Source organism: Phyllobates terribilis, unplaced genomic scaffold (assembly GCF_046119375.1).
Source record: "Phyllobates terribilis strain yellow unplaced genomic scaffold, ASM4611937v1 Scaffold_2__4_contigs__length_985480577, whole genome shotgun sequence".
Lineage (NCBI taxonomy): Eukaryota > Metazoa > Chordata > Amphibia > Anura > Dendrobatidae > Phyllobates > Phyllobates terribilis.
Window position 1 is genome coordinate 441,607,507 of NW_027362762.1, and position 144,179 is coordinate 441,751,685.

A 144,179-nucleotide genomic window follows, 5' to 3' on the forward strand; every position below is an offset into this window, starting at 1 on the left:
GGATTAGGGCAGAAGGAGGGTAGGACTACTTCTTGGAGTATGTGAAAAAGGGTAGCTACTTTAGGGAGACAGGCGGGATCAGGTTTAAAAATTATTTTATCATCCAGGATCTGAGTGAAGGGAAAGGCTGAAGACAGGGCATGAATATTACCAACTCTCCTAGCAAATGTTAAAGCTATCAGAAGCGCTGTTTTAAGGGAGAGGGATTTAAGAGTGGCCAACTCTATTGGCTCAAAGGATGGACCAGTTAAGGCTTTAAGAACCAAATTTAGATCCCAGGGTACCGATTTGCTTTTGACAATGGGCCTGGACCTAAAGGCGGCTTTAATGAAACGAGAAATCCAATAATTACTCGCCAGATCACAGCTATATGAGGCACCTAAGGCGGATACCTGAACCTTCAGGGTGCTAGTGGCTAGCCCTACCTCAAGACCTTTTTGCAGAAATTCTAGAATTTTACTTATTGGAGCCTCTTCACAGACTCTGGAACCGGAAAAAGATAAAAACTTCTTCCAGGTTCTCGCATAAATTCTGGTTGTAATAGGCTTACAGCTACGCATTAAGGTTGTCACTAAGCCTTGGGAGAATCCCTTTTTTCTTAATAGCTCCCCTTCAAGTTCCATACCATCAAGTGGAGGCCAGACACTTGAGGATGGACTATTGGACCCTGGAAGAGGAGATCCGGAACTTCTGGTAGAACCGAAGGATCTGACACAGACATGCTCCTGAGGCATGAGAACCAGGGCCTCCTGGGCCAAAGGGGTGCAACCAGCAGAACTCTCGCCTTATCCTCCCTGATCTTCCTGATAACCATAGGAAGAAGGGTTAACGGGGGAAAGGCATAGGCTAGGCTGAACCCCCAAGGTATCTGGAGAGCATCTACTGCCAGGGGTTTTTCTTTGGGATCCAGGGAACAGAAGAGCTGAGCTTTCTGATTTAACTTTGTAGCAAACAAGTCCACTACTAGAGGTCCCCATCTTTGGACAATTTTGGAGAAAAAGTCCTGATTTAGTTCCCATTCCCCCTGTCTCAGGGTATAGTGGCTTAAGTAGTTTGCCCTTGAATTTTCTTTTCCCTTTATATGAAGGGCTGTTCTGAGACCTGAAAGATGATCCGCCACTCTCAGAGATCTTGATCGTGTACCCTCTTGATGGTTCACGTAAGCTACTGTGATTTTCTTCTCAGAGAAAACCTTTACGTCACTATTTTGAAGAACAACTAGAAAATAATGGACTGCCCTGTCTATCGCTAGCAACTCTTTAGTGTTGGGGGGAGAGACTTTTTTCCGAATTAGACCATGACCCCTGGGTTACCATATCTCCAAGATGGGGCCCCCCACCCACTGGAACTGGCATCGGTAGTAATTGTTCGGGTTGTTCTAAAAACTCAGGGGACCCCTCTGGATAAGTTCACTTCATTATCCCACCTCTGTAAGGATTCAACTGACCGGGGAGACAAGGAAAACCTCCCCTCCAAGTGCCCCTTCAACATAACTTCATTATGCAGTACATCCCATTGTAAATCCTTGGAGTGATATTGAGCCCACAGAACCCTGGGAAGGCAAGATGTCAGGGTACCTAACAGGGACATCTCAGCTCTCAGGGACATGACTGGGTTTGACACTGCCCTTCTTACTTGATCCCTGATCCTTAGTTTTTTGGCTTCAGGGAGGTAACATGTCTGAGAATCTGAATCCAGCATAACTCCTAAGAATTGCTGAACTTTTGTGGCCGTTAACCTAGATTTATTTAAGATTGAGGACCCAGCCCAGATTTTCTAAGATGGAGATCACTATTTTTAGATGCTTACTACATTGAAGGGCTGAGTTACCAACTATCAGGAAAGCATCCAGATAAGGGATAATTAATATGTCATGCTCTCTGTAAAGATCTGAGGTTGTGGGTTGTAAGTAATCACCTAGGCAGGTTAACGATGCAACAATATTTTATTGATCACAGCCACGGTAATAAAGCAATTCCAGGTAAATGGCCAAAATACAGTTCTCTCAGTCCTCAAGTTCCCAATCTGGGTTCAGAAGTTCCACTGGCTTTGTATAAGGTCATACTCACTGTCTCTCAACTTTTGGTTGGCCCACAGATTTCGTATCTCCAGCCAGTATAGTCTGTAGCCACAGTCCATGATCCTCTAGACGGCAGATAAAACGATGAAAGCACAGGTATCCAGTAGCAGCAGTCCTTTTAAGAAAGTGTAAATCCAAACGACATAATCCATAATGGTAACATGTTTATCCATTCATCCTTCCAAGTCCACGGTCTCCATCCTCTTCCTTCAATCCTTCCACACAACTCCCTCTAAAACGTGACTCTCCTTTCTTTCCCTGGGATCAGTTCCCTCCCAGGTCAGAAGTGATCACCCTCCCCCTCAAGCATTCACTGTAAGCCAAAAAACAGTAGCCTTCATCTGAGACTGCCTGCAAGACCCCCTGTGGTGATGGCTCCATTGTGTCTCAACCCACACTCACCTAATGAGACCATTGGCTGTTGAAACAATGAACTCCTGAGATAAAGATGAGATTAGTGGAATGCTGGACATTTTACAAGTGAATCTTACATACTGACAAGTAAAGACCCCCTCACACTTAGCGACGCTGCAACGATCCCGACAACGATATGACCTGTCAGGGATCGTTGCTGCGTCACTATGTGGTCGCTGGTGAGCTGTCAAACAGGCAGGCTCACCAACGATCAGGGGAGCAGTGACATCGTGGAAAGAATCTTTCCACGATGTCCTGCTCCTGGTTACGAGCCTGCTGAAGCAGGAGCAGGCTGGTAACTATGGTAAACATCGGGTTACTAGGGGCACACACGCACCTAGTAACCCGTTGTTTATCATGGTTACCACTCTGCTACAGTGAGCGGGAGGTTACCGCTCACTTTAGCAGGCTCGTAACCATGATAAACGACGGGTTACTAGGTGCGCGTGTGCCCCTAGTAACCCGATGTTTATCATGGTTACCAGCCTGATCGCTGCTCCCGCTGGTCACACACAGCGATGTGTGCTGACCAGTGGGAGAGCAACGACCAAAAAATGGTCCAGGACACTTTGCAGCGATCAGCGACCTCACAGCAGGGGCCTGATCGTTGCAAAGTGTCACACATAGCGACATCGCTGGTGAGGTCGCTGTTACGTCACCAAAACCGTGACACAGCAGCGATCTCGCTATGTCAGACGGGGGCTTAAGCAGAACTATATAAAACATAAGTAAATCACTAATAATACACAATAATATTGACAAAAATGGTGGTCTGTTGCTGGAAAAGTATCAGTCTTTATTAAGTGGGCAGCTCCTGACACTCTAACATGAGCCATTACCTCTGCCATGATTTTGGTAAATACCCAGGGGGGTATGGCTAAACCTAACAGCAGGGCCCTATATTGAAAGTGCTTGATGACCCCATCTATAACCACGGCCACTCTAAGATATTTCTGGCAATCTGAATGGATAGGTACATGGTAATAGGAGTCTTTCAAATCCAAAACTACCATGTAATAATCTGGAAACAGCAATTTTATTGTTGACCTTATTGATTCCATTTTGAAGGTGGGGATTATCAGGAATTTATTCAGGGTTTTTAAATTTATAATACACCTGAAAGAACCGTCCGGCTTAGAGACCAGAAAGAGAGGGGAGTAAAATGACAAACCCCCTTTCGGACGTCGGGACCTCCACCAGGACTGCTTTTTGAACAAGGTCCAGTACTTCATCCTGAAGAGCGAGTTGTTCTGATATAGAGGAACGGACTGGGGTCAAGATAAATGTTTCACGAGGAACTGCTTGGAACTGGAATCTCAGACCCAAACCTATCAGATTAAGGTTCCAGTTACTGGTGGAAATCTTTGTCCAGGCAGGTAAGAAGCCAGTCAGCCTCCCCCCTACCTGGGCTACGAGTCATTGACTCGATTTACGGGGCTCCCGAGTGGAAGATGACGTACTGAACAGAAGACCTCTACCTTTTGGTTTATGGTCTTCCCATGTATCCTGGTCTCTGTGGCCTTTTACGCACAAATCTTCTCCTGCAAAAAGACCGCTTATAGGCAGGCATGGACAGGCTAGGGAAACCTTTCTTCCTGTCGCTTGCTTTGTCTAGGATTTCATCCAGGACTGGACCGAAGAGATGTTCCCCTCGCAAGGTATAGCACAGAAACTAGTTCTAGCCTATGTCACCGGCCAACACTTGAGCCACAGAGCCCTGCGGGCTGCATTAGACATGGTGGCCGATCTAGCAGCTAACTTAATCGAGCCCGCGGAAGCATCCGTGGGCTGCTGCCCCCTGCATGAGTTGTTTTCTAAATGTGATTCCAGCTGATCTAGCCATACCAAAGACCTAGCTGTGCAAGTCGCAGCAATTGCCGGTTTTAAAGACCCAGCGGTAGTCTCCCAGGTTCCTTTGAGAAACACATCTGCTTTTCTGTCTAGAGAATCTTTAAGGGCCCCCATATCATCAAAGGGGAGAGATGACTTTTTAGAAGCTTTAGTTATGGCTGTGTCTAGTTTGGAAACCTTCTCCCAGGAGAAGGAGGCTGAGTCCTCAAAGGGGTACTTTCTTTTAAAGAATGGCGGGAGAGAACCCTTTCTTTCCAGCTTTTGCCACTCTCTATGGATTAGACCCTGAAGTTTATCATTAAATGGGAAACATTTTCTCTTCCTCTGCCCCAGTCCTCTGAACATGACGTCTTAGACTGACTTCCCTGGTCTGAGGTCCGTAATGCCCATGGTTGAGCGGGCCACTTTAACCAACCCGTCAACTTCATTTAATGGAAAGCAGTGCAGGCCTGAACCACTATCCGAGGATGAGGAAGATGAAGAAGATGAATCGTCAGAGTCCACCTCCTCGGCTGATGATGGGGAATAATCAGGAGTTGGGGAGACCTCATGGTTAGCTTCTTTCCTCTTAGACTTTTTAGAGAGGAGTTTGCTCACCTCAGATTTAACTAGGGTTTTTAAGCCTGAGGCGAAACTAGGGGTCTCATCCGCCAAAGTTTGGTTTATGCAGGACTGGCACAGTCTTTTTAAATATGAGTCCGCCAATACCCAGTGCTCAAATAGCCGGTACCGGTTTAGCTGGAGGACCTTTCTCAGCCGGGGGATCGTCCCTAGTGGCTGCAGATTCGTCCGTCTTGTTAGAGTCATGATGGCCGGACCGGGTTTGTCTACCTGCAGCCCGAGAATTGCTGGTGACTCGAGGGGGTCGTGTCTCCTGGGGCTCCCCAGGCGACCGCTGAGATGGAGGAAGTGGCGGCCGCTGGATTTGCTGCTGCTGCTCGTCTTCAGAATCCATTAACAATATAGAGTTCTGAAATAGCTTGGAAGCCTAGAGCAGTGATATCTGAAAACTTAAATAGGAGCATCTACTTCCCTTTAATTTCCCTCTTTTATTAAATCGTCACCTGTTGGAGGGGAGAATGCAGTGCTCACGCAGCGTCTACATGCATGTGGACCGGACTTCCCGTCTGGTCACATGACCGTCTGGCATCAGGCTCTGCCCCCAGCCTAGTAAAAGACCGGAAGTGTGCGGCGCTGCCACATTCTGCGGCGCTGGTCATAGAGGCGCCGCTCCTGTAATTGGCGTTCTCCCTCCAGCTGCCTGCTCCAGCTAGCGTTCACCTGCTGCTAGGGGCCGGAGTGCCGCTCCCCCAGCGTCCTGCGCGCAGGTCTGGGGCTGCCAACCCCAGACAGGGGCGCAGACCCCCAATGCTGTGCCCACCTCAAGTTGGGGCTGCCGTCCCCAGATAGGGGCGCAGCCTCTCATCACCATTCATCTGGCTGGAGCTGCCACCCCAGACGGGCACAGCTCCCACAGCCCAGGACGGTACTGGAGCTGCTGATCCCAGACAAGGGCGCACGTTTCTTCCAGACATCTTCACAGGTAAGCCTGTCAGTGGTTCCCTCCATCAAGAACAGGAAACAGAGGCGAGAAGAGAGGGCCGCCCCTTTTAAGCCTGTAGGTTTCCTGTCCTTGGTGGGCGGATCCCCTCTTTCGTGGTGCTGTCATGGTCGACCAATAAACTATCCTTGCTTCCCCTTTTCTTTCATCTATACCGTGCTGCTCACCATTAATGGCACCCCTTCATTTTTTTTCACACACTGTACAATATCTTCAGGAATAAATGGAAATGTACCAAAGTTATAGCCACATGGTTTTTTAATTAGTGGTCCAAAGTAAAGCAACAATAAAGCATTGAAATTGCAACAAAACCACAGAATAAAACAGCATGTGCACCAATAAAGGCACCCCTATTAAATACTTGGTTGTACACCCTTTGGCATTGCCGACAGCCTCCAAACGTTTCTTGTAGCCATCTATAAGCTTCTTGCACTTCTCAGCTGGAATTTTCTCCCTCTCTTCCTTTGCAGTTTGTTCAAGCTCTTGAATGTTTGCAGGGTTATTTTTCCCCAACGGCAGATTTCAGCTCACGCCAAAGATTTTAGCGAGATTGAGGTCAAGACTCATTGCAGGCCATTTTTCTTTAACCATTCCTGTGTACTTTTGGACGTGTGCTTTGGGTCATTATCTTGCTGGAGGACCCATGATCTTCGACTCAAACCAAGTTTTCTTACACTGGGTAGGACATTTCGCTCTAAAATCTCTTGATAATTCTCTGATTTCATGATTCCTGTGATACGGTCAAGGCCTCCAGTATCAGACGCAGCAAAGCAACCCCACAGCATTATGGATCCTCCACTATACTTAACTGTTGGTAAGGTGTTCTTTTCCTTATAAGTTTCATTGCACCGTCTGTTGCTTTGCATCACCAAAAAGTTATATTTTTGTTTCATCCGACCACAGAACATTTTCCCAGAAGGATTGTGGTTTATAAAGGTACTCTTTGGCAAAGTTCAGTCGTTCCTTTTTAGGTCTTTTCTTCAGCAATGGTCTCTTCCTTGGCCTTCGCCCGTAAAGCGCTGCTTTGTTTAGTGTGCGGCATATGATACTTGTTGAAACTATGACCCCAGACTGTTCCAAGTTGGCCTTCAGCTCTTTGGAGGTTTGATGTTGTGTTTTTTTTTCCACCAACCTTCGAAGATATCTCTTTTCAATTTTCCCCTTTCTCCCCCACGTCCAGAGAGGTTCTTGACAGTTCTATGCTTGGCAAACTTCTTAACATTGCGCACTGTTGAAACTGGGATACTAAGATCTTTGGAGATGGCATTGTACCCTTTGGAAGTAGTGTTTGCTAATAGCAGTTCTGATGTCCTCAGACAGCTCATTTGTCTTCACCATTGTGACAAAACAACAGGGCCTATAATGTGTCTTTTTAGTATAATCTCTTTTTATTGAAATGAGAAAAGGCATAAACATGCAAAATGAACATCAGTAGAAGCCAGTGCTCAGTCTCGACGGTCAGAACATTGTATATTCACATATTTACTATTTTTCTTATAAGACTGAAGTACCTTTATCCAGCAGTATAAGCTTACTTTTATCTGTTCCAACAATGGAACCAGGAACATATATCAAATATCAACAATACAAAAACAGAAGAAAAAGAAAGAAGAAAGAAGAAAAAAAAAAAAAAAAAAAAAGGGAGGGAGAGCAGAAGAAGTAATAAGAAAGTGAAAATAGGAAAGGAGAGAAGGGTTAAAGGAATGGGAACGGGGCAGGGGGGTCTGAGCTAAGGTTCCATTTTAATTTCACTGATCATCTCCAGCACCAATCCGGATCCAATTCGCCTATTCATCAGTCCCTACCCAAATAGCCCGTGGAACTCCGACGAGTCTTGGAACAATATCCAAACACTCCAAATCTTCATGAATTTATCCGCACAATCATTGAAATCAGCAGAAAGCTCCTCCATTCTGCAGATATTAGCCATTTCATTGTACCACTCAGATTGGGGGGATTTGAGGTGACTTCCAATAACGTGGAATCACCGCACGAGCTGCTGTTAAACAAAATCTCAAAATATCTTTTTTTTGGGATCTAATCGATGAAGGCAGAATGGAAAGTAGGGCTATCTCAGGGCAATTCTCAACCCTATTTCCAGTGATTAGGTTATAGTTGGAGAATATTTTTTCCCACAGAGGTTTGATCCGACTACATTCCCACCAAATGTGGAGCATAGATCCCTTTTCCACTCCACATCGCCAACACATGTCTGAAGTTGCCGGAAATATGGTGTGGAGTTTCCCAGGATACCGATACCATCTTGCCATAATTTTGAAATTTTTCTCCTGCGCATAATTCGCACCCGACATTTTGTGCGTAAACAAGAAACCTTTTTCCCAGTCTGACGTGGGTATGACATGTCCTAATTCATGTTCCCACTTATGTTGAAAATTAAGCTTTTCTGAGATATTTACCCCTATCAGACAATTATAAAGCATGGATATTACATGGTTGGGAGGAGATCCCTGCAAAAACAGTCTCTCAAAGGAAGATGGTGTACACTGGAATAGGGGCGCTGCCCCCCTAGACGATAGAAACGATTTTAACTGTAGATATTCCAACCACTGGAGTTTTCTAGACGGATACCTATCTTGTATTGTATTGAATGACGGAAATCTACCATTTTCGAATATCTGCAGAAGGCGAACATCCTCCCTAGCTCTCCATCCCATGAAAGAATCCCTCAAATATCCAGGAGGGAAGGAGGGATTGGAGAATAATGGCATAAGAGGGCTGATTGTACTAGAGGAAAAGTGTTTTTTCATAATTGCATGCCAAATTTTAATTGTACCCCTAGTCAATTCAGATAAACCTCCAATTGAGAAAACATCTGAGGCGAAGAGCCAAGGAAGGTGCTTCAAAGGAACAACTACTCCCTCCTGCTCAACAGTGACCCATTGCTTTGTCAAAGAATTATAGTGCCAGTCTAGAAGGCGGCCCAAAGCAGAGGCTTGAAAGTATGTTTTAAAATTCGGAAATCCAGCTCCACCAGCTGCTTTAGGGCGATTTAAAGTCTGCATACTTATCCTAGGTCTACCCCTACCCCACACAAACCTAGTTAATACTGTACGTAATCTGCTGAAAAAGCTGCATGGGGGAGAGATAGGGACAGTTTGAAAAATGTATAAAAAACGGGGAAGTATATCCATTTTTACAGCATTCATTTTGCCAAACCAGGACATTCTCAGTTTACTGTAATTTAGTAAATCTTTACATGTACGGTCCAAGAGAGACTGGTAGTTTAGCGCATACATTTTTGACAAATCAGAAGAAACGAGCACTCCCAAGTATTTTATCGCCTCCGATTTCCACTTAAAAGGGAAGTTGTCCATTACCTGTTTAACCTCTCCCTGTGGCAATGACACGTTTAATGCCTCCGATTTTGAGTAATTAACTTTGAAATTACTCAGGAACCCAAATCTGTCAAACTCCTTCATTAAGGAAGGAAGAGATTTCTGAGGTTGAGATACATAGAGGAGGAGATCATCTGCATATAATGCTGTCTTATAAGTCCTTGAACCTATTTTAACCCCTTGAATACTACTATTTTTCCTTATAGCGTTGGCCAGGTGTTCCATCACTATCACGTACAGAAGGGGGGACAGAGGGCACCCCTGTCTAGTCCCATTTTGTATCTTAAAGGGTGAGGACAGGGTTCCATTAACCCTAACTCTGGCAGTAGGACCTGTATACAAGGAGAAAATCAACTGTAAAAATCGTGGTACAATGCCTATTTGGCTTAGTGCTTCCTTCATAAATTGCCAATGAACCCTATCAAAGGCCTTCTCTGCATCAACAGATAAAAGGCCCATAGGTACAGAGTTGCTTTTAGCTTTAGGCTATGTGCCCACGTTGCGGACCTGAAGCATATTTTTTACGCTTCTCCCTGGCGGGAAAATCGCATGCGGATATTACATGCGGTTGTCCCGCCAGGTAGAAGCGTTTGTGAGGCGTCTTTGCATGCATTTCCGCATGCGGGTTATCAAGCACTTCTCCAAGCATCACTTGGAAAAGTGCTTGACAACTTGTTCAGAATGGTAAAAAATAAAAAAATAAACTTTATACTCACCTTCTGATGCATTCTCTGCCCCGTCCGGAGTCTTGAGCGGCTCACGCTGTTGTGTGCAGGACCTGCGGTGACGTCATTGAGTCATGTGGTGGGTCACATGACTCAATGACGTGGCAGGTCCTTCAGACAACAGCGCGACGGAGGGAAAACATCAGAAGATAAGTATAAACTTTATTTTATTCTTTTTTTTACAGGTTCTTTGGTACCCAGGTCTGGATGAGAGTCTCCTCTCATCCAGACTTGGGTACCATCCGCACATTGATTCCGCTGCGCTTCCGCAAAATTAATGAACATGCTGCGGATTTTTGACCGCAGCATATACGCTGCGGAAAAATCCGCAGCATGGGCATTGACATTGCGGAATGCCATTGGGGACCATGGGGTGCGGATATACATGCGTTTTTCAAGCGTTTACGCTGCGGAAATTCCGCAGCATATACGCTTGAAAAACGCTACGTGGGCACACAGCCTGAGAGATTAGCAACATGGTCTTAATGGTGTTATCTCTTGCCTCTCGGCCCTGAATAAATCCTACTTGATCCAGGTTTATAAGGGAGGGTAACAATGGGGCCAGTCTTTCAGCTAGAATTTTGGAGAGTATTTTAATGTCTACGTTTATTAATGATATGGGTCTATAATTAGCCATATTTGTAAGATCTTTACCCTGTTTAGGAAGGATACTAATATGAGCTTCCAATGACTGGGGGACAAAACATGTCTTATCATTTAGTGAATTAAAGGTTTTATGCATAAAAGGGGATAGTTGAGTTTTAAAGGACTTATAGAATGCTGGGGTAAATCCGTCTGGGCCAGGACTTTTACCAGATGGAGTAGATTGAATAGCAAGATTGACCTCCTCCTCCGTGATGTCTTTTTCCAATTCCCCAGAGACCTGTCTATCTAAAGATGGTAAAGAAGTATCCTGTATATACTCTCTGATTCGGGCAGTTAGCTCGCAGGGAGAGAAATCAGAATATTGCCCTTTAATATTATATAACTTCTCATAGTATGAGCGAAATATCTCGATAATTTCTGTAGGGTTGTGGGCATCCTCCCCATTCTGTTTCTTGATATATGGAACGTATGTTGCCACAGAACGAGGATGAAGCAATCTTGAGAGTGCCCGTCCACATTTATCCGACGATTCATAGAAAAAACTTTTAGTTTGCTCCCTGTGTCTTAGATATTTTTGCTCAAGCAAGATCTTAAGATCATTCATTTTTTTTGATAGTTCTGCAAGTATATTAGGCGACAATGTATGTTTGTGCGATATCTCCAATATGTGTATCTGTCTCAACAGGTCATCCACCCTCTGTGTTCTTTCTTTTTTGAGTCTTGAACCATCCTTAATCAACACGCCTCTCATGACACATTTTAGAGTTTCCCATTGCAGAGGAGTTGAGGTCTGATCTGTTTTGTGAATTTGCATAAAAGAATCAATAGAATCTTTTAATTCTGTCATGCAGATACTATCCTTGAGAAGGTGATCATTCATTTTCCATGTCCACGAACGTCGGACAGAGGAAGGAATAGATAGGGATAGAAAAATTGGAGCATGATCAGACCACAACATGTCGCCTATTGTGGCAGATGGGTTTAAAGAAAGAGCGTGATGACTCAACAGGAAGAAATCAATGCGACTATATGAACCATGCGCAGGAGAAAAATATGTGTAGTCCTTACCCTGAGGATTTAAGATTCGCCAAACGTCTGTCAATCTGAGGGCGTGGATGGCCCGCTTCAGTGATCGGAGCCTTCTCGAGGGGACAACACCCCTTCCTGAGGATGAATCTAGCGCGGGATTCCACGTGAAGTTAAAGTCTCCACCAGCAATCAGAATACCTTCTGCAAATTCAGAGAGGGATGTTAAAAAGGACCTACACGTGGGGATCTGATCTTTGTTAGGGAGGTACCAATTTGCTATTGTATATATTGATTCCGCTATTTTAAGTTTTAAAAACACATATCTGCCTTGATCATCAATGAGAGAATCCATGAAAGTGTAAGCCAACGATTTGTGTATGGCTATGGATACACCCTTAGAGCGTGAATCCGGATTAGTGCTGTGAAACCATCGAGAATAATACCTATCACCAAGAACAGGCACATGCCCCATTTTAAAATGCGTCTCTTGTAACATAAGAACCTGAACTTTTTGTTTGTGCATAGAGTATAAAATTTGAGAACGTTTCTGTGGGACATTAAAGCCTCTTACATTCAATGAACCTACTTTAATAGATGACATGATTACCAAGGGTGAAGAAGGGGATGAGGTGAGATGGGAAACAGAAATATAAAGAAAATTAAGAAGAAAGGTACAAAATAAAGGGACGAGAAAGCAAAAGGGAGACAGAAAAAAAATAAAATTAGAGTAAAGAGAACAATCTGATGAGGGGAGATGAGTCTATTTTACACCTGCCAGCAGTGTGTAAACCCCTTGGGAGAATGGGCTTTCTACCGAGGAGCCGTCCCCCCCAAGCCCAAACAACAGGCCAAACCTTTTGTACTAAACTTTGATATAAAGGCAGCCAAAAACTGTCATAGATTAACATCGGCTTATCACTATATTAAATCACGAGTCAATATATCACATAACCTTATGAAATAATATCTATACCTCCCAAGAACTGAATACTATTGACATAGTACAATCAGTTTTGTCACTGATAACCGATCACATACGTGAGGTATTCAAAATATCAACTATATTCTACGTAGGAACATAACATTCTAATGTCTTTCACCAGCTTGACTAGCACTGAGGGCTAGAGAATTGACCACGGGTCCTTTTTGTGAGAGACATTTCAATCTGGGGGATGCGAAACATGTTTCCTATTGATCTCTCTTCTAGATTCTTCTCTGGCTTTGTTTCTTGGGGCCTCCTGGGAGACTTGGCCAATCCTCTGATGATATATATACGTGGGGGATCCCCAAGCCCTTAACAAAAGCCGGGATGTCTCCAGGGCAGCGTACCACATGTAAAACCCCAGAATGGCGGACTTGTAGGCGGAAAGGGAAACCCCAAGAATATAATATGTTCTGCTGTCTCAAAACCTCTAATAGAGGTCTTAAAGTCCTCCTCTTCTGAAGTGTGTGACGTGATAGATCAGACATGAGTTGTACAGGATGATCTTGATATAGAATAGGATCCATTTTTCTGGCCTTTATTAAGATGCTTTCTTTGATTTTGTATTTATGAACCCGGCAAATCACATCTCGATGTTTGGACATGTCAGAGGGTCTGGGACCCAGGGATCTATGGGCCCTGTCTAACTCCAACTCACTCTCTAAGGGCCGACCCAGAATAGAATTGAACAAATGGCGTAGTGTCTCATCCAATTTATAGTGTTCAATTGTCTCTGGAAGTCCTCTAATCCTAATATTATTGCGCCTTTCTCTGTTCTCAATATCGTCTAACAAATCTGTTAGGTATTCCAGTTGGTATGAGTGGGAGGACAGAGTTTGTTCATGAGATTTAACTTGTTGGGGATGGATGCTGTGTGTGACTCAGCAGCAGACACTTTTTCTGTTAACTCTTGCATGTCCCCTCTAATGGCAGCAGTTTCAGCTCTGTAGGAGGACTCCAGTCTGGACATATAGGATTCCATATCCTCCCTGGTTGGGATAGCTCGTATTCGAGCTTTGAGATCTCTCCACACTGCCTCATGCTGAGATAAATCATCCTGTTGGCTCTCCTCTGAGCAGTCAGGAGAGGGAGAGCATAATAATGTGGGGAAGGAGCCTCTCTCAGAGGATCTCTGGTCATCAGTGGACCATTGGGGTCTCTGTAGGTCCGGACCCGCAGCAGAGGTAAGCTCTGCCGAGTCTGAAATGTCCGGGGGTTGGAGCACTGAGCTATCCCCCACCACGCACCTGAATCCCGGAGGCGCGAAACCAGGGTCCGCCATCTTGGACTCCGTAGCTGCGACAATGAAGCCTCCCGTGGTCTCCCACGCCTGAGAATCCTCCGCCGACAAAAGGCATCGCCCGGGCTGTTGATCTCGATGTGGGGGAGCGTTTACCACGTGGGCTCAGAGCCTCCGATGCAGGAGCCGAGGAGCGCTGTGCAGGGCCCGCCGACGCCATCTTAGATCCCGCTCGTGTAGGAGAAGCAGGTGCAGTGCTTCTCAGATAGCGTGTAATGTTCGTTGGAGAGGCCCGCTGGATACTCCCACTGGTCTGTGTTATGTTCCGTTTCTTTTTTGCTGGCATTGGCAGTATTTTGGCTCGATTTGATGTGGTAGGCATGCCCCGAAGCTGGGCCAGGGACGGGAGCAAACAATCTTGCGACTTCACTCCTCCATAGCCAGGCCACGCCCTCTAATGTGGCTTTTTAAAACAGTGAAGTCATCATTCATTAGCCAATTCATGTCACATGGGCACAGACAATCACAGGTGAAGCTTGTGATTTACCACAGGCGAGTCAAAATGTGTCTCAATACTAAATTAATGTAAAGGGTGCCAATACCTCTGACACAACAGGCTTTAGGTTTTTCTATCCCATCGTTTTTGGTTTTAAATTGTTCATCATTTGCTCTTTTGTAACACGAGTGCTCTACACAAAAAAAAAAAACCCCAAAAACTTTCACTTGATTAATTTTTTTTTCAAGAGATATTCCACATTATGTACTTAAACTTCATGGGTGCCAATAACGATGAGCAGGACTGTACGTGGTATCCTTCCTTCATTCATGTTACTCAAGTGTGGTACAACAATTGATTGTGATCTTTAGGGCTAGGTTATGGTTCCCTCTTTGTATATTATATGTGCAATGGACGACACTGTCACCATAGTGTCTTGATCCATGTTAGTCGCATATATTACTTACCTCATTTGATTTGACAAGGGCGCTTGGACTGGAGCAAATTTCTCTCTCCTTTTTTTGTAGTGGGCATTCTTATTACAATATTTTTTACATTGATGTACACACACTTCTATGCAATGCCCCTATTGATTGTATATGATGACCTGTGTTATCGCCCTCATGGTTGTATTGACACCAGCCTGTCCATTTATTCTCGTTCTAAATTACTTAAACCTGCTTTTATGATTAATGTATCTCAATAAAGTTTTGCATTTTATGATAAATGGGACACTTGATTTATTCGATTCTACTCCTTTTGGGTTTCTATGCTCCCCATATCCTTTATTCATTGGTCCAATTGTTTTGGGAGTGTCCCCTCATTTGGGACCATGGCCCTTTTTCTAGTCCGCAATTATGGCTGAGTCTGTATACAAACGGCTGTCACCATACCCTCATTCTTATGAACGGTTGAATTTCAGCAGTAGCTAATAGCGGTGTGCAGGATTTATGTATTTGCAGCCAAAACTGGACTGGACTCTTTCGTGTGAGACTGGAAAAGCATGAAGTCCATTGGCTGGTTCTGATCTATTCCATGGAACAAAATATATACGGCTCATGCATAAAGACATAACAGGAGCTGCAAGGACAGAGGAAACACAAAATACATAAACGAGTATAAATTTAAGAAGTATATTTTATTTCAAAGGTTAATGTATATTTAAAATTATTTACAATCATTAACAATATTTTATTAAAAGCTAATTTTGAAAAGGGCAAAAAAAAATAATTCAGAATTGTTTTTGTTTTGTTTTTTACACACAATACACACAGGAAAAAGGTTAAAATGATAGGACATCAACAGACCATAGATAAGATAGCACGAAAAAAAAACATACATAATATAGCACAAAGAAATCTGTGAGGACAGATGACTACGACTAGTCTGCCTAGTATCAGGATGAATCTTTTTAATATGACTCCTGAAACACATATTACAATAGCCCATAAGCTATAATACTAGTAAACATGAATGCCAAATTTGAAGAGTCATCCATTCCACCATTTCTTCTGTTCTGTATATAATCTGTAAATCCCATCAAAGATGTAGGGAAAAAAAACAACTTTCCAATAATTTGTGGTTAAAAAAACAAAAAACAAAAAAAAAAAAAGTGGGCCGACATGTCCATGTGAATGCAGCCCAAATAAAAAAGAAACAACATCTTTACCTTTTATCAGGAGGTCCTGTAATTTCTCCATTTACCCATGATGTCCACCACACTTCAGAAGAGCCATTTACGCACAATCTACATTACTGTGACCTTGTCAAATCTGAATCAAGTTACTGAACAGCAACCTGATTCATTCAACACAATCCCATCTCAGACGATGAATAAAGAGTTTATCCAGAACTATTCAGACTACAAGATGTCATGAAATAAATAAATAAGGTGCGGGGGAATGGATATCTACAAACTGCTTGCATTCGGGAATGATTGGTAATAGAGTCTGTCCGAGAAAAACAGTGGAAATTGTTTAGCGTTAGATCTCGGATCTTACAGTCGATCTTTAGACGCAGGTATGATATGGGATGCTAAAAAGTAAATGCAGCACAGCAACACTCCGGACAGCTGTGGCGTTTCACAGTACATCCGGCTTGATCTGCAAATCCATGATAGTCGTCTTGTAAAACAAGGGAAATCTCTAGAATAATGGGGAAATGCTCCAATGAACAGACAATTTCAGAAGTAATTATACAGTAGAATTACTACTGGTAATTTATCAAGCTCATCTAATGATGCTAATTAAGGGACTGGAGGAAAGCATTTAATGTATAAGGCACAAAAAAATAAAAGCTTTTCTTTTTAGATTTTTATTAATCTTATTAATGATTTAATTTGGGGAGAAGAGCTTAGGAGGTTTCTCTTTATACCGTCAAGCCTCAATCTGCCAGTTCACCTAGATAAAATGGCATCCTCCTGTCTTTGTATTTCATAATTAGCAAAGCCGCACAAAGAATTGTATGCCCTCATTTGTGAAACTAGTTAAAATATATCAGATATGTGAATGTAGACTAGATTGCAGCTCATCCATTGCTAACCGGAACATAATACATAAAAGCAGCCACATGATATGATAAGAAAAGTATGCCATGTGAATGACAAATTGTCTTTGATGCAGATGCACCTGATTCATGACTCTCCTCCTTGTAACTTGGTTAAATTGCAACCGCACAAAAAAAAAATCTGTATTTCTGAACATCCTTTGACACAAACTACTACTAAATAAAAGTCCATTTGCATCACACTGTCTGACCATGGACATCCTACTGGCCTGGACAGTTCCTTGACTGATACGAAACCTAATTTGAGAGGATTACATTTGGAACAGTACTACACCAGATGCATCTCTTAAAAAACAATTGTAAAAGATAGTGTCTATTTGATTTACGTAAACTGGCTCATGCAGATCTCCAACAGTAGCTATAGACAGTCCTCCTTTTGCAGGCTTTGAGTGAATTAACTCCAGACATCCTGGGAGTAACGGCCCTTGGTCATTAGTTTTTTGATGTAGTCTACTGCCTGGCTGTGATCCATCTTTCCAAACTCTTCAACAATGTCATAAAATGCGTTCTGCACATCACGAGCCATATAGCGGGCATCACTGTAAGGAGTACATGAAGGCAATGATTACTCATACTTAACATCATGGGATATTAGAGGGAGTGTGTCATCAGAAAATTACCTAGTCTATGCTTTAAATCAGGTTTTTATATTCAATTCAATTATTTTTTTCATTAGATGTTATGTAATATTTTTCTATATTAAAAACAAATCTGGTCACTTTCACACTGACCACCAAGCCTAATTTTAGACTTACTTCATGTTCTGTACAGAAGACTTTTCATTAGTCTCTTTAACATTACAGACAGGATTACAATAAGAGGTAATACTATCTATACCAATACATCACAGCTCATCCTCTCTCCCTTCACAATGTCCTTTACTAAGTAGTGCCTGAGTCAGTCTATTGCTGCTAATCTACAAGTGGCTTTCCTAAAAGAGAGGTATGTCAGAGTCTAGAAATAGGTTTAATGGCACACTGTGAAGATTGCAATATTTTAGATTTCTTTTTTTTATACAGATCATCACAAAAAGAAAAAAAGACTGGAGGGTGAGTATCAAAAAGAATTTTCATACCATCAACTTGCATTAACTCATTTCTGACGTTGTACATAATAATACGTCCCTGAACCTTATGGACCAGGTACGTATTACGACATGGCGAACGCGCCCGCACACAGGCTGTGCGAGCGCGATCACTGCTGGGTGACAGCTGACACCCGGCATTCAGTGCCAGGAGCGGTGCCTGCACTGCTCCGGCACTTTAACCCCCTAAATGCTGCGATCATGAAACATGCTGGGTGGGGACTCGAGCATGCTGGTGCATACCCGATGCAAACTCAAGTAGCGAGCACTTGCGCCCAAGACGAATGACGACATTCAATATGATAACATAATGTTATCAAATTTTGTGTCATACCTCTGGTATCAAAATGTTCACTATACCCCTTGATAAAATCCTTGAGGAGTGTAGTTTCCAAAATGGGGTCACTTGTTGGGGGTTTCCACTGTTTAGGTGCATCAGGGGCTCTCCAAACGCGACTTGGCGTCTGCTTTCGATTCCACCCAATTTTGCATTCAAAAAGTCACACAGTGCTCCTTCCCTTCCGAACCCTGCCGTGCGCCCAAACAGTGTATTTTCCCCACATATGGGGTAACTGCGTACTCAGGAGAAACTATAGAACAAATGGTATGGTGCAATTTCTCCTGTTACCCTTATGAAAACGCAAAATTGGAGGCTGAAAAACATTTTTGTGGGAAAAATGTGAAAATTTTATTTTTACGGCTTAATGTTATAAACTTCTGTGAAGCACCTGGGGGTTCAAGGTGCTCACCATACATCTAGGTAAGTTCCCTGAAGGGTATAGTTTCCAAAGTGGTGTCACATATGGGGGGTTTCCACTGTTTAGGCACATCAGGGGCTCTCCAAATGCGACAGGGCGTCGGCTAATTATTCAAGCAAATTTTACATTCAAAAAGTCAAATGGCGCTCCTTCCCTTCAGAGCCCTGCCGTGCGCCCAAACAGTGGTTTTCCCCCACATTTTGGGTATCTGCGTGCTCAGAAGAAATTGCACAACAAATTTTGGGGTCCATCTTTTTCTGTTACCCTTGTGGAAATAAAAAAAATTGGGGTTTCAAAATTGTGCTGATGTAAAGTAGACATGTGGGAAATGTTATTTATTAACTATTTTGTGTGACATATCTCTCTGATTTAAGGGCATGAAAATTAAAAATTGCGATGTTTTCTAAATTTTCGACCAATTTCCGATTTTTTCACAAATAAACACAAGACGTATCAAATAAATTTTACCACTATCATGAAGTACAATAGGTCACAAAAAACAACAACTCAGAAACACCGGGATCCGTTGAAGCATTCCAGAGTCATTACCTCAAAGTGACACTGGTTAAAATTGTTAAAATTGGCCTGGTCATCAATGTGCAAACAACCTTTGGGGGTAAAGGGGTTAAAGAGATTGTCTGGGGCCCACGCAGTTTCTCATCTCAGATGACACGTGCAGCATTGGCAGGCGTCATGTACATTTCCTATTCTAATGAAAAAGACATGCACAAAAGTTGATGACTGCATCACTCACTTCATTGCGAAAATGAGTAGCACCAAACAACCCCTTCCATTGTTCAAGTGGATCTAAACTAAAATTGAGAAAAAAAAGTTGTACCATTTTGTGTGTACAACTCTTCTGGATCTCCAGGAAACAAACATGTCAATTGTGCCTTATCCTATTACTTCCCTCCTTTCTCCATTTAGCTAATGTACCAAGTATTAGGAAGAAGGGACCAGGTGGAAGGGAGTAGCACATGAAAGGATCAAATTACACAAGTTTTGTTTTTAGGCAGCATTCACATAGTGTTTTGCTGCCCCTTTGGACTTTGTTTGACCTTCTCTCCAGTGGTGTCCATCTTCTACATAGTCTAAAGGCCCCGTCACACATAACGAGATCGCTAGCGAGATCGTTATTACGTCACGGTTTTGGGATCGCTGGAGAGTCGTTTCGTGATCGCTGGGGAGCTGTCAAACATGCAGAACTTCCCAACGATTTCGGCCGCCCCAGCGATCTAACTAACGATCTCGGCGGTCGTCGGGACGCTTTCACACAGCAGCTATTTCAACGATCCACACCTTGATAGGGACTGTACTGTGTCACAAAGGCGTGCATAAAATTACTTTTCCGCGCCCCCTCAACACATATACAAAATAGAAGGGACATATTGACAAAACATGTACAGATTATATACACTATATACAATAGACAAACAACACATATACCACATTTATACAAACTATATACATTATATAACACAGGGCTACAAGGCTCCAGGGGAGCAAGCATCCCCACCAAACACAGAGCCAACATTGGCTACAGGGGAGCGCACAGCCACACCAATTACAGAGTCACAGCCGGAGAACGCTACAAAGATCCGCAAAATCAGGACTCAGTCGAATGAACGGATATCAACAACTGGGAGAGTTCTGCTAGGATCAGCAATCCAGCATGAGGTCAGAAACAAAGGATGGAATCGCTATTCTGTTGCCTTCTTTATGCACGGTGGAAAATGAGAATGCTGTAGCGACCACCAATCGGGGACGAGGGGCGCGGAAAAGTCCAATTTATGCACGCCTACGTGTCTCAGTTCTGAATCGCTAACGAGGTCGTTGATAAGGTGTCAAATACAGCGATGCACACTGCCCAGCGGGAGCGCAACGACCCAGGAATGGTCCAGGAAGCTTTGTAAGGATCAGCGATCTCACAGCAGGGGCCTGATCGTTGCTACCTGTCAGACATAACGAGATCGCTAGCAAGATCGCTATTGCATCACAAAAACCGTGACGTATCAACGATCTCGCTAGCGATCTCGTTATGTGTGACGGGGCCTTAAGTTATTGGTGGCTCAGGACAACTCTGGTGGTATTTGTCTGTTAGCATTCATCTTTTATATATTTTTTTTTTTTAAATAGATGGTAAAGATCTTATAATTTATCTACTCCTGCATCCTCTGCATCCAGTATACTTATGAGTATTATTAACTCTAGTCCTGCAGGTTGCATTTGGGTTTGGATTGGGCATTTTTAAAACTGTGGCTCAGTAGTTAGCACTGTAGCTTTGCAGCGTTGGGATCCTGGGTTCAGATCCCACCAAGGACAACATTTGCAAGGAGTTTGTATGTTTTCCCCATGTTTGCATGGGTTTCCTCCCATAGACATACTGATAAGGAACTTAGATTGTGAGCCCCAAAGGGGACAGTGATGATGATGTGTGTAAAGTGCTGTGGAATACATGGTGCTGTATATGTAGGAATAATGAAGAAAGTGTCTAACCAAAAATGACAACAGAAGAAAGACGTTACATACAGTGTAGTTTTAGATTTTGGACATTTGCCCCATTGAAGTCATGCTGCAGTGTACATAGATGCCATGTAACATCTGTAGCTCAGAAGGTTCTTCGGAGGGAAGCTAACACTAGAATTACCTTCTTCAGGAGAGGTAACAAAAGCCGTGCTATAGAGAAGGGAGCTACAGATTCCCGGACTTCCATACTGAATGGAGCCATATACGCAAGACACTTACCCGCACACATAGATATGAGCATTTTCCTCACTAATCAGCTTCCACACATTTTCCTTGTTTTTCTTTAGAAGATGCTGGACATAAACCTGTAAGAAGAAATACAGATAAAAAAACTCTATAGAGAGCTAGCCCCTCCACCAAATCATGACCTACTAATGTAATACAATTAGCACGTAGAAACAATATAGCAAAGCACCCAATTTTGAAAAATAATACAGAATTTAAAATCTTTGCATTAGAAATTCTATTCAGCGTAACATTACATGACTATCCACCAATTACTCCGATTGGTCGGAGTGGGTAAGTGACATGATGTCACTAAGGGACATGTGCATGTGCATGATTGAAAAGGAAAATGTATCACTTATAAGGCTATGGCAGAGCTAAATGGGGGTACACTTATTCTAGAGATAAAAAGCTTTCAAAGGCAAAATGCCATTATATGGTCACTGTCAAATCTAAAAGCTTCACTTATACTGTAGATATTGCAAATGGTTTCCTAAAATATTGCAAAATGTGAATGGGGCAGAAGTCTGGTAATCTAGCATGCCCACTGATCCATGTGGGCACATATAGCAGTATTAGGCCTCAAACACATACAGCACATGGATGGCATTAGTGTGCCGTCCGTCTTTAACATTGCAAAGGATGGGAGAAGCTTTGTCATTGATTTACTTATCCATCCATGACAAAACACTGATGGTAAAAACGGACACACTGATCCAAAACACTGCTGACGCCAGCAACAATTTTTCATGTATGAGTTTAAAACGGACGTGTGAATGAGGACTTATTCACCGAAGACTGACATAGGCAAAGTGCATCCCGTGGACCACATCCAGCACTTTGGCTGTTCCCATCTAGACCGGAACTGTAAACATTACACATGAAAAAAGTAGGGGCATATTCAAAGTAATTCCTGTGTTGTCCCCTTCACACTTTTTATTTTAAAAAGAACACAATCCTGGGTGGGACTGGTCTGAGAATTGCATCAAAGAAGCATATATTTTAATGTTCACAGCACCAGCACAGACCCATTGTCCGTGTGGAAAATAATACATGTATTTGACACCATTAATTGTTCTGGGCCAACGACTGGTGTAAATATTGTCCAATCCACCGCCAGAGGGTACTCACCGGTTATGGAAATAGGCCCTTACCCTGGCGCACTGCTCAATGATTGGACATTGTGGAATATTTTAATGACCCATATTAGTCAGAAATAAAATTACCTTACAGGAATGGGAGTAGGCCATATTCTCAAAATCCTAGTAATGGTCGAGTTCATTACCTTTTCTTTCTGATCACGGGAGAAAGCAACATTCAGCTGGGTGAGGACATCATCTTTCTTAAATTTAGCAAGTTCTTCCTTGTACAGATAATCTTCACTTTCATACCGGCAGCCATAATACAAGACCGTGTCTCCAACCTCCTTACCTACACAACACAGCAAAAGGTCACAAACTCCCCACAGTGATATTAGGGTGTATTCACACGCAGAACTTTCTGTAAATGTGCCATTAATCTAAAATGTTTAAAAATGCAAGGTTTGCCGAAATCTGTGTTTGCCACAGAAACCACCCCATTCAGAAGGAACCGATGTTCTGCTAAGAATTTCTGAAACAAATCTGCTCCATGTGAATACGTCCTGAAGAAAAGAATGGCAGGCTTGCCATTAGACATATATTCATCCTATTACGGAACTAATGACTGCTTTGGGTGTAGAAATCCTTGCCCCCATTTTACTCTGTACCCACCCGTCCCGATTTCCATTTGAGATTAATAAGAGACACTTTAGACCCAAAATTTTTTGTACATTTACTTTATGTCTCAAAAGTATATGATGTGTGAAGTTCATGCATGTCATTTATGTCTGTATCCTCATATAGAAATAGTCACCAGAACTAAGTAGACCAAAAATATGCATAATTCATAGGCTGATATAAGCGATCAGATGTGCAATCTTATCTTTTTACCCTTTTGGTAGAAATAAGAACTTAAATGTGAGTGCAAATATACCCCATGAATAGTTAAGGGAGAGAAAACATGAAAAGTCACTGCATCACCCTCCCTTCGGGTCCTTGGAGGCTGTGCGGGGAGAGCTAACAGTTGAAGGCTTCGATTTTTCTTTCTGCACCTAGATTATTTTTATCTGGAAGCTAGGGATCCTAATAAGATAATAAAAAATTACATTCTCGTTCTCATGGTGTAAAGATGGTGATCGCGGATAGAGTGCAACCGCATTCGGCCCCATGGAGGAAAGGGACCAGCCAACACCTTTTTCAGCTGATTTTGGGTTCTTGTTGCTCAATGTGAAAGTGATGACAGGGGAGAAAATTCATTCATTCATTTATTTATTTTAAACAGAGAGAGGACATTATTGGAAAATGGAGGGTTAGGATGGGGGAAATTATTACAAGAAGGGGTCAGGACAGGGCACATTATTACTGTATGGGGGATGTTTACTCCATAATGGGGTACATTAATATTTCCACATTGTGGTCCACATTAATTTATGGAGCCACGCTATGTATTTTTCCAACTGTATTGAGGCATAAAAAGGTGTACGCTATTACTATAGATGTGGGCAGAAGCAATATACGTTACTACTAGATTGTTGCATTACTATTTCATTTGAGCACAAAGGCAGCCATTACTACTGAACTGTACTATTGCACAGGGGCCATAAAATTGGACATATACAGTACAGACCAAAAGTTTGGACACACCTCATTTAAAGATTTTTCTGTATTTTCATGACTTTGAAAATTGCACATTCACACTGAAGGCATCAAAACTATGAATTAACACATGTGGAATTATATACTTAACAAAAAAGTGTGAAACAACTGAAAATATGTCTTATATTCTAGATTCTTCAAAGTAGCCACCTTTTGCTTTGATAACTGCTTTGCACACTCTTGGCATTCTCTTGATGAGCTTCAAGAGGTAGTCACCGGAAATGGTTTTCACTTCACAGGTGTGCCCTGTCAGGTTTAATAAGTGGGATTTCTTGCCTTATAAATGGGGTTGGGACCATCAGTTGTGTTGTGCAAAAGTCTGGTGGATACACAGCTGATAGTCCTACTGAATAGACTGTTAGAATTTGTATTATGGCAAGAAAAAAGCAGCTAAGTAAAGAAAAACGAGTGACCATCATTACTTTAAGAAATGAAGGTCAGTCAGTCCGAAAAATTGGGAAAACTTTGAAAGTGTCCCCAAGTGCAGTTGCAAAAACCATCAAGCGCTACAAAGAAACTGGCTCACATGAGAACCGCCCCAGGAAAGGAAGACCAAGAGTCACCTCTGCTTCTGAGGATAAGTTTATCCGAGTCACCAGCCTCAGAAATCGCAGGTTAACAGCAGCTCAGATTAGAGACCAGGTCAATGCCACACAGAGTTCTAGCAGCAGACACATCTCTACAACAACTGTTAAGAGGAGACTTTGTGTAGCAGGCCTTCATGGTAAAATAGCTGCTAGGAAACCACTGCTAAGGACAGGCAACAAGCAGAAGAGACTTGTTTGGGCTAAAGAACACAAGGAATGGACATTAGATCAGTGGAAATCTGTGCTTTGGTCTGATGAGTCAAAATTTGAGATCTTTGGTTCCGACCACCGTGTCTTTATGCGACGCAGAAAAGGTGAACGGATGGACTCTACATGCCTGGTTCCCACCGTGAAGCATGGAGGAGGAGGTGTGATGGTGTGGGGGTGCTTTGCTGGTGACACTGTTGGGAATTTATTCAAAATTGAAGGCATACTGAACCAGCATGGCTACCACAGCATCTTGCAGCGGCATGCTATTCCATCTGGTTTGCGTTTAGTTGGACAATCATTTATTTTTCAACAGGACAATGACCCCAAACACACCTCCAGGCTGTGTAAGGGCTATTTGACCAAGGAGGAGAGTGATGGGGTGCTACGCCAGATGACCTGGCCTCCACAGTCACCAGACCTGAACCCAATCGAGATGGTTTGGGGTGAGCTGGACCGCAGAGTGAAGGCAAAAGGGCCAACAAGTGCTAAGCATCTCTGGGAACTCCTTCAAGATTGTTGGAAGACCATTTCCTGTGACTACCTCTTGAAGCTCATCAAGAGAATGCCAAGAGTGTGCAAAGCAGTCATCAAAGCAAAAGGTGGCTACTTTGAAGAACCTAGAATATAAGACATATTTTCAGTTGGTTCACACTTTTTTGTTAAGTATATAATTTCACATGTGTTAATTCATAGTTTTGATGCCTTCAGTGTGAATGTACAATTTTCATAGTCATGAAAATACAGTAAAATCTTTAAAGGAGGTGTGTCCAAACTTTTGGCCTGTACTATATCTATCTATCTATCTATATATATATATATATATATATATATATATATATACACATACACATATATACACACACACACACACACACACACACACACACACACACACACACACACACACACAGAGAGAGAGAGGGAGAGATATTATATTTATCTATCTCAACATTTTAGCTATGGTATAATTGGTATCAAATAACTGTGGTGATATTTAGTTTCATTTTATTATTGCAGTAAAATTACAGGCCCTAGAGAATTTCAGGGATTTGACGGGTGAGTCGACGCCAAGTAAGAGTGCCATTTTGCGATATTTCTTGAGTGTGTACCTCCGTGGATGGGGACAACCAGGGACTATTTAAAATCTTTATCATACTCACATTGGTCGTTCTAGATACATTGTCATATCTGTCCTCACACTTCACCCCTATTTTTGCAAGTGCAGCCTTGGCTGATATTTTTGTGTTTTGTTTTTTTCTTTGTTTTGGTATATCTATATGATCCGCAATTTTGGGCATTTTTAATAAGGAATAATAAATTGTTTTTAGGGGATATATACGTTTTTGTAAGCAGTTTTTCTATATATACTTATACAATCCACAGAGTTTGTGTTTAACTGTCACAGGAGGTAATATTCGTGTTAGCACTGTGGTTTTTCATAATGACCAGCAATGTGGTATTAGTTTGTCACTAAGAGGTCGTAATATGTTGTCCAGCCATGGTGTGGCGGTATTTATCCCTTGTATGTGATATTATTGGTATATTGGGTCTTGATAGTGGATTTTGTTTAGTAACAGGATGGTGGTTATACTCAGACACTATGTGGTGAAAATATATGGTCAATGTGTCGCAGTATTTAACACTTTGTGTGGTTTATTACTGGTATATTTATTTTGGCATAGCGGACTTGTTCAATAACAATATGGTGATATTTGTTATTTGGTAACTGTATGACTACCATTTAGAAGTATTACTTGGAAAATGATGTTATTGTGTTGTTGTCGTTGAGATTTATTTTATTAGTATTATTTTTTGGGGGTAGGCTAGGGTGGTTATAGGATCTAAAATGATACAAGGGCCCATACATCTGACCAACATGCTGGTGAGGGCCCAGTTCTAAATTTTGCACTAGGGCCAATAGGAATCTAGTTGCCTCTACTTGTTCTTCTACTTTATCTTCAATAAGAGTTTACAGATCTATTACTACATACAACCTTAGCAGTGAAAGGATTAGTTAGAGGATTAATGCAATACTCAACCTCCATGGCATATTTATGGGATGTGCTGCCAAAGAAAACTAACAGCTATGAGAAGAGTCATAGAAATACAATGACGACGTTCTACACTGCTTCTGGGTTTGGTACATTCACTCACCTTGCTGTTTCAGCCATTCCCGCTCTTGGATGAATCCCACAAATGGAGCGATACCAGTGCCAGGTCCAATCATAATAATCGGTGTGCTGGGTTTGAATGGTAGTCGGAACTGGGATTTACGGACATACATGGGCACAGATGATTTGTGGCCATTGTCAGTTGGCTGCTTGTTTTTAAGCCAGTTTGTAGCAACTCCTTTGTTCTGTCGTCCAGTCTTGGACTCATATTCTACTACAACCGCACAGATGTGAATGGAATTGGAATGGACCTACATTACGGTGCACAACAGGCAAAGGAAAAAATGTTGAACCATTCTTTAAAACAGTAATAATTATACAATAATAAATCATTTTATATATAAATACACAAAACCAAGTTGCAAAGCCATCATCTAGGCGTCACAGTGAATGTGAGGTAGTGTTCCCTCAGCACTCCAGAAGTGGGTGATAAATGCAGAATTGGTGACTTGTTTCTATTATACCTTTTCTCTGATTGTTCCTCACCTGGTTTTGGCTCCCACTCCTGAGAAAAAATACTGACCATATACTGATGGTGGGACCGTTGCCTTTTATCAGACTTCACAAGGAGCACAGCTCCTCATTTAGAGGTATTATTTTATCAAAGTGTCTACTATAGTAGGGTTAATAGCACCAAGGAATAAGATTTAGGGGTCCCTTTTTCAGTTACTGGTCACTGTACTGAGGAACTATAGATAGGACTTTGACCACTGCACTGAGGCACTATATATAGGACACTCCATGCTGCTTTGTAATATTTATGTATAAGTGATGTGTTTGACTTATGGCAACTACTCCCACATAGCTGACCTTATTATTGAATCTACATATTTATTCTCAGGGAATTATGGGTTCATTTAGGGACAGACTACTTTGAGCAGAGGAAATCTTTGGCTTTTATACCAGTAAAGAAGGCTCTGTGTGTCACTACTGATGGGGGGGGGGGGGGAGCTGGAGGTCGGTACTCAGGGGGACTCTGGATGTAGCTCGTGACCCTCTATCAGAGGAAAATATGGCTCTCAAGGTAAGAAAGGTTGGGGGGGGGGGGATCACATTTTTTTTTTACACTGCACAACTCCATAATTTTAGTATCAATTGTGCTTTGTGTTACAGCTTTGTCCAACTCAAATGACCTGCACAAGCTTTACATGGAGATTTTATCTAATGGAAATGGTGTTCAAAGGTGAACACATGCCACAGATCTTCAGATAGACAGGTTAATATAGGTGTTTGATAAGGTGAGGAAGGTCGCCACTCCCTATTGCAGCCGATTGATCACGTCATCACGCTTTGTAATGGTCTATTGGTACTATAGGGCAGTAGGGTTTACATCTTACTTTCTTTGTCTTGCGAAATAAAATAATGAGTACGGTTTGTGAATATTAAAACGGAAGACATTGATACAAGTCAAAAGGCCATCATTATGGACAGGCTACGCTGGTTAATGAGTATCTAGATAACTTACTTTCGAAGAGGAAGCAATAGAGTAGTAACGGGCCTGAAGACGTGGCAATAATTCACAAAGATGATCAATAGGAGGACGCAGTGAAGGCATATCTTCGAGAATCGCCAGGATATTTCTCCTTGCTTCCAGAACCCAATTCAGGTACAAAGCCTGGACAAGAAGAATACTATGTATTAACATAATAATGCACAGCTTTTTACCCCAAAATTCCAAATTACATAACTGCACTTCAAATACAAAAGCTAATCTTTATTGAAATCGAGCAAATAAAAGATGACATTTATTAAAAACATTGTCCAGGACATTTACATCGATTGCTTTAAGTCATCAATATCTGATCGGTGGGGGTGCTGATGTCACACCCCCAATCAATCAGATATTGATGACCTATCCTATTGAAAGGGCATCAATGTAGAAGCCCGGACAAGCCCTTTTAACTTGTCACCACAATGTGCTGGAGAACTCTTAAAATGTACGTACACCTTCCCTACCATTTGTGGTATTGCTTTAATGTATTAAAACAAATAAAAAAAAAATACAAGTGGTCTTTATTGAATCAGATTTTTTTTTCTTTCTAATATCTACAACTCTTATGCTGACCTAGGAATCTACATGGTAACAGGCTGGAAACAAATCTTGTGTAGTGAAATCTAACAGATCCTCTTCCTCCAAACATTTCATGTTAACCTACCAAATTTAGGTAGGGGGCAGTAGCGAGTCAGGTGGAAGCAAGTATATCAAGCACTTAAAGGGGTTTTCCCACAAAACAAAGTTCATTTTAATTCATAGATCTTGGAATAATAATAAGTTCCACAATTGGATGTGTTAATTATAAAATGTTCCTGTGCTGAGATAATCTTATAAATGTGCCCCTGCTGTGTACTGTGTAATGGCTGTGTCTGACCGTACAGGAACATGGTCTGATCATACCACCTCTCCTGGGCAGGGGGGGAAGCAAAGAGAGTATACAGACATTACAGCACAGGATCACAGCTGATTCCTTTAGTGAGATAAAGTGTTTCCCTGCCTGTTTTGAAACAATGTTTTACCTCAAAAAAAGAATCAGCTGTGAACCCAAACTGTGACATCTGTATACTCTCTTAGGTTTCCTCCCCTGTCCAGGAACATTATTTTTAAACACTTCCAAAGATAGAATTTATTATTCCAAGATATATGGATTACAATCAACTTTAAGATTAACTTTATTCATGGGAAAACCCCTTTAAAAGCTTCTTTGTAGACTGTCTCCACAGAGACACACAGGTCTATATAAAAGTAGCAGACACAAAAATTAAGACATTGTGAATCAAGTAAAGTGTAAAGCCCCCGTCTCACATAGCGATATCGCTAGCGAGATCGCTGCTGTGTCACGGTTTTGGTGACTCACCAGCGACCTCACCAGCGATGTCGCTATGTGTGACACTTTGCAACGATCAGGCCCCTGCTGTGAAGTCGCTGATCGCTGCAAAGTGTCCTGGACCATTTTTTGGTCATTGGCCTCCCGCTGGCCAGCACACATCGCTGTGTGTGACCAGCGGGACCAACGATCTGGCTGGTAACCATGGTAAATATCGGGTTACTAGGGGCACGCGCGCACTTAGTAACCCGATGTTTATCATGGATACGACTCTGCTAAGGTGAACGGTAACCTACCGCGCACCGTAGCAGAGTGGTATCCATGGTAAACAGCGGGTTACTAGGGGCACATGCGCACTTAGTAACCCGATGTTTACCATAGTTACCAGCCTGCTCCTGCTTGCAGCAGGCTGGTAACGGGAGCAGGACATCGTGGAACGATTCTTTCCACGATGTCGCTGCTCCCCTGATCGCTGGTGAGCCTGCCTGTTTGACAGCTCACCAGCGATGTATTAGCGATGCAGCAACCTGACAGGTCGTATCGTTGTCGGGATCGCTGCTGCATCGCTTAGTGTGACGGGCCCTAATAGTCCTGCATATGTAGATGTGTAAATGGGATTAATCCACAGTGATTAGATAGTTAGTCACAAAACCAGTTCTTTTGTGTACAAGTACCCAGATCACACCTAGTGATAGTGGCCAGACAGCTATAAATGCCAGAATAGAATGAGGCCATATTACTACTTTCCTTAAGGGCCTGTCACACTAAGTGATGCTACAGCGATCCCGACAACGATACGACCTGTCAGGGATCGTTGCTGCGTCGCTATGTGGTCGCTGGTGAGATGTCAAACAGTCAGATCTTCCCAACGACGCAGCAGCGATGCAGCGACACGTAACGATCTGTATAATGATGCACGCCTATGCGTTTGTGTCTGAGTCGCCAACAAGGTCGTTGGTAAGGTGTCAAACATACTGATGCATGCTACCCAGCGGGACCTCAACGATCAAAGAAATGTCCAGACCATTCCGACACGACCAGCGATCTCACAGCAGGGACCTGGTCGCTGCTAAGTGTCAAACGTAGCGAGATCGCTACTGAGGTCACTGTTGCGTCACAAAACTTGTGACTCAGCAGCGATCTCGCTTAGTGTGACGGGGGCTTTACAGGAACACACAAATCACATCCTAAAGCAAACGAAAGGGCAACATGACTAAAATAACAGAAATGTGGCAAAAGAGAACAGACAGGAGCTTTAATAGGGAACCTGCAGATATGGGGTTTATTTGCAGGCTTATAGTGTTCTGAACCTGCCTGGTGCCAGCACATAGACCCCCCACTTCCGAGAGGAAATTAACTTTATTCAGTTCCCAGCAGCGTTTGGGTTTCAGTCACGGCCCTTACAGCCGGCCCTAATGCGGAGCACAGTCAGTGCAAGGGTGGGGCAGATAGAGCGGTGACTAAACCTGCGCCGGCGCTCCCCCCGTGACCGAAACCTGAACACTGCTAGGTGGAATAAAGTTAATTTTCTCCCTGCAGCAGAGCTCAAAGTGAGGGCACCTCGCAAGCTTAGAACGCTATAATTGTGCAGATTAGCTCCATATCTATAGGTTTATAGCCTTTTTTTCACATGACAGGTTCCCTTAACGAGAAAAAAAGAAACACACACTTATACACTATCTTTCTCTATATATCTCTGTGCATGCCCTTAACCCCTTTAGTACACTTATACTTTAACCCTCTCTGGGTTACCCTAACACACACCCAAGCAGCCTCCCCCACTTGATAATACTAAGTGTGCATGTGTGCGTACATAACTTCCAAACTTGAGAATAACCTTTTGAGGTGCACCATCCCGAGGTGGACACTGTTCCATGCGCCCACAGTCATCCCCCATGAAGCAATCACGGGGTGCAGATACATTTCCATAGCAGCCGGGGGACAGCTGAAGGCCCCAGTGCTTGCTATATCGGTGCTTCTATGAAGCTGAGCCATAGGCTGGGCTTCATGGGAGACCATTATATTCTCTAACTACTGCAATACTGTGGTATTGAAGTATATAGAAAAAGGAAACAGATGAATGCAGAGTTAAGACCCCCCAAGGGGACTGAAGGAAAAAAAAAACATAAAAATTCAAAATCACCCTTTTCTTCCTTTTAAAAAAAAGAATAAACATATTTGATATGGCCAATTATAAAATGAATCATCCTGTATAGTTAAAGGGCTCAGTGGTTAGCATTGTAGCCTTGCAGCGCTGGAGTGAATCCGACCAAGGACATCTGCAAGGAGTTTTTCCCGTTTTGCGTGGGTTTCCTCCCACACCCCTAAGACATACTGATAGGGAATTGAGATTTTGAGCCCAACGGGCACAGTGATAATGATGTCTGTAAAGTACTGTGGAATTCATGGCACTATACAAGTAAAATAAATAGTAAACACTGTAAAAGGAGGGAAAAACGTAAGGTTTTTATATCATCGCAACTCCACCAAAAAAAATGCAATAAGAAACGATCAAAACACCATATGTACTCCAAAATAATATCAATAAAAACATCAGGTCACCATGCAAAAAACAAGTCTTCCTGTAGATGGAAAATGTTATAAGTGTCAGAAAATGGAGACACAAAATACAGTTGTTGTTTTTGTTTATAAGTGTGGTAAATTGTACTGATCTGAAGAATAAAGTTTCCAGGTCATTGCCATCACACAGAATGCCATAAAAAAAAAAAAAAGGCGGAATCTTTATTATTTTTTTTCACTATTTCACCGCACTTCCATTTTCAGTACATTACATGTTAAATGAATGGTGTCATACAAAAACAACAACTCGTCCAGCAATTAAAAAAAAAAAAAAAAAAAAAAAAAAAAAGACATGCCCACAAATTTTTTTGGTCAAAAGTAAAATTAAAAACAAACAAAAAAAAAACAAAAACACGTTATGGCTTTTGGAAGAGGGGGGAGAAAAAAAATGCAAAAAAAAAAATAAAAAAATCGGCAGGTCAGGAAGGGGATAACATTGATTTAATGTAATGTAATTGTGATCTCCGGTAACAGACTTAATACGAGGTATCATTTTTTCATATTTGATGCACTGGGACAATATATAAAATGTAGCCTGTGAAAACAAAATCTTTTCACTGCCAAGGATGTATGCTATAATAGCCATGACTAGAAAATAAAGTATAAAGCTTAGGTTATTGATGGGAGGCTCATGAGTGCATAGCTAATCATTGCAGATCCACTAAACAGTGGATTTTGCATGAGACAAATAAGGCCCAGCTATACATTTCTTGTGCATCTAATATGAGTATTACATGGCTAACCCACATGCACCAGAGTAAAAGCCGCAGCTTGGTAGCTGTACTGTATTCATAGAAGCAATGTGCTAATTCCTTCCTACCAAACAAGGCTGGGCTATTTGCTTACCTTGCCGTCAGATGCAGAGGAGGCCATTTTACGCAGATTCTCTTGATCTTTTGGATCAGTGGCATACTGGGCAAGCTCATAAAGTACATTGGTGCGAGGTGGATTGGTTATATCCAAGTAATAGGTGAGAGCTGTACGATATGAGGTAGGGCAGGGAAATGGATGCTTCTTGTTGGATTCCTCTGCAGAAAAAAAAAAGATTAAACCAATTTTAAAGCACTGACTAAAAATGAAGAACGTTATTTTAGAAAACCACAAGGATTTATTCTTTTTTTTCTGGGGCCATGTGTATTATGAATCAATGAAGGAACTATGCATATGTGAGAAGAATAAGCAGTATACATCACCAGACGCTATTCTATTGCTCCTGTAACGCCATAAAAATGCAGTTATTAAAAAAAAAAAAAAGCTGCTTCAATACAACTTCCTAAAACATTAACCTGGCCATACACATTAGATGTCTACCGGCTGAAGAATGCTTCATACAACAGCCGGCTCTCCCATACAGGTCTTCTATGAAAAAGCCACAGACAGAAATCTCTGCCAGCAAGTTATCTCCGGGAGAACAAATTGAGCAACAGTCCAAAATTGGATATGCCATAATTGAGATCTTCCCCAACGATCGTTGGCTGGCGACCCCATTCACAATGTCGGCCGGACTAGTCATTTGTCTATGGGGAAGGGGGTTTTAGGTTTCCTTCATTTATATATAAAAAAAAAAATGTAAGAGAAGCATACAGAACTGTGTGTTCTGCTCATCTTCCTATTGTGGAGCAGAGAAACTAAGTTCCAGCAAATGGCACAAAGTCTATGTAATCTATTCTTATCTGCCTTTCCTAGAAAAGCACACACAGTCCAGAACATCACATGCACCATCCTATGCCTGGCCAGGACATTCAGCTATGTATGAAGCTTGGTTGTATGAGGTCAGGGACAAAGTTTACCTTAAAGAAACTTACCATCAAGGTTGTTCAGAGATATCACAATGTCAAGGTCTACTCCTAGAATTTCTCCTAGTTTGTTAACTATTGAAGACTCGTTAGCTGGATAGACGGCCACGTGATCTCCTGACTCATACCTAAAAGGACAGACAGGATTTAGGAAAAAGTATTTAAAATGCTTTTAAGGAGCCACTACCAATACGGCTATCAACTATTTCAGACATAAAATAGTCTTCAAATAATCTGATATCAGAACATATGAAAGTAGAAGACCATCTTAGTCTCAAATTCTGAGGAAGCAAATCTCTTCATCGTAATTACCAGTCTAGTTAAAAATCACTCACTGCAAACTGTACTTTAGAGTTATTACTTTAACATTTAGATCTTTAAGCCACTAGTTCTTTAGTTCACCACAAATCCTTATTTTAGTAGGCTTCAACATGTCAGCTTCTCAAATTCACTTTTAGCTAAGGCAGCATTACATACTAACCATTCAAAGGTACACCATGAAGTGCCACATTCTGCCTCATAGCTGTCAGGTTCTGTGCTGAGAAACCCTTATGGGTCTTCCATATACACTAATGGGGCACATAGGCTGTGTCAGACAACCCCTATAAAGGGTTAATCCACTACTTCTATATCGATGACCTTTCCTAATAGGTCATCAACACCAGAGTGGGGATCCAGCACTGATCAGCTGTCCTCAGTGAAGCTGGTGGCTGGATGTTACCAGTTGTGGAGCTGAGGAGTACAGCTCTGGCAACTGTGCAGTGGCCGCAGCCAGGTATTGCAGACCTGCCCCTATTCATTGCAAAATCTATATATATCAGTTCTTCAATACAAAAAGTTACACTCATTGTATAGAGTCATTACAAACAGAGTGATCTATTTCAAGTGTTTATTTCTGTTAATGTTGATGATTATGGCTTACAGCCAATGAAAACACAAAAGTCATTATCTCAGTAAATTAGAATACTTTATAATAACAGCTTGAAAAATGTTTTTAAAATCCAAAATGTTGGCCTACTGAAATGTATGTTCAGTAAATGCACTCAATACTTGGTTGGGGCTCCTTTTGCATCAATTACTGCATCAATGTGGCGTGGCATGGAGGCGATCAGCCTGTGGCACTGCTGAGGTGTTATGGAAGCCCAGGTTGCTTTGATATCAGCCTTCAGCTCGTTTGCATTGTTGGGTCTGGTGTCTCTCATCTTCCTCTTGACAATACCCCACAGATTCTCTATGGGGTTAAGATCAGGCGAGCTGCTGGCCAATCAAGCACAGTGATACTGTTGTTTTTAAACCAGGTATTGGTACTTTTGGCAGTGTGGACAGGTGCCAAGTCCTGCTGGAGAATGAAATTTCCTTCTCCAAAAAGCTTGTCGGCAGAGGGAAGCATGAAGTGCTCTAAAATTTCCTGGTAGACGGCTGCGCTGACTTTGGTCTTGATAAAACACAGTGGACCTACACCAGCAGATGACATGGCTCCCCAAACCATCACTGATTGTGGAAACTTCACACTAGACCTCAAGCAGCTTGGCTTGTGTGCCTCTCCACTCTTCCTCCAGACTCTGGGACCTTGATTTCCAAATGAAAATTGGAACTCTGGGACCTTGTGGAGTGTGTCAGTGACTGCCTTCTGGACATCTGTCAAGTCAGCAGTCTTCCCCATGATTGTGGAGCCTACTGAAACAGACTAAGGGACCTTTTTAAACGCTTAGGAAGCCTTTGCAGGTGTTTTTTGATAATTATTCTAATTTACTGAGATAATGACTTTTGTGTTTTCATTGGCTGTAAGCCATAATAATCAACATTAACAGAAATAAACACTTGAAATAGATCACTCTGTTTGTAATAACTCTATATAATATATGAGTTTCACTTTTTGTATTGAAGAACTGAAATAAATTAACTTTGTGATGATATTATAAATTAGTGAGATGCACACATATATATTTTTTATTATATAAAATATATAGTGTTTATGTGTATATGATATATGTATATACATATACACAAGGCTTCATGATCACAGTAAAGTGTAAACTTGCAATTTTGACATTAGGATTATAATACAAAAATTACCTGATCTTTGACCCAGTAATATCAAGTTCCAGATGCATCAAATGTCTTTCTCCAGCTTGGTTAAGTTTTCGGTTCACAGATACATTGGCCAGGAATGGATTTTTGGCATCAAAAGGTCTGAATGGAAGAAAAATGATCAGCCTCAATCCAAACACCAGGTTTTATACGATCACTAAAGGCCCCCCATGCACATTGGCTAAAAGTCGGGCAAACCAACCGACCATCTGATGTGTATGGGGCCCTCCCAGTTGTCTCCAGACAAGTCTGGGGAAGAGAAGGATTGGGCAAATGGAATTTCAACACCTAATGAATTTGCTTTCAAGGCAGATACATTGAAAATAAACACATGGCCGAGCAGAGCGCTCGCGTGTCAGGTGGAATCGGTAGAGATAGTCGTTGGCTGAAAGCATGTTCAGCCAACTTCTCTTTAATGTGCATGGTCAGCTTAAGACCATGACGTGTTTCATAGTGTCAACTTGATGACATGACAAGAAAGCACTAGGAGAAGGAACCCATATTTAAGCATGGTCTCTTCCCCAAAAAAATGCTGGCATGTGGCAGCGAGTGTAGTAACAAATATAAAGCCCACGAAACGTGACTTACAAATGGCAACTGAAACCGTAAAAGAAAAGCAACTTACGGTTTTTGTGTCTCGTAGCTCTTAAGACGGCCCATCTCCCCAGTGTAAACCTTAGTCATATTTTCATCTGTGTGCACAACAAGCTCATACTGACGAATACTAGCAAGAAAAGAAAAAAGACGCAATTACATTTGGGTACAGCCACACATCCTACTATATATATCATGTCTATGTGTAAATTAGTAGATATTATTAGCAGTAAGGCTGAATAGTTTTTTGGATGCCTATTTTTACCAGGAAGGGCACACACTGTCTACAGGAGCCAAGGAGTAGTAATTTCTTATTTCCCATGTGGCCTAGGCTACGAAGTCACAGGAGACTAAGGCTATGTGCCCACGATGCAGAAATGAAGCAGAAAATTTCTGCAGCATTTCTGCATCTCCCTGGCAGAAAAAAACGCATGCAGATTGTGCATGCGGTTTTCCTGCAGAATACATGCGGATCCACATGCGTTTCCGCATGCAGATTGACAAGCACTTTCCAGGCGATAGCATCACTTGGAAAGTGCTTGACAACTAGGTCACACTGTATAAATCCATGCAAACAGCATGGATTTATACAGTGTGAACCGTAAAAATTAAAACAAATAAAGCTATACTCACCCCCGAGGCCCCGGTGTGTGCAGCAGCGCTCGTTCCTGTCTGGTTCCCGGCTGCCGGCATATCGCGAGACAGAGCGGTGAAGGGCCTGCGGTCACATGACTGTGACGTCACCGAAGGTCCTTCAGCGCTGCTGGCATTCAGAGAGAAGACGCCGGACAGGTGAGTATAAACTTTATTTGTTATTTTATTCTTTTTTTACAGGTACAATGGTACCCAGGTCTGGATGAGAGTCTCCTCTCCTCCAGAACTGGGTACCATCCGCACATAGAGACGCATAGAAGCCGCTTGTAAAAATGTACAGTCGCGGTTTCTGTGCGTCTCAATGCAAGTCAATGGCGGGAGTTCCGCTGCGCTTCCGCAAAATTAAATGACATGCTGCGGATTTTTGTACACAGCATAAAAAATCCGCAGCATGTGCATAGAACATGCGGAATCCCCTTGGGGACCATGGGGTGCGGATTACCTAGCGTTTTACAAGCGTTTCCGCTGCGGAAATTCCGCAGCATAAACGCTTGAAAAACGCTACGTGGGCACCCAGCCTAAACAAGGAATTAGAAGCATCTTACCTGGATTCGTCACCTGTGGCCTCCACACCGAAGTGTTCACACACTGCAGGCCAAAACTGCTCACGCCAGGTGATAAAATCTTCCTCCAGACTGAGATGAGATAATGAGAAACACAGGTAAGGATTAGTTTTATTTACATAGGATAGCCACCGGAATTCAGAGGAGCCCAATGATGGGGAACACTAATACTTCCACAAACTAAAGTGCAGAGTTAATCTGGGAAGATTTGCAAGTCGTGCATTTCAGAAAGAATCAGTAATTGAAATCTACCACTTGTTTTATGGCTCTGAGCTTTAGAGCATTGTAGCTCTCAGATAGGATCTTCTAACAACTTTCTGTGACATTAAAAAAAAACAAAAAAACTCTTTTCTACAACACTAAAATTGTGAACATAGAGCACTCACTTGCCATCATCATCCCCCATTCCTAACTCAAAGATCCTTTCAGCGCCCAGCTCTTCAAGCCTTTTGTCCACGTATTTGCCCATGGAATTAAAGTGCTCATATGTCTTATTTCCGAGGCCAAACACCTACAAAAGGAGGAGAAAACATTGTTAAGCTCAGTGGTAAAGAAAATTAAACTGAAAAAAAAAAAATAGAGCAGAAATTTTTGGCACCTATTACAGGCTCTTCACCACTTTGTTGCATGTAAATATCTTAAGGCCCCGTCACACTAAGCGATGCAGCAGCGATCCCGACAACGATACGACCTGTCAGGGATCGTTGCTGCATCGCTAATACATCGCTGGTGAGCTGTCAAACAGGCAGGCTCACCAGCGATGAGGGGAGCAGCGATATCGTGGAAAGAATCGTTCCACGATGTCCTGCTCCCGTTACCAGCCTGCTGCTTAAGCAGGAGCAGGCTGGTAACTATGGTAAATATCGGGTTACTAAGTGCGCGTGTGCCCCTAGTAACCCGCTGTTTACCATGGATACCACTCTGCTACGGTGCGCTGGAGCCTCCGCTCACTGTAGCAGAGTGGTATCCATGGTAAACAGCGGGTTACTAAGTGCGCGCGTGCCCCTAGTAACCCGATATTTACCATGGTTACCAGCCAGATCGTTGGTCCCGCTGGTCACACACAGCGATGTGTGCTGGCCAGCGGGAGGCCAACGACCAAAAAATGGTCCAGGACACTTTGCAACGATCAGCGACCTCACAGCAGGGACCTGATCGTTGCAAAGTGTCACACATAGCGACATCGCTGGTGAGGTCGCTGGTGAGTCACCAAAACCGTGACACAGCAGCGATCTCACTAGCGATATCGCTTAGTGTGACGGGGCCTTTAAAGAGTAACCTTTTAAACACACACACTATATATATCTATCTACATTAGATAGATAGATATGGCATAGATAGATATCCAGGCCCATTGACCCCGAACAATCACTCAAAACCCCCCAAGAGAGTTGCACACATCTGGGGGTTTTGAGTAATCAATGGGGTTTTCAATAATGGACCAAATGCTTGCACTCAAATAAAATTATAAAGCTTTAGTTATCCTTTTAAGTGTTATTCCAATCTTCAAAAATATTGTTGAATGGTGCTTTTGAATACAAAAAATTTTGCAATTTACTTCTTATTAAAATATTCATCAGTTTTTGCGATATTAACACATATCATTTACCTACAACTCGTTGCCTTGGAGACCGACTACCACTATTTAACAACAGAACATGCACAGTTATAAAAGCTTTTGGATTGAGCTTGTAAGCACTGTTTTGAAGCTGACCAGGATTGCTGGAGCTCGCCGTTACCTCTTAACCCCAGCCAGCTTCAACGGAGTACTTAAAAGCTAGACAGCAGCGGTGGTCGGTCTCTTAGGCAACGAGCTGTAAAACAAAAGATAAAAGTGTTAATAGCTCAAGAATGGATGCAAACTTTAGCAGGCAGTAAAATTACAAAAGTGCTTGTTGTTTTAGAGTACAGTCTGACAATATCCACCTACGGAGATGGGAATAACTGTTTAATGCCACATTTCTTTACTGATTATTAGTATGTGCCCATTAGTGCCTTTCATTATTAACAATAGCGCTCACTGCAAATTTTAGTCCAGACAGGTCAACATCGGCCTCCTGCAACCAATCATAGAAGTCCTGAGCGTTATCTGTGGGGTCCCCTTCACCATATGTCGCCATGCAGAACACAGCAAGAGAGTTGTCAATGTCCGTAAGCCGACTAAGATCCACCTGCAGAACAGAAATAAACATTTCATATAATATACGGGGCACTAATAAATAAATTATATATATATATATATATATATATATATATATATATATATATATATATATATATATATATATATATATATTCACTAAATACATACTAAACCACTTTCATTTGTTATTGAGAAATAACTGGGGAAATAATAGAAACTCTGCAAAACATTTGTCAGATTTTCAGGGGAGGGCAGTGGCATTCCGCTTCTTGAAAGTAATGGGCACAATTACACTTTTCTTGGAATAATAAGACTGCCATGATATTACAGAAATTCACTCCCCGGCAACCAAAACATCCATGATTCCCACAGCACGCTAATGAAGCCCCCTGACTTAGCCCTGGATAAAATTCAAATCATGAAAGAATGTGTCTGGCGTCCATTGTTTGACCGCCTTCATTAACATAACAATAGGTTACTATTGCAGCTTTTTGGATTTTTTTTTTACAGAAAGGCTGTTTTTAATAACTCCTATTAGCTGCATGCACTGCCCATTGGAGGAGCTCGGTAATTGATTAAACATGCAGTCAGTGGCGCAGGCAATCCCGGCAGATCTGCACAAAAGACTCGACAGTTCAACAATTCTGTCCTAACACACAACAGCCATACCACAGGAAAGTTATGGTGCGAGGTGACGGAAAAAGGTAAAACTAATGCATTTGACACCAAATACTTCGCTAGAACATATGAAGGTTATCTTTTTAATAGTGAACCGCAATGTGAACAGAATAAACGTTTCCTTCCACCCTTATAGTAACAACAGTCTACTTACTCTCTATAATCTCCATTACAATTCAGCAAGACCAAACCCATCATCGCTCATATATTTCCACACTAACCTGCTATCAAATCGAAAGTACTATCCAAGCTAAAAAGAAAGTGACAATCAGGTCAAAAGTGGACAGTTCATGCTCATCTTTTATTCCTGCTGCTCCCCTGAATATTCCACTTTTAACCTTTTTTTTTTTTTAATCCGCTATACTTTTGCAGAGTTATTGGCCTATTAATTTTGTGCAAATTTTTAGAATCTTTTCCAAGGGGGCGTTGCTCACATAATTCTCTCTGTATTATTACCCTGTGAGCCACACCCCTTGTAAAAATAATGTAAATTAGCACAAATTAAAAAGTCCCATCTCTCTATGACTATATGGCGGTTTATTAAAAAAAAAAATACTCAGGAGAGCTGTGGAAATAGAACAGCAAAAACTGAGAACTAGATGTAAATCATTGGAAAGTGACGGCCACCTAATGTGCATTGAGGCCTCAGCCACTCTCTCCTAGAGGCAGATGTCACAGAAGATAAGGACTGAGCAATCTGATTTTAACAGCCCTATCCTTTTATCCCCTGGAAGAGAAGCCACCAGTGGAATCTGTTAGTGGCTTATTCCCCCCCTTCAGCTGAGAACTCGTACATGCTCGGCTAAGGGTCCACATGTATGGGACAGTTAATTAGCCAACAGCTATCCAATGAGTATGGCCAGCATTTTGCTTAGGGTTACCATAATAACCGATGGTTTAATTAGAAAGAAAAAAATAAAAGTTTGCTCTAAATGGGATCCATTCTAGTTTGTCCACAACCATACGGATGCAAAGTGTACCAAAAAAAAGCGATGTGAATTATCTGTAGATCATATTTCTATACTTTGTATAAAAATACAGTTCCATGCTGGAAGTTAAAAGGAAGGAAGTTAAAAGGGTCTCCCAGGTTTTCAAATACATTATAAAGCATCTGCCCGTCAGGAGCTCAAACTTGATATGTATGTCACTATATTCAGTAATTTTGTGGTTTTTATCTTCTTCAAATCATGCTACTTGGCTGCTTTTTTAGTTCAGCTCCATTATAAATTGTGGTAGTATAACCTACACAGCATGAGCAAATGCTTTACCATGGCGCTAGTATAGAGCTTTAAAAGGAATCCTTTGTACTCCGCTACGAGAACATTTGTTTAACATACAGTTCTTCTCCCTTATAGACCCCTCCCCTATAATGATTTTGATAGGCCATAAATTCGCAGCAATGCATGCGCTGAAGCATGTGAACACTACACTCACCATTTCAAATTCTTCCGGGTCAGCCGCCATACCACGCATACCATAACGGTGAGCATCCTTAGCGAGCCGATTAGCAAACTCTTCGCCAGTTCCTGTCTGCGATCCATAGAATACTACAATATTTTTGCCCTAAAAAAAAAAAAAATGAATAAAAAATCAAATATATAATATATTCACATACATACGTACACTGGCGGACAGTCAGGAGAGGGCCTCTGTGCAATAACAGTATATGGGCCATTTACAGTCCAATAGCTCATCATAATGCACAATTCCACCTGCTTTGGAGGTGGTAGTGGGCCCCTGCATACATAAATATAAAAAAATATATATATATTACTTTTCTATATCAAACCCACACGTGTTATCGTGTTGATCCATGAATAGGCAATGAGATGTTACTTTTTCCAATTGTTAGTCTGGTTCACATACATAGCCGGTTTAGGAGTAAAAAGTGCTGATTTTCTATGCTTTTATTGGCCAAAAACACTGCGGCCAGATGTTACTTCAATCTACATATATTATTATTTTACCTAAGTCCCTGTATCTATTGCTTTGTGGCATACTCAAGCAAAGCATGCTCCTTGTATGGCGTTTTCTCTGGTATTTTTATCATACATTTTTCACAAATAGCAGAAATTAAACAAAATAAAGAACGAGTGCATGTTCAATGCAAAATACAAAAAACAACAACAGGGCTAAGGGGTCAGGAAGTCAAACTTTCAACTCATGTTTTTCCCCACACTGACTTTCCATAATCAGCTCATGTAAACCAATTGACAAACTGGGAATAACAAATTTACTGCAGTAAAATAGTCTGATCTTGAGAGAATTATTATTTTTATTTTCAGGTCGAAGTCAGTACATTTATAGCAATCACTGTGTCACCCATAACAGATACCAACTCTAGAAGACTGAAAAAGTGCACAAAAATTTATAAAAAGCAAAGAAAAAAAGTGTGTGAAGAAAGTCTTAAAAAGTGACTTCTTGGTCTATCTTATCTTATCTCCACTTACCATTCAGCTGAAAGCTAAGTACTAATGCCTGAAGGAAGCTATATCTGGCTGGGAAGCTGCAGACTACAGCATTTCTCAATGGGATTAGAAACAGGGTCTGGTAAATATCAGCTTCCATGATCACTAAATATCACAAATCATGCATTTATATTACCCAGCAACTATATTTAGGGCTATCTGTATGTTCTCCTCACTTCCTCACCCACTCCTGATACTAAGATATAGTCTAAATTATACTTGTTATAACAAAAGGTCTACTACTTTTCTGGCTAAAAGGGCATTTAATATCCGTTATGGTCTATGATGACCGGAATATTCACTTTTTTTATCCAAAGTCAGGACTGTATTCAAAAGGAATTGGAAATACAAAGAAATAACTTCTACGTTTCCTTTTTGCTGGATCCACTTTTGGTACCGAATAAAAACCTATGGTTGAATTTCTCAAAAAACATTTTGTGGTTAAACCACTGTTAACATAAGCCATCTTTTTTTGGCCAACGTGAATAGTCCACTTTCAACAACCATTCAAAGAGTTATAGATCACTTACCGTCTTCTTCATCTTTTCCACAAAGCTACTTTCTCGCGTACTAGATGTTCTGCAAATAAAATATTTGGCCATTACAAGAATTTGTGGCAATTTATGGTAATATAACCTGGGCTACAAAATGCATTGACTTGACATGGTCCAAAAAAAAAAAAAAACTTATGTTGTAATATACGGTAATAAGAACGATGATTAAGTCACATAGAAATGTGGTTAATGTGAAATCAACTACATACGTGTGCTATCGTCAATTATTTCCTTCCTATTTCTATGAACAACATAGGCTTCCAAGTATCGAGGACTGTCATTGGGCAAGACAAGTTCTGCCACTTTTGAATTCCATGGTTTACCAATTCTTCACAATTTGACTTACCACCAGCAAATGGATTGAGAAACCAAAATGTGGCAAGTGTGAACAAGACAGACAAGGAACATATTTGACTCAGCCTTTGATGATCTCAAAACACAAGGAATGTTGCATAGTTGTAATCACAGTTCCCGTGTTTTAGCCTTCACCTAATGGAAATATAGGCTGAACTTGATACACCAGACTTATACGCCATTTTCCTATAGATCTTCTAGGAATGCGTTTACAAAACAATTTCAGAAGTAGCAGACACACCAAACTGATCAGTTATAAAAGCAAAACCTTACATAAAAGGGGAGCGAGGTGACAGAGCATGTCAGAGCTCAAATTCCAAAGAGGCGAAACATGAGCCTGAAGTTCTCACGAGCAGCAAGTTCAAATGGAAACAAAACCAAGAAAACCTGTTTCACTACAACTTTCTCCTTGGTATTGTTGCCTTCTCTGCACACTCCCCAACACTCTCCTTACTCACCCCATTACAATGACATCCTCTTGTGGGACAGAGCTGAAGCATCCCATCCTTAAAGAGTCTTTAGTGTACTTCTCGGGACAGGCTAGATTAAAGGCATTAAACTCCCAGATGCCGGTACACGACAATGCAGACGTTGCTTCATTCTCAGCTCGGTCCGGAAAAATTATAACAGATTACGATTACAAGAAGTAAATGTTGTTACAGCCATTTACTTGATTTCCGAGGGCTCCCCTCCAGAGAAATACTTCTTAAAAGCCACTCTGGCGGCACAAAAGAAACAGGAGGGGAAAAAAAAAGGAAAAGCAAAAGAATCCCTCACATCTGGCAAGAATGAAAAAAAGAATGGGAAGGGAGAATGAAAGATCCCAAGAACCACTGCTTCTCAGCTCCCTCTTCACCCCTCCTCCTTTCTTCCTCTTCTTGCTCTTTATCTGTGTGGAACAAGAAAACCCACACTCCCCTTCCTTCCGCCACCATTTAGTTTCCCAGGAAACTGTTTTGTATCACAGACGGGATCCTCCTCTTACACACTATTTTCCGACTTTACACCCTAACGTTAGGACTGGCTGGAACAACTAGAGGTGCGCTAAAGTAGTGACTTCCATAAAAGTTCTAAACAATTGCCAGTGGAAAGCCTTCAAAGAAAGCCTGAGTGTGTCATGTCACTGACCCCTAGCAGTTCAACTTTTTAAGAGGCGATTGAATACATAAAATATTTGGCAAAATAGACAGAGTTCAAATACTTGAGGAGAGAATGCACTCAAGGTCTGGCAGTGATTGGAAGAGGCTCTGGGAATTGAGGAGCCTCTACATCTTACAACTTCCCATAAATTTCCACAAGCGACCAAGGCTTTAATATCTGTACTCTGTAGATTATTTTATTTATAAATATTTAGGATGTGCGAGATCGAATGGTACTGAGGCACTCACTGTTAGGATGGAAACACATGTATGGACCACAATGTCCAAACTGACCATATATGGCCTTGTGGTCCATACATGGACGGTTGGTTTCAGCCTTAGTCAACTGTGCACGTTACAATCTGACAAAGCATTAGGTTACATAGAATATCCTCCAGACCACATACAGGTCAGAAGATGCTTGTAATCCAGTAGATAGTGTTCAAGTCGCCTTAGAAGCTGTGTGTCAAAAGAGAGATGGGATGTTGCCAGAGGCTTTCATTTAGAAAGGATTTCCCCGCTTTACGCCACTTTTAGTATTTAGCGTCAGTATTTGTAAGCCAAGAACAGGACCAGATCCAAAACTCAAAGATAACATGCAAATACTGATCCACAACACGAAATCAAATTCGGCTATATAAAAGGGGTCTAAATGTGAGGAAACTTTGCAATATATCTTATTAGAGAAAATTTTCTCCTAATGGATTCATTCTCAAATTTAAAACGTAAAATCTGTCTTCAGTCAAGATAGAAATTTCTGATTCCTGAGATAGAAGATGACAGTAGGTGCTCAAAGTTCTATGAAAAACTTTCAGGAAAACTTGCAGTAGAATGTCTCCATCACCTGCCTCTCCGTAGAATTTTAAAAGCACCAACTGTCACCTTTCTCAGTAATGGGAAAATCTGTTTTGAGAACGAAAGATGAGTTGAGGTGGAGAAAAAAGCGGATTTCTATAAGATCTATAACAAAGTTGCTTATTTTCATGTGTACTATTGATTTATGAAATAAAAATTAAAACTGGGTACTTTTTAAATCTGCCATACGGTTCCAGAGATCTGGTTCTTTTTGTTTAGTGCTAATCCTTTAGGTCTTTTCCTAGGGGGCTTTGCTCACAAGGTAATAATATTATTATTATTATTTTTAATAATAATAATAATAATAATAACAATGTAGAGCAGCCTAGACACAGCCCCAGAGAATTCTGAGAGTAACGCTCCCTTGGTAAATACTATATAAAAATTGAAAAGCAGTGAGAATAAATAGCAAAAATTGGCCACTTTCGACCTGGTGACAGGTTCTCTAAGTGCACTAATCTCTTCCCTGTCAAATACGTTTTGAATAAAAATATATGGAAGATCTCCCTGTGTACCAATTTACACAGCGTTAAAAATTTGTCATTTCAAAAAAGTTGTGCCATAATTCCGAGACCCTCACCATTTGCTAAAATAAAAGGAGCAGAAGTACCTTCTATTAAGCCGGTCTCCAATCTCCACAGAGAAGAGCAGTTATCTGAGCACTTGTGGCTCTTCTTACCATAATCTGTGGGGGGGTGGGCAAGAGCTCTCATACTGCGTTATTTCATACAGCAAAAGGTTGTGGATGTATCCCACCAAGGACAACATCTGAGTGGGTTACCTCCGGGTTCTCCCCCACATTCCAAAGACATACTGATAGGGAATGTAGATTGTGAGCCCCACTGGAGACAGTGATGATAATGCATGTAAAGCGCTGTGGAATTAATGGCGCTATATAAAATAAGTAAAATATATAAATAAAATAAAATGTATAGCAGTCCAATGGAGGCCAAACCAACTCCGATGGACTCCCTCTGATGAATGAGGGATTAAGGATACATATAATGCAGGAACACACTGCAAATATACACTGAGAACACAATGTGAACGAAGCCCTATCACTATAAAAAGGATACCATAGGAAATTAACCATCTATCAGGTGACTAGTACTAATATCAGACCAATTCTAATATGACCTAAACATTTTACATGTTTAGCCACATGGCTGAGTAATAAAATCTCTACGAGGGGGAAGATTAGAGATACTTATTTATTGGTCCAGGTGCAAAATAAAACTTTTCCCATAGAATTGTACCAGTCTGCCACTTGAATCAGTACTAATCTTGCGGTAATCAGTTTTCCGCATTCATTCACCTTCCACAAAGACAAATTTAATGTGAAAAGAAACGTAAAGACGTTGCGTAACAATCTGGATTATCAAACGATTTCATGAGGTAAGGGACCGTTAAGGCCGCACTAGAAACTGCATATGAAAGCTTTGTAAAGCCAGCATTAGCATTCCCACATCCTGTAACATGAGCTGCCTTTTGTGAGACATTTATCCCATTCTGCTCAGAAGTTCACATCTGAACCTTCCCCACTGGGCCTCCTCACCCAGAAGGAACCCCTTACACAAACATCTTAAGCAGTTGTGCTCAGCAGGAAAGCCAACACGCCAGATCTGTGGACATGTCTCTGTAACACAAGTACCTCTACAGCCCAGAAACACCAGAGATGCAGGTACACACAATGGCAGCTAGCTAGCTGGGAGAAGAGAATAGATTGATAATCAGCAGTCTAGCTTCAGATTTGCCATTCTACGTTACTGCAAGCCAGCATTGTGCTGAATGGCGTTAGCCTGGCAGGGCATTATTCACACTGAATAGGACTGACTGGAATGACCATCATCTCAAATAACACCTGGTTAGTAAATACCTCTATCACACATAAAACAACAATTCTGGAGCAGCTTTTCCAATATTTCTAAGCTGTCCTGTTCCTGTTTTTTTTTCCTACATAAGTATAAAAAGATTGACATCTGGGCGTTACCAGTAGGGGGTGTGTCTCTACAGATCAGAATCTGACCAATTAGTCCTGACAGTATCAAACTATAAGGACACACCCCTTTGACAAGGGAAATGGTAACACCCAGTTGCAAATGTATTAATACATTATTAACAGGAAGTGAACAACACAGATTCTCCAGATTGGGTATTTCGCGAGGAATGCAAGCATTTACTAAAACAGACATGTCAGGAGAGCTGGCCAGGCCACAAGTTTGGCATTGTTATAGTATGTGCACACGACGTCTTTATCAAGCGGTTACGCCCTGTATCATGGCTAAAATAACGCTAAAAAGAAAGAACCTATGCAGTGCAATGTAAAAAAGACTTGCTGCTCTTAGGTTTAGACTTTTCAGCTTCTTTTAAACCTGTTTGACCCTTGGAAAACTGAAGTGGTTAAAAGAAGCTCAAAAGACAGAACACAGCAAGCGGATTGGAAGCTACTTGTTATTCTATTCACTACAAAATGTAAAAAAATCCAACAACCAAAAACGGCAAAAAAAATACACAACAGAAAAAGATAACCGCATGACCTGTCATTTTCAAAAACTCGGCAGGTTCACACATGTCTAAAACTTCTCGTGTGCATTGGACTCGCTCATCTGCGTTTCGCAATCCGAGTATGGCCCATGATACACAGATCAGCAGTTGGGCTCCTGATGAAGGTGTAGAGTTCTGGCCAGGAGACCTGCGGACGAGGTGTGCATCATGGTCCATACTCAAGCCGGAGACACACATTTACCATTTCGCAATTAGCTTTTGATCCAACATAAGAATATTCTCTACTACAATGTTAGCCAATTAATGGCAGGAGATTCACATGTGGCTCACAGGAGACTTCTTGGCATCTGCAGATACTTTTGCGCAGCAATGACCTCCAGGCACGTCCTACCATCACTTGGCACCGCAGACAGATCCATGTAGTTGGCAACTGGCACAAAAAAAAAAAAATATGACCAGCACTTGGATTCTTGGTTTAGATTTTAAACGCACATGGTTCTTCTGTCGGCACTGTCAGACTCTGCTCTGTAATATTAGCAAAAACCTGTTGTAAGTGGCCTATGCTGTGCAGAGAGTATATTGGAGACAGGCTGAGGGGAACTAGAGTAAGGAAATGGCCCAATATTATGTGTCATAGGCTATTTTCTCAAAAATCTGTGCGTAACAACCTATCAAGAGCCCCTGAGGATCCTAATAATATCAGGAAGACTAACGATGTCTACTAATGAGCAACCGTAAACATCTTATAAGATCCTCATTAGGATTACCTACAGAAGACAGACGCTGGCAAACAATTGCAGGAAGGGATAACCAAAGACATGCTTGTATGAACTATCTTAAAAGACAAGGTTTCGGGACAGTTTTGCAAATCCAGATGTTAAAAACCACAAACATGAGAGAACTAATTACTGGCAGAATTCTGCACCAGTTTCGTCTACTACAGTCCTGTGTCAGATCGGGGGGCATAAGGTCCATCAGTAACATGAATTCTGGAGGTCCACTCTACAGCTACATGCAAAATATTAGCCGATATGTCTTCACAAATTTCCTGCTAACACATACTCCATACATTTCAATGAAAACTGGCTGCATGTATGTGCAGTCACATTTCTACTGAAGCAAATGGAGAATGCAGTGCGGCAGAATTGGTTGACAGCCATCCAGGCGATAGGGGAGGATCACAGCGGCAGCATTTCTGGCATATTCTGTAAAAGCTAAGTGCACAACTAGAGGCAACAATGGCCAAAAAATGCACATTTGAGCAGTGAAAAAGCAGTTTTAGCAGAATACTTGGCACGCAAGTTATCAGTCTGAAATAAATGTAACTTCTACATGTGTACTCACCCTTAAATCCCATCTGCTTACCTCCAGGACCGGTGCTATTCCTCCGATCGCAGCACCATGTCTTTCAGTGAATAAACAAAGTAAGGGCGTTCCAGCTTCATCCAATTCCAAATTTATTAAAAAAAAATAAAAAATGTAATAAAGCTATAAAAATTGATCCATGATGTTGTTATAGAAACAGCAACGCGTTTCCAACGCACACACTGCGTTCTTTGTCAGAGCTGCACATGAAGTGGCTGTGAAAACATTTAAATGGCCAGACGCCAATAAAAATTCAGAAAGCGTCTGGCCAGTTACGGCTAAGTGCACACGGTGCATGTTTGGTGCATTTTTTCCAAGCGGAACTGGGCCAAAAATGCTAGGTAATCCTTCTGCCAGCTAATGAGAATCCTGAAGTGCTGTGCACATGATCAGTAATTTTCCTTTGAGTATTTGCAGTGTGTTTAAATCTGCAGCATGTCAATTCTTTGTGCGTTTTTTGCCGCGTTTTTCACCCATTGACTTCAATTGAGTCAGTCAAATTTTACAGTCACCTGTAAAAAAATCAAAAATAATAAAACATCATATTCTTCACCTGTCAACCGTAATCCAGGTAATCCATAAGTGTCCAGCGGCGATCAGATAATTTATAGAGCAGTCACATCCAGAGATGCGACTGCTCTATTACGCAGCCAGCGATACAATGAGAGGAGCGTGATCGCTTCCGCAGTGTAAAGTGCTGAGATGCCGTGAAAGAGGTCACACGAGTTCATCAGCTGATTAACATCATAATAATAATATTATATTATTATTATTATAGTGCCATTGATTCCATGGCGCTGTACTTAAGGGGTTACATACCAAATACAGATATCACTTACAGTAAACAAACTAACAATAATAGACTGGTAAGGAGGAAAGAGGACTCTGCCCTTGCGGGCTTACATTCTACAGGATGATGGGGAAGGAGACAGTAGGTTGAGGGGTTGCAGTAGCTCTGGTGTTGTTGAGGTGGCAGCAAGGTCATGGCAGGCTGTAAACTTGTTTGAAGAGATGGGTTTTCAAGGTTCCGCCTGAAGGATCCAAGTGTGGCAGATAACCAGACGTGTTGAGGCATAGAATTCCATACGATGGGGGATATTCGGGAGAAATCTTGAAGGCGATTGCGTAAGGAACGAATAAGTGTGGAGGAGAGAAGGTGGTCTTGGGAGGACCGGAGATTACGTGAGAGAATATATCGGGAGATTAGTAGTTTGAACTGGATACGCTGGGGAAATGGGAGCCAGTGAAGGGATTTGCAAAGGGGGGGGGGGGTAGCAGAGAAGTAGCAAGGCGAGAGATGGACCAGTCACGCAGCAGAGTTAAGGATGGACTGGAGGGGTGCAAGAGTGCTAGCAGGTAGGCCACAGAGGAGGATGTTGCAGTAGTCGAGGCGGGAGATGATGAGGGCATGCACAAGCAGTTTAGTAGATTGAAGGTTGAGGAAAGGACAAATTCTGGAAATATTTTTGAGCTGAAGGCGACAGGAGGTGGCGAGAGCTTGGGTGTGGGGTTTGAAGGACAGGGCAGAGTCAAGGGTTACTCCTAGGCAGCGGATTGTCGGTACAGGGGAAAGAGTGATGTCATTTATTGTGATAGAAAGATCAGGTGGGAAGATATGAGAGATGGGGGAAAGATAATGAGTTCAGTTTTGTCCACATTGAGCTTGAGGTAGCGGGAGGAGAAGAAGGAGGATATGGCAGCTAGACATGCTGGGATTCTGGACAGCAGAAAGGTGACATCTGGGCCAGAGAGGTAGATCTGGGTGGCATCAGCGTACAGATGGTACTGGAAGCCATGGGATTTTATGAGCTGTCCCAGGCAAAGGGTATAGATTAAGAAGAGTAGGAGTCCTAGGACAGAGCCTTGATGGACTCCAACAGAGAGGGGGCAGGGTGAGGAGGTAGTGGGAGACGCTAAATGTGCAGTTAGAAAGGTAGGAGAAGATCCAAGAGATAGGGCAAGGTCTTTGACGCCAAAGGATCTGTAGTAAGAGGCAGTGGTCAACTGTATCGAAAGCAGAGGACAGGTCAATAAGGAGTACAGAGAATTGTCTGTCAGCTTTTGCTGTAAGTCATTGGTGATTTTGGTAAGGGCAGTTTCGGTGTAATAGGACAGGTCAATAAGAAGGAGTACAGAGAATTGTCTGTCAGCTTTTGCTGTAAGTCATTGGTGATTTTGGTAAGGGCAGTTTCGGTGTAATGGTGGGGGCAGAAGCCGGATTGTCAGTTGTCGAAGAGAGAGTTAGATGAGAAGTGGGAGGAAACGTGTTGCTTAAGGAGTTTGGAGGCAAATGGCAGCAGCGATATGGGGCGATAGCTGGACAAGGCGGTTGGCTCGAGGGATGGATTTTTGGAGGATGGGCGTGATTGTGGCATGTTTGAAGGCGGCGGGGAAAGATTCAGAAGATAGTGATAGGTCGAAAAGATGGGTGAGGGATGGGATGAGGGTGAGGTTGGGGAGGAGGTGGGATAGGGTCGAGTGCACATGTGGTGAGGTGTGATTTGAAGAGGAGACGATTAAGGTCTCTTTCCGTGATATTAGGAAGGGAGGTTATCGGGGTAGGGCAATGGTGTGGAAAACAAAGATGTTGTGGTGGTCAGACAGTAAAGACTTGCCCTGTTTGGTCAATCTTGTTTTTGAAGTGTGTGGCAAACTCCTCAGTAGAGATGACGGAGGTCGGATGGGGCAGTGGAGGGCGGAGGTGAGAGTTAAAAATGTTGAATAGCTGTTTAGGGTTTTAGCATAGGGAAGATATGAGGGTTGTGAAGTAGGCCTGTTTAGTAGAGGTGAGTACTGATTTGAATGCGAGTGTTGCTTGTTTGAATGCAGTGAAGTCATCTTGCGAATGTGTTTTCTCCCAACGCCGCTCCGCAACCCTGGACGCTTGTTGAAGCTGTTTAGCGAGGTTGTTGTGCCAGGGTTGCCTGTATACTCGGTCGCCCCTTTTATGCATGGCAGAGCGCAACGAGTCAATAGCTGATGCGAGAGTGGCAGTGTAGACAGCAGTAGCGCTGTCTGTGTCATGAAGTGAAGATATGGATGTCAGTGGTAGAATAGAGTTAGAGAGTGTGTGGGTGTCTAGATGTGCAAGGTTTCTGCGGGGATGTGCCAGTTGCTGGACATGGGTGACCGGTGAGGAGGACAGGGATGAGAAAGTGAGTAGATGGTCAGATAGGAAGCAGAGTCGGGTAAAGATGAGGTCTAGTGTGTGTCCGTCTGTGTGGGTGGCTGAGGAGGACCACTGAGTAGGTCCAAAGGATGAAGTAAGCAACAGGAGTTTGGATGCTGCTGACTGGCGAGTGTCAGTGGGGATGTTGAAATCGCTCATGATGATTGTGGTAATATCAGCAGAGAGAAAGTAAAGAAGCCAAGTGGCCCGGAGGTCAGTATATGACAGCCACTTGGAGGTTGGAGGGAGAGTAGATGCGGACAGAGTGGATTTCAAAAGAAGGGAGAATAAGGGAGGGTAGAGATGGGACAGGGCTAAAGGTGCAGTTGGTAGAAAGGAGAAGAGCCACTCCTCTACCATGTCTGTTACCAGGGTGTGGAGTGTGGGTTAAGTGCAAGCGACCGTAACACAGCGCAGCAGGGGAGGCAGTGTCGGAGGGTGTCAGCTATGTCTCTGTGATGCTCAGGAAGGAGAGATGACGAGAGGTATAGAGGTTGTGGACAAAATGGAGCTTGTTGCAGACAGAGCGGGCATTCCAGAGTGCTCCAGAGAGAGGTAGCAGGGGGGTGGGCGTCAGGGGGACCGGTTTTGCGTTAGAGAGGTTGCGGTAGTTTGCAGTTGGTTTGATGCGATAGATGGGGGAATTGGTCGAAGGTGCACGCTGTGGGGGTCCAGGATTGGGAGATATGTCGCCAGCAGTGAGGAGAAGCAGAGAGAGGGAGAGCAGGTGGGAGAAGGTGAGTGTCCGACTTGTTTTATGCTTTGGTAGGATCGATCTGAGGTTGAGGCGCATGTCTGTAAATGAGGTCAGGTGTTGAGGTAAGAGGGAAGGAGAGATGATGATTTGGGTAGAGGGTGCCTGGGTTTCTGGATAGCGAAGGAGAGTGAGGATTAGTGGGGCAAGAACAGTAAGGGCATATGTAAGCATAATGAAAGTTAAGTGTGAATGAGAAAGAGAAACTAAGTACAATTAGTATATAGTTATTTGTACCTTCTGGCCACTTCTGGCATATTTCATTTTTAGTCCCTTAAAAAGAAACCCTTTAAAGCCAGACCCATCTGTGCCAGACCTGGCTTGCTTGATTTCTGGAGCTCTGGCCAGCACATTAGGTGGGTCAGGTGTGCAGGAGCCGCAGGAACACTGCTCACAAAAGGATGATCTCACTCACGCAGCGGTGGTGCAGTAAGTGAGATCACCGGAGCTCATCAGCTGATGAACTCATGTGACCTCCCTCGCGGCAGCTCAGCGCTATACACCGACACAGGAGCGATTACACTCCTGTGTCAGCTGGCTGTTATGTAGAGCAGTCACATCAGAGACTGCTGATTTGATTGCGCTACAAATAATCCAATCGCCGTGGGACACTCTTAATTATGTCATCACAACGGACAGGTGAGGGATACTTTTTTTATTTTTGTGTTTTTACAGGTGACAATGGGTTTAAATGGATTAGGTGTTAGGCAAGTATAAGGTTGCTTTTAATTTTCTGTTTTTCACAGGGGACAATGACTTCAAGGGATTAGGAGTTAGGTGTGTTTTTTTATTTTTAAATAAATGATTAAAATTGTGTGGAGTTTTAATTCAAATAAAAGATTTTTTCAGGCCGTGTGTTTATTTAAAAACCTTTATTATGGAGTTCGCAATGGGGATGTCTAATATTACGCCTCTCCATTACTAACCTGGGCTTCATGTCAGCTGCCAATACAAGGCTGACATGAACCCCAACCCTATTACACCACTTGCCACCGCACCAGGGCAGAGCGAGGTTAAGTGCCAGAATTGGCGCATCTTATTGATGAACCATTTCTGGGGCCGCTGAGGGCTGATATTATTAGCCTCCAAAGGAGCCAGTATCCATGGCCCCTTCCCTGACTATTGATATCAGCTCACAGCTGTCTGTTTAGCCTTTGGTGGTTAGATATTATAAGGGGACCCTGTATAAATTTTTTTCTGGGGTCCCCTTGTAATCTAGCCAGTAAACGCTAAGAAAACAGCTGTGGGCTGTTATTGATAGCCAGGGAACATTTTTTTGGGCTAATTGCCCCTTCCCTGACTAGTAATATCAGCTCCCAGTGGTTAGCTTTCCCTCTGCTGGTTATGAAAATGATGCGGGAGTCCACGCAATTTTTTTTTAATTTAATTATTCATTGCATTTCATTTATACAGAAATCCCATGCCCAGTGTGCTTGTTTTTGATGCTGCATAAACTCACCCGCAGCATGTCAATTTCTGTAGCGGAGACGCTGCAGATTTTGACTGCATGAAATGCCATTATATGCGGTAGTTCCGCATGTACTGACAAAACAAGTGCAGCATTAGAACACAACACCTTGGGTGCAGCGAAAATACGCTGCATCCAAAGCGCAGTTGGTTCCTGATCGTGGGGACGTACCCATAGGCTAATCAAACAGCCGTGAGCTGTTAATACTAGCCAGGGGACATGTTGGCTTAATTGCCCCTTCCTCAGCTAAAAATACCAGCCCTCAGCTGCCCAAGAAATGGCACTTCATATTTGAATGGGATTAGGACTAATGGGATTAGGACTAATGGGATTAGGACTAATGGGATTAGGACTAATGGGATTAGGACTAATGGGATTAGGACTAATGGGATTAGGACTCGCTGTCACCAAGCCCTAGGTTTAATAATTTAGAGGTGTCAGCCAGACACCCTCACTACTAAACCTGTAAGTAAAGAAATAAACAGACACACCGAGAATAAAACGCTTTATTTGAAATAAAACATCCTTTAATCATTTAAATTAACCCAATATACTCACCGCAGGTCCGACAGTAATCCAATGTTAAAATGATGTCCCACGTTTATATTTTCAAATATCTTTATTTAGCTCCAAAAAGCAGTCATTGCTGTACAAAAAAGCAGGAAAAAACGTGCCTTTTTTGCTGCCAAAGATGCAGAAACCTTGCAAAAATTTCTGCAATCAAATACTCAAAGTGCGTACATACCCTAAATGTTTTCACAGCCACTTCATGCGCAACTCTAACAAAGAACGCATTGTGAGCATTCGAAATGCGCTGCTGTTTCTATAACATCATGAATCGATTTTTATAGCTGTATTAAATTTTGTTGAATAAATTTAGAGTTTTATGAAGCTGGTTCTTCTTTACTTAGTTTATTCACAAGTGGTCCCTTGGATTCCGTGTTTCAAAACACCTAGAGCATGGGTGAGCTGGTTCCTTTGCTTTTTTTCAGGTCTTTCAGTCACTATATCACGTGACTGCTAGAGATGAGCGGATTTCTTCGTGCAAGCCAAGTCCGCGGTTTAGATCTGTGCCCTATGACAAGAGCTACTCGAATTTCCTGAGCTTCTGAGTTTGAGCGTGATGCTTGATTTGCCAACCGAGCGTGACATAAGTTGTGCGGTTTACCGCTTAAATTTCATCAGCACGGCTAACCAGAAAGAGAGTCTGGGATCTCTTAAGGTAAGGAAATTCATGCAGCTCCTCTCCACAGTCAGAGAGCACTGACTTGAACCATGAACAGGGGTTGAGTGAAGTGATCCGCTCATCTCTAGTAGTGCAAATATGGGGGATTTTGGTTTTACATCACTCCCTATACAGTATAAATGATATGCTGAATGGGTTGACAAAACTTAACATACATTTATGGCTAATCCATGGACTTGCGCTCTGATGCAATAATGAAAGCCCGTAGTTTTTATTGATATGATTTTGGGGTACATAGAATGTTTTGATTGCTTTTTATTAAAATTTTAGAGGAGGTGAAGCAATCCAAAAAAATGGAAATTGTAGCATTTCAGGGTTTTTGTTGGTTTGTTTTACAGTATTCACCATGTGGGTTAAATAATTTTGTAAAATTTTAAATATTCATAGCTTGGACCTTTGAGTGTGGCAATACCAAATGTGTTTTCTTTTTTCAATATCCTTATTTGTAAAAGTCAAGAAAAGGCAGGCGATTAAAATTTTTATGTTTATTTTTATTTCTTAAAAACTTTTTTTTACTTAATTTTTATTTTATTTTTTTTACTTGAACCTGCTCTCGTTTGTTTGCTTGTTTTATATACTTCAGTATTTCAGCATATAATGTCACGCAAGGTGTGAGAAAGACTAAAGTGCAACACAACGGGAAGATGGAAAGGGGGGAGTGGAGACCTCCTAGGCTGATCGAGTGTCACCCTGTCTCCACTAATCTTACATTATTGGTTCTTCACTAATCGCCGCAAGCGTACCTCACCCCGCCTTTTCCTGACATTAGGCTCAGGCTAGGGAAGGGAGCAGGATGAGCACTAGTCGATCCCCACTGAACACTAAAGACAACAAGAGGGGACAAAAAAAAAAAAAAAAAAATTTGCTTAGCTTTAGTCAACTCCAGACAAATGCGCACACGTCCTCTAGCACCAGAGAGGAAGAAGTACTGCTCCTGCTCAAGCCTTCATAAGGAGTAATGAATATCGCCGGCACCTCCCTCTGGCACAGCAGGTATTTATACACTCAGGCCAGGGTGTTATCAGCCAGAGGAAGGTAGCTGCAGGGTCCTAGAGATACAGCTTCTAAAAAGTTGTCCGTAATGCCAAACGAAGAGATCTCCTGCAACCAACTGCAGGGTGACTGTCACTTGACGCACCCGTGACATATAATGAAAATGAATGTCCCTTATGACTGGGCTTCACTGGATTACAAAAATGGTGGCAACAGAGGATTTCAGCAGGCCAATCGGCTGCAATAGATTCATATCGGAACTCTGCAATGGGCGCTTCCGGCACCACCACAGTGATTTAAATGCCGCTGTCATAGATTGACAGTGGTATTTAAATAGTTAAACAACAGTGATCAAAGTCCATCTCTTGTCACTGCCGTTAGTGGCAAGTTCTGGCTGTATAATATGGTTATAAGACTTAAAGGGAATCTATCAGCAGGTTTTTTCTACCTCATCTGAGAACAGCCTGATGTAGGCAAAGAGGAGCTGAATCCAACGATGTATCACTTAGATTACTGGGTGCTGCTGTTTTAACACAGAGTTTTTAGATTTAGCAATGAAGCAGAGCTGGGAAAGTTAACCCCACCCACACTAGGCTCTGTATATATAATGTCTATAGACAGTGAGGTGCCCATCGCAGGAGGGGGCGTTGCTGGATCAGGAGTCACAGCAATGATAAGCTCCTGGTGCTAAACCAATCATTGCAAGCAAACAAAACCACAGAGCTGGATAAGAGAGGCATTGCTGAAATCTGTGCTTCAACCCCTACCTCATGCGGTCTTCAAATTACATAGCAAAAACCTGCTGACAAAATTCATTTAATAGCATGTCCCATGTTAGGAAGCAGTTAAAGACTTGAGTACCTTACACTGAAGGTTTAAAAGCCATTTGTGAACCAATACAGACTATCAGATTTAGCAAATTTCCGAATTTAATAAGTGCAGGTTAATCAGAGGTAAACCCCAAAAAAATTTAAATGCATCTATTCAATGGGCATAAGATCCAATTTCCGATTAGGTCACTTCCATAGGAGCCCTTCAAATGCGAAATTTGACGCTTATCGGCAAAGATAAAGCAAACTGTGAGATCATTATGTAAAAAGTATTGTTCAAAATCAAAAATCCATTTTAGTCTATGTTCATACGTGACAATTTGCATATTTTCAGTGTGGACTCAGCATCGGAAGTACCCAACAACGTGCAGTATAACATATGTAGATGCAACTTCACAAAACCTTAATCACTTGCAGCAGAAAGAAATGTGTACAGACTTGAGGGTATGCTGCAGACTTACCTACAGAAACATATACACACAAAAACACAAAACATTCATTGGAGTGCTTCTATACCAAACATGGAAGAAACCCTAACACTTACACAGTGGTCTGAACTTTAAACTCAATTGGCTCTTCTTTCTTCTTGCGGAAAAAGAACCAGTAAGTCAGCAAGCCAACGATGAGTGATAGCAAGAACATGTCCGCCATACTGAACATAGACTCCTCAGCAATGCTGCTCCCCTCCTCTGACTGGCACACATCTTGATTATCGCAAGAATCACCCATTTTTATGTCAGACACTAAAAGCAAAAAAAAAGAAAAGATAAAGGTTTAGAAATGTCCTAATAGAAAGGCATACGAATCTGATCGGCACGACAATGAATATTGTGAAGCTGAACAGTAAACGGTTAGGATTATAAGGAACAATAATTAGGTAACTGTAGACAAAAATAAAGAAAAATTATATGATATACACTATAATAATCAGGTATAAAGACATTAGGTGGAGGCATTATACTCTATATAAAAGCTAAAAAGCTGGCCGGTTACACAACCACAACGAGGGATCCTTTTTTCCCAAGCTGCTCTTATGTACTAGGTCAGAAGAATCTTAAGTTTCATATTAAGGTTATAAATACTATTCTTAGTTACCCTATCCAACCAGGTACACCCAAGGAGCAGCTGCCAGCTGAGAATCAGCACATGTAACCACTGTATGTGGCTCACGTGGATGCCATTTTTCCTCTGTAGACTGCCTAGTGATTACAACTTGTTTCAGGCAGCACAATCCTTATTAAATCAACAACTTGCTAATTTCGTCTTTTGCATTGTACAGTACATTTTGGGGTGTGACTGCCATGCAAACCTCCCATCTGTCCAAGGCTTAATGAGAAAGAATGATATCTGCGTTCTACATTCCCCAAGTCCGGTCCATTTGGAAGACCTACTGTAGATCTAAGTGATGCGAGCGTTTAGTGCAAGGGCCCATCTGAAGAAATCACTTTCCCAGGCCAGACGGACTCCATGCGATAAAATTGCACGGCAAGAATCTCACATTTTCATTATACTATATTTTATAAATAACAAATTAACATTTATTTTACTCATTTATATAACGTTATTAATTCCACAGTGCTTTACAGACATCACGCTGTCCCCATTGGGGCTCACAATCTACAGTCCCTATCAGTATGTTTTTAGAGTGTAGGAGGAAACTGGAGATCCCGAAGCAAACAGACAGAACAAACTCCTTGCAGATGTTGTCCTTGGTGGGGTTTGAACCCAGGACTGCAGTGCTAACCACAGAGCCACCGTGCTGGCCATAACGCCCATGTTCAATGTTTATGTATTTCTCAGCACTACTAAGGTTATTGCTGTATCTTTCATGTTGCAGCCACATCACCCTGCACATGCAATTCACTTTATTTGGATATGTTCTCTAATTGCAGCCCTGTCCCACTAAAGTGAAAGAGATTTGAGCTGCAGTACCTGAGAATGGCCACTACATGGGGATGGTGGTGTTTAGGCTCTGTTGACATGGAATTTCAGCATGCCGCAGCTCCAGGACTTAGCTGAGTCCTATGGGTACTGGGTGTCTGATCCCCATATCAAGCCAGTATTAATGACCAAATCAATATCTTAGTACCAGACAACCCCATATATTTAAAGATTAATTAAACTTTTTTTTACATACGTTTCATGTTTTGCGCGTCGGTGGGGGTCCGGAGACCCCAACCAATCGCACAATAGATTCGAGAAATGCGCAGCTCAGGAAAGAAGTACACATGTTAATTCATAGTTTTGATGCCTTCAGTGTGAATGTAAAACTTTCCTAGTCATGAAAAATCTTTAAATGAGAAGGTGTGTCCAAACTTTTGGTCTGTACTGTATAAATATTATATATATATATATATATATATATATATATATATATATATATATATATATATATATATATATATATATATATATATATATATATATTATTATTCAGTACAGACCAAAAGTTTGGACACACCTCATTTAAAGATTTTTCTCCATTTTCATGACTTTGAAAATTGTACATTCACACTGAAGGCATCAAAACTATGAATTAACACAAGTGGAATTATATACTTAGCAAAAAAGTGTGAAACAACTGAAAATATGTCTGATATTCTAGGTTCTTCAAAGTAGCCACCTTTTGCTTTGATGACTGCTTTGCACACTCTTGGCATTCTCTTGATGAGCTTCAAGAGGTAGTCACCGGAAATGGTTTTCACTTCACAGGTGTGCCCTGTCAGGTTTAATAAGTGGGATTTCTTGCCTTATAAATGGGGTTGGGGCCATCAGTTGTGTTGTGCAGAAGTCTGGTGGATACACAGCTGATAGTCCTACTGAATAGATTGTTAGAATTTGTATTATGGCAAGAAAAAAACAGCCAAGTAAAGAAAAAAGAGTGGCCATCATTACTTTAAGAAATGAAGGTCAGTCAGTCCGAAAAATTGGGAAAACTTTGAATGTGTCCCCAAGTGCAGTTGCAAAAACCATCAAGCGCTACAAAGAAACTGGCTCACATGAGGACCGCCCCAGGAAAGGAAGACCAAGAGTCACCTCTGCTTCTGAGGATAAGTTTATCCGAGTCACCAGCCTCAGAAATCGCAGGTTAGCAGCAGCTCAGATTAGAGACCAGGTCAATGCCACACAGAGTTCTAGCAACAGACACATCTCTTCAACAACTGTTAAGAGGAGACTGTGCAGCAGGCCTTCATGGTAAAATAGCTGCTAGGAAACCACTGCTAAGGACAGGCAACAAGCAGAAGAGACTTGTTTGGGCTAAAGAACACAAGGAATGGACATTAGACCAGTGGAAATCTGTGCTTTGGTCTGATGAGTCAAAATTTGAGATCTTTGGTTCCAACCACCGTGTCTTTGTGCGACGCAGAAAAGGTGAACGGATGGACTCTACATGCCTGGTTCCCACCGTGAAGCATGGAGGAGGAGATGTGATGGCTTGGGGGTGCTTTGCTGGTGACACTGTTGGGGATTTATTCAAAATTGAAGGCATACTGAACCAGCATGGCTACCACAGCATCTTGCAGCGGCATGCTATTCCATCCGGTTTTCGTTTAGTTGGACCATCATTTATTTTTTAACAGGACAATGACCCCAAACACACCTCCAGGCTGTGTAAGGGCTATTTGACCAAGAAGGAGAGTGATGGGGTGCTACGCCAGATGACCTGGCCTCCACAGTCACCAGACCTGAACCCAATCGAGATGGTTTGGGGTGAGCTGGACCGCAGAGTGAAGGCCAAAGGGCCAACAAGTGCTAAGCAGCTCTGGGAACTCCTTCAAGATTGTTGGAAGACCATTTCCGGTGACTACCTCTTGAAGCTCATCAAGAGAATGCCAAGAGTGTGCAAAGCAGTCATCAAAGCAAAAGGTGGCTACTTTGAATTACCTAGAATATAAGACATATTTTCAGTTGTTTCACACTTTTTTGTTAAGTATATAATTCCACATGTGTTAATTCATAGTTTTGATGCCTTCAGTGTGAATGTACAATTTTCATAGTCATGAAAATACTGAAAAATCTTTAAATAAGAAGGTGTATCCAAACTTTTGGTCTGTACTGTGTGTGTATATACATCAGTGTTTGTCACGGATAGGTACGATAAATGGCAAAGCTTCTCCTATCCTTTTCAATGTTAAATACGTACAGCAAACCATGGCATCCATGGCTGTACATGTTTTTTTTAATAAACCTATATAGACTGGTATTGGCTCTTTTCATCCATGATACCAGAGAAAAACGGACACGTCTCCGTGACTTTTGTACAGACACTCGGTACGTGAAAAAACAACATGTGAACAGCCCCATAGATTAGAACACGTACCCATTCCACTGAGCAACGCAGCGCTTTAGATGCAGCGTAGGTGAGCTGCGTACAAAACGCTGCTATTCCTGATCGTGGGCATGCAGCCTTAAAGAAGCACTCCCATCAAAGTTTTTATCCTCTTAGTATATTGCAATCATATTATATAGCATTGTGTACTTACAATTGCTCATGTTGCCTTTCTACCAAGCTAATTCTTCTCTTTCCTCTGCTCTAGTTAGAAACAGAAAGTCTGTTCTTCCTTCACCCACAGAAATCAATTCACTCTTCAATTCCTGACCCAGCTGCTCCTCCCCGCCACCTATCTCTGCACCTACCACTGCCATAGACTTTTGCAGTGACTTATGACTCATACTTGGAAAATTGACCTCCTGTTTCTAAGTAGAGCTTAGAAGGCTTCTGTTAGTCAGTTTTTAACCACTTCGCGCCAGAGCCTGTTTTTGCCTTCGTGACCAGGCCAATTTTTTCAATTCTGACCACTGTCACTTTATGAAGTAATTACTCTGGAACGCTTCAACGGATTCCACTGATTCCCTGGATTCTGAGATAGTTTTTTCGTGACATATTGTACTTCATGATAGTGGTAAAATTTCTTCGATATCACTTGCGTTTATTTGTGAAAAAAAATCGGAAATTTGGTGAAAATTTAGCAATTTTCAAACTTTGAATTTTCATGCCCTTAAATCAGAGATATGTCACACAAAATAGCTAATAAATAACATTTCCCACATGTCTACTTTACATCAGCACAATTTTGGATCCAAAATTTTTTTGTTGTTAGGAAGCTATAAGGGTTAAAAGTTGACCAGCGATTTCTCATTTTTCCAACAAAATTTACAAAAACATTTTTTTAGGGACCACATCTTATTTGAAGTGATTTTGAGGGGCCTTTATGACAGAAAATACCCAAAAGTGACACCATTCTAAAAACTGCACCCCTCAAGGTGCTCAAAACCACATTCAAGAAGTTTATTAACCCTTCAGGTGCGTCACAGGAATTTTTGGAATGTGGAAGAAAACAATGAACATTTAACTTTTTTTCACAAAAATGTTACTTTAGACCCAATTTTTTTATTTTCACAGGGGTAACAGGAAAAAAATGGAATACACAATTTGTAGTGCAATTTCTCATGAGCGCGTTGATACCCCATATGTGAGGGAAAACCACTGTTTGGGCGCACTGCAGGGTTTGGAAGGGAAGGAGTGCCATTAGACTTTTTGAATGTAAAATTTCTTTGAATAATTAGCAGACGCCATGTTGCATTTGGGGAGCTCCTGATGTGCCTAAACAGTGGAAACCCCCCACAAGTGACACCATTTTGGAAACTAGACCCCTTAGGGAACTTATCTAGATGTGTGGTGAGCACCTTGAACCCCAAGGTGCTTCAAAGAAGTTTATAATATTGAGCCGTAAAAATAAAATGTTCACATTTTTTCCCACAAAAAATGTTTTTCATCCCCTAATTTTGCATTATCATAAGGATAACAGGAGAAATTGCACCATGAAATTTGTTGTGCAATTTCTCCTGATATGTGCAATTTCTCCTGAGTACGCTGATACCCCATATGTGGGGGAAAACCACTGCTTTGGTGTACGGCAGGGTTCGGAAGAGAAAGGAGCGCTATGTTGGCTGGGATAGGTTGTCACCATGTCACATTTGAAGAGTCGCTGACATGCCGAAACAGCAGAAACCCCCACAAGTGACCCCATTTTGTAAACTACACCTCTCAAGGAATTCATCTAGGGAAGTAGTGAGTATTTAATTTTTAAATTTATACCATTGGGCAGTGAAGAAAACAATGGTATTTTTACCACAAAAAATGTTTTACCCTCAGATTTTACATTTTCACACAGTGCAATGGGTAAAAATGGTGCCGTAATGTGTCACACAATTTCTTCTAAAAGTGGCAATACCCCTCATGTGGCTGTACCGTACCGCTTAGCCATACGGCGAGATCTGGGGGGGACGGAGCGCTATTTGACAATTGTAGAACAAATTATTGTAGAATAGGCATTTGGATTTGGGAGCACAACATTTTCTGAATTTCTTTTGGGGGGCAAGGGCCATTTCGCTTTTCCAGAGCCTTTCTGCTACCAGTAACTTGGAAGTCCCTTATATTTTTAACAGATGACGGACCTGAGTGGGGACTAGCTTTTTTAGAGGACCGAGTTGAAGCTTTTATTGGGAACATTTTACGTAACATTTATCCGGCGCTCTAAGCTGAGCACTTACATTGGGGTTTCCATCTAAATTTCCAAGTGATGTAATTCAGATGAAACCCCTGAGGGATCCATTCACTGTAATGAGGCAGCAGAGTTACTCTGGACTCCGTCTGGCCTCTGTTTAGCGGTGTCCTTTTTTTCAGAAGTGCATAAAACTGTGGCTAACCGCACTTTTATGCACGCCTAAAAAAAAATGAAAAAGTGGGATCACAGGCCAGATGGCATCCACAGTGGCCTATATCTGCCTCATTACAGGGAATCTTCCGTCATGGGTTCCGCCTGAATCACGTATTTCAGAGATTTACACGGAAACTCTGGTGTAAGTGCTCAACGCAGAGATCAGGATAAATGTGAGCAGAGCCTTACTGCGATCTTTGGGAGACATAATAAACAAATCAGTAGCAGGTGAAGAATTGGTTTTATTTATTTTTTACGCCGTTCCTCGTGCGGTATAACTGATGAGATTACTTTATTCTTCGGGTCGGTGCAATTAAAGAGATACCAGATTTATATCGGGTTTTTATGATTGACAGCTGTCACACACTAAGACGCTTTTTTTGCAAAAAACTAGTTTTTGCATCGCCATATTTTGAGAGCTATAATTTTTCCATATTTCGGCCGACAGTCATGTGACGGCTTGTTTTTTGCAGGACGAGTTGACATTTTTATTGGTACCATTTTTGGGTATGTGACATTTTTTGATCGCTTTCTATTCCGTTTTTGGGAGGTAAAATTAACAAAAACCAACAACTCAGGAATTTTTTATGCCGTTCTGCGTGTGGTAAAAGTGATAAGGCAGCATTATTCTTCGGGTCAGTACGTTTACAGCTATACTACACTTACTGTATATTTTTTTATGTTTTGGCGCTTTTACACAATAAAACAATTTTATAGAAAAAATATTTTTTTGCATCGCTTTATTCTGAGCGCTATAACTTTTTTATTTTTTGGCTGATGAAGCTGTATGGCGGCTTTTTTTTGCGCAACAAGATGACGTTTTCAGCGGTACCATTTTTATTTCCATTTTGCTTTTTGATCGCATTTTTTTCCACTTTTTGTTTGGCAATTGATGAAAAAGCATAGTTTTTTGCTCCGTTTTTTATTTATTTTTATTACGGTGTGCACAGGAGTTAATTAGGGTGACGTTTTATAGATCGGGTTGTTTCGGACGCGGCGATACCAAATATGTGTACTCTTTGTTTTTGCATAAATATACGGATTTATTGGTTTAATATTTTATTTATTTTTATTTATTTTGTGATTTTTTTTAACAGTTTGAAAACATTTTTTAGACTTTTTTTTTTTACATTTTTACTTAGTCCCTGTATGGGACATTAATTTTTATTTTTATAATCACTGTTCTCATGCAATGTAATAGACATGTATTATATTGCATGAGAAGTTTGCTGACAGTTTCACACTGTTTACTGCTAGGCTTCAGCTGCAGGCTGAGCCTAGCAGGACACCATATATGGCAGATCTGTAGGCGGTCAGCGGTCATGTGACCTCCAGCTGCCATAACAATGGCAGGTCCTGGAAGGCATCAGGGGGCCGTCGGAGAGGTAAGTGGACGACCCCCTCTCCTCTCACTATCTTCTATATGCCGCGATCACTATAGATCGCGGCATATAGAAGATAACCCTTTCCTAACATCATTGGGACCTGATCTAATCAGGTCCCGATGATGTCCCCTGTCAGAGCTGTCACTCTGAACCGCAACCGTAGCACTTGCAGGACCCTGGGGGTCCTGAGGGCTGCGGGACCACCCACCGTTTTTAAACGTCGGCGCTGCACAGAGCCCAGGCAGCGCCGACGTTTATGTACAGTGGGCGGTCGGGAAGCGGTTAATCATGTGCTGTCATAGACCTAATAGAAAACAGAAGAATTAACTGGGTAGAAGGGCAAAATGAGCAATTGTAAGTACACAGTGCTATATAATATGATGATTGCAATATATTAAAGTGCGTATCCAGAAAAAAAAAATTCGCAAAAAATGCTGTACCTGAAAACAGCAGTGATAAAGGTACATATTCAATTTAACCAGGTCGTAGCGGCTACACCACTGAGTTAGTCGTTGTGTACCAACTCCTAAAAGGTTTTCCCTACTTTGATCCCTTTAAAAATATGCAGCTATGTACGCACTTGCATATGTTAGTCCATCCAACTAATTTCAGCCATTTCTATGAATAAAATAGTAAAAAGTGGTGAGGCAAATGCAGGGCCCATTACAATAAAACAAAAAATACTCAGCAGACAGTAAAGGATAAAAGAGAATCACAAATGTGAATGAAGATCTGTAAAGCTATGAAAATAGTTACACAAGTTATCATTAAAAGTACAGAACAAGCAAATTGTGCTTAAGTTCAAGGTAGATCATGACTTAACCAGAGGGCGAAGGTCACAGTACAGTTCTGGCGAAAACAAAATGATCCCGGGCAGCAGAATACGAGCCATCCGAGTTATCTGTACTTTATAACTTCTCAGAAAGACATTACAAAGCTGATATATGAAATGGCGCACATGCAATATACATGGACAAGCCAGTAAAGTGTCTGAAGGAGGTGGACACATCTTATTCATTATCTTCCAAAGCAATCTGGCTACATGAAAAACTTACATAAAAGAAAAAGAAAAAAAAAGAAAAATGAGGCCAATGATAAAAACAAGAATAGACGCTTTTCTACAGCCCTTTTATAAAACCATGGCACACTTGCCAAGAATGTGGTAAAAAGTTCAAGCAGAACACTGTTCATTGTACATAAGAATCAATGTGAACCAACCGAGCCTCAATAACTGCTGATGGGTATGTGCCCTCGCCAACCAGAAATCCTGCATACTACAAAAAGTTCCTCGCCTGTATTCACATGAAGTCGGATCGGCCACTACAGACAGCCCAGCATCGGATGATATAGCATTCTTGCCTCCAACGACACTGGTATATTCACTTGGGAAAAAAGTACTGAATCATGCTACATCTTCTAGTACAAAAAAAAGGAAGGAAACGGCATGACCGTAGACCCAAGCCACTTTTCTGGCTTGTAATGCGATATTGCAGTAAAACCTAAAAAGGAAAGGACGTGATTTCTGATTATAACCGTTACTCAGCAAAAACAGAAGTCAAATCACCGGCATTTACACTGCTTGTTCAGGCTGAAAAAAATGGAGGAACCATGCCACAGTTACACGAGCAGCCTGTCCAATAGATGATGGACATAACACAAGAACATACCCCAAGAGTCCATTCACTACATGAGACCAGTATGATAATTACAGCAGGATATGGACCGATCTAGGTCTTCAAATTAGGCCTCATTCAGATGTCTGATTTTTTTTAGCATACAAGAAAATCTGATCAACTTTTCTGATCAGAGCGTGGTACAAGTGTTTCTTGTATGTGGAGAAATTTTTTTTTTTTTTTATATATAAAAGATTCTCCACCTTCTCCACTGACAGTCCATGAAAATCGGACCGCACTAGGATGTAATCCGATTTTTTATCGACCCATTGACTTGCAATGCCAATTTTGATATGACCCTTGGATCAAAACAATTCGTAACTGATATGTTCCACAAACAACTCGGTCTGAGGAAAAAAAAAAAAATCTGCCATGTGAATGGCCCCATAAACTATCATTGGTACGAGTGCTATCCGTGAAAATCACGGTAGCACTCGTATGCAAAAATCGGATGTCTGAATGAGGCCTTAAGCTAGCCAAACCATTGCACAGCTCATTCATAGGGTAAACATAAATAAAATTATATACTGGTACTTTTTGGAGGTGTCCAATAGTATATGTGCAGCTGGGGAAACTTTCTAACACATCCTGACATACATTAACAAACAGTACAAATACCACATGTTGGTTGTATAGACACACACAGTGTGAACATAGCCTTATCCCAGGTGCTAAAACTCGGGCCAGTCACGTCCACAGCTCTGTACACTCGTCTTCATATTGAACGGGTTGGATTTGCTCTCATATAAATCTGTCCAAATGAAAAGTCGCTCGTGTGCATTTGCACACAGGTTATTATTGCGTCAGCGTCCTGTCCATTGGTCACACATACAACACACTGATGAATAGATGCTCGTCTAGCGAAGGTTTCTCCATCTCGATCAAGGAGACGCTTCCAATATGGCTTGACTTCAGGTACATATTATACTTGCAGCCACATTAAAATAATAGAAAGCTGTGGGTCTCATTTATCAAACCTGTCTCTGTAAGCACAATGCAACCAATCAGCTTTCATTTTTTTTTCTTTTTGGTAAAGCTGTGATGAAATAAATGCAGCACTGAGATTAGCTGCTACAGGTGAATGACACATTTGTTAAATCTGCCCAGTGTGATTAGTTATCATGCTAACATCTACAGAACTGAAGGAGAGAACGCTGATACGCCTGCAGCAGGGATGTCACACTCAAACACACAGAGGGCCAAAATGAAAAACTTGGACAAAGTCGCGGGCCAACCAGTATACAGAATAATGGGGCCCCACAGAGCCCTCCATACAGAATAATGGGGCCCCACAGAGCCCTCCATACAGAATAATGGGGCCCCACAGAGCCCTCCATACAGAATAATGGGGCCCCACAGAGCCCTCCATACAGAATAATGGGGCCCCACAGAGCCCTCCATACAGAATAATGGGGCCCCACAGAGCCCTCCATACAGAATAATGGGGCCCCACAGAGCCCTCCATACACAATAATGGGGCCCCACAGAGCCCTCCATACACAATAATGGGGCCCCACAGAGCCCTCCATACACAATAATGGGGCCCCACAGAGCCCTCCATACACAATAATGGGGCCCCACAGAGCCCTCCATACACAATAATGGGGCCCCACAGAGCCCTCCATACACAATAATGGGGCCCCACAGAGCCCTCCATACACAATAATGGGGCCCCACAGAGCCCTCCATACACAATAATGGGGCCCCACATAGCCCTCCATACACAATAATGGGGCCCCACATAGCCCTCCATACACAATAATGGGGCCCCACATAGCCCTCCATACACAATAATGGGGCCCCACATAGCCCTCCATACACAATAATGGGGCCCCACATAGCCCTCCATACACAATAATGGGGCCCCACATAGCCCTCCATACACAATAATGGGGCCCCACATAGCCCTCCATACACAATAATGGGGCCCCACATAGCCCTCCATACACAATAATGGGGCCCCACATAGCCCTCCATACACAATAATGGGGCCCCACATAGCCCTCCATACACAATAATGGGGCCCCACATAGCCCTCCATACACAATAATGGGGCCCCACATAGCCCTCCATACACAATAATGGGGCCCCACATAGCCCTCCATACACAATAATGGGGCCCCACATAGCCCTCCATACACAATAATGGGGCCCCACATAGCCCTCCATACACAATAATGGGGCCCCACATAGCCCTCCATACACAATAATGGGGCCCCACATAGCCCTCCATACACAATAATGGGGCCCCACATAGCCCTCCATACACAATAATGGGGCCCCACATAGCCCTCCATACACAATAATGGGGCCCCACATAGCCCTCCATACACAATAATGGGGCCCCACATAGCCCTCCATACACAATAATGGGGCCCCACATAGCCCTCCATACACAATAATGGGGCCCCACATAGCCCTCCATACACAATAATGGGGCCCCACATAGCCCTCCATACACAATAATGGGGCCCCACATAGCCCTCCATACACAATAATGGGGCCCCACATAGCCCTCCATACACAATAATGGGGCCCCACATAGCCCTCCATACACAATAATGGGGCCCCACATAGCCCTCCATACACAATAATGGGGCCCCACATAGCCCTCCATACACAATAATGGGGCCCCACATAGCCCTCCATACACAATAATGGGGCCCCACATAGCCCTCCATACACAATAATGGGGCCCCACATAGCCCTCCATACACAATAATGGGGCCCCACATAGCCCTCCATACACAATAATGGGGCCCCACATAGCCCTCCATACACAATAATGGGGCCCCACATAGCCCTCCATACACAATAATGGGGCCCCACATAGCCCTCCATACACAATAATGGGGCCCCACATAGCCCTCCATACACAATAATGGGGCCCCACATAGCCCTCCATACACAATAATGGGGCCCCACATAGCCCTCCATACACAATAATGGGGCCCCACATAGCCCTCCATACACAATAATGGGGCCCCACATAGCCCTCCATACACAATAATGGGGCCCCACATAGCCCTCCATACACAATAATGGGGCCCCACATAGCCCTCCATACACAATAATGGGGCCCCACATAGCCCTCCATACACAATAATGGGGCCCCACATAGCCCTCCATACACAATAATGGGGCCCCACATAGCCCTCCATACACAATAATGGGGCCCCACATAGCCCTCCATACACAATAATGGGGCCCCACATAGCCCTCCATACACAATAATGGGGCCCCACATAGCCCTCCATACACAATAATGGGGCCCCACATAGCCCTCCATACACAATAATGGGGCCCCACATAGCCCTCCATACACAATAATGGGGCCCCACATAGCCCTCCATACACAATAATGGGGCCCCACATAGCCCTCCATACACAATAATGGGGCCCCACATAGCCCTCCATACACAATAATGGGGCCCCACATAGCCCTCCATACACAATAATGGGGCCCCACATAGCCCTCCATACACAATAATGGGGCCCCACATAGCCCTCCATACACAATAATGGGGCCCCACATAGCCCTCCATACACAATAATGGGGCCCCACATAGCCCTCCATACACAATAATGGGGCCCCACATAGCCCTCCATACACAATAATGGGGCCCCACATAGCCCTCCATACACAATAATGGGGCCCCACATAGCCCTCCATACACAATAATGGGGCCCCACATAGCCCTCCATACACAATAATGGGGCCCCACATAGCCCTCCATACACAATAATGGGGCCCCACATAGCCCTCCATACACAATAATGGGGCCCCACATAGCCCTCCATACACAATAATGGGGCCCCACATAGCCCTCCATACACAATAATGGGGCCCCACATAGCCCTCCATACACAATAATGGGGCCCCACATAGCCCTCCATACACAATAATGGGGCCCCACATAGCCCTCCATACACAATAATGGGGCCCCACATAGCCCTCCATACACAATAATGGGGCCCCACATAGCCCTCCATACACAATAATGGGGCCCCACATAGCCCTCCATACACAATAATGGGGCCCCACATAGCCCTCCATACACAATAATGGGGCCCCACATAGCCCTCCATACACAATAATGGGGCCCCACATAGCCCTCCATACACAATAATGGGGCCCCACATAGCCCTCCATACACAATAATGGGGCCCCACATAGCCCTCCATACACAATAATGGGGCCCCACATAGCCCTCCATACACAATAATGGGGCCCCACATAGCCCTCCATACACAATAATGGGGCCCCACATAGCCCTCCATACACAATAATGGGGCCCCACATAGCCCTCCATACACAATAATGGGGCCCCACATAGCCCTCCATACACAATAATGGGGCCCCACATAGCCCTCCATACACAATAATGGGGCCCCACATAGCCCTCCATACACAATAATGGGGCCCCACATAGCCCTCCATACACAATAATGGGGCCCCACATAGCCCTCCATACACAATAATGGGGCCCCACATAGCCCTCCATACACAATAATGGGGCCCCACATAGCCCTCCATACACAATAATGGGGCCCCACATAGCCCTCCATACACAATAATGGGGCCCCACATAGCCCTCCATACACAATAATGGGGCCCCACATAGCCCTCCATACACAATAATGGGGCCCCACATAGCCCTCCATACACAATAATGGGGCCCCACATAGCCCTCCATACACAATAATGGGGCCCCACATAGCCCTCCATACACAATAATGGGGCCCCACATAGCCCTCCATACACAATAATGGGGCCCCACATAGCCCTCCATACACAATAATGGGGCCCCACATAGCCCTCCATACACAATAATGGGGCCCCACATAGCCCTCCATACACAATAATGGGGCCCCACATAGCCCTCCATACACAATAATGGGGCCCCACATAGCCCTCCATACACAATAATGGGGCCCCACATAGCCCTCCATACACAATAATGGGGCCCCACATAGCCCTCCATACACAATAATGGGGCCCCACATAGCCCTCCATACACAATAATGGGGCCCCACATAGCCCTCCATACACAATAATGGGGCCCCACATAGCCCTCCATACACAATAATGGGGCCCCACATAGCCCTCCATACACAATAATGGGGCCCCACATAGCCCTCCATACACAATAATGGGGCCCCACATAGCCCTCCATACACAATAATGGGGCCCCACATAGCCCTCCATACACAATAATGGGGCCCCACATAGCCCTCCATACACAATAATGGGGCCCCACATAGCCCTCCATACACAATAATGGGGCCCCACATAGCCCTCCATACACAATAATGGGGCCCCACATAGCCCTCCATACACAATAATGGGGCCCCACATAGCCCTCCATACACAATAATGGGGCCCCACATAGCCCTCCATACACAATAATGGGGCCCCACATAGCCCTCCATACACAATAATGGGGCCCCACATAGCCCTCCATACACAATAATGGGGCCCCACATAGCCCTCCATACACAATAATGGGGCCCCACATAGCCCTCCATACACAATAATGGGGCCCCACATAGCCCTCCATACACAATAATGGGGCCCCACATAGCCCTCCATACACAATAATGGGGCCCCACATAGCCCTCCATACACAATAATGGGGCCCCACATAGCCCTCCATACACAATAATGGGGCCCCACATAGCCCTCCATACACAATAATGGGGCCCCACATAGCCCTCCATACACAATAATGGGGCCCCACATAGCCCTCCATACACAATAATGGGGCCCCACATAGTCCTCCATACACAATAAGGGGCCCCACATAGTCCTCCATACACAATAAGGGGCCCCACATAGTCCTCCATACACAATAAGGGGCCCCACATAGTCCTCCATACACAATAAGGGGCCCCACATAGTCCTCCATACACAATAAGGGGCCCCACATAGTCCTCCATACACAATAAGGGGCCCCACATAGTCCTCCATACACAATAAGGGGCCCCACATAGTCCTCCATACACAATAAGGGGCCCCACATAGTCCTCCATACACAATAAGGGGCCCCACATAGTCCTCCATACACAATAAGGGGCCCCACATAGTCCTCCATACAGAATAAGGGGCCCCACATAGTCCTCCATACAGAATAAGGGGCCCCACATAGTCTTCCATACAGAATAAGGGGCCCCACATAGTCCTCCATACAGAATAAGGGGCCCCACATAGTCCTCCATACAGAATAAGGGGCCCCACACAGTCCTCCATACAGAATAAGGGGCCCCACATAGTCCTCCATACAGAATAAGGGGCCCCACATAGTCCTCCATACAGAATAAGGGGCCCCACATAGTCCTCCATACAGAATAAGGGGCCCCACATAGGGGTGGCTGTTTGGTGCCGTGGGCCAAATAACCCCCCCCCCACCCTGAGGGCCAGTTTTAGCTCACCGGCCAAAAGTTTGACATGTATGGCCTACAGCTAGCTTATTAACTCGCATGCTTCATGGTTCACAAGGAGACAACTACCATGACACACAATATAAGGCTACGGCCCCACTATCAGTATTTGGTGAGGTTTTTTTTTTTTTACCTCAGTATCTAAGCCAAAACCAGGAGTGGGTGATGAATACAGAAGTGGTGACGTGGTTCTATTATACTTTTCCTCTGATTGTTCCACTCCTGGTTTTGGTTTACACATACTGAGGTAACATACTGACCAAATACTGATGGTGAGGCTGTAGACTTACAATACAAGGTATGAAACACAATGAGGAGGGTTCTGACCCGGCCTATGGTTTCTGCACTTCCTTTAATGCCTCATCATGCCTTTGGGTAAGTGCACACGTGTTGTGTTTTGCTGCGTTATTTGCAGCACATTTTTATGTCAATTTTCAGCTGCGTCTGGCAGTATCAGCAAAGTGTATAAGAAACCAGAATTCACTGTTCCCACATGTTGCTTTTTTGTTTGCTGCGTATTTTGTCGCGTATTTCACCCATATGAAGTAATGAGTGGTCAAAAATACGCAGCAAAATACGGGTGCTTTTTGACACAGCTAATCTCCTGCCAGAGAAAAGTTATCAGAAGATTTGATGCAGAAAAAAAACACAACGTGTGTGCACTTACCCTTATGGGTAATATGGCTTACATATACCATTTATAAATCACATATCACTATACTAAAATCAGTGCAAACACCTAGATTAACACTGCATGTATACAGTTCTCCCAGCTCCCATCTCTGCAGCTTCAGCCAGTCAGTGACCTTAAACTGCTTTTTATAAGTTTATGGTAAAAATATCTAAGATCTTGAAAGTCAAGGTTGACAGCAAGCAGTAAACCTCCTGTTCTTAGATGTGATTAATGCACAAAATCAGGGTTACTAAAATATGGTTATCTATTCTGTCTCTTATGTATACTCCAACCAAACCCCAGCGTGCCAAAAAGGAGAGACCCAAGGATTTCCAAAGGTAAACTACGGCAATTGTGCCACTTGCCAACTGGGCACACCCATGAATATGTTTGCCAAGCACACACTTTCCGGATACATTTACTTGGCAGGTGATCATCTGTTCCCTTTGGTCTAGAACACAACACAGCATAACAATCTGTTCCATTAACAAGTTATAAAGGGGTGGTCGGTGCTTGGGATAAATGTCTGCACCATTCTATGTGAGTGCAGACTGCCGAATCACGACAGCGTGCCATTCACACGCTGTAAAATATTCACCAGTATTCCCGATGAGAGCAGCCTGTCGCATGACCACATGTACGCTGTCACGTGTCAACTAGACTCCTAAGGGGCCCGCCATATTAAAATGGGGGATACATGGTCACACAGACCCTATAAAGAGAGTATTTTATTACAGCTCATTTAGAAGGTTAATAATATATAACAGTTCTGTTCAGTTTATTCTTGTAGGTGAAAATAAATATGAGTCAGCTGTGCTGAGGCTCGAGCAGGTGTGAACTGGTTCTTGGCAGTTATGCGGCACGGTCTTTTTGAAGAGTTATGATTGGTTGAATCAAAAAGAGCGGGAGTTTGCTCTTATATTTAAATAACAGTGCCAGTCAGCTGCTGGCATTCGCCGTCAGATCAAGAAAGAAGATAGATGGAGAGCCTTATTGAATAGCTGCCGAGGAGAGCGGGGGAAGCCGGCGGGGAAGATTGGCTGAAGAGATGCCTTAAGGAGCAACCTCTTCAATCAATTGATGAAGAAGAGAGAAGACCGAGTGGGTTTCAGCAAGAAATAAGTCCTGAAGAGAATTCTGCAGCGGCGGTTGAGGACGAGCATCAGAGCTATCTAAACCTGAAAAGGAAAGAAAGGCGCCATAATGCGTACTCACCGCCGCTACTGACCGCCAGGAAAAAGACCGGATCCAGAAGAAAGTCACCGCCTATCGTAGGTTCAGAGTCACATCATCGCGGACGTCATAAGGTGGCGTCCGTTACCTCAGCAAAGAGCGTCCGTGAACCGGCGGTGGTCCTTGAGAGACCGGAAGCATCAGAGCAGGTTGCGGTAAGTGCTGTTCTGTTAGTGCAGGCCGCTAGGGGACGCGCAAGAAGGGCAAGTGCATCACTGCCTGGTGCGACGCCAGCGATATATCATCTGAGGAAGAAGCAGCAGCAAGATCTAAAGAAGATTAGCGGCACCGGTGCTCACCACTACAGGAGGTTATGAGCGCTGAAGAAGACGTCACAGCTACCCCAGGACCAGATAGATGCCGTGAAGCAGAAAGGAGGGGTGAGAGATATCATGTTCCATTGTCTGTCCCTCCTTCTAATATTAATGTAGTCTTGTTGTTTAAAGAGACAGTTAAAGAAATGGTTTTTGACATGTTTAAAGAGCATGACGTTTTATCTAATATTAGGTCTGATGTTTCTTTGCATAGGTCTAGCAAATCAGTTCCTAAAAGATCTGGTGTGTCTGAGACTTGTCTCAAAGAAGGATTCGTTTGTGAAATCTCTCCTTTAGGGTTTAATTTAAGTCATGCTGTTAAGGAGCGTATTTGGAATTTAAAATACATAGACATTTTTTCATTGCTCCATTTAAGAGATTCTTTTCCAAAGCAGGATAAAAGGGATGGAAAAATCTGAAGGTGATGAAAGATTTAAATAACCCCTTTTTCTTAACAATTGGGCTCAGGCTTTTTCCATTTACGCTTCTGTTTTCAACGAAAAGAAATCTCATTTTTGTTCGGGCTTATCCCAACGTATGGATATTGTATTGGAGGCATACTGCAATTTTGACGGTATGGCCTGGTACAATTATGACAGAAACTTTCAGTTCAGAATTCACTAAAATGGGGTGTAAAAGATGTAAGGCTGAGGATTAACATTATGTTACTACAGAGGAACAGTTTTTCCAGGACAACAGTTCCTTGGGGTAATGACTAAAAGAGGTTTTAGCTTCGCTTACAAAGAGTCGGCTTGCAAATGGCAAGCCAACTGCAGATTTCGGCATGAGTGCTCCTTCTGCGGGGGTAGGCACCCCATGTCGAAATGTTTCAAAAATAATGAACAATCCAATCAGCAGCAACCAGTATCAAAAGAATTTTTTAAAAGCGTGGAAGCTAGTGATGCTGGAAATAATGTGTCCATGGCTCAAGCTGTTCCCAAACCTGGACAAAGCGGATTTGTTTGTTTTTTTGAAGAATTCAAGAACGGGTTTTATGTGCCTGAGATTTTTGGTAAAGGTTGCTGCTGGGTGGAAAATTTGTCTTCAGTAAAAAAAATGTTTGAATAAAAGATAAGGAAAGAAATTGAGATGGGGAGAATATCAGGTCCTCTTTCTTCTCCTCCATTAGAAAATTGTAGGTTATCTCCTCTTGGAGTATTACCTAAGAGGGATGTGGGATCTTTTGGTTTGATTCACCATCTCTCTTTTCCTGTTAATGCTCCATTGAATGACGAGATAAGTAAATCAGAGTCGTCAGTCAAATATGCATCATTTGATCAAGCAGTTAATCTGTTGAAATCGTTCGGTAAAGGCGCTTTGATGGCAAAAACTGACATCAAACCTGCATTTAGATTGTTACCAGTTAATATTAAAGGTTTTAATTCACTTGGTTTTCAGTTTAAAGGGAATTTTTATTTTGACAGGAGTTTACCTATGGGGTTTTCTTTAACATGTTTTTATTTTGAAGCTTTTTCTTTTTTTTTTACATTGGGTTTAGCAGTCTCAGGTAAAGGAGGGAGGAGTTTTGCATTATTTAGACGGCTTTGTGTTTATAGGAAATTATGGCTCTGATAGTTGTTTGAAGTTGCTATTAAAATTTAAAGAATTGAGTGGTTTGGTGTACCTTTACCAGAAGAAAAGATGGTTTCTCCTTGTAATTGCTTGGAATTTTTGGGTATCACAATTGACTCCTTGAAATTACCTTTAGTTAAAGTAAGTGGATTGCTTGGCTTAATGAAAGTATGTTACAAAAGATAAAGATGTTTAAAGAGCTTCAGTCTGTATTAAGAGTGTTGAATTTTTCTCTTCGTATCATCCCTATGGGTGGGGTTTTTAGTAAAAGGATGTATGATGCCCCAAAAGGCATTAAATCTCCAAAATGTCATTTAACAAAAGCTCTAAAAGGAGATATGGCTGTTTGGAACTAATTTTTAGAAGTTTTTAATGGACATAGTTGTTGGCAGTTTGAATTTGCTTCTTCAGACCGGCTGAATTTTGTTCACAGAAGCTGATGCTAATTATGGTTATGGAGTGTTTGATGGTCAATGGCTGAATGGCCTTTTTCTTTAGTGTTGTCAAAAGTGGTTAAAAGCTTGATAAGATTGAAGCTTTTTGCCATTTTAGTGGCGTTGATTATTTTGGGTACTAAGCTGCAGAATAGGAAAATTATAATTCTTTTAGATGATCAAGGTGTTTTAGCACTGAATACTCTAACTTCAAAATGTTTTTGGTCAGCAAAACTAATTAGACATTTAGTTTTGTTTGTTTTTTCGCAAAAAGGTAAAAGCTTGTTGATAGAGAATGGCAATAAATTAATAGCCAATGCCCTTTCTCGCCACCAGTGGGAAGCATTTTGTTTACTATTTCCAGAAGCGGATCAAGAAGGGATCCCTTGCCCAACTCACCTATCATAGTAGAATCTGTTTTATTATTTGTAAATTACTTTTTATCAAAAAATTATCTATATAAATTTTACAAGATCAAAAGATAAGTTTTCAGACTAAAACCTCTTGTTTGCCCTCTTCTGGGCCCAATGAATATACGAATGACCCAGGATCCAGATAGCCATTGTAGCTGAGAGATGAATATTAAAGTTTAACAATTAATTCTGGTCTTACATAAATCTTGTTAGATTCCCATTTACCTATGTAAGACCAGAATTAATTGTTAAACTTTAATATTCATCTCTCAGCTACAATGGCTATCTGGATCCTGGGTCATTCGTATATTCATTGGGCCCAGAAGAGGGCAAACAAGAGGTTTTAGTCTGAAAACTTATCTTTTGATCTTGTAAAATTTCAATGTTTTCTGGCATGGTGTTAGAGGTCTAAGGTGAGAAAATGTTACTAATGAAATTAAAAAAGTATCTTTGTTATGGCCGAATCCACATTTAATTATAATTCATGCAGGTGGAAACGACACAGGTAAGAAAAACTTTGGACCTTCTTTGGTTAATGCGTAGAGAGGTTTCTTTAATTAATTGTTGGTTTCCCAATGCTTGTTTAGTTTACTTAGAAATAGTCCCAAGATTAGTTTGGTCAGGTTTAGATAGCAAGTTTTTCAAGAAAATAAGGAAAAGATTGAATAGATTGATGGAAAAATGTATGAATTTGCTAGGAGGTTTTTCTTACAGGCATTCTGATTTAGAGGGATTCGTGCCAGGTTTATTTAGGAGCGTTTTAGTACATCTGTCAGACATAGATATGGATATTTTTAATGTGGGTTTCCAAAATGCTATGGCGAAATGGTTGTGATGTTATGTTGGAGGGAGGGGGTCTTTTAGTGCTGGCTGGTGGATAATTGACAGCTTTTGCTGGATGGAGTTGGTCTTTGTTTATTGTTATATGGTTTTATGAGAATTTTATAGTATTACAATTTATGGATGATATTATTAAAATGATTTATGGTATTTATCAATTTATATTAATTTAAAGTAACTCTTAATAAAAACATCACGGCCTATTTATTCCACAAATTTAGTGTGTCACATGTTTTTATTATATTGATTAAGAATTTCCGCGAAAATCAATGAGTCTTGTGCAACCATGTGCTTCTCTTCATTCATTACGATTGAGAGACGCCAAAGAAGTCTAGTTGGCACGTGGCAGCAGGTATGCAGATCACATACATGACTGCCCACTCGCATGAAAATACGGGACTGCCATCAAGATTTGGCAATTGGCAGTTACAGAGTGACTGCAGACTTTCATCTCAAGCCTGGACAACCCCTTTAATAAAAGCATATAAATTTTAACAATGACTGAGCATCAAGAGTTGTCTTGTAGTAAAGAACTAGAATTAAATAACTATCATACTATGGAACAATGCTCTTTTCCCTCCCTTATCAGTCACTTTTTGTTTCCCTTCCACTAAGGCTATGTGCCCACGTAGCGTTTTTGTAGCGTTTTTACGGCCGCGAATACGCTTGTAAAACAGTCTGCCATGCAAAGCAATGTGAATTCGGATGTGCTGTGCACATGATGCGCTAATTTGCGCGCAGAATTCGCATTGCTTTGCAAAACGCAGCATGACCATTTCTATCGTGATTACGCTGCAGCGTAATCGCGGTGCGTGTGGTACCTGGGATGAAGACGAGACTACAACTCCTCTTCATCCCGGCTACCACGCGGTGAAAAAAAAAAAAGTTAAAAATAAACAAAACCTGTATATTCACCTCTTCGGCGGCCCCCGGTCTGCTCCCGGCTGCGTCTTCTCTCTTCAGCATCCTGCAGTGTACTGTCAGGACCTGCGGTGACGTCATTTAGTCAGCTGATGGTCACGCGACCATCACCTGACCGCTGACGTCAGCGGTCGCGTGACCATCAGCTGACTAAATGACGTCACTGCAGGTCCTGACAGTCCACTGCGGACGCTGAAGAGAGAAGACGCGGCCGGGAGCAGACCGGAGAGGTGAATATACAGGTTTTTTTTTTTTGTTTGTTTGTTTTTTTACTATAGATGCTGCATTTAAAGCATCTAAGTTGTTCACACATTATAAATCCATGCCGGTTGCATGGATTTATATTGTGTGACCAACTTGTCAAGCACTTTTCCAAGTGATGCTCAAAATCGCTTGGAAAAGTGCTTGAAAAAACGCATGCGAAAACGCATGTAAAAACACTTCTCTCTGGCAGAAAAAACGCATGTAAATCAGCAAAAACGCTCTGCATCAAATCTGCTACGTGGGAACATAGCCTAATCATTCACTCTGAAAAACTGCCCAGATCTGTCTACAAATCTGTCTTCAGTGAGGGATCAAGTTACACTTTCTGCCTATAAACATTGATGGAGAGGCCTGAAGATAATGGGGGGCACCGAGCTAGACAGAAACAAAAGCAGAAAAGCACAAGGAGAAACAGCTTAGAAACCATTTCTGAAAAAAAAAAGTCACCAGCAGTTTAACTTTAAGCAATAATATTGCAGATTTAAGGCACCTACTTACTAACATAAAGGCATAAACCTTTATACCATCATTACCTACTAGAGATGAGTTAATCTACTGAATTCACCAGCTTTGCTACAAAATTTTCAAGCTTTTTAATGCAAACACAGCATTAGCAATATTGAAGTGACCTCAACATATATGGCTATACATGAGTGAATGGTAACAGTACTTTATTGCTGTGTTGTCACATACTAATATTTATTCAGTGTTTTATGGCTTTCTCTCCCTATCTCTATTGCTTAGCTGTGATATCCTCACACTATCCAGATTCACCACAAAATGGCGGTTGTATGCCCTGTCTATGCTTTTATGCAGGCTTCTATAGTGTATTAAATGGCGATGGCGTGTTCGCATCCACGTGATTCGCTCATTTCTACTACTGACAAAACATTAAATGTGTCTTTATCTATCTTGCTGCTGTGTCCAGAAATCTTTTTTCTTGCTCTACACTGACCTGTACAGAGGGCATATTTCACAATGTGAAATGCATGACATAACAGCAATCTGGCAGGTAGTACGAGATCTCATTGCCATATTGCACAATTGCTCTTCCCTTTTGAGAATTTGTCTTGTAGGTAGGTGGCTTAGACACAAGTTGGAGAACTATCCAGATATGAGCACAGATTTATTCAATTACGGTATTCATTGGATGAACTGATGGTAAGGTCAGACAATGCAGTGTTGATGTGACTGAAGAGCACATGCAGTTTTTGCATAAACAGGCTTTGTCGGCGATTTCTTCCATCACTGCAAATTCAACCAGTTCAAGATGGGGATTTTTTTTTCTTCAACTGCAAGTTGTAGTTGTGAAAAGGTACCAATTAATTACCATATAATATACAGAAAAATGCAAAATGAAAAAAAATATCATTTTGGGGTGAAACAGGAAAAAAAAATGCAATTCCACCATTGTTGCAAATTTATTTTACTCACTTACATAGCGCCATTATTTCCACAGCACATTAAAGACATCTTTTTATCTCTGAAACCCATCAAGTAATATGATGTAAAGTGCATGTGCATCTTTGCTACAGGTTTTTTATTCTGGCTACTAAAAGAGGTAGCTACTTGATACTTTGTAATGGGCATGTGCTTATCAAGCCAACAACTAAGAGCCCCTGACATGTGTAGCTGCAGTTAGATTTAGGTTGCCAAGCACAGGACGGCTGAATTGAAGGAAACAATCTCACATCCTTTTAAATTGGCAATTTTACAGACATTGGCACAGCGGGAGAACAGACTCAGCTATCCATGGCTATACATTTGGATACCATGCAATATATTTAGAATAACAGACTGTGGATTTCTCCTATTTCTTGCTGATGGTCAACATATGAACCCCAGTTAAAGAAGCACTCCCATCAAAATTTGTATCCCCTTAATATATTGCAATCATATTATATGGCACTATGTACTTACAATTGTCCATTTTGCCCTTCTACCCACTTAGACCCAATGGAAACCAGAAACAGAAGAATTATGACATAATGTGTTAAAAACTGACTAGCTGATTCCTTCTAAGCTCTATGTAGAAACAGGAGGTACATTTTCTCTGTAAGACTCATCAGTCGCTGCAAAAGTCAAAGGCAGGGGGGAGGGGTGAAGTAGCTGGGTCAGAAGTTGACTAAGGGAATGATGAATGCAGGGAAAAAAAGACTTCTGGTTCCTACACGGAGCAGAGAAAACAAAAGAATTAGCTGGGTAGAAAGGGAAAACGAGCAATTGTAAGTACACAGCGCTATATAATATGATGATTGCAATATATTAAAAGGATAAAAACTTTGATGGGAGGAGTGCTTCTTTAACATGGTGTAAAATACATTGGAAGGAGACATGGGAGTGACAGTAATCTAGGATCCCTGTACTTTAAGAGCTAAATAGGAGGCATTTAGTATCAATCATATGGTTGTACTACTAATTATTAAAGGGGTTGCTCGATCAAAAGCGACAAGTCTACAGTCACTCTGTGTGTCACTCTGTGTGACTGCAGACTTATGAATCGCCCCAGCGCAGGCACTGTGGGGATGCGCCGGTATGAGACCCGGGACCGGAGGGAATGTATTCTTGCTTTCGTTCTGGTTTCTGGTCAGTGTTGGATTATTGTTTTTCATGTAAGGTGGCTCAGTTACTCACTCAGTAAGCCGCCTTATATAACCCACACGTATCATCTTATGCAGTGAATCTTATGTGAATTCAATCCCTGCACTTTTGCCCGGAATTAATTTTTTAGTCTTTACTGTGTGGTAAAAACATGTTAACTTTATTTTGTGGGTGGGGTCGATTATAGTGATCGCAGATTTATCATTTTTTCATGAGTTACTAAAAAAAAAAAAAAAAATTAATGGGTTGCCACAATGTGATATCTACAACTACTTTCATTAATAGAGCTATGTATCTTGTGTTTTCTACACAACACAAGATGGAACCCATGTTTTTGATGTAAAAAAAAAAAATACACACTCACTCAACCACACACGTTTCTGACAACTCAAACATGAAAAAATTACCAAGCCCATAAAAATTCAAGTGCACCTCCATTTGTGATCTCCCTCAGGACCTTACATGAAGGAGCAGAGAAGACCATACAACGCCCAGCGAGTATCAAGCATTCTCCGGGCATCGTACGGTGGTGCTGCCCTAGCAGAAATGCCTAGACAAACATTCACTATATGGGATATCGGTCACAATGCTGTTGGGGAATTACAGACATATTAATGGTTTTTGTAAATGGACTGCTCATTTCAGGTCCTGACAAACCTAATCTATTGACTTTAAGTCAGGACGCCGATTACGTCAAGCCAAACTGTTCTTTCAGTCTCTTAGTCATTCAGAAGTAAATTTGCTTTTGTGTTTTGGATCATTGCCTTGTTATATAAGCCTTTTACACCGCAGCTTTGGCTGACGGACAGAAGATAGATTTCCAGCATAGTACAGAACTCCGGGTGAAGTGCTCTACCACGACGTTATCATTGCTGCCCTTGATATTCATATGCTGCGGTTCTGTATTTTCTTCATGCCAGCTTAGCGGCATGTGTTCCACTTTTCACACACAGGTCCATTAAGCATAATTGGCACTGAGGTGCCGATGTAACTCTAAGACAGGGATGTTAAATTCAAACACACAGTGGGCCAAAATTAAAAACTTGGACAAAGTCGCGGGCCAACCAGTATACAGAATAATGGGTCCCACATAGTCCTCCATACAGAATTAATGTGCCCACATATGGGTGATGGCTCTGGTGTCGCGGGCCAAATTAAACCGCCCACGGGCCAGAGTTTGACATGTATGCTCTAAGAAAATGATGGATTCTGCCATACTACACTTCCATGCCATTATTCCTATATGCATGTCCTCCTAACGCTGGCTGACTACACAAGGCACATGAAGAAGCACCTATGGAAAAGTTCATGACTGGTCCAAGGCTTCTCAATTTGAGATCTCAGAGTCATAGAGTGGAGTCCTAAAGCCTTACAAAATGTCCTTATAACCCTTTCCAGACTTTTTTTCTTTTCTAAAACATTTTTTCTATGTAATTCTTTTCATATAATCCTACCTACCAGCTCTGCCAAGAGAAGAGGCTAAAAGCCTTCACCAGCCTTGGATGGTTGGGGCATCTGATGTGCTCGCAGGCTATCTTTAGCCTGGTTTTAGTAACAGAGTGTCCATTGAGTGTAATGTAAATCCCTGTATGCGATGTACAAAGATTCCTACTGTATGTATTGGGTGTGGAGGCACAGAAGATTTTATGCAAGCTTTATGCAGTTCTACATAACAGGATTATAACGTCACAAGAGAACATCCTGCCCTTGGCTGTACTTTCATCTCAGGAGTACAGAAGGTAAGGGTGAAGTCTGACATCATAAATCATATTTTCCAGATCTACCCAAATACAACGTGGCATCCATACCAGACAGCACGGTGGCTCAGTGGTTAGAATTGTTGCTTTGCAGCACTGGGGTCTTGGATCCAAATCCCACCAAGAAAAACATCTGCAAGGAGTTTGTGGGCTCCCCCCATATTTGCACGGGTTCCTTCCGGGCTCCCCCCATATTTGCATGGGTTCCCTCCGGGCTCCGACCATATTTGCATGGGTTCTCTCCAGGCTCCCCCCATATTTGCATGGGTTCCCTCCGGGTTCTCCGATTTCCTCCCACACTTCAAAAACATACTGATAGGGAATCTAGATTGTGAGCCCCAATGGGGACAGTGCAGATAATGTCTGTAAAGCCCTGTGGAATTTATGGCGCTATATAAGAAAAATATAATTAATAAAAATCAAGAACATCAGTCAATGAATCTGACTATACTTTTTATTAATGGGGTGATCATTAGGTTGTATTCCTAACAATAAAAACCAGTTTGGGGGAACGCTATTCCCAGGGCACACATGTCAATAGTTTTATAACCCATACAATTGTAGAGTTACTTACTCTAATAGGATTAAAAGAAAAAAAAAAAAAACTTTGACACGTATCCAATAAATGTTGCAACAGAACCAGTGCACAGAACTGCTTGTTATAGGACAGGTAACCCCAGTTCACGATAGAAAACAAGAAAAAAAAAAATCCAACAGCACCAGATAAAAATTACACAACCGCACGTCAACTCTCCTCCCATGACCTCTGCAACCAGTTTATTGGCACAATAAGCAGAAAATTGCCATAAACACCCTTGTAGCAAATGGGGAAAATTCATCTCACCTGCCAGCCTTCTCTCACAGGATCGTGTAGTGCTGATATATGACCATGGAGGACAACATACAGATTCACTGTCTATATGGGAAACAGGGGTGATACAGGTAGAGAATGGGAAAGTCAACTTTCACCATTTCTACAGTCAGTAAAATAGAGTGGTCTTTCAAGAAAAAGATTCAACGTTTCCATTATAACCAGATAATTGCATTGCTGTTCAATTCTGAGCTCAGAAAGTGATCAGTGGAATATAATAGGTTCTTATTACATTGTAGTAAAACTAGTGTAAATATAATACTGGCCCTCAGATATGTCCATAGGCCAAGGTATAAAACCTTACCAAATTTTGTGATTGCACCGCTCCCAAGGGCCACCTAAAATTTGAAGGGGTATTCTGATCTGAAATATACATCGACAGTACTGTATATATCATAACCTAATAAGTGGGGCTTCCATTTCTAGTACTTCCACTATTGTAGCCAGAGGGCCCTTTCCTGCCCTGTTACTCTGGAAAAAAAAAAAAAAGGAGTCAGGATGACCACGCAATGAGCACAGCTGTCCCCATAGTTTATGAGCCTTACTGAACACAGGAATCAGATGACTGGGGGCCGCACAGAATGGCATAGCAGGCAGCAGGTTGTGCAACCTTGATATACAGCAAGAACAAAGATGGCTACGTCTAATGTACCCTTTCACTGCTGCACGATATGAAATGCTTAGAGAATAGGTCAATCAGGGGACTTTCAGTTAAAGGAGTATTCCGGGTTCAGCAAGTAAACATTATTCTTTGTATCAAGAAAAGCTAGGCCGGTGTTACACTTCCAACTTTTACGATGTCCAGACCAGGTGTGGCCTCCTGACCTGAACGCAATACCCGTGTTACACACCTGTCCTGTCTGTGCTCTCTACATCCCGGTCCACTGAACTTTGTGTTCCACGTCAGATTTTGCAAGTAGGCCAGCGTGCCCCCAAGAATGGGGTTGTCCAAGCAGTGGACCACCCTTTTAACTAAGATGGCATATAGAGTAAGACTAAGGGAATTTGCTAACTACTCTCCCTCTCTGACCTAGGGATGTGTCACTGTGTATGGCGGTGTCTTGATTTTCAGCAATGCTTCATTTCACATTGTATGGAGATTAAATGCCGGGAATTTATCTGTCGTTTGATCATAATACGTAAATCAGGGATCATCCAAAAAGTTACAGCATCTCCAGGAAATGTCCTAAAACAAAACCATGCATTGAACCTATAGAAGGCCTCCCAAGACACACACCTGTGTATTGGTATTAAAGCGAACCTGTCAGAAGGATTTTGTAAAGTAAAACTACAGGCAGTGTCCTGTTGGGGCTGCTTCACTGATTATTATGATACCTGATGTGAAGGAATCCATCTTGTGGTTCTTGTGTAATCAGTGCTTGCATTTAGATTTAATGATATGCTCGTGCTCCAGGGCGGGATTGTAGGCTGGGTCATATCCTGGTGCTCTAGGCCAGATCAGCAAGAAAAGACCTGCACACAGGCCACCCCTATCTGTCTCTATGATGAGGAACATGTTTGTGCTTTGGGGTGCCCTATGTGCAGATCTTTTCTTGATCTGGCCTAGAGCAGGGTTCCCCAACTCCAGTCCTCAAGGCCCACCAACAGATCATGTTTTCAGGATTTCCTTACTATTACACAGGGGATGTAATTATTGCTTGTGCAGGTGATGTAATTATCACTTGTGTAATAGTAAGAAATCCTAAAAACATGATCTGTTGGTGGGCCTTGAGAACTGGAGTTGGGGAACAATGGCCTAGAGCACCAGGATAAGACTCTGCCTAGAGTATTAATCAAATCTCATCAGACCTATATTCACAGGTGTGCACCACCAAAAAGTCATATCAAAATATTAAAAATATTACTAAAATGTATTTTAATAAAATAAATCCTTTATTTAATACTATTAAAATTGATAAATATTAAATTGACAATTTTATATTTATCAATTTTAAGAGTATTTAATAAAAGATTTATTTTATTACATATTCACATTCTTCTTTTCCCTACCTTAATATTTTGATAAGACCCTGCCTACAACCCCATCCCAGAGCACAGGCATATCATTAACTCAAAACTGCAAACCCTGATTACACAAGACGGATTTCTTCACCTCAGGCATCATATTAATCAGTGTAGCAGCCCCAACATGACAATGCCTGTAGTTTACTTAGCAAAATCCTGCTGACAGGTTCGCCTTAAGGTTTTCTAGTAACACTTTTAGTTTGCCTGTGCACAGTTCCCGTCCACAGCCTTCCGGATGCCTCCTGTCTGACTGTGGTTTCCAGCTCCCGGAGTTACATGCAGGCAGCTTTCAGTAACACTGCTGTCTGTCTGTGGCTTCCAGTCCCTGGGTTACCTGTCTGCGGCCTTCAGTACCTCTGCTATCTGTCTACAGTCTGCTATCCACATCCTGCGTGCCTCACCCGTACTGTACCGACACCCTTGCCCCGTGTGTCCACCCGGACCTTGGGCTTAGAGGATCCACCTCACCAAATGAGCCCCTTTCTGTGACAAACCCTATAAATATACAAAAAAAAGTGGTTGAGATTTGGTCAGAAGACCAGTGCTTCGTCACGACTTTGCGGTCCATACTCAGACCTTAGAGGTTACATATGAGGAACTAGCTTAACACGTAAGGGGTTGTCCAATATTTAGACAAACTCTTCTTAAATGCTTTAGTCCCCATGTAAAATGAAAAAAAATACCTTTACCCAATACCCAATGATGTTGGCACTGGGTCTCCTGGCACTCATGTGACATTGCTAAGCCACGTGAGGGCTGCAGCCCATCCACACTTCTGTCAGATGAAACTCAGATGTCTGAAGGAAGCAGTCAATCAGCAGCGCTCGTGTGACATAACAATGTCACGTGAATACTAAGAGAGCCATCACTGACATAGCTGGAACAATGTGAATGGGAGATGGGTACAAGGTTTCTAGATTTTCCTCTGGAAACTACAACATTTAAGAATAGGGCTGTCCAAGCAGCGGACCAACCTTTTAACTAAGATGCCCCTTGAAAGATGGCATATAGAGTAAGACTAAGGGAATTTGCTCCCTACTCTCCCTCTCAGACCTGGGGACGAGTCACACATTCACCGTGTATGGCGACATCTCGATTTGAATCACCTACTTCATTTCACATTGTATGGAGATTAAATGCCGGGACTTTATCCGTCGTTTGATCATGATACGTAAACCAGGGATCATCCAAAAAGTTACAGCAGCTCCAGGAAATGTCCTAAAATAAAAACCATTACTTACCCGGTCGGCGAGGGTCGGACACCTACCAATCTCATATTGATTACCTGCCTTATGGAAAGCTCAGCAATATGTTAGTCCTGGACAAGCCCTTTAAATGGACTCCATCCAAAAAAAAAAAAAAAGAGCATGAAAAATGTCCTAGACGTCATGTTCCTTTGGGGGGACACATTGTGTGTGCTTCTGAGATCCCAGGGCAAACAGACTTCCCATATGACGTTCAGCCGCACACGCACTGCCGGGGATGGAGCGCTGCGTTCCCATGGTTTGTGTACTCCCAGGCTATGTACATCAGCTGGATTTACCCACCTGACAGCTAATAGCCCCTGCAGGGAAGCACAGCCTGGCTGATCATACCACGGCACTCAGCAGACACTGGCATTTGTGGGCACCGTATTGGAGATGACACATTATACTACCTGTGACAAGGTTACCCAGTACAGGGTCAATATTGGTGCCCGCTGCATACTGACACCATGTAGTGCTACCACTGTAAAATGCCCAGTTACAGAAGCAGATCATAGACATGTAAAATCCCAGCGCCCCCACTTGTGTGCGCCCCTAGGCACATGCCCAGGTATCCTACCCTATATCTCCCATAGACACCACTGTACATACAGAGCTGCACCCTGCTTATCACCTGCCACCAATCTCTGAAATCTGGCCGCAGTCGGTGCTAGGACCCTGCAGACATGTGATGAAGACTCAGGGGCTCGCGTCTCCTTGACAACAAGCACCAACAGCGCACTTTACCGTAAAGCACATATACCGGCACGACTTACCGGTTCCGGTCTTCTCAGCGACGCCACCAGGTAAGAAGAACAACGGGCTGTGCACCCCGGCTTGACACCGCACGCACGTCAGCTGACTCGGGGCCGCTGCCCACTGTGCCCAGACAAGGAATGTGGGGGTGTCCGAGAATAACTCGTTATAAAATACCGAGTTTTACCTCGCGGTTGTGGAAACATTGAACTAAAAAAGCTAAAAATAAAAACAAATCTTATCAACAGTAAAAAAAAACCAAAGTTATCTTCTACAGTTAAAAGAAGTAACGCGGACGGAATGTCAGCTACCCCCCTATGAAGCTGTGCGGTTTGGTACGCTCCGGGCACCGCCCACTTCCGTAGCCAGTGCAACCAGAGCTCGGAGAGCCAGTAGGGGAGGGTGAGCTTGTGGAATGGGGGCGGTGCTAGTGAGTGACGTCACGTTAGGAGAAGTTGGGCAGAGGTGAGGGTTTTTGTTAAAGGGGCAGAGAGTAATCAGGTTGTGTTAGGGCCGGGCGGAGGTTGCGTGCAACCCTCTGCAACAGCAGAATTAACCCTTCAGTGCAGTAGTGTCATGTTGGCTGTCTGCCCCTCAGGAGTGCGTGTGGCCCTGCCATTGCTGCTTGCCCCTTCACTAATTTTGGATCCCTCATAAGTAGAGATGAGCGAACCCGAACTGTGAAGTTGGGGGTTCGTACCGGACACCTAGTGTCTGGTGCTGATCTCGGAACATGGACTTTTCCCAGAAGTCCATTTTAGTTTTCGGAGTTCTGAGCCAAGTCCAGGAAGAGAGAGAGTGATCCCATTGACTTTTATGGAGTTCGGTTCTGCTTAAAGTTCGGGTAGAGTTCTGGTACTTTGGAGTAAAGTTTGGTCGAACCCGATGAACCCGAACTTCCATGGGTCCACTCATGCCTACTCATAGGATATGGAAAAGGAAAATGTAATGCAGCACGCTAATGTAAACCTAAGCTTAAAAGAAAATGAAAGGGAACCTGACAGTTGGTTTACACCATCATGGTATTCTGCTCTCTAGGCAGGCTAAAACTGTGGATAATGTGAAAGAAAGGATGGTGTACCTTGTCTATAGGATGGGGGACTGGTTGATGATGGTCCGACCTCTGACACCCCCAGCAATTCATTGATACATTGCTTGGCTATTTTCTGAAGTCCCATAGACAATAAGTGGAGGTAGAGCACGTGCACCTCTGCTTCTTTTAAGAGAGAACTCCGGAAAGCCTGGTTCTTGAGATTCAGAGCCCTGTTCTCCGGATCACTGGATAATTTCATATTCTGGAAATACCCCTTTACTATGATTGTCTGGAGTAACACATTTTAGGGACCTGGTGCAGCGTGAGAAAAGTCTTGGAAGTCCAGAGTAGGAAATTTGAATTATGGAGGATGTCAGAACATTGAGCATGGATGGGGTACTAGAGAAAGATGGTGGACCAACTGTAAGGGGGTGCAGGGTTGTGACGAGCTTTTTGGGTGGGAGTGATCCGTTTATATTGCCTTCTATCGTAAATGATCAACCATTGCAGAGAACAGCACAGGCAGAGGATGGAGACATCAGTTTAGTGGTTGGGCAGAAACATGAGCCTGGCTTCTGCATCTAGGGTTGAGGTGGAGAGTTTTGTGATGGGAAAACAGATTAGCAGTACCTTGCAGTAATCAAGATGAGAATGAATCAGAGCAACCGGACGAGTTTTTGCAGTTTTCACTGTAGTAAAAGGGCGGATTCTGTAAATGTTCTTGGAGGTGCAGGTGACATGAGCAGGCGAGTGTCTGGATATCAGGAATAAAGGAAACAAATATTTGAGTCAAACATAACCCCAAGACAGCGGGTGTGCTGCCCAGGAGTTATGGTTGTACCAGACACGGAAATGGAAATATCATGTGCAGCAATGTTAATAGGTAGCAGAAGCATAAGAAGCTCTGTTTCCGCAAGACAGTTTTCGGCAGAGGTTGGTAACACCATATAACCAGAATCTGTCTCCCCAACCAACATTGCCGAGGGAAAAAAAGTCTCCAGCCACAGAGAAATGGTGCTTGGCTAGGTAAGTATGGATTTTTTTTATTTTCTACAAGTCACTCGTGGCATAAACCAGAACGGTATTCCAGGTGACTAGAGTTCTGCTTGATAGGGCATTTTGGCTCATACTGACATGTAGACCATACAAATAGCAGTTCCTCAGTATTTCTTTCTCTAATGAATGTACAATACCTTCACAAATTGTTTTCCAAGGTGTATTAAATGATGTGATATAAGTTTGCTGGGTGTTAAATCCCGGAGAACAATCCGATGTATTCATGAGTTAAGAAAGCACTACACAGCAGCAAGCTGACGTTTTTTCTTGGATCTGCTGACAAAATTTTTGCCAGCTAGCTGCTGTCATCAAGGTTTTCTGTCGCCTGCCAATGTATGCACTCCGGATTCAAGAAAAGTACTGTAAAAGCTCCCGCTCTAGTCTTCAGCACAGTGGCTCAGTGGTTAGCACTGGGTTCAAATCCCACCAAGGACAACATCTGCAAGGAGTTTGTATGTTCTCACCTTGTTTGCGTGGGTTTCCTCTGGGTTCTCCGGTTTCCTCCCACTCCAAAGACATACTGATAGGGAATTTAGATTGTGAGCCCCAATGGGGACAGCGATGATAATGTATGTAAAGGTGCTGCAGAATATGTTGGCACTATATAAAGATAAAGATTATTATTCTGAGATTTCAGAAGGAGAAGTGGGAGAGAACAAGGTTTGAGCTGGGATAAAGTCTGGAAGGAAGACACCTGTATGAAGGTGACCACACAATTTTCATAAGGCACAGGAGCATTTTGGCCACTGTTTAGAAAATGATATACTGATGAGTGACAGTCATTGCTTTACTCTGCATCATGCGATTGTGAATGGATTGGGTGCCAAAATGTTGGTGAAAGGTTCCATTTACCTTAAAATGTGCCGATACAGTTTTAATAGCAGTCGGCCAGTTGCTCAGTCAGCCAACAGCTCTCCTTCCCCATACACATGCACTCTAGACTGTGTTTTCATTGGGAAGAGCCAGCTACCAAACCACTCAGATGGTTTCTTATCTGCGTCAGGAACAACTGATTGAACTTGTTAAAATTAAATTTTTCTCTCTCCCCATGACAGCACCACTTCAAGGACAGGAAACCTACAGATAAAAAGGGCGGTACCGCATTAGTTGGTTTCCTGTCCTTGACAGGGAACCTACAGTTCGGCGTACCTAGAAGAAAAGGATACCTGTTTAAAGAAGATCCAGGCCTGGCTGGTCCTATCCAGACAGCAGGGGTTCCATGCCTCAGCCGATGCAGTCACCTAAAGCTCCACCACTGGGTCCTGTGGACCTTCATGAAGGAGCGCAGTCGCGGCTCCACTCTGCTGGTGCCGGGCTTCCGGGCGTCCCATCTGCCCATGCGCGGGGACGCGCCGGAGGATCTTCCTTATAACACGTCTGAAAGGGGCACGTGACCAGAAGTAATCCCCAGCACGGAGGCCGGGAAGAAAAAAAGAAAAAAGGAAGATGGAACCTACCTCTTAAAAGGAAATGTGGAGCGCAGGAAAGCGCTCTGTGTGGCGTTCTGAGAGCTCCCTATTGCAATGGAGGCAACCAGACAGCAGGAGTCTTCAGAGGTTCCTCTGCAGCAGCCAAACAAGAATCCTTCCCATCATCATGGTCGTGGCAATGGGAGTGGACGGTCTGGCAGGTCTACCCACAGCAGCAAGAGCTCAAGCGTGGCTTCGACCTCCAGAGGAAATCCTTCTGCAGACTTGATTCCTCCACCTAACCCGATACCCCAGGTTGTGTCAGATTGGTAAGTGATCTTCATGAAAGTTCACTTTTTTAATTAGGGCCCCCCTTTTCTTCTCATTTATTTAGGGAAGGAAAAATGTAAGCAAGACTAAGCACAGGGCTTGTGCCCTCTGCCCTCAATAACTGCCCTCTTCGTATGCAAAAAGACTCAGCACTTCTTGTATAGAGCGAACAATTTGTGAAGAAACCCCAAGATTTGCATCTGAAATTAGATCCATAGTTAAAAAGGAGGTAGAGAATACCTTTAGATCCCTACAGGAGGGTAATAGGAAGAAACATAAGAAAAGTAGGGCTATTTCCCCTAATACTTCATCCAGTAGTTCAGAGGATAATGGGGATTCAGAGTCTTCCAGTTCTTCCTCACATTCTTCTTCATCTCAGGAAGATGGAGGAGGACGAAGTTGTTTTCCCATAGACGAAACAGATAGCCTAGTTAAGGCGGTAAGGTCTACTAGACCCACGTCCGGAGAAATCCGTTGAGGATATCATGTTTGGTGGGTTGGAGCAGAAGAAGCGTAGAGCATTTCCTCTTAATGAGAAGGTTCTGGTTCTGTCTCTAATACAAAGGGAATGAGGTAGACCAGAAAGAAAGAATCTTTCTACCCCTAAAAGAAAATATCCCTTTGATGACCCATATGTTCCTTCTGGGAAAAAGCCACAAAGTTAGACGTGGCTGTTGCCAAGTCCTCTAAAAAATTTGCCCTTCCTTTTAAGGACATGAGGGTGCTGAAGGATCCCCTAGATAAAAAAAAGCTGATACTTTCTTAAAAGGATCCTGGGAAGCTTCGGGGAAAATGGGGGGGGGGTTTAAACACACTGTAGCTGCTACCTGCATGGCTAGATCGCTGAAGGATAGAGGGTTTTCCCAAACTCTTATCTCTACATTACTCCAGAGTAGGAAACCCGTTACCACTAGAGCCAATGGCAAAAGCTGGAGAAAATTTCTTTCCACTTCAGGGTCCAATCCTAATGGAAAGGTTCCTATCTCAACCATCTTAGAGTTTGTCCAAAAGGGTTTAGAACAAGGTTTGGTCACGAGCACCCTGAAGGTCCAGAGTGCTGCATTGGGGGCACTATACAATTATGATTTAGCCTGAAATCACTGGGTGGCTAGATTTATTAAGGTTTCCGCTAGGTCTAGACTCATTGTTAGTCAGAGATTACAACCTTGGGACTTAAATTTGGTCCTTTAAGGCTGTATGCCCACAATGCATTTTTGGTGCCTTTTTTGGTGCGTATTTGCAGCGCGTAAACGCTCCAGAAACGCATTGCATACCTTATCCCATGACCTCCTATGATATTCTGCAAGTTCTGTGCACATGGTCAGGATTTTTTCTGCGCAGATTTTACTGGCAGAAAAAATACGGATATGACCAATTCTTGTGCGTTTCTGCATGCGTATTTGCCTATACAATGCATTGGAAAAACGCATGGCAAATACACATGCAAAAACGCGTCAAATATGCGTCAAATACGCATCAAAAACGCATGGAAAAACCGCTTGCGTTTTTCTGCCAAGGAGATGCAGAAATACTCAGGAAAATTTCTGCTTCATTTCTGCATCGTGGGCACTAAGCCTTAGCCTTAACCAACCCTCCATTTGAGCCTTTAGATAACACATCTCTAAAAATCTTATCTCTCAAAACCGCACTTCTGGTGGCATTAACTTCAGCCTGTAGGGTCAGCGACATCCAGGCCCTGTCTGCTGGTCCTCCTTTTATACAAAACCTAGAGGATAGAGTTATTCTTAAACCAGACCCAGCCTATCTGCCCAAGGTGGTGTCACGATTTCACAGATCCCAGAAAGTTATTCTGCCATCTTTTTGCTCCCAAATCCCAAAAACAAAGGGGAAGAATATCTCCACAAATTAGATGTAAGGAGGTGTTTAATCCAATATCTGTCGGCCACTAGAAAGTGTAGGAAGGATAGGCCTCTTTTTGTATGAGTTCAGGGTCCTCAAAAGGGACTAAAGGCCTCAAGGGGCACATTGGCAAGTTGGATAAGGGATGTCATCTCTCTGGCTTACTCCTCAAGTAGGGAGACCGCTCTGGAAGGAATAAGAGCTCACTCAACTAGATCAATGGCAGCCTCCTGGTCGAAAAGATCTGATGTTTTTATAGAGCGAATATGTAAGGCGGCCACATAGTCTTCTCCCTCTACTTTTTACAAACATTATCGTCTGGATTTAGCCTCTTCTTCTGATCTCACCTTTGGGAGAAGGGTTCTGGAAGCGGTGGTCCCTCCCTAATATACAATTCTCTGCAATTCTCTCCGTGGTGCTGTCATGGGGGTGGGAGAAGGACGTAGTTGCTTACCAGTAACGGGATTTCTCTGAGCCCATGACTGCACCCGTATATTCCCTTCCTGCACTCGTGGTGAGCACACTTATTTGTTATTTTTGTATTAGTCACACGGTGTTCCTGATAAGCATGACAATAATGATATTTTTTTGTTATAATAAGTAACTACGTAGAATCGTAGAATCATAGAATCATAGAATGGTAGAGTTGGAAGGGACCTCCTGGGTCATCTGGTCCAACCCCCTGCTCAAAGCAGGATTCACTAAATCATCTCAGACAGATATCTGTCCAGCCTCTGTTTGAAGACGTCCATTGAAGGGGAACTCACCACCTCTCGTGGCAGCCTGTTCCACTCATTGATCACCCTGTCAAAAAGTTTTTTCTAATATCTAATCTGTGTCTCCTCCCATTCAGTTTCATCCCATTGCTTCTAGTCTTTCCTTGTGCAAATGAGAATAAAGATGATCCTTCTACAATGTGACAGCCCTTGAGATATTTGTAGACAGCTATTAAGTCTCCTCTCAGTCTTCTTTTTTGCAAGCTAAACATTCCCAAATCCTGTAACAGTTCCTCATAGGACATGGTTTGCAGACCGGTCACCATTCTGGTCACTCTTCTCTGAACTTGCTCCAGTTTGTCGATGTCTTTTTTAAAATGTGGTGCCCAAAACTAGACGCAGTATTCCAGATGAGGTCTGACCAAAGAGGAGTAAAGTCCGATAATGACTTCACGTGATCTAGACTGTATGCTTCTGTTAATACATCCCAGATTTGTATTTGCCTTTTTTGCTGCTGCATCACACTGTTGACTCATGTTCAGTCTATGATCTATTAGTATACCTAAGTCTTTTTCACATGTACTGTTGCTTAGCTCTATTCCTCCCATTTTCTATATGCTTTTTTCATTTTTATTGTCCAGATGTAGTACTTTGCATTTTCCCTGTTAAAAACCATTCTGTTAGTAACTGCCCACTGCTCCAGTTTATTTAGGTCTTTTTGAATCCTCTCTCTCTCTCTTCTCTAGTATTAGCTATCCTTCCTAGCTTTGTGTCATCAGCAAATTTAATCAGTTTACCCTCAATTCCTTCATCTAAATCATTGATAAAGATATTGAACAATACAGGTCCCAGGACAGAGCCCTGTGGTACTCCACTTGAGACATTCATCCAACTGGATATGAAGCCATTTACGACCACTCTTTGAGTCCGATCACTAAGCCAGTTATGAATCCACCTAACAGTTGCCTTGTCCATTCAATACTTGGTAATTTTTTCAATAAGGATGGTGTGAGATACTTTGTCAAATGCTTTGCTGAAGTCTTTCTGGTCCTTGTTTCCCCAAAAATCTGTTGTTTGGGGAAAGTCGGAGCCTCCTATAAACATTAGATAGTCTCATGGCAATTAGTGGCGTCCCAGCAGTTAGTCCCGCCACCAACCCGGCATTTATCACCAATTCAATAGATAGGTAATAGACGTTTTTGACTAGAATGCCCCTTTCATATATGTTTGCTTTGGGGGGGGGCAATTCCTTCTATAAAGTCTAAATATACCATCCTGGCTGTCAGCAACTCCCACAAGAATTTTTCCAACACTCCTCCAAAGACATGGTCCCCTTTATCTTCTCTATTAGTAAACACATTAGCTGCTTGAAAGGGGTTATTGATTAGATAACAGCCCAGCACCCAAACACTCCTTCTAGAACCAATAAGGATGCACACTTAGATTGGCCTAAAATACATGTTTACAAAGTGAGAAGACACCTCTTTTAAAGCTTATCCATACTTAAATCCAGTATGTTGAATCCTTCCACCCTACAACATTGGAGGAGTATCAAGGTGGCCCTGGATACTGTACAATAGACAGCTGGCTAATGCTGCCAAAATCTGCAGGTTAAGCTGAGATCAACATAGATCAGTATATCAACACAGTAATGTGTATGGCTTTAAATAATGATCTGGCTAGACAGCTAACTTTATTTTTATTTCAGAAAAAATTGACCTTAGACATTGAAGAATTCTGGTCAGAGAATCAAGCGATATGCTTTTCCTTCTGAAGTGGATTTACTGTTTGTCCTGCTCTCAAACCATCCATGTGACTTTTGCCACATGGGACACCTAGGACCCCTTATACACAGTTTAATAGAAAAGAGAATCGGATAGTGGCACTAGAAAGAGGGGCAACATTTCTTAACATTCACTTAGGGAATCCAATAGAAGTGTCCAAGACATCAGAGAGAGAGAGACATCCTTAGTGAAATTACCATGAGTAAGGCCACATTCAGACGTCAATGATTTTTCTTGTATGTAAAAAAAGAAAAAAAAACAGAATGATTTTTATTAGTGTTTTAGATCAGATTTTCATTCGTGTTTGGTCAGTGTTTACATTTTTTACCATCAGAGTTTTATCACTGATTTTTCACATGAAAAATAACAAATGCAAACCTTCTCTTACCTATTATAATGTTCAAAATGAACAGCACATGGATCGCACAAGGATGACATCCCAGTGCTGTCTGATTCTTTTTTTAGACCCATAGACTTTCATTGCCAAGTTTGAGTCGGATCAAAATCAGACATGTCTCTGTTTTTTGGTGTTGACCAGTTGGTCCACCAAAAATGTGAACAGCCCCATAGACTGTTTAAGAGTTCTATCCATCAAGAACATGAATAGAACTCGTAGATGAAAAACTGACATTTAAATGAGCCCTAAGAGAGAGAGTCGCCCAAGACAAGGACAGAGCTGAAGGAGTTATGCATGGGAACCCCATAAAAGAACCATTTCTTTAGGGGATATTTCCTTCTTTTACTCGTAATGCTTCAATCTGATCCTCCGTTTGATTGAAATAGATGTATGGGAGAGGAAATATTCTGATTGTGATGTTTTAAGCTAAGGCTTAAGTTTATGAAAGGTCATCTACACAGAGAAAATTAGCTGTCCACAACGTGTTACTAAATTAATGTGTTACCATAATCAGAGACTCCCTGATGATCCATACACAGGCCCGGTATCAGCACCCGGCGTACCCGGCAAGTGCCATGACGTCTCATGTCAGAGAGCGTGATGATGTCTTTCCAGTGTGCCCTCTGCTGAGCAGTCACAGCGCAGAGAGCGGGAAGACGGTGATGCTGAGGAGTCCAGAGCAGCAGCAGCGAGGAGAAGTGAGTATTTGATTATTTTAATTTTTTTATGTATGGAGGCATGGAGCATTATATGGGGCTCCATACAGCATGGGGCATTATATGGGGCCAAGCCTGCATGGAGCATTAAATGGCGCTCCAGCCTGCATGGAGCATTATATGGGGCCCATAAAGCATGGGGAATTATATGGGGCCCAGCCTGCATGGAGCATTAAATGGGGCCAAGCCTGCATGGAGCATTGTATGGGGCCCAGCCTTCATGGAGCATTATATGGGGCCAAGCTTGCAAGGAGCATTATATGTGGTCCATTCTGCATGGAGCATTATATGGGGCCAGCATTCTGTATGGAGCATTATATGGGGGCCAGTATCCTGTATGGAGCATTATATGGGGTACTTTATTCTGTATGGAGCATTATATGGGGTCCATTCTGTATAGAGCATTATAAGAGGTACATTATTCTGTATGGAGCATTATATGGGGTCTATTATTTTATATGGGGCTCATAATACTGTATGGAGGACTTAGTGGTGCCCATAATAGCTCTGAAGTGTCGTTGCTCTTAAGTGTCTAACAGAAATATGCCAGATTCATAACCCCTTGGTATACATGCTTCAATGTCATCACCACTCTTCATCTGACAATCTATTTGCTTCATCCACAGGTATGTTGGAGCCCATCTGCAAAATCACCCTGCATATTTCCTGACTGCCTTTTCATATTGTATCTGTCTCCTGGTATGTTGGATCCCATTTGCATGCTTATCACCTCACTCCTTTGATGCCAATACACACTATTTCCTGAAAGCTCTATCTGAGAGCTGTATGTTTAGCTTTAAAAATTATCATGGAATTTCTCTTGGTGTATGCAAGAAAACTTCTGCCAAATACTTTTTGGAGAGGCCTTCTTGTTTTCGCATTACAGATTGTGAAATCCTTTTTGGCATCCATTTCTTATAAGGAGCCATAATAGAACAGAGTTATTGTGGTAGTTATATTAGGGATAACTTTTATACATTTTACTGTTTAGTAAAATGCCATTGGCAAGATGCATAAACATATATGAACTGTCCGGTGCCCCAGTCTCTGTTCCATGTGAAGCATGTGATTGCATTATCCATGTTGATGAATGTTAATGAACCCGGCCAAACTTTATACATTGCAGTATTTCATAAGTCTTGTTATAAGTATTGCAATGTATTTTACTGTATGAGCGATAGGAAGATGCCATGTTCAATTCTCACACTGAGTTTAAAAAAAAGTTTGAAAAATTCCACAAATCTTAAAAAAAATATATACCGTATATTCCGGCGTATAAGACGACCTGGTGTATAAGACGACCCCCCTACTTTCCTGTTAAAATATAGAGTTTAGGATATATTCACCGTATAAGACTACCCCTTTTCCAACGCATACCAAACACCGGTAAAAATAAAAAAAAACAGATTTGAATTTAACATGGTCCTTTTTTAATTTAAATTCTTATGACATGCAGGTATATAGCAGGAAAACTGTCACTCATAAACATATTAAAATAGGGGGGACCCCACGTCATTTTTTGGGGGGGTCCCCCATTCTAATAGCTAGTAAAGGCTAGGTATTCAGCTGGGGGCTGATATTAGTAGCCTGGGAAGCTCCGTGGGTATTACCCCCTTCCCAGACTTCAAACATCTGCCCCAGCCGTCTGCTTAACCTCCGCTAGAGACTATAATGATGGTGGATCCCACGCCAATTTTCTTTTTAAAAAATCCTTTATTTTAACACTAAATGACAATTGAGGGGTTAATAAAGATGCAGTCCCTAAATTATTATTAATTTTGTAATTAATTTTTCCCAAAAATGTTGACGTGGGCTTCGCCATATTTTTGTGTCCAGCCAGGTACAGCAGGCAAGAACGGGCTGCCCCCAACCACCAGCTGCCTATTTGTACCTGGCCGGACACAACAATATAGGGAAGCCCTTTTTTTTTAAATTATTTCATGAAATAATTTAAAAAAAAAAGACGTGGGGCTTCGCCCTATTTTTGTGTCCAGCCAGGTACAACTAGGCAGCTGGGGGCTGGAATCTGCAGCGCAGGGAGGCCCAAGCTTTCTGGGCCCCCCCCCGCTGCAAATTGCAGTCCGCAGCCACCCCAGAAAATGGCGCGTTCATAGAAGCGCCATCTTCTGGCGCTGTACCCAACTCATCCAGGGCCCTGGTGCGGTGGCTCACTGGGTAATAAAGGGGTTAAGGCCAGCTTGGCATTATCAGCTGGCCCTAAGCCCGAAATTCATGGGGTCACGCCAATATTAGACATGACCGCCATGAATTTCTAGTAAAGTAATTAAAAAAAACACAAACACCCAGAATAAAGTCCTTTAATTGAAATAAAGACACAATCCTTTATTGTTCTAAATTAAACCATACTTACCATCACGCCCATTCCAGCTGAAGCCAACGATCTCCTGCAATAAAAGTAAAATAATAAAGCAACATCATCCTTACCTCTCCATGGTTCCCAGGACCGGTCCAGCTCTGCTACATTCACATGACAGGCTGGACCGCAGCAGAACGCTGCCGTTCAGCTTGCCATGCGGCAGACACTGAGAAGCGCAGGCATGCTTGTGCTCCTCAGTGTCTGACTGTGACGGCATCCAGATGAGCCGAGATCATGTCCAATGAACTCGGCTCACCTCATGCACGTCACTGACAGCGTGGGAAAATTCTCCTGCTCCCCGCATGCGCAGTAGAAGTTTCCCACGCTGTCAGTGACGGACGTCCAGGAGGTGAGCTGAGTTCATTGTCGGCTCATCTGGATGCCGTCACAGCGAGACACTGAGGAGCGCAAGCATGCCTGCGCTTCTCAGTGTCTGCGGGATGACAGGCTGGATGGCAGCGTTCTGCTGCGGTCCAGCCTGTCATCTCGATGTAGCAGAGCTGGAGCTGTCCTGGGAACCATGGAAAGGTAAGGATGAGGTTGCTTTATTATTTTACTTTTATTGCAGGAGATCGTTGGCTTCAGCTGGAATGGGCGTGATGGTAAGTATGGTTTAATTTAGAACAATAAAGAATTGTGTGTTTATTTCAATTAAAGGACTTTATTCTGGGTGTTTGTGTTTTTTTGTAACTTTGACAATGGGGTTAGTAATGGGGGTGTCTTATAGACGCCTCTCCATTACTAACCTGGGCTTGATGTCAGCTGGCATTATAAGCTGACATCAACCCCAACCCTATTACCCCCTGCCACCGCACCAGGGCAGCGTGGAAGAGCGAGGCTAAGTGCCAGAATTGGCGCATCCTATGGATGCGCCATTTCTGGGGCGGCTGACGGCTGGTGTTTCTAGCCTGGGAGGGGGCCAATATTCATGGCTCCCTTCCTGGGCTATTAATATCAGCCCCCAGCTGTCTGCCTAGCCTTTGCTAGCTATTAAATTAGGGGGGACCCCACGTCATTTTTTTTGGGGGGTCCCCATTTTAATAGCTAGTAAAGGCTATGTATTCAGCTGGGGGCTGATATTAGTAGCCTGGGAAGCTCCGTGGGTATTACCCCCTTCCCAGACTTCAAACATCTGCCCCAGCCGTCTGCTTAACCTCCGCTAGAGACTATAATGATGGTGGATCCCACGCCAATTTTCTTTTTAAAAAATCCTTTATTTTAACACTAAATGACAATTGAGGGGTTAATAAAGATGCAGTCCCTAAATTATTATTAATTTTGTAATTAATTTTTCCCAAAAATGTTGACGTGGGCTTCGCCATATTTTTGTGTCCAGCCAGGTACAGCAGGCAGGAACGGGCTGCCCCCAACCACCAGCTGCCTATTTGTACCTGGCCGGACACAACAATATAGGGAAGCCCTTTTTTTTTAAATTATTTCATGAAATAATTTAAAAAAAAAAGACGTGGGGCTTCGCCCTATTTTTGTGTCCAGCCAGGTACAACTAGGCAGCTGGGGGCTGGAATCTGCAGCGCAGGGAGGCCCAAGCTTTCTGGGCCCCCCCCCGCTGCAAATTGCAGTCCGCAGCCACCCCAGAAAATGGCGCGTTCATAGAAGCGCCATCTTCTGGCGCTGTACCCAACTCATCCAGGGCCCTGGTGCGGTGGCTCACTGGGTAATAAAGGGGTTAAGGCCAGCTTGGCATTATCAGCTGGCCCTAAGCCCGAAATTCATGGGGTCACGCCAATATTAGACATGACCGCCATGAATTTCTAGTAAAGTAATTAAAAAAAACACAAACACCCAGAATAAAGTCCTTTAATTGAAATAAAGACACAATCCTTTATTGTTCTAAATTAAACCATACTTACCATCAAGCCCATTCCAGCTGAAGCCAACGATCTCCTGCAATAAAAGTAAAATAATAAAGCAACATCATCCTTACCTCTCCATGGTTCCCAGGACCGGTCCAGCTCTGCTACATTCACATGACAGGCTGGACCGCAGCAGAACGCTGCCGTTCAGCTTGCCATGCGGCAGACACTGAGAAGCGCAGGCATGCTTGTGCTCCTCAGTGTCTGACTGTGACGGCATCCAGATGAGCCGAGATCATGTCCAATGAACTCGGCTCACCTCATGCACGTCACTGACAGCGTGGGAAAATTCTCCTGCTCCCCGCATGCGCAGTAGAAGTTTCCCACGCTGTCAGTGACGGACGTCCAGGAGGTGAGCTGAGTTCATTGTCGGCTCATCTGGATGCCGTCACAGCGAGACACTGAGGAGCGCAAGCATGCCTGCGCTTCTCAGTGTCTGCGGGATGACAGGCTGGATGGCAGCGTTCTGCTGCGGTCCAGCCTGTCATCTCGATGTAGCAGAGCTGGAGCTGTCCTGGGAACCATGGAAAGGTAAGGATGAGGTTGCTTTATTATTTTACTTTTATTGCAGGAGATCGTTGGCTTCAGCTGGAATGGGCGTGATGGTAAGTATGGTTTAATTTAGAACAATAAAGAATTGTGTGTTTATTTCAATTAAAGGACTTTATTCTGGGTGTTTGTGTTTTTTTGTAACTTTGACAATGGGGTTAGTAATGGGGGTGTCTTATAGACGCCTCTCCATTACTAACCTGGGCTTGATGTCAGCTGGCATTATAAGCTGACATCAACCCCAGCCCTATTACCCCCTGCCACCACACCAGGGCAGCGTGGAAGAGCGAGGCTAAGTGCCAGAATTGGCGCATCCTATGGATGCGCCATTTCTGGGGCGGCTGACGGCTGGTGTTTCTAGCCTGGGAGGGGGCCAATATTCATGGCTCCCTTCCTGGGCTATTAATATCAGCCCCCAGCTGTCTGCCTAGCCTTTGCTAGCTATTAAATTAGGGGGGACCCCACGTCATTTTTTTTGGGGGGTCCCCATTTTAATAGCTAGTAAAGGCTATGTATTCAGCTGGGGGCTGATATTAGTAGCCTGGGAAGCTCCGTGGGTATTACCCCCTTCCCAGGCTTCAAACATCTGCCCCAGCTGTCTGCTTAACCTCCGCTAGAGACTAAAATTAAGGGGAACCCCACGCCAATTTTTTTTAAATAAATCCGTTATTTTAACACTAAATGACAAGTACAGTAACCAGCACTGTCACTGTACTTCATATATATGTGACTAACATGTTTCTATCTATCTAATCTATGTGTGATGCTCTATTCTGTCTGTTATAAATTGTCGGGTACAGATGCTGAATTGCCGGCCGGCTTTTTTAAAGAGACGGTGCATGAAAACACTATTATTTGTTTTAATAAATCCTTTACACTAAATGACAAGTACAGTAAGCAACACTGTCACTGTACTTCATATATATGTGACTGACATGTTTCTATCTATCTAATCTATGTGTGAAGCTCTATTCTTTCTATTCTAAATTGTCGGGTGCCGGCTTATGCCGCTGCTGAATTGCCGGCTTTTCATATATTGTCACAGAAGCGATGCGAACTTCCCAGCTCCGGACACAGCGCAGCGCTTCTGTGACAAGTGAAAGCTGTCGGCACAGAAGCCCTGCGCTGTGTCCGGAGCTGGGAATACGCAGCGATGTGTCAGTTTCAGCACAGAAGCGCTGACTGTCTGGACCTACCGCCGCCGTATTTTAACTCCCTCCACCTTATATTAACTCCGACATGGCAGGGATACGGCCACGGCAGCTTATTAACACCCCCAGAGTATCCCCGCATGTCAATTTCTGAAAGTTCAAAAGCATTACCGGCGTATAAGACGACCCCAGACTAGACAGAAGATTTTTCAGTCTTCAAAAGTCGTCTTATACGCCGGAATATACGGTAATTTTTTTTCTAATAAAAAGTAAATTTTTATTTGATAAGTTTTAGCAGAAAAAGTTATTTCATTTTGAAGTTGTGATTAAAAAAAAGTTAACCATCTCAAGTAAAGATTGGAACTTGAACAAAAATTTTCCAAAGCCGTCTTGTTTTTGTAAAATAATGCGCACACCCCAAAAGTCTCATATTGCCCTGCAGAAACTGAATGAAATCGTCTTTGAAATTGTCGCTCATCTGCCATATTCTCCTCATATGGCCCCATCTGATATTATCTATTTCTGAAACTCAAAAAATAATTGAAAGGATGAAAATTTACAGCAAACAAGATGGTAAATAATGCAGTGGAGTCATGGTTTGCAGAACAGGATAGCAATTTTTTCCCTAAAGAATTAAAAATACTTTTTGATCGATGCATAAAAATGTATAGAGTTGAAAGGTGATTATGTTGAATAAAATAGTATTACTTCAAAAACATGTCATTTTTTTCTTGGCTGAGCCAAAGTGGGACAGGAAGCTAGGTTGACATGATGTGTGTGTTTGTTGAGCTCCTGCAGCAGGCATAGTTTCACCTTGCCCACGGCCTCGGCGCTCCACATCAGCATCATGTCCACTTCCCCGTCTCTTATCACGCACCTTCCCATTTAAAGTACGTATGATATTTCGCTGCTGAGAAAACTGTGCAGTGTTTTTATTTTAGTAAAATTGGCCCACCTCAGATCAACTTGTTACAGTGCAATAGCAATATAGCAATGCTACTGGTTATCGGCCAAGTCTGGATTTATGTTTTGAACGCACAACTGACTCAGCTTAAATAGAGTAGAATTTTTTGATGCTGAGAAAACTTTTCAGTATTTGTATCACAGAAAATTTAGCACACCTCAGATGGACTCCTTTTCACTCTTTGCACTATATAGCAATACTCTTGCAACCAAACAAGTCTGCCTGTATGCTTTTAACGCACAAATGGAACAGTATTTTTGCGTAGAAGATTTTGAGGCTGAGAACACTTTTCAGTATTTGCATTACAGAAAATTTAGCACAACTCAGATAGAGTCTTTCCACTGCTTGCACTGTATAGCGATGCTATTCCAACAACCAAATCTGGCTGTATGCTTTTAACGCACAACTTGAGCAGTGTAAATGGAGTATAATATGTCTTTTCACAACAATTTGCAGGATTAAGAGCAAAAAGATTATTAAAAGGGCGACCTTAGAAAAAGCCAGCAATTCAGAATAGCCGTCACACGATCCAGAAGAGGACCAGAGCAGCACTGGAAACCAGAAAAAAGGGCGGTCTGTGAGTATATTAATGCACCAACACTACACTAGATACACATTTACACAGGTTTAGCTCATCTGTTCATGGGAGTGATTCTTAAAGCAATAATATAACTTAGCAGATAATGAGTACTGCAACTCACAGTCAGCAGATCAGTGCTGAAATATCCTTGAAATCATCCTTGAGCTTGAACTATTTAGGAGGTGCACACTTTAACCTGCCTCCGCCATGGTTTCACATGACTCTACTGAAAGATATCATCTCTGACCAGAGTTCATGTTTGCTCTCTGTTCATATTCAGTAGTAATGTAGAGACAGCAGGAAAAACCTAAGGAGATATTTTAATTGTGTGCAAGATAAATCACATTTATTTATCTTTTATCTAATAGTCAAGCACATTTCCAGAGAAACGCAATAAACAGTTCAGGGTGTGCGTCTCAAGGTGTACAATAAACCCCTGCATTCATTTACTAAATATCTATGTGTCCATGGCTAAAAGCTACAATTAGGAGCTTGCTTTTAAAGTTTTTTTTAAAGTTTATCACCCCAAAATGGCTAACTAAACCACTTACAGTGTCATGTAAGGCTAAGCCCCTATAGAAATCAACCAGCAGTATAGATTTTAGTGGTTCAGTTGTCAGGAAAAAAAAAACTATTTCATATGCAAATGAGGGGACTCCATTGCACATTTGGCATGGCCAAGGGCTCAGTTTTGCACTTCTTCAGTTTGCATACTGAACACCTTGTCATATCATGATTGACAGTGTTCAAGGGTGCGCTGCGTGAACGCAATCAGTGGCTCTGCACCTCCAAATGGATAAGACTAATCAGGCAGCAAATGAACATTAAGGCCCTGATTCATTAAACAGTTTTCTAATTCAGGCTTAAAACTGATTGAGATGTCTCCAAATTTTTGCACAATTGTAGTTGCACAAAAACCTAGCCACTTTTGAGATTTTTACAACTTTTTGAAGAGGGCAGAGTTCAGCAGGGATGGGTTTTGATTGAGTACAGCTGTCAGTCATCTTAATTTACTCCACTAAAGTAGCATAAATTTCAGCCGAAATGTACTCCAGTCCTGCAATGGCACTTGGCAGTTGAAGGATGCTCCAAATTCATTTAAAAGTGCAAGCCTCTTAATACATTTGGTATATCTTCACCAGTCTTGTTGAATTGGTACCAAAGTTCTTGAAGTGAAAGGGGTTGTCCGGCCTTAGGCTACAAGTCTGCAGTCTATGTGACTGCAGACTTGTGAATCCTCACATCGTGACCACAGGTATGCGATTTACAGTACGTACTTCCGGTCACATTCCAACTAGACATGTCCGACCTTGCACATTATGCTTGCATTGAGCGAAACCGTGAATGTCTAGTTGGCAGGTGACCAGATGTATGCAAATTACATACATGCGGTTAGTTGCAAGTCATCAGTTTTCAGTCATGGGGGCGGTGCAGGGAGCGATTACAATCACCACTTTCAGCTCTTCTCTCTATAATGTGAAAGGGAGCTGTCATCACAAACCGGCACTTTGATTGACCGCTGGCTCTGAAGCTCATCTGACTGAAAGCAGCGGCTCCCGGGAGAAAATACGTTTATTTTCTCCAGGTACCTGCACTTTCAGTAATGCAGCCTGGCAGCATTGTAACGCTATTTACCTGCAGATTAACCCTATCTCTGCAGGTAAATAGTGTTTTCCGAGGACACAGGTTCCCTTTCACATGTCAGAAACAGGAAAAATGGGCAAGTATAAGGATTTGATCAAGTTTGATAAAGACCAAATAGTGATGACTGGGTCAGAGCATCTCCAAAACAACAGGTCTTGTAGGATGTTACCTACCAAAAATGGGCTAAAGCTCAGTGATGTCCATGGTGAGTGAAGGCTAACTCATATGGTCCAATCTCACAAAATTTGCAGAAAGAGGTAATTCTGTCTTTGATGAAAGGTGTAAGAACAAACTTGCTGTTTATGGCTGCATATCAGTCACAATGCCCATGTTGACCTGGGCCCATTGCAGAAAGCACCCATAATGGGCATATCAGCCTTGAAGTTGGACCATGGAGCAATAAAATTATTTGGCCTGGTCCTTTCAGTCATGTTTTCTATTACATCATGTGGATGTCAGGGTGCATGTGCATCATTTATATGAGAAAGAGATGGTCCCATGATGCACCATGGGAAAAAGGCAAGTTGTTAGAGGTTGTATTGCTTTTGCCAATGTTCTGGTATCATTGGGTGGATGTGACTTTGATACCTACCAAGTAAACCTGTACTGTATATGGCAGTGGCCTTTTTCAGCAGGATGATATCCCTAGCCACACTACTAAAAATATTCAGGAATGGTTTGAGGAAAATGACAACGTTCAAAACCCACAGATTTCAGTCCAATCAAGCATTCGTGAAACATGCTGGAAAAACAAGTCCGACCCACGGAGGTCACGCCTCACTATATACAGGATTTGCTGTATCTCCTGTATACAGATCTGCTGCTAACATCTTTGTGCCATATTCAGAATGACTCCTTCAGTGGTCTTGCTCAGTCCATGCCTTGACAGGCCAGAACTCTTTTCACTACACAAGGGGGACCTACACAATATTAGTTTTCATGTTATGGCTGATCTGTGTACGCATGAATGTGAAAGTCCATTTGATAAAACAAAACAATTAAGTTTGTGTTTTTTCCACACAAAACAATTTAATCCTGTTCCAGAATAAGAATAGCTGTGTTTATCAATTTTTAATCTGAAAAGTACAAAATGATTGTTCTGGGCAGAGTCTATTTCACATATCTGATATGAGATCTACTATTAGGGTTTATTTTGGGTAATTGGTATTAGATGCTTGGCAAAAGTCGACAAACACTTATAATTTTCTTTAACTGTATATAAAGAGCAGCGATCGTTAAATTAATTAAGTTTAGAATGTAAAAATATTTGAAAGGTCCTCTTTGAAGGGGTTGTCCTGAACTATAATATTGGTGGTCTATAGGTCATCAACACCAGATTGGTGGGGTGTGCGACACCCGGCACCTGCACTGATCCGATGCAGGCCGGATGTGCTTGGTTGCGGAGTGGATTAGCACAGCTCTGTCAACTGCATAGTGGAGGCAGCAAGATACTGTAGATCCACTCCCATTCATTTGAATAAGGGTGGATGTGCAGTACCCGACTTCAGTCACCTTGCAGTTAATGAAGCTGTGCTGTGCACCACTGTAACTGATCACATCTGGCCACTGCTGTGTTTGCAAACAGCTGATTTGTGAGGGTGCTGGATGTTGCATTCCCAGCAATATGGGGTAACGTTTCTCCTTGTAGAGAGTGACATGCCAAGTCTGGCATGCCAATTTGAGGAGACTTTTAAGCCTTGCAATGTAATGACATGACAGCGCAGGGAGAGCAGCGGTGTGTGAGCAGTGTGTCATATACAGTGCATCTATCCCAGGTATCGAGACATTATTCCACGATGCATAGGAATGGAGGATAGATGCAGAGCGTTGTATGTAATGACACCCAGTACAGCTCTACACTCCTCTCCTGATGCTTGTAATCACAGTATGCGCCAGCAATGAGATATCAGTATGACCTGGTTAGACATATGAATCTTATCAGATCACACTGAAAAAGCCGGTTCCACGTCCCTCTGGGGACATTTGCTTTTTTCATTTACCGTGAATGGCCCTGCCTTCTTATGACTGGGAAATGTCATACAGGCAACCTCTGCCAACGCCCCCTTTCTTATACTATAAATTAGAACCTAAATTTTACACGCTAATATCTCTGCAACAGAGATGAGAAAAAAATAAATGCTACATCTTTATTTAGATCTTCAGCCACTTTATCATGATGTAGCCAGTTTAGCATGTAAAAAGTGGTGAAATGTCCTTTTTAATTGTTCTTTACTGTTGATCATATTCAGTCAGATCAAGTGATCAGTCATGCGGGTTGGCATTAGTGATGATCGAGTATGTTTCATTAACTCTTTCGGCAAGCACGCTCAGGTGCTTGCCGAGTATTTTGGCGTGCTCGGCATCTCTTTTAATGTTGCCGCTCCTGCAAGTGTTACGGCTGTTAGACAGCTGTGACACATGCAGAGATTGCCTGTTTCAGCGTCGAGATATTTTCAGCATCGTAGCCAAGGGACGAACATAACGCATTCACTCACATCACCATAAGGTCATTCTAACACCTCCAACTTAATATCGGCCCGATAGGTGGTGCTATCCATGCCATGTTTCATCTCTATAGAAAGGTAAAATCACAATAGGAAACATGATGACAATATCTCCTGCCTGGGACCTCAAGTGGCGAAGATATCCTGAAAGTCGGGATCTCATAAACTTCTAAAAGACCTAGCACATCCTATGACCAGCCCCCATATGAGCTCAACAAGGGGAAGGTTTTTGTATTTTGTCAGTCCTGGGAGGTACAGCTTGCTACCTCCCTCCACTAAGCTCTGAGCCATTTCCATGGCACAGGATTAGTACCTTTTCTTTTGTTGTCCCTTTTATTCTATGTAATTGTATATACCGTATTGTTTGTTCCCATTTTGTAACATCTTTTGTATATTTTTTATAAACACTGCCTACCTTTCCAGACTAATTATATAAAATGTAATAGCTCTGTTCCGCTTGCTCTGTAAACCTCACCCCTGAAGCCATACGCTACCTGTGACAGTGTCCAATTGGCCTGTATAAACGATTGGTGGTGGCAGCTAGTAGTTCCTTTTGTTATTGTGGAGCTGGCAGTGATTGCATCAGGGTGTCCATATATATAATGCATTTTTTGGAATCGGAGGTGTATATACCATATGCTCACAGTGAGTTCCCCAATAACTGGCCTAGTAGTGGAAGCAGCCGCTGCCTTGTCCATCATTCGTCAGTCAATTGTGTTATTGTCCAGACAATTGGAGGCAGCAGAGTTGCGTCCCTTGACAGCAGTGGGATCTGCGCGACTCCCCCTGCTGTTTTATACCTTGAAAATATCATCTGGCTTCAGAATAAGAGTATTTGTGCCTATTACACAAAAAGATTGCTCTGGGCATAGTCTACTTTACATAACTGGAATGAGATGTAAAGTCAAAGTTTAATTCAGGTCATTCATGTCAGATTCTTGACAAATGTTGGCAAACAATAGTGTCTGGAATTCTAACCATCTAAAGGTCTGAGATCAGAAAATTATCACCTTTAATGTAAAGCAGACATGGGCAAAGTGCAACCCACAAGCCACATCCTGATGGAAACAGTGGTGTACTGTACCATGTAGCCATCTCTCCCCGTTGGTGTCTCAATTTTACCAGTATCTGAATCCTCTACAGCAGGGTTCCCCAACTCCAGTCCTCAAGGCCCACCAACAGGTCATGTTTTCAGGATTTCCTTAGTATTGCACAGGTGATGGAATTATTGCCTGTGCAGGTGATGCAATTATCACCTGTGTAATACTAAGGAAATCCTGAAAACATGACCTGTTGGTGGGCCTTGAGGACTGGAGTTGGGGAACCCTGCTCTACAGTGCTTTGTGAAAGTATTTGGCCCCCTTCAACTTTTCTACCTTTTGCAACATTTCTGGCTTCAAACATAAAGATATAAAATTCTAATTTTTTGGGGAAGAATCGACAAGTGGGACACAATCGTGAAGTGGAACTAAATTTATTGGATATTTTAAACTTTTTTAACAAATTTAAAACTGAAAAGTGGGGCGTGCAATATTATTTGGCCCCTTTACTTTCAGTGCAGCAAACTTACTCCAGAAGTTCAGTGAGGATCTCTGAATGATCCAATGTTGTCCTAAATGACTGGTAATGATAAATAGAATCCACCTGTGTGTAATAAAGTCTCCGTATAAATGCACCTACTCTGTGATAGTCTCAGGGTTCTGTTTCAAGTGCAGAGAGCATCATGAAGACCAAGGAACACAGCAGGCAGGTCCGAGATACTGTTGTGGCGAAGTTTAAAGCCAGATTTGGATACAAAAAGATTTCCCAAGTTTTAAACATCTCAAGGAGCACTGTGCAAGCGATCATATTGAAATGGAAGGAGTATCGGACCACTGCAAATCTACCAAGACCCGGCCGTCCCTCTAAACTTTCATCTCAAACAAAGAGAAGACTGATCAGAGATGCAGCCAAAAGGCCCATGATCACTCTGGATGAACTGCAGATCTACAGCTGAGGTGGGAGAGTCTGTCCATAGGACAACAATCAGTCGTACACTGCACAAATCTGGCCTTTATGGAAGAGTGGCAAGAAGAAAGCCATTTCTCAAAGATATCCATAAAAAGTCTTGTTTGAAGTTTGCCACAAGCCACCTGGGAGACACACCAAACATGTGGAATAAGGTGCTCTGGTCAGATGAAATGAAAATCGAACTTTTCAGGCACAATGCAAAACGATATGTTTGGCGTAAAAGCAACACAACTCATCACCCTCAAAACACCATCCCCACTGTCAAACATGGTGGTGGCAGCATCATGGTTTGGGCCTGTTTTTCTTCAGCAGGGACAGGGAAGTTGGTTAAAATTGATCGGAAGATGGACAGAGCTAAATACAGGACCATTCTGGAAGAAAACCTTTTGAAGTCTGCAAAAGACCTGAGACTGGGACGGAGATTTATCTTCTAACAAGACAATGATCCCAAACATAAAGCAAAATCTACAATGGAATGGTTCAAAAATAAACGTATCCAGGTGTTAGAATGGCTAAGTCAAAGTCCAGACCTGAATCCAATCGAGAATCTGTGGAAAGACCTGAAAACTGCTGTTCACAAACGCTCTCCATCCAACCTCACTGAGCTCAAGCTGTTTTGCAAGGAAGAATGAGCAAGAACTTCAGCCTCTCGATGTGCAAAACTGATAGAGACATACCCCAAGTGACTTGCAGCTGTAATCGCAGCAAAAGGTGGGGCTACAAAGTATTAACTCAAGGGGGCCGAATAATATTGCACGCCCCACTTTTCAGTTTTAAATTTGTTAAAAAAGTTTAAAATATCCAATAAATTTCGTCCCACTTCACGATTGTGTCCCAATTGTTGTTGATTCTTCCCCCAAAAATTAGAATTTTATATCTGTTATGCACACGCCCGGGCTGAGCGGCGTGTGCGTGTGATTGTAGTGATTCCACTGGACCATGAACCGGAGAGTGCCTGGAGGGGCGTGACTAAGTATCTGGCCGATCCGACCAAGATGGCACGACGGCATACGACGCCAGTGCACCAGGGAGAAACCGGGCAGAGGGACCAGGTGCTACTCCAGGTCAAACTCCGGACACGGGGGTTGACCCACACAGGGATTACTGGATCAGGCTGGTTAGGCTGGCGCACAGACTGGAGGGTATAGGCAGGCACGACTGGTATGCAGGCAGGCGGGTAAAGGCAAGCGCAGCTAGAGTGCAGACAGGGAGGCACTAGCAGGTAGGAACACAGGCGGGATAGGACCCAGTACACACTGGGACTCAGGAACAATACAGGTAGAGGGGTACAGGCAAGCACAGCTAGAGTGCAGACAGGGAGGCACTAGCAGGTAGGAACACAGGCGGGATAGGACCCAGTACACACTGGGACTCAGGAACAGGCAGGTTAGGCTGGCACAGACTGGTGGATATAAGCAAACACGGCAGGTATGCAGATGGGTGGATACAGGCGAGTATGCAGGCAGGGAGGTACTGGCCGAAAGGACGGGCTGGAGCACAGAAAGGTTAAGACCCAGTACAGACTGGGTCACAGAACCGCAGATGCGGTAGACAACCACAGCAGAGAGGGAACGCCCGAAGCGGTGGGCAAGAACAGAGCAGGACAGGACTGCCGGAGCAGCGGGCAGAAGCAGGGCAGGACAGGACTGCCGGAGCAGCGGGCAGAAGCAGGGCAGGACAGGACTGCCGGAGCAGCGGGCAGAAGCAGGGCAGGACAGGACTGCCGGAGCAGCGGGCAGAAGCAGGGCAGGACAGGACTGCCGGAGCAGTGAGCAAGGAGTCAGAGCAGGCTAGAACCGCCGGAGCGGTAAGCAAAGGAGTCAGAGCAGACTAGAACCGCCGGAGCGGTGAGCAAAGGAGTCAGAGCAGGCTAGAACCGCCGGAGCAGTGAGCAAAGGAGTCAGAGCAGGCTAGGCTGAGTAGGGGGGACAGGGCTCTGTTCACACGGAACAGACAGGAAGGGAAAGGCAGAGCCAGACACCCACAGGGTACTTGCAGTGAAGTAGCGAGTGGACCACAAACTCACAAACGGGAGTACAGAGACAACAAGCAGGAGTTAGGTACGAGTTCAGACTCTGCAGAAAAAGGAAGGGAACGGACATAGAGGCAAAACAGGTAAAGGATAGGAGAGAGTTCAGACTGGAACTGAGTGTACGGAGGAGACCGACACTGCAGCGGGATACAGGAGCGGGTGTGGGAATACGGCCCCCAGAGAGGCAGGACGAACAGGCAAGGAGCGTGTTCAGACAGGACAGACAAGATACAGGAGCGGGTCTAGGTAATCAGCCCCTAGAAGGCGAGAGGAACAGGCTAGGAGCGTGTTCAGACAGGTCAGAAAAGATACAGGAACAGGTCTAGGTAATCGACCCCTAGAAGGCAGGAGGAACAGGCTAGGAGCGTGTTCAGACAGGTCAGACAAGATACAGGAACAGGTCTAGGTAATCGGCCCCTAGAAGGCAGGAGGGACAGGCTAGGAGCGTGTTCAGACAGGTCAGACAAGATACAGGAACAGGTCTAGGTAATCGGCCCCTAGAAGGCAGGAGGAACAGGCTAGGAGCGTGTTCAGACAGGCCTGGAAATACAGCCTCCAGGATAGGCAGACAAGAGAACACAGAACGGGACCTGGCACCTTCAGAGTGCAAGCACACACTGAAAGAAAACACTATGCTCAGGCAGGGATAGATGGGCGCAGCTGAGCTATATACCAGGTGACAGACAGCAATAGGCTGAGGACGCACAAGAGGTGTGACCCACAGCAGGTACAAAAAGCAGGAAGTGATCGGGCGCCGCCCTTAAGCAGCAGAAACAGACACAAACAGACAGCATGGAGGGAAGCCAGAGAGACATTCTGGACAGGAGATCAAGTGCGCGCTCTTGCACAGTGGGAGATGGACCACTATGCAAGGACGCCGCCAGGTATGTTACAGTACCCCCCCCCCTTACGCCCCCTCTTCTTCAGGCCTGCCAGAATCTTCCGCAGGGAATTCGAGGACCAGTCGTTCACTTCAAGGAGATCACTTCCACTGTCCACAGGAAAAACTGATCTCATCTGGGTAGCTAGGATGCTACCTCCTATCCAGCCATCCTCAGCAACAGACGAAACGGGTGGAGTACCAGGAACAGCACACAAGGAAGTCTCTCTCCACATATTTTCAGGTGGCACCCCAGAGGGTACAGGAGACAACTGGAAGTCCTTCACCGGGTTGGAGGGGGACAGAGACTTGGGGGTAATCTCTGCTTCGAGGTACATCTTGTCAAGCTCACAGGAAGAAATAGACGGGTTATCAGGTACATAATGAGGAAAAGTCACTGTCTCTTTGTTATCTGGTGGTACCCCGGAGGATTCAGGAAACAACTGGAGGTCCTCCGCCGGGTCAGAAGAGTGCAGAGGCTCAGAGAAAACATCTGCTTCAGAGTACACTAGGTCGGACTCACTGGACGAAGCAGGCGAGGTATCGGGTACCGAGTATAGGAAAGTCTCTGTCCATTCACCACCAGGTGGCACCCCGAAGGGTTCTGGAGACAACTGGCGGTCCTCCGCCTGGTCAGAGGGGTGTAGAGACTCACGGGTAACCTCTGCTTCAGAGTACACTGGGTCGGACTCACTGGACGAAGCAAGCGAGGTATCAGATCTAGGATATAGGAGAGTCTCTGTCCATTCACCACCAGGTGGCACCCAGAAGGGTTCTGGAGACAACTGGAGGTCCTCCGCCTGGTCGGAGGGGTGTAGAGACTCGGGAGTAACCTCTGCTTCGGAGTACACTAGGTTGGACTCACTGGACGAAGCGAGCGAGGTATCAGGTACAGAGTATAGGAGAGTCTCTGTCCTTTCGCTGCCAGGTAGCACCCCGAAGGGTTCAGGAGACAACTGGAGGTTCTCCGCCTGGTCGGAGGGGTGTAGAGACTCGGGGGTAACTACCACTTTGGGGTACCCATTGTCAGGCTCACAGGACGAAGCGGACAAAGTATCGAGTACCGGGTGTAGAGAAGTCTCTCTCCATTTGTCATCGAGTGGTATCCCGGAGGATTCAGGAGGCAACAGGGGGTCCTCCACCAGGTAGTAGAGGTGCACAGACTCTGAGGTAACCACAGCTTTGGAGCATCCTTGGACATGCACACCGGTTAAAGTGGGTGAAGCATCTGATGCCGGGTGCAGGAAGTTCTCCTGTGTGGAGTCTGGATGGGCAGAAGTCTCTTCGGGCAGGAGAACTGGTGCACTACCCACGCACATTACCCGTTGGGGCTTCTCCGGGATACAGGGAGATGAAGCTTCAGTAGGGACTTCAAGGTTGGGGTCAGGAGGTCTCAGGGAGGACAGACCCTGGCGTGACGGCTTGCCTCTATGTCTAGCACGTCTGGACTGCCTCTTGAGGTTGGGAGAAGTATTCCGGAAAGCGTAGTCACCCTGTGAGGATTCTGGGTGGGCAGTAGTCTCATTGGGCTGGAGGACTATTGCGCTACCCACACACATTACCCGTCGGGGCTGCTCCTGGATATTGGGAAGTGAAGCTTCAGCAGGGGCTTCAGGGTTAGGGTCCTCGAAGACCATACGAAAGGCCACCAGGAAGGCCTGCAGGTCAAGGACGACAGGATCCCATGCTTCCCATAGGGGGGTGACCCATTTCAAGGCATCACCCGCTAGGTAGTCAATCATAAAGGCCACTTTAGCCCAATCGGAAGGAAAATAGAGAGGGTAGGCCTTAAAGTGTAGCATGCATTGCTCCACAAATGCACGACACTGTCTTGGATCCCCATAGTAACGTGGCGGATCCGCAGGAACGAGAGCTGATAGATCCATCTGGACGGTGCGTAATTCGCCTGGAACTCAGCTAAGGGAAAAAAAAAATATTTATTTATTTATTTTAATGCATGTATTCGCTGGAAAACTTCTCAGAGAGCGAAGGCCGTGGGGCTCAACGGGAATCATGGCCTGAGCATGCTGTTATGCACACGCCCGGGCTGAGCGGCGTGTGCGTGTGATTGTAGTGATTCCACTGGACCATGAACCGGAGAGTGCCTGGAGGGGCGTGACTAAGTATCTGGCCGATCCGACCAAGATGGCACGACGGCATACGACGCCAGTGCACCAGGGAGAAACCGGGCAGAGGGACCAGGTGCTACTCCAGGTCAAACTCCGGACACGGGGGTTGACCCACACAGGGATTACTGGATCAGGCTGGTTAGGCTGGCGCACAGACTGGAGGGTATAGGCAGGCACGACTGGTATGCAGGCAGGCGGGTAAAGGCAAGCGCAGCTAGAGTGCAGACAGGGAGGCACTAGCAGGTAGGAACACAGGCGGGATAGGACCCAGTACACACTGGGACTCAGGAACAATACAGGTAGAGGGGTACAGGCAAGCACAGCTAGAGTGCAGACAGGGAGGCACTAGCAGGTAGGAACACAGGCGGGATAGGACCCAGTACACACTGGGACTCAGGAACAGGCAGGTTAGGCTGGCACAGACTGGTGGATATAAGCAAACACGGCAGGTATGCAGATGGGTGGATACAGGCGAGTATGCAGGCAGGGAGGTACTGGCCGAAAGGACGGGCTGGAGCACAGAAAGGTTAAGACCCAGTACAGACTGGGTCACAGAACCGCAGATGCGGTAGACAACCACAGCAGAGAGGGAACGCCCGAAGCGGTGGGCAAGAACAGAGCAGGACAGGACTGCCGGAGCAGCGGGCAGAAGCAGGGCAGGACAGGACTGCCGGAGCAGCGGGCAGAAGCAGGGCAGGACAGGACTGCCGGAGCAGCGGGCAGAAGCAGGGCAGGACAGGACTGCCGGAGCAGCGGGCAGAAGCAGGGCAGGACAGGACTGCCGGAGCAGTGAGCAAGGAGTCAGAGCAGGCTAGAACCGCCGGAGCGGTAAGCAAAGGAGTCAGAGCAGACTAGAACCGCCGGAGCGGTGAGCAAAGGAGTCAGAGCAGGCTAGAACCGCCGGAGCCGTGAGCAAAGGAGTCAGAGCAGGCTAGGCTGAGTAGGGGGGACAGGGCTCTGTTCACACGGAACAGACAGGAAGGGAAAGGCAGAGCCAGACACCCACAGGGTACTTGCAGTGAAGTAGCGAGTGGACCACAAACTCACAAACGGGAGTACAGAGACAACAAGCAGGAGTTAGGTACGAGTTCAGACTCTGCAGAAAAAGGAAGGGAACGGACATAGAGGCAAAACAGGTAAAGGATAGGAGAGAGTTCAGACTGGAACTGAGTGTACGGAGGAGACCGACACTGCAGCGGGATACAGGAGCGGGTGTGGGAATACGGCCCCCAGAGAGGCAGGACGAACAGGCAAGGAGCGTGTTCAGACAGGACAGACAAGATACAGGAGCGGGTCTAGGTAATCAGCCCCTAGAAGGCGAGAGGAACAGGCTAGGAGCGTGTTCAGACAGGTCAGAAAAGATACAGGAACAGGTCTAGGTAATCGGCCCCTAGAAGGCAGGAGGAACAGGCTAGGAGCGTGTTCAGACAGGTCAGACAAGATACAGGAACAGGTCTAGGTAATCGGCCCCTAGAAGGCAGGAGGGACAGGCTAGGAGCGTGTTCAGACAGGTCAGACAAGATACAGGAACAGGTCTAGGTAATCGGCCCCTAGAAGGCAGGAGGAACAGGCTAGGAGCGTGTTCAGACAGGCCTGGAAATACAGCCTCCAGGATAGGCAGACAAGAGAACACAGAACGGGACCTGGCACCTTCAGAGTGCAAGCACACACTGAAAGAAAACACTATGCTCAGGCAGGGATAGATGGGCGCAGCTGAGCTATATACCAGGTGACAGACAGCAATAGGCTGAGGACGCACAAGAGGTGTGACCCACAGCAGGTACAAAAAGCAGGAAGTGATCGGGCGCCGCCCTTAAGCAGCAGAAACAGACACAAACAGACAGCATGGAGGGAAGCCAGAGAGACATTCTGGACAGGAGATCAAGTGCGCGCTCTTGCACAGTGGGAGATGGACCACTATGCAAGGACGCCGCCAGGTATGTTACAATATCTTTATGTTTGAAGCCAGAAATGTGGCAAAAGAAAAGTTGAAGGGGGCCAAATACTTTCACAAAGCACTGTATATGCTGATACCAGTGAATACAATTGTGGAAAAGGGAGCCTTTGGCTCCTTTTTAACCATTCAGCTTCAACTATAGAAAAAAGCCATGGACCGCACATCCAAAAAGCGTATTGCTATGATCGTGTAGCAATTCACTCTGAAAAATAGGTAACACACTGGAACTGTGACTGACCATGTACAAACTGGAGATCCTGACCCCAGAGACCCTAGTGGTAACTGCATGAGCAGAGATAGCCCTAACCACACACTAGACAATGGCATCCCGGACCTATGCTACCTAAAAGACCATCGAGTGCTTCACATTCCTACTAAAAAATCAGAGAGTAGAGTGAAAAATTACTTAACAGCTTCGCGACCGCCCACTGTATATAAACGTCGGCGCTGCCTGGGCTCTGTGCAGCGCCGACGTTTAAAAACGGTGGGTGGTCCCGCAGCACTCAGGACCCCCAGGGTCCTGCAAGCGCTGCGGGTGCGGTGCAGAGCGATAGCTCTGACAGGGAACATCATCGGGACCTGATTGGATCAGGTCCCAATGATGTTAACCCTTTGCTATCTTCTATATGCCGCGATCTATAGTGATCGCGGCATATAGAAGATAGACAGAGGAGAGGGGGTCGTCTACTTACCTCTCCGACGACCCCTGATACCTTCCAGGACCTGTCGTTGTTATGGCAGCTGGAGGTCACATGACCGCCTCCAGCTCTGCCATATATGGTGTCCTGCTAGGCTCAGCCTGCAAGCTGAGTCCAGCAGGAGACACAGTGTGAAACTGTCAGCAGTGGTCTCATACAATGTAATATATGTCTATTACATTACATGAGATCAGTGATCAGAAAAATAAAAATTAATGTCCCATACAGGGACTAAGTAAAAGTGTAAAAAAAAGTCAAAAAAATGTTTTCAAACTGTTAAAAAAATCACAAAATAAATCAAAATAAATAAATAAAATATTAAACCGATAAATCCGTATATTTATGCAAAAACAAAAAAAGTACACATATTTGGCATCGCCGCATCCGAAACAACCCGAGCTATAAAACTGTCACACTAATTAACTCCTTCTGTGCACACCGTAATAAAAATAAATAAAAAAACGGAGCAAAAAACTATGCTTTTTCATCATATTGCCAAACAAAAAGTGGAAAAAAAATGCGATCAAAAAGCAAAATGGAAATAAAAATTGTACCGCTGAAAACGTCATCTTGTTCCGCAAAAAAAAGCCGCCATACAGCTCCATGAGCCGAAAAATAAAAAAGTTATAGCTCTCAGAATAAAGCAATGCAAAAAAAATATTTTTTCTATAAAATTGTTTTATTGTGTAAAAGCGCCAAAACATAAAAAAATATACAGTAAGTGTAGTATCGCTGTAAACGTACTGACCCGAAGAATAATGCTGCCTTATCACTTTTACCACATGCAGAACGGCATAAAAAAAACCTCAAAAAAACAATTCCTGAATTGTTGGTTTTTGTTAATTTTACCTCCCAAAAAACAGAATAGAAAGCGATCAAAAAATGTTATGTGCCCAAAAATGGTACCAATAAAAATGTCAACTCGTCCCGCAAAAAAAAAGCCGTCACATGACTCTGTCGGCCGAAATATGGAAAAATTATAGCTCTCAAAATATGGCGATGCAAAAACTAGATTTTGCAAAAAAAAGCGTCTCTTAGTGTGTGACAGCTGTCAATCATAAAACCCGATATAAATCTGGTATCTCTGTAATCGCACCGACCCGAAGAATAAAGTCGTCTAATCACTTATACCGCACGAGGAACGGCGTAAAAAATAAATAAAACCAATTCTTCACCTGCTACTGATTTGTTTATTATGTCTCCCAATGTGCTCACCACATATCTAGATAAGTTCCCTAAGGGGTCTATTTTCCAAAATGGTGTCACTTGTGGGGGGTTTCCACTGTTTAGGCACATCAGGGGCTCCCCAAATGCGACATGGCGTCTGCTAATTATTCAAGCAAATTTTACATTCAAAAAGTCAAATGGCGCTCCTTCCCATCCAAACCCTGCCGTGCGCCCAAACAGTGGTTTGCCTCCACATATGGGGTATCGGCGTGTTCAGGAGAAATTGCACAACAAATTTAATGCTGCAATTTATCCTATTACCCTTATGATAATGCAAAATTAGGGGATGAAAAATATTTTTGTGGGAAAAATGTGAAAATTTTATTTTTACAGCTCAATATTATAAACTTCTGTGAAGCACCTTGGGGTTCAAGGTGCTCACCACACATCTAGATAAGTTCCCTAAGGGGTCTAGTTTCTAAAATGGTGTCACTTGTGGGGGGTTTCCACTGTTTAGGCACATCAGGAGCTCTCCAAACGCAACATGGCGTCTGCTAATTATTCAAACAAATTTTACATTCAAAAAGTCTAATGGCGCTCCTTCCCTTCCGAACCCTACAGTGCGCCCAAACAGTGGTTTTCCCTCACATATGGGGTATGAGCGCGCTCATGAGAAATTGCACAAAAAATTTTGGGGTCCATTTTTTCCTGTTACCCCTGCGAAAATAAAAAAAAATTGGGTCTAAAGTAACATTTTTGTGAAAAAAGTTAAATGTTAATTTTTTTCTTCCACATTCCAAAAATTCCTGTGAAGCACCTGAAGGGTTAATAAAGTTCTTGAATGTGGTTTTCAGCACCTTGAGGGGTGCAGTTTTTAGAATGGTGTCACTTTTGGGTATTTTCTGTCATAAAGACCCCTCAAAGTGACTTCAAATATGATGTGGTCCCTAAAAAAAATGTTTTTGTAAATTTTATTGGAAAAATGAGAAATCGCTGGTCAACTTTTAACCCTTATAGCTTCCTAACAAAAAAAAATTTTGGTTCCAAAATTGTGCTGATGTAAAGTAGACATGTGGGAAATGTTATTTATTAACTATTTTGTTTGACATATCTCTCTGATTTAAGGGCATGAAAATTCAAAGTTTGAAAATTGCAAAATTTTCTAAATTTTCGCCAGATTTCCGATTTTTTCACAAATAAACACAAGTGATATTGAAGAAATTTTACCACAATCATGAAGTACAATATGTCACGAAAAAACAATCTCAGAATCAGGGGAATCCGTTGAAGCGTTCCAGAGTAATTACTTCATAAAGTAACAGTGGTCAGAATTGAAAAAATTGGCCCGGTCACGAAGGCAAAAACAGGCTCTGGCGCGAAGTGGTTAAAGAAGAGAAAGTGTGCTGGAATAAAAAGAGATCCCAGAGTGAATAAAACAAACCACAAAATACAAAATAAAGGATTAAGTACGTACTGATAGAGAATATGCCTAAGAGAAACAGAAGATATGTTCTTTATCCTGCACCTAAACAGCAAAGAGATAAACTCAAGCTGTACTTTCACTAACTGGCTAAAGCACTATGACTGGACATACTAATGAAACTAGCACCAGCAGGAAATACTAGCAGGGAGAATGTATATAATGCTGCACACAAAAGGTGATAGGGCAGACAAATGAGTAAATGAAAACACCTGTTGCCCTTAAAAGACTAAAGCAAGGATAACAGAAACTAAAGACCCGGATAAAGATGTATCTGCTGTGGCTTGGCGGACAGAGAAGCTGACCACAAAGCACGAGCTCATGTTCGAACCCAGACGTATGACACGTTTATATTAATTTATTGCGGCTAAACAAAAATTTGCAAAGCTAAACATGAGGTTCTTAGTTAATATTCTGATCACACTGTATGAAGCCAACTGCCATGACATGGTGAACCTCTTAGTGGATCTCTGATGGCAACCAGCGCCAAAGTGAAACCGTACCAATAAGGAGAGGGACCCAGACACCCCACAGCACCCATGCTGCCATGCAAAATCCTCACAGCTTTAGGTCACACCACCCCACAGGCACAGCACTATAGCAACAATGGCCACCACACAGAACCAATACCATTATTAAGTTCGCAGGAGACCACCCATTTTGTTCTTAGCTCTCTAAGACTATTTGGAAGGTATCACTAGGTATTGGTGTTCTGTTGCAGATATTGTTGCTGTGATGCTGTGCCAGGGGAGTGATGTGGTGTGACCTGGAGCAGTTGGGACTTTGCCCTGCAGCATGAGTGCTGCAGGGTCTCTGGGTCGCTTCCCGTGCTGATGCTGTATCACTTGACTGGTTTGCCGCAGCTTTAAGGTTAGGGATCCACTGAGAGGTTCTCTGTGATGTGGCAGTAGGCTTCATACAGTCTGATCAGAATGTTAACCAAGAACCTAGTGTTCAGTTTTGTAAATTTTTTCTTAGCCACAATAGATCAAAGATGAGTTTTTGGATGTGCGGTCAAAGTCTTTTTATTCTACAGTTACAGCTCTTCCACCATTCAGCCTGTGCATCTGAGTTTCAGGGCTGTCACTAGAACACCCTTGTTGCATGTAGCCTCAATGCACAAGCTGCAGAGACCGTAGCAGCACATCAGGGAATCAGGATTAAGTGAGCAGTACTTGTTGTTTTTTTATTTCTTTTTTTTGGCAGTAAGTACTTGAGGGAAACTGTGGGGACCATCATACTGTGTGGGGACATCATACTGTGTGTAGTAGGCTGGGAAAATTGATTTGCAGGACTCCCGTCACTCAGCTAGGTCAGTACTGCTGGACAAGAGCCCTGCAAATCTCCTTAACCCTTGGTATTCCCAGCTCTTCTTTTGATAAGCCGGGCTAGTGTGACGGCATCATTGCAGCGTGATGCAGACATGACAGTGTGCCCGGTTGATCAAAAGTAGAGCTGGGAAAGCCAGGAGGTAAGGAGATTCCCAGGGCTTCTGTGCAATTCAGTTCTGTGAATCTATGCTCCCATCTCTAGTTTTCCAAATCATTGCATTCTTGTTTCCTTTACATTTTACAAAGTGTCCCAAACTTTTTGGAATTGGATTGCACTATATGGTGTGCTTTTGGGGACATCATACTTTCTTGGGAGCTGTTGGGACATCATGTTATGGGGGCATTATTCTGTGTGTGGGGCACTGTGAAAGATCATACTGTTTGGGGGTTCTGTGGGATTATTATACTGTGTGGGGAAGCTATTGGTCTAGGTGCAAGGGCTGAATAACAGGAGCAGAATGATTTATAAACTTTATAAAAATAAGTAAATTATTCTTTTTCTTAGCTAAAATGATAGGCATAGATTACAATAAGTCCTATGGTAACATGTAACAGCAGTGGCAGCAAGTCAACTAACTTAAAGGGGTTGTCCTCTTTCTGATAATGTTCTGCCCTGGTTGCAGTTTGTTACAAAACAACAAACCACCTGTACTCACCTTCCCCGGGTTCACTGGTGAGTCTCCACTACTGTTCCGAGTATCTGGCATGGCTGCGGTGCTGACGTTACATCAATAGTCAATCAGTGAGCACAGCTGCACTGAAAGGGGCCTTCCGTCTACAATGGCAGAGCTGCTGAGCTCACTGATTTGTTGACATGACGTTAGCGCCATAGCCAATGCCAGACATCGGGAGTAATGGCGGAAGCCAGGCAGTGGACCCGGGGAAAGTGAGTACCATGCGCTTTTTTATTTTTAATAAACTGCAGCTGGGGCAGAACCGTGTCTGAAAGGAGTCAACCCTTTAATGCTGCTAAATATTAAGTGATACAAATAAATATTTAATTACCAGAATTGAGTTCAGACTGTTGGTTTTCTCTTCACAACAGGCACAGTCTCTAATACAGCCCTTTGGGAACTTTAATTGCCCATCCCCTGATGTCTAGTATATAGTCAATATAAGTACTGTAGATCACCGACACAGGGCTGGCATCACCGACACAGGGCTGGAATCATCGACACAGGGCTGGCATCACCGACACCGGGCTGGCATCACCGACACAGGGCTGGCATCACCTTTGAAAGTTGCTTACGCAACCAAATCAGTTTACTTAGCCTATTGCCAAAAACTTTTGTCAACTTTGCTTTCCACATGAAATATAAATGATGACTCATTCAACTCTTTCCCAGGGCCAAGAAACCCAAGTCACCTCAGAATACAAACTCAGATACCCTAGAACAACAAATGGTGGAAGCCAATTGTAATTAATGTTTAATATAGCTTAATGGTGTAATTGTATCAAACAGCAGCCTCTACACATGAATCACTACATTATGCAGGTATACAAATTAGTACCTTTCTGTAAAGATAAGGTGTCCACACAACGCTATTTGGTGCATGTTAAAGCCAAATAAAAAAAGTGTACCCCACAACCTGCATACCTTTAAAAAATATGGTACTTATAGTACTTTTTGTTTTTGGCACCATTCTGGTTATGTTGTTCTGCCCTAGTCATGTGTTCTTGTATGAAAGTCATCTCATTACGGAAACCCATTTACTTATATGGACATCTGGGTAATTCGCTGAAATTTAAGAACCACTCTGTATTTTTTATTTGTGTTGATGACAATTGGGCCCCGAAACATCAAGACTGGTGCAGGCCTCTTAATGAATCAGGGGCATCTAAAAAGTGGTGTGCGCCTCGCCACAATTCTTACTCCAGTCAGGGACTGGAGAAAGATTTCTGGTGTAAGCTAAGTCACAGCTCTCATGAATTAATCGAACTGTGGTGTCACGTCCTAGCTCCGCTTATTTTTGTGTAGTTTGGTGAAACTGGCGTGAAAACACGCAACATTGAGATTTTTGAAAGCCATTTACCCCAGAATTCTGGTATAATCGCTGTGATCTTGGCTTTGTTTTCTGTGGCTGGTACGGATACTATAGGGATTATCATAATGTTGGGACATGCCAGGTCTGACTGTTGTACAAAATAGGTACATATGCCCGAATACTTGCGGCTATATTTCTACTTGAAAAGCGCAATTTGAAAGATTTTGGTATTGTTGGGAAACGTTTGCACCAAGTTCTTTCTGTAGGGCTCTATATCTATATACTGCTTATATTGCATTGTATTGCCTCCATTGGCTCCATTTTGCCTCACTCTGACTTCCTTTTTATCGGTTATATGTTCTATCTATGTTTTTCAGGAATAGAAGAGTACCTATTAGAATCTGTGACTGATCCAACTAAAAAAAAACTGAGACATGTCCTTTTCTGATCCAAGTCACAGATCAATATCAGCCATACAAGTCTATGGGTCTATGAAAATCACAGACAGCACATGGATGCATCAACAGTCTCCATAATGGGTAGGAAAAGCGTTAAGATTAATGGACACAATGACCAAACACTGATGGAATTCAGAATCAAAACATTGATGGAAATTGGTTATTTTTTTTCCCATACGAGAAAAAAATGGATGGCTGAATGTGTCCTAACTGTGGTCAAGGGTAGCCTGATAAAATGTGTTATATGTAACAATCATAATACCTTGCAATAAGGGTAGCTCATCTGTACAGCGCACTGGACTGCCTTCTAACTACTGATCATCCATGCATAGCACCAGATATGGTGCACTCACCATCCTCCAGGAGTGTGGGCAGCAGCATGTTGATCATTGCAGATGGTGCTCCTCCTGCCCAGCACTGATAGCCGGCATCTCCAAGAAAATTGCTGTTACAGCCCTCCTGACAGTTTAAGATGCAATGTTCAAGATAATTTTGGAAGCAATTGGGGTGGTCTGGAACTACCGGTCACTCCCGGACTGTGGACTTTAGAACTTTGAAGCAATTTTAGGGGGGGCTAAAAAGTGTGATTTATAATCTGAAAAATATGGTAAGTCTTTCCTTAATATACCACGTTTTTCCCAAAATAAAATGTATATAACCTATAGCGAACAGTCTGAGTGAACACTGCTGTTATTTTTGTGATTCAGTACGATATTTGACAAACCAATACAATAACAGAAATTGTATGCTAAGGATAGCATATAGATTAAGGCCACCCAACGTCACAAACCAGGTTCAAAGATTCAAACACAGCATTTAAAAAAAGAAAATAAAATACAGTATATATACAGTACATATATATATATATATATATATATATATATATGTATATATATATATATATACATACATATATATACAGATATATGTGAGGTGTGAGCCAGAAGAAGCGTGCACTCGTGTGAAATAGCTGTTGCTCATTTCACTAATGTCTCTGTCTGCAATCCTGTGACTTTTACTAAACTTGTTGGTGGCGAGTGCCAAATCCCTTGTTCTCCTCTGAATCCAGTTTTAAGGGTGTTTTTGTTTTGTGATTAACCCCTTCCCGAAATGTGCCGTATATGTGTTTCTGCAAACCACCGTACATATACTTCTCAATTGAGCGGGCTCACGCTGAGCACCGCCACGATCGAGTGCTGGTGTCAGCACTATATGAGAGTTGACACCCTGCAGCAGTGCCCAGGATCGGTGCTAGCACTGATCGCGGGCATTTAACCGCTCTGATGCCGCTGTCAATAGTGACAGGGACATCGAGGAGCATTGCAGAGGAAGTGAGCCCCATCTGCTCCCATTGGCACAAAGCAATTTTGATTGCGTTGTTCTGATGGTCGCCTTGGTGACCCCGGGCCGCAAGATGGCTGCTGAGTCACCCAGGAAAGGTGGCCTGTAAGCTCCTGCTCAGAGCAGGAGCTGACACGCCTCTTCCCTGCCAGTGAGACGCTGCTCTGATGCACTGCAGTGCGGAAGCATTGCAGAGTATCAGATCAGCAATCATGGCAGGGAGAGATGATATCCCATCCTGGGACAATGTAAAAAAGTTTTAAAAAAAGTTATTTAAAATTGTAAAAATATGCAAAAAAAAAGGTCCCCAAAAAAAGAACAAAACAAAGAAAAAATATTAATCCAATAAATACATTTATTTATGTAAAAAAAAAAAAGGACACATATTTGGTATCGCCGCGTCCAGAATGTCCTGACCCATAAAACTGTCCCACTAGTTAATCCCTTCAGTGAACACCGTAAAAAAATTTAAAAAAAAGAAACGAGTCAAAAAACTATGCTTTATCTTCATACTATCAAAAAGTACAATAAAACGCGATCAAAAAGACGAATGTAAAAAAAATGGCATCGCTGAAAACGACATCTTCTCCCGCAAAAAAACAAGCCGCCATACAGCTCCGCCAGAGGAAAAATAAAAAGTCACAGCTCTCAGAGCTGTAAGCGATGCAAAAATAATTATTTTTTCTGTAAAATAGTTTTTATTCTGTAAAAGAGTCAAAACATAAAAACTATATGAATGTGTGGGCGTAACGCTACTCAGACAACACAGGGTGAGGGTAAAACAGTGTGGCAATACTTTATTGAACCACCAAGCAGACAATAAACACATAGAACAGTCCCAGCAAATACCCAAGATGGTACAACATTACACAGTCTCATCCTTCTGTCTCCGCCCGCCTGGGAAAGAACAGCTGCCACTTTGGAGACTTCCAGGGCCAACTACCTCAACCAGTGGCCCCCCGCCTCTGGTGGGCCCCCACAGGAAGAAGGTAGGGGCAAGTTTAGGAAGCTAGCAGTCCATCGAGGTACAAGTCCAGGAGACCTGAAGGTCCCAATCTGGCCTCTCCTAGAGTTCTAAATACGGCCAGGCAATCGGTGGGTCCCTCCGGGCAACTCCAAACAACATATCCAATGGGTCCAGGTGACTTCTTCGTCCTCTCCTGGTCTCCCTAAAATGTATCCATGGTCTCTTTGATGGTCAAATGGAGCAGATCTGTATATTTCCAGTCAGGGCCAATACCCTTAGACTAGAATCATTTAGAATACAAATCTGTGTCTCTTTGAGTAATGCCATGCAATCCATCTGCTGTCCTGAAGGATGTCTCTCATTCTCCTTGTAAAGTCTTTCTCATTCTCTGTGCCACAAAAACTGCTACAAAAACACATGTCCCTTCTGCTTCTCTGGGCTCAGCCCCTGAATGGCAGAACTGGTCTCACCCTCCTCCCACAAAACTAAGTGTGCATTAGTGGAGGTATCTTTCTCAGGCCACATCACCTGGATATACATGTGAGATTCCCTGTGGTGAAGGCTCCGCCGGATCTTCTTTCAACACTTACACAATGGGCCTAGACGATTTTTGAACAATGGTTAGAGGCTCCTCAGATAATAATGAGTTTAGTGGAATGCTGGACACTTTACAAGATAAATTAGTGTACATAAACTGACGAGCAAGCCGAACATTAATAAAACACAGCCAGCAATCTCTAATAAAACACAATAAGGTATTTCTCTTGACTTAACTAATCTAATTGTCTGGCTTATTAAGATTTTAAGCTGTAATCGTATCAATTTTACCACACGCAGAACGGCATAGAAAAAAACACCCAAAAAATAATTCCTGAATTGCTGGTTTTTGTTCATTCTGTCTCCCAAAAATCGAAATAGAAAGCGATCAAACACTGTCTTGTGCCCAAAAATGGTACTAATAAAAATGTCAACTTGTCCGGCAAAAAACAAGCCCTCACATCACTCTGACGAAATATGAAAAAATTATAGCTGTCTAAATATGGGGATGCACAATAAAAAGCGTACTTTAGTGTGTGTCAGCCGCCAAACAGAAAAACCCAATATAAACCTGGTATCTCTGTAATCGCACTGACCCGATGAATAAAGTTGTCTAATCACTTATACCACATAAGGAACGGCGGAAAAAATAAATAAAAACAATTCTTCACCTGCTGTTAATTTGTTCATTCTGCCTCCCAAAGATCGTATTAAGGCTCTTCGCGCATTTATCCTGCGCTCTGCTCTGAGCCCTTACCCCGGGGTTTCCGTGTAAATCTCTGAAATACGTAATTCAGACAGAAACTCTAGTGCAAGATTCACTACAATGAGGCAGATGGAGGCACCGTGGATGCCATCTGACCTTTGATCTGGCGGTTTCTGTCTTTTTAGGAGTCCATAAAAGTGCGGTCCGCCACAGTTTTGTGCACTTCTGAAAAGAAGGACACCGCTGAACAGTGGCCAAATGGAGTTCAGAGTATCTGCTGCCTCATCATAGTGAATGGATCCCTCGGGGGTTTCAAATGTCACGGCACTCGGAGATTAAGATGGAAACCCCAAAGTAAGTGCTTAGCATACAGCGCCCGATAAATGTCATCCAAAATGTTATGTAAAATGTTCCCAATAAAAGCTTCAACTCAGTACACAAAAAAAGCAAGTCCCCACTCAGGTCCTTCATCTATTAACAGAAATATAGGGGGCTTCCATGTTACTGGTAGTACAAAGGCTCTGGAAAAGCGCTATGGCCCCTTGGCCCCCCCCCCCCCAAAAGAAATCCAGCAAATTCTGCGCTCCCAAATACAAATTCTCCCTCCCTTTTGAGCACCATAGTGTACCTAAACTGCAGTTAGCGTCCACATGTTTGACATTTCTGTAGCGATGAGAGCCCTCTTAATTTACGACTGCATGTCTCCAGAAGCACGAGCTGGGCACAACGTACGGGCTCTACAAAGTACTGGTCACTACAATAGCCGTTTTCAATATTCACTCAGTAACATCCACTACTGCTTGTTTCTGGAAAACAACCATGGAGTCAAATTCATCACTACAACTGTAGATAAATTCCCAAAGGGGTATCATTTCCAAAATGGGGTCACTTGAGGGGGAATTCTGCTCTTTTAGCACTTAGGGGCTCTGTATATGGAGTCTGCAAACTATTCTAGGAAAATCTGAGCTCCAGGAGGCGAATAGCGCTCCGTCCCTCCTGAGTCTCGCCGAGTGGCTAAGCAATACTGTACAGCCACATATGGGGTATTTCTACATTCAGTAGAAATTGTGGGACAAATTTTAGTGCCATTTTTACCCATTTGTGAAAATGTAAAATATGGGGCTAAAACAAAATTTTGGTGGTGAAAATGTAATTATTTTTTCTTCAATGCCCAATGGTATAAAATTCTGTGACACACCTGTGGTGTCAATATGATCACTGCACCCCTAGATGAATTTATTGAGAGTTGTAGTTTGTAAAATAAAGTCTGTTATGGGGGGTTCTGATGTTCTGGCACCTCAGAGCTCTGCCAATGTGACATGGTACCCTCAAATGAGTCCAACAAAATCAGAACTCCAATATGGTGCTTCTTCCCTTCTGAGCTTGGCACTGTGCCTCAAAAGTAGTTTTTGACCACATATAGGGTATCGGTGTAGCCATGAAAAATTGCACAATGAATTTTGGGGTCAATTTTCTCATGCTACTCTTGTGAAAATAAAAAAATTGGGGCTAAAACAACATTTTTGTGGGAAAAATATATATTTTTTAATTTTCACAGATCAACATTGTACAATTCTGTGAAGCACTTGTGGGTTCAAGGTGTTCATCACACATCTAGATAAATTCCTTGAGGGGTCTAGTTTCCAAAATGAGGTCACTTGTGGGGTTTTTCCACTGTTTAGGCACATCAGGGGCTCTCCAAACGAGACATGACACCCACAGACCATACCATCAAAATTTGCATTCTAAAATGTCACTCCTTCATTTCTGAGCCCTGCCGTGCCCCAAACATTAGTTTTTCCCCACATATGGGGTATCTGTGTACTCAGGAGAAATTGCATAACAAATATTGGGTTCCATTTTCTCCTGTTACCTTTAAGAAAATAAAAAATTTGGAGCTAAAAAAAGATTTTTGTGGGAAAAATTAGATTTTTTATTTTCATGGCTCAACATTGTAAACTTCTGTGAAGCACCTGGGGGTTCAAGGTGCTCACCACATATCTAGCTAAGTTCCGTGAGGGGTCTAGTTTCCAAAATAGGGTAACTTGTTGGAGATTTCCAGTGTTTAGGCACATCAGGGGCTCTCCAAACGCAACATGGCGTCCGCTAATTATTCAAGCAAATTTTGCATTCAAAAAGTCAAATTGCGCTCCTTCCCTTCCGAACCCTGCAGTGTGCCCAAACAGTGGTTTTCCTCCACATATTGAGTACCGGCTTACTCAGAAGAAACTGCACAATAAATTTTGGGGTCCATTATCTCCTGTTACCCTTGTGAAGATAAAAAAAAAATTGGGGCTAAAGTAAAAATTTTTTTTTTCCTTCCACATACCATTAATTCCTGTGTAGCACCTGAAGAATTAATAAACTTCTTGAATGTGGTTTTGAGCACCTTGAGGGGTTGCAGTTTTTAGAGTGGTGTCACTTTTGGGTATTTTCTGTCATATAGACCCCTCAAAGTCACCTCAAATGTGATGTGGTCCCTACCAAAAATGGTTTTGTAAATTTTGTTGTAAAAATGAGAAATCGCTGGTCAACTTTTAACCCTTCTAACTTCCTAACAAAAAAAAATATGTTTCATAAATTGTAGACATGTGGGAAATGTTATTTATTAACTATTTTGTGTGACATAACTCTCTGGCTTAAGGGCATAAAAATTTAAAGTTTGAAAATTGCACAATTTTCAACATTTTCGCCAGATTTCCGATTTTTTCACAAATAAACGCAAGTGATATCGAAGAAATGTTACCACTATCATGAAGTACAATATGAAATACTAAAAAACAATCTCAGAATCAGGGGGATCCGTTGAAGCATTCCAGAATTATTACCTCATAAATTGACACTGATCAGAATTGAAAAATTTGCCCTGGTCAGGAAGGTAAAAACAGGCTTCAGGGTGAAAGAGTTAATATTTTTGTGTCACCAAATTTTACTTTAAAGTCTATAGTGTAATATAAAGCTTGTTGCATGGAATGCATTTTGAGTTGTCGTTTTTATAGCATTTTTTTTCAGTCAGTGACATTTTTCTCAAGGCGCAGCATGCCATTTTTCCCATTGTTTTCTCTATAGTACAAAACACACGTATAAAGCATTATAATCCCTGTTTTAATTTAAAGATTCATGTGGATTAATAATTTATGTTTAGTCTATCTGAATTGACATAAATTAGCAACTTGCAGATTCAAGTTCATAATATATCATTCATGTTAATAGTGCGGGCATTGTTGACAGATAATAAAACACCAGCATATAGTATGCTAATGGTTTTCCAGAGTATTGTGAAAAAGTTTTAACTTATGCCAGCCATAAACATAAGGCCACGTGCACACGTTGCATATTTTGTGAGTTTTTTACCTCCAGTATTTGTAAGCCAAAATCAGGAGATGGTGCAAAATACAGAAGTATTTCTATTAGGGCTTATACTCATCTGCGAGAAAAACGGACAAGTGCAATTCAATAAAAAATCGGATTGCACTCTGACCAATGTTATTCGATGGGTTACAGCTCATCTGCGATTTTTTTTCTCAGCTGAAATCGGACTGAGAAAAAAATCGCAGCATGCTGCGTTTTGCCACGTATTTTGGACGAGACTTGCCAATGCAAGTTAATGGATGCGAGAAAAAAATCGCACGGCACTCGGACCATGCGAGTGCCGTCCGATTTTCATGTACCCGTCTCCTTGAAAACCCGACAATTCATCAGCTGCGTACAGTAAAATCACAGCAGGACCCGGCATTATAGAATAGAGAGAATAGATATATACATAGAATAGACAGAAAGATGTCAGTGACATATATAATTAATGCAGTGACTGTGTAGTTTACTGTGCATAAAGTTTAGCATTAATTTATTACATGTCTGAAAAAAATAGCATGGGATCCCCCGTAATTTTATTAACCAGCAGAGGGAAAGCAGACAGCTGGGGGCAGATGTTTATAGCCTGGGAAGGGGGTAATACCCATGTAGGTTCCCAGGCTATTAATATCAGCTCTCAGCTGTATACTTAGCCTTTACTGGTTATTAAAATGAGGGACCCCCCAAAAAATTTACTCGGGTCCCCCTATTTTAACAACTAGCAAAGGCTAGGTAGACAGCTGGGGGCTGATATTAATAGCCTAGGAAGGGGTCATGAATATTGGCTCCCTCCCAGACTACAAACATCCGCTCTCAGCCACAGCCATCCCAGAAAAGGCGCATCCAAAAGATGCACCAATTCTGGTGCTTAGCCTCCACTCTTCCCACTTGCCCTGGTGCAGAGGCAAGTGGGGTAATAAGGCTGAGGTTGATGTTGTTATGATCTGCAACATGAACTAAAGAAAGATAGGAGAAAGTTGTCCCCAGGGCCGGCGTCAGCACCCGGGCAAATGCCGAGGCCCTGAGCAGGCAGAGGGGCCCACTGGCGGTCACGCACCCCGCTGGGCTATGGGCGGAGGAGAGCGGTGTCAGCGCCCGCCCTTCTCCGCCGCTTGCTCAGGGCCCCGGCAGCTGGATACTTACCTCTCCCCGTGCCTCCGCAGATCAGCTGTCTTCCTGCTCTGCGCTCCCTGTGACGTCTCAGGTCAGAGGGCGCGGTGACGTCTTTACACCGCGCCCTCCCCTGAGCCGTCACAGGGAGCGCTGAACGGGAAGACGCCGACAACTCTGGAGTTCTGACCTGAGCAGCGGGCAGCAGGTAGCAGGTGAGGAGAAGGGAGGTGAGTATTTGATTTTTTTTTCTTTAATGTATGGAGGCATGGGGCAGTATAAAGAGAAGGGGGGGGGGTGTCATCCTCCATGGAGCATTATAAAGAGAGGGGGGGACATCCTGCATGGGGCATTATAAGGTGGGGAACAGCCTGCATGGGGGCCATTATATGGGGGCCAGTATCCTGTATGGAGCGTTATAAGGGGACCGGTATCCTGTATGGAGCGTTATATGGGGGCCAGTATCCTGTATGGAGTTTTATAAGGGGACCAGTATCCTGAATGGAGTGTTATATGGGGGCCAGTATCCTGTATGGAGCTTTATAAGGGGACCAGTATCCTGTATGGAGCGTTATATGGGGGCCAGTATTCTGTATGGAGCCTTATATGGGGGCCAGTATTCCGTATGGAGCCTTATATGGGGGCCAGTATTCCGTATGGAGCCTTATATGGGGGCCAGTATTCCTTATGGGGCCTTATATGGGGGCCAGTATTCCGTATGGGGCCTTATATGGGGGCCAGTATTCCGTATGAAGCGTTATATGGGGGCCAGTATTCGTATGGAGCATTTATATGGGGGGGCAGTATTCTGTGTGGAGCGATTCACCGGTTTCTGAGCTATTGTGGAATTTACAATAGATATCACTCATGTAATGTAAGAAGTGAAATCTTTGCATTGTACTATATATATATATATATATATTTCTCCGCCGTATCTCTGCATCATGAATCGTGGTATGTGTTAAAGGGGCACACTGAGACTCTTTCGCCCGGGGCCCAGAAAAACCTGGAGCCGGCCCTGGTTGTCCCTACAGTAAGACTAAGCTGAATCACTACGATGTAGTGGGCTGCCTGTTCCTAGCGAACAGACCCGCCTTAGTTCTCGGCTAGTCTGAACGAAGACCTATAGCACTAAGGGAGGGGTCCCTAAAAGAACTAAGGACTCGGACAAAAAATGGGACACCTCCTAAACAGAGAAGTTGCAGAACACAAACTGACAAAAAGGTACTAGAGGTCCCAGAAGAACCAAGAGAACTGACAGAGAAAGGCACCGAAGCACCTGGCTAGAGAAACAGTCAAACACTGAAGTCCAGCACAGCCAAAAGGACGTGACCACAAAACGCAAAATGGAAAAAACAAACAGGAGGGTTCTAACAGTACCCCCTCTTTTATGAGGATCCTCCGGATCCTCCAGGCCCGGGCCTATCGGGAAACCTCTTGTGGAAGGCTTTAACAAGCCTAGGAGCAGAGACATCATCCGTCCTTACCCAGGAGTTGTCTTCGGGACCGAAACCCTTCCAGGAGACGAGATACTGTAATCTCCCTCTATGCCATCTAGAATTCAAGATACGAGAAATTTCATATTCGGCGTCTTCCACCACAGGAGGAACTGTGAGGCTGTGTGCCCACGTTGCGTATTACAAGCGTATATGCTGCGGAATTTCCGCAGCGTAAACGCTTGTAAAACGCATGTATATCCGCACCTCATGGTCCCCAATGGCATTCCGCAATATCAATGCCCATGCTGCGGTCAAAAATCCGCAGCATGTTCACTAATTTTGCGGAAGCGCAGCGGAATCAATGTGCGGATGGTACCCAAGTCTGGAGGAGAGGAGACTCTCATCCAGACCTGGGTACCAAAGAACCTGTAAAAAAAAGAAAAAATAAAGTTTATACTTATCTTCTGATGTCTTCCCGGTGTTTTCCCGCCGTCGCGCTGTTGTGTGAAGGACCTGCCACGTCATTGAGTCATGTGACTCATCACATGACTCAATGACGTCACCGCAGGTCCTGCACACAACAGCGTGAGCCGCTCAAGACTCCGGACGGGGCAGAGAATGCATCGGAAAGTGAGTATAAACTTTATTTTTTTATTTTTTACCATTCTGATTCTTTTTTTTTAACTATTACTTGGTCACACTATATAAATCCATGCCGGTTGCATGGATTTATATAGTGTGAACAAGTTGTCAAGCACTTTTCCAAGTGATGCTTGATAACCCACATGCGGAAATGCATGCAAAGACGCTGCAAAGACGCCTCACAAACGCTTCTACCTGGCGGGAAAACCGCATGTAAAATCCGCATGCGGTTTTCCCGCCAGGGAGAAGCGTAAAAAATATGCTTCAGTTCCGCAACGTGGGCACTTAGCCTCACCGTGGCGTCCCTATCAGATACATCAGCCTTTTTCAACAAGGAAACATGAAACACAGGATTAATCTTCCAGGAAGTAGGGACATCCAACCTAACAGCAGACGGGTTAACAACCTGAAGCACTTTAAATGGACCCACAAACTTAGGACCCAGTTTCTTAGAGGGAATCCTCAACCGCAGGTTCTTTGGGGACAATCAAACCATGTCACCCACAGTAAACAAAACCTCCTTACGTTTCCTTTCAAAATAATTCTTGGACTTCTTGTTAGCCTCTTGAAGGTTGCAACGTACATTAGTCCAAACTCTCTCCAAATCACCGGAAAAATTCTCCTCCTCCGGCACCGCCGACCCCAATTTGGAGAACGAACCAAAAGACAGATGTCTCCCAGTACAACAAAAAAAAGGAGAACACCCAGCAGAGGAGGATGTATGATTGTTAAAAGCAAATTTTGCGAGAGGCAGAAACTCAGACCACACCTCTTGATTGTCCGCCACAAAACAACGCAAAAACTGTTCAACATCCTGGTTCTTTCTTTCAGTCTGTCCATTAGACTCAGGGTGATAACCAGACGAAAATGACAAATCGACTCCCAACCTGTCACAAAAAGCACGCCAAAGGCGAGCCACAAACTGAGGTCCTCTATCAGAAACAATATCCGTGGGAACGCCATGGAGCTTGACAATCTCCTTAACAAACGCCTTAGCGAGTGTCTTGGCGCAGGGCAATTTAATGAATGGAACCAAATGACACATCTTACTAAAACGGTCCATGACCACCCAGATGACAGTAAAATCCTCGGACACCGGAAGATCAGTAATAAAATCCATAGTGAGATGCGTCCAAGGCGCACTAGGAACCTCCAGAGGGCAAAGCAACCCCGCAGCAGGAGTATGTGAAGCCTTTGACCTAGCACCCACAGTACACTGACACACCCACTTGATGACCTCCCTCTGCCATCCCGGCCACCAAAAACTGCGACTGATAAGTCTCTTAGTCTGCGAAATTCCTGGATAACCTGCCAACCGCAACTCATGACACTCCACAAACAAATCTCTCCTAAAGGCTTTAGGCACGAACAACCTCCCATGGGGAGTGTTAGATGGAGCATCATCTTGAGCTTTCAGAATCCCATTCTCCAAAACGGAGTCCAATGCCGCCACCACAACTCCTTTCGGTAAAATGCTGTCCTCCTCCTCGGCACCGACCGTAGGAGAGAAGCTGCGAGATAAAGCATTGGCTTTAACATTCTTAGTACCAGGGATATAGGTAACAGAAAATGAAACCGAGAAAAAAAAGTGCCCACCTAGCTTGACGGGCATTCAAGCGCTTGGCAGCATCCAGATAGATCAAATTCTTATCATCTGTGAAAACCTGAATAGGAAATCTAGCGCCTTCCAAAAAATGACGCCAATGTTCAAACGCAAGTTTAATAGCCAGCAACTCCCGATTTCCAGCATCATAATTCAGTTCGGTTTCCGAAATTTTTTTCGAAAAGAAGGCACAAGGATGTACTCCACCCTTGTTCTCTTGAGACAAAACTGCTCCGACCCCCACCGATGAAGCATCAACCTCAACCAAAAAAGGCTTGGTCTCATCAGGCTGCATAAGGATAGGGGCAGAACTGAACCTCTCCTTGAGATACTCAAACGCTTCAATGGCCTCAGTAGTCCACTGGGCCGTATTCGCACCTTTCCTGGTGAGATTGGTTAGAGGTTTAACAATTACAGAAAAATTCTTAATGAATTTCCTGTAATAATTGGCAAAACCCAAAAATCTCTGTATAGATTTCAAACCAATAGGCCTAGGCCATTCCTGCACAGCCTGAACCTTCACAGGGTCCATCTCCAAGCCCTTGCTGGAGACAATGTAGCCCAAAAAACTAATTTTCTGCACAGTGAACTCACATTTCTCCAGCTTAGCAAAGAGTGAATTATCACTCAATAACTGCAAAACTTCACGTACACTCTGCCAATGGGACTGTAGATCTGCTGAATAAATCAAAATGTCATCCAAATACACAACCACATTTTTACCAATCAAAGGTCTCAGGATGTCATTAATAAGGTTCTGAAAAAATCCAGGTGCATTGGTAAGAGCAAAAGGCATCACCAGATTCTCAAAATGACCTACCAGAGTGTTAAAGGCAGTTTTCCATTCATCACCCTCCTTCACTCATAACAAATTGTATGCCCTCCGGAGATCAATTTTAGAGAACCACTTGGCCCCCACTAACTGGTTAAACAAGTCAGGAATTAACGGCAATGGGTAGGAGTTGTGTACGGTAATCTTATTAATTTCACGAAAATCCAGACATGGACGTAAACCCTCGTCCTTTTTTTTAACAGAGAAAAATCCAACTGCCACAGGCGACTTAGAAGGTCTAATGTGACCAGCAGCCAGGCTAGTCTGTATGTATTCCTCCAAGGCCTTTCTTTCAGGGATAGTCAGATTAAACAAGCGACTCTTGGGAAGAGTAGCTCCCGGGACAAACTCAATGGCGCAATCATAATCCCTATGAGGAGGTAAAACTTGCGACCCCTCCTCCGAAAAAACCCTCCAAAAATCTTGAAGAGGTACGGGTAATTCCCCTTTTTCCAGAGCCGCAATGCGACCATTACAACATTTATCATAGCACTTCGGACTCCAAGACTTAATCACATTAGTAGACCAGTCCAGTAAAGGATTGTGCAGTTTTAACAAAGGCAATCCTAGAAGAACCAGGGAGGGTAAAACAACCAAGTCCAAAATTCCTTGGTGAACTCCATTGATAGTGAGGTGAAATGTAGCAACCTTGTGAGTAATACATTTCAAGGGAGTGTTATCAATTGCAATCACAGAAATAGGTGATGACAAGGTTTGGATTTCAATTTCAGGTTTTCCAAAAACCCTTTATCAATCACATTGTGTTGAACCACAATCCACAAATACCTGAAATTCAATCAAATCTCCCTGCAAAGTAGTACTCCCAGAAAGAAATACTCCTACAGAGCGTAAACAAGCTATACAGGCGTAACTGACCTTTTTTTTTTTTTTACTTAAACGAAGCTCACAATTAGTGTTGAGCCACCCCCGTAGTGTTCGAGTTCGGTTCGGTTCGTCGAACACCCGTGTGTTCGTCGAACTGTTCGTCGAACACCTTCGAACACCGTTAAAACCAATGGCAGGCAAACAAAAACACATAGAAACACATAGAAAACACCTTCAAAGGTGTCCAAAAGCTGACAAACTGCTCAGAAGACACAACTAACACATGGAAAAGTGACAAGTACATATAGTCATGCGAAAAGAAAAGAGGTGGAGGAGTAAAAGGAGGGGGAGACACAGATATAGGCATGTCATGCCCTTCTAAAATCCAAAAAGTGAGAAGCCGAGACGGCCAGTCCGCTCCTGCCCGTGCCACCTCCGTGTCGCCGGGTTTGTGCCAGAGCCGCGGTGAACCCTGACGGCCAGCCCCCCTCTCCCAATACTGGTGCCTGTCCGCTGGTGGGTCGAGAGAGCCCCCCTGTGGTGGAGGCAGCTCTAAGCTTTTTAATTTAAATTGTCCCTCTAATTTGAATGAATACACTTTAAATCCATTTACAAGGATCTATTGGAGGGCAAGTCTCATGCCAGCAGCCGCGTAATTCCAGCTCCAGTAGCGTCCACTAAAGCTGCTGCAGTTAAAAAGCTTTTATAAGGATCGAGCTCGGCTGTCCACCGCAAGGCATCCTACTGCCAGTCCCAGCCCCTATGCCTTGGGGTGCCTCCTGATGCTCTTCACTAAGTATCCCGTGGTCCCGAAGCATTTCCTTTGAAAAAATTAAGTGTCCAAACTACAGGTGGTGTAGCTTGCTTAACAGCCGGGATAATCCGCTGACTAGCAGACACTGCTACTAGGCACAAAGTATTTCCTGGGCTAGATGCAGTTAAAAATTTGTAAGTAGATACTCTCGTTGGATGCTGAGAAAGCATTCCATAGAGTCTCCTGGCACGCCATATATGATTCTCTTAAAAAGCTTGGGGTAGGGGTCTAGGGGACCCTTTTATAGCCAAAATCACGGCCCTGTATCACAATACGTCACCTAGGCTGAAGATAAATGGAACTGTAGCACCGAGGGCTCGGTTGCTACAGACGTATTGCACCTCACCCAGAGGTGTGATATCTCACTCTCAGATAAGGATGGAGTGTGGATCAGGACCCGACACCTGCATGCATTACACCACATTGCCGTGGGGCAGGGCGACCAATATGCCCCTGGGATGGGCACGACAGTCCCTGTCCCTGGCTGGAGTGGGGGGAGGGAACACTGAGGAAGGGGAACCCTGCAGTGCAGGAGCAGGGAGGAAGCAGTTCCTGGGTGCATTGAGAAGGGAGTATAAAAGGTGGGCACCATCTTAGTTCAGTGCAGAGAAGTCTGAGCAGAAGTGGCAGGGAGCAGGGGCTCTGCATGAGCTCTGCTCCGGAGGCGGGCCTAGTAACAGAGGCCCAGGCCTGCAAGAGGGAGAAGGAAGGAAGAGGAGCGGAGAAGGCTCCAGGAACGAGGAATGAAGGGATCCCAGGGGTGCGGACGGGCGAGTCGCCACCGCACGCCCGAATCCACCTGCGTGGAGGGGTCAGGCCAAAGGGGGAGACCGGTCCCCGAACTAGTGGAGGCAGGAAACGACCCTCAGCTAGAAACCGGAGGCTCTGACATTTTATGTGGCGCAGCCCCTTGCTCCACCCGCTAGGAAGGCACCACATAGGGTCAGGGAAACTGGCGCCAAGTTTACCAAGAGGAGGCCCGAGGCAGCCGGACAGAAGTGTTGGTAAGAAAGGCCAGACAAAGGACACACAAAGGGGGTCCTTTGAAGCGCTCCAAAGTTATCTGGGAGTTGTCTGAGCCCCTCACCTGGTGAGCACAGTACGACGTGGGCAGCCGTTACCTGCAGACGTGGTCTGGATAATAAGAACTGTGAGTAAAGGCCCTGAACTGCATCACTTATTCCGTGTCGTTACTGCTGCTGCCCTGCACCATCACCCCCATCCTCCGCATACACTGCCCTGAGGCTATACTCCTCCCGTGGGGAGTTATGCTACGCTCTGCTGCACCCACAACACCAGCCTTAGCGGTCTGCCCTGTAGCGGCGGTTCACTCTGACCGCAATCCACGGGTGGCGTAGTCGGACATTTAAACATCAAAACCACATAAATAGTTCCGCCACTGGTTTGACCGCCCTGAGCCACGGAACCGGATCGCCGCCACGAAGACTACAACCACCAGCATCCACCAAAAAGGGTCCGGCTCCGGGTGTCCCAAGGCCCAGGGGGTGCGTCAGAACATTTTCATCACCTTTCACAATCACCAATGGGACAAGGCAGGGATGTCCTCTGTCCCCTCTCTTATACATCCTAGTGACGGAGCACCTGCTCTCATCAATTCGCCATAACCCCAATATTAGGTGGATTGAGGTGGGAGGCACCGAGTACAAGTGCTCTCTATTTGCTGATGATGTCCTAGTATATATCACTCAATCACATATATCCATCCCTGCTGTTATGGCTGAAATAGATCACTTTGTTACATGGTAAAATTTTAAAATCAATGCAGCGAAGTCTGAGGCCCTCGATGTCTCCCTCCCTAAATCCATATAGGATTCCATCCAGTCCAACTTTCCCTTTGCCTGGCCCTCACAGGGTATCAAATACTTAGGAATTCCTATTCATAGAGACCTCTCCCATCTATGTTATCTTAATTTTGGGCCCTTTATTGAACAATTCCATACAGACCACGGTTGGCA

General features: G+C 43.3%; 1 protein-coding gene and 1 long non-coding RNA gene across 3 annotated transcripts; one reads left to right on the forward strand and one right to left on the reverse strand.

The window, feature by feature from the left end:
- Window positions 1-15,459: 15,459 nt before the first annotated feature.
- POR (cytochrome p450 oxidoreductase) lies at window positions 15,460-91,135 on the reverse strand. 2 transcript variants are annotated; one of them, XM_073665445.1, is made up of 16 exons: window positions 90,982-91,135; window positions 59,367-59,565; window positions 44,121-44,169; window positions 42,557-42,685; window positions 40,323-40,472; window positions 38,688-38,812; window positions 38,284-38,373; window positions 37,116-37,214; window positions 36,476-36,592; window positions 34,409-34,527; window positions 33,450-33,631; window positions 28,667-28,816; window positions 27,185-27,452; window positions 22,784-22,929; window positions 21,493-21,578; window positions 15,460-17,444 (listed from the first exon to the last, which is right to left on the reverse strand). In XM_073665445.1, the coding sequence occupies exons 2-16, from the start codon at window positions 59,549-59,551 to the stop codon at window positions 17,300-17,302; spliced, it is 2,040 nt and encodes a 679-aa protein (XP_073521546.1). In that variant the 5' UTR covers window positions 59,552-59,565; window positions 90,982-91,135; the 3' UTR covers window positions 15,460-17,299. The 2 variants fall into 2 exon arrangements, with proteins under 2 accessions (XP_073521546.1, XP_073521547.1); XM_073665446.1 differs by lacking the exons at window positions 59,367-59,565; window positions 90,982-91,135 and adding an exon at window positions 44,957-45,245.
- Window positions 91,136-99,948: 8,813 nt separating this feature from the next.
- On the forward strand, window positions 99,949-128,110 carry LOC141214497 (uncharacterized). The gene is made up of 4 exons (XR_012283707.1): window positions 99,949-100,244; window positions 100,889-100,961; window positions 107,634-107,754; window positions 127,953-128,110. It is a non-coding gene; the product is annotated as an uncharacterized lncRNA (long non-coding RNA).
- Window positions 128,111-144,179: the final 16,069 nt, after the last annotated feature.

What these genes read in the sequence shown, in the direction of transcription:
- POR (XM_073665445.1), bottom strand. Translation starts at nt 59,551, where the DNA reads ATGGGTGATTCTTGCGATAATCAAGATGTGTGCCAGTCAGAGGAGGGG. An exon ending in TGGAAAAGATGAAGAAGACG is followed by an intron (nt 42,686 to 44,120) that starts GTAAGTGATCTA and finishes TTTTTTTTTTAG; the next exon opens with GGCAAAAATATTGTAGTATT. An exon ending in CCTCTGCATCTGACGGCAAG is followed by an intron (nt 28,817 to 33,449) that starts GTAAGCAAATAG and finishes CTTCTTGTCCAG; the next exon opens with GCTTTGTACCTGAATTGGGT.